The sequence below is a fragment of the Lissotriton vulgaris genome, chromosome 9 (genome assembly GCF_964263255.1).
Source record: "Lissotriton vulgaris chromosome 9, aLisVul1.2, whole genome shotgun sequence".
Lineage (NCBI taxonomy): Eukaryota > Metazoa > Chordata > Amphibia > Caudata > Salamandridae > Lissotriton > Lissotriton vulgaris.
Window position 1 is genome coordinate 8,979,049 of NC_141697.1, and position 144,179 is coordinate 9,123,227.

Consider the following 144,179-nt stretch of genomic DNA (forward strand, 5'->3'; position numbering starts at 1 on the left):
CCGCAGTCTTCTTGGCGTGTGTCCTAAAGGACAAATCCGGCTCCAGCCAGACCCCCAGGCTCTCAATCTCCTTTTTTGGGTCGGGCGGGGTGCCCATGCAGTTGGGCCAACTGCTTGGCGAGAGGGCAAAACTTGACTGGCCCAAGATCATCAGCTCAGTTTTTGATCCGTTCAATTTGAGCGATGACCTGGACATCCAATCGAACACCTCTCTCAAGAGCGTCTCGGGCTGTTTCTCCAGCTGTGTAAGACTCACCACTAGCTGGGTGTCATCCGCATAGCTTATGGTTTTAAAGCCAAACGGAGACACCACACCCTCCAGGGGTGCCATATACACGTTAAATAACGTGGGGCTCAGGGATGAGCCCTGTGGCACCCCGCAGTGAAGTGGGAGGGGAGGAGATTTTGCGTTTCCTTCCCAGACCTCGAAGGTACGCCCCTCCAAAAAGGAGGCCAACCATTCCAGGGCCACTCCTGAGACACCAGACTCAGCTAGACGTTGTATCAGCACCCCATGGTTGACGGTATCGAAGGCCGCACTGAGGTCCAGGAGGATCACTGCCACTGATCCCCCTGCGTCCAGTGTGCTTCTGGCCTCCTCTACCACTGCTAGCAGAGCCGTGTCCGTTCCATGGCCCGGTCGAAATCCCGTCTGGGAGTCCCTCAACCGGCCATTCTCCTCAAGAAAGTTTGATAGCCGATGGTTCGCCAACCTCTCGGCAATCTTACTGACTCCTGGTAATAAGGAGATGGGCCTAAAATTGGCCAGGTTCTGCGGGTCCAAGCCCGGCTTCTTCAGAAGCGCTTTAACGACCGCACTTTTCCAGTCAGGCGGCACAGTCCCCTGAGTGAACGAGAGATTGATCAAATCGGTCAAGGGCTCTCCTATCGCCAGGGCGGCCTGCTTAAGGTACCGCATCGGGACTGGGTCCCGAGGTGAGCCACTTTTCAGGCTCCCGAGGACCTTCAGTACTTCGCCTGTGGCTACAGGACCAAATGACGTCAGTCGATTTTCCGACATGCTGAAGTCTATGAGGAGTGCAATTTCGACGTGATGCTTACAAAGTGAGCGGACGTTAAGCAGACCGCAGGACAGCACCTCTGATTTCACAGAGTTGGTGCTCAACAGTTGGCTTGCCTGGGGGCATAGCTGAATAAGCTCAGTCCTGGAGTATGTGATGGGAGATGAAGAGTCAGGGGCAGCGTGGCTCTGCTGGACGCAACCGGTGTGCGAACGGGCGCAAACGGGCTTACCTCTGGCGCACCTACGGCGCGTCCGCTGTGCGTCAACCCTGCGCGCTTGGGAGTGGCACATCCTATATAGCCGTTAAGCGCTGGAGTCCTGTGAGGCCCATCTCTGGCCCCACACCCAAGATGGCGCCCTTTAATCGGCACCTCCTGGCTACCCACACCCAAGATGGCGGCCAAAATACCGCGTTGTGCTTCCAAAAAGTCCTGAGTCCTAAGTCCCGCAAAATGCGAGTGGCGGTACAATTATAGTGCAGGTAAGATCTATTATAACCCCTGAAGATGTCCCCAGTGCGAGAAGGCGACTGCGTCCTAAGTCGAGCAGCGCGGTGGTGCAAGTGCACGTGAAGTGAGTTTTAAAATTATAAAATAGCAAGGGAGCAGCAGCAGCTTACGCGAGCATGCAGTAGCAGGTAAAGTCTACCTGGACTGAGGGAGTTCCTGCCTAAATAAACTCCTCTGAGCGCGGGAGTCCTGCGAGGCCGATCTCTGGCCCCACACCCAAGATGGCGCCCTTTAATCGGCACCTCCTGGCTACCCACACCCAAGATGGCGGCCAAAATACCGCGTTGTGCTTCCAAAAAGTCCTGAGTCCTAAGTCCCGCAAAATGCGAGTGGCGGTACAATTATAGTGCAGGTAAGATCTATTATAACCCCTGAAGATGTCCCCAGCGCGAGAAGGCGACTGTGTCCTAAGTCGAGCAGCGCAGTGGTGCAAGTGCACGTGAAGTGAGTTTTAAAATTTTAAAATAGCAAGGGAGCAGCAGCAGCTTACGCGAGCGTGCAGTAGCAGGTAAAGTCTACCTGGACTGAGGGAGTTCCTGCCTAAATAAACTCCTCTGAGCGCGGGAGTCCTGCGAGGCCGATCTCTGGCCCCAGACCCAAGATGGCGCCCGTTAATCGGCACCTCCTGGCTACCCACACTCAAGATGGCGGCCAAAATACTGCGATGCGCTTCCAGGAAGTCCTGAGTCCTAAGTCCCTCAAAATGCGAGTGGCGTACAATTATAGTGTAGGTAAGATCTATTATAACCCCTGAAGATGTCCCCAGCGCGAGAAGGCGACTGCGTCCTAAGTCGAGCAGCGCGGTGGTGCAAGTGCACGTGAAGTGAGTTTTAAAATTTTAAAATAGCAAGGGAGCAGCAGCAGCTTACGCGAGCGTGCAGTAGCAGGTAAAGTCTACCTGGACTGAGGGAGTTCCTGCTTAAATAAACTCCTCTGAGCGCGGGAGTCCTGCGAGGCCGATCTCTGGCCCCAGACCCAAGATGGCGCCCGTTAATCGGCACCTCCTGGCTACCCACACTCAAGATGGCGGCCAAAATACTGCGATGCGCTTCCAGGAAGTCCTGAGTCCTAAGTCCCTCAAAATGCGAGTGGCGTACAATTATAGTGTAGGTAAGATCTATTATAACCCCTGAAGATGTCCCCAGCGCGAGAAGGCGACTGCGTCCTAAGTCGAGCAGCGCAGTGGTGCAAGTGCACGTGAAGTGAGTTTTAAAATTATAAAATAGCAAGGGAGCAGCAGCAGCTTACGCGAGCGTGCAGTAGCAGGTAAAGTCTGAGGGGCGGTCTTTGGATTTGCCAGGCCAGGAGCCCTGGGCTGATTGGTGGGAGCGCTTGTCACTGGAGGAAAGGATTTGCGACCAGCGTCACGTCGTGGAGGAGATGGAGCGGAGATGGCCGGCTTTGTGTGCTGCTAGGGAGACAGGTTGGTGGGGTGTGCCCGGGGGCGTGGTGCCCCCGGTGACCGGGCATGACGCAGGAACAGGCAGGGGTCAGGTCACGGGGACCTCAGGGTCCCGTGGTGAGTGGGTCTAGCTAGAAGGGGCAGGGACTGCTTTGGCGGCACAGATACCTGAAGGCGCTGGGGCCTCCTCAGGCTCAGACGGCCTGGGGGGGAGGGGGCGGTGCAGGCCAGCAGGGCAAGCTGGCAGAGGCAAGGGTGGGCCAGTGGGGCGCAAGGCAGCCTCCAAGCACCGGGGTGAAGCAACAGGGGGGGCCACGGCAGCCTGCCCTCCACCGAGGGAGCGGGCAGCAGCTGTTCTGGAGTGCGAATTTGTGCCTGGGTGAAAGGGAAAGGTGCGAAGAGAGTGGCGAGTGAGGTGCGGAGAGCGGTCGTGGAGGTAGTGGATGAGGAGCAGCTGGACTATGACGAGGATGGTGAGGAGATGGAAAAGGGGGAAGTGCGAGAGGAAGGGTGTTGTGGGAAGTATGAGGCGGCAACAGAGAAGCTTGGTATTTTGCAGGGGGCGCAGGCCAGCACCAATCGGGCCCGAAGGTGTGTCAAAAGACGGCGGATGCCAGAAGGAAGGCCCGTGAGGTGTCCACGAAAATTTCAGGTGAGGGTACCTGGTGGGATGCGTGGGATGACGGTCCCAAGGGGGAACGTAAAAAGGCCTGCCGGTGGTTGGGTGGGGGGGTTGGGTCTGTCAGGGATGCAGGGGCGCAAGGGGATGCAGCGGGGGCTGCAGTGGATGGGAAGACGCAGGTTGTGGTGACCAGTGTGCAGACTGACAAGACTGAGGACCCGGGTGGGAAGGGGGACGCGGGGGACAAACACCGGAAGAAGTTACCCTATATGGGTTTGGCGATGCCACTTGGGTCTCATTTGTCAGAAAAAAACAAAGTCTAGGATATGGAAGCATAAGTACGTAGACATTTTCAAATTGTTGCATAGGGAGATTCAGGCCAAGGAAGATTCCAAGGAGGAAGAATGGGAGTTGACAAGGCAGCCGAGCGTGCCTGTATTGATGGAAAATTGGACGTCGGCGTTTTTGATCTACGCCAGTATTTATTGCGGGAAGAATCTGGACAGGGCGATAGCTCTGTTTAAGTATATGGATGTGATCAGAAAGGCACAGATGAATTTCGGGGGATTTGCCTGGCTCAGTTATGATAAGGAGTTTAGGGCCAGGATTAGCATTAACCCGGATAAGGCAGGGGGGATATTGATCAAGAACTTTGGGTGCAGTGGATGTCCTCTAGGCAGGCAGTGGTGTCTACGCACATGGCCAGTGGCCTCCCGGTTGCCTATCTGCTGTTTCAGTCGCGTACCGCCCAGTCTGGGGTGGGTGGACAGGGATCTTCCGCCGGACCAGGGAGTCAGGGTACATACACTGGTACCGCTGGTCATCAACCCAAGCCTGGGGGGTTACCCCTGGGACCTGTTGGAACTTTAATAAAGGTTTCTGCACGCAACACCCTTGCAAGTTCAAGCACGAGTGTTCCAAATGCGGTTGACGCCATCCTGTCACAGAATGTTTTACGCTGACCACACCCTCTGAGCAGTGGAGGATTACTAAGGGACGGAGAAAAGCTGGGCCACGGGGCCCCTACACCGGTTGATGTGGAGGCCATGAGTCCATGGCTCTCTCTGTACCCTGATAGAGAGGCAGCGTTGAAGTTGCATTGGGGGTTCACGGAGGGGTTTCGGGTAGGTTATCAGGGTCCTTGGGAGCGGAGATGGGCAGAGAACTTGTGGTCTGCAAAGGAATTACCAGGGGTGGTGGCTGCCAAATTGCAGAAGGAAGTATTGGAGGGCAGGATCGTGGGCCCGTTTGACACGTGGCCGGTGCCGGATCTCATTATTTCACCTTTGGGTGTGGTCACTAAGAAGGAGCAGGGGGAGTTCAGGCTGATTCACCATCTGTGCTGGCCGGAGGGGAGTTCAGTGAATGATTTCATTGCGGAGGAGGACTCCCTGGTGTTGTATGCTTTGGTCGACGATGCCATTGGTCTGATGCGGGTTTGTGGTCGGGGCGAAATTGGCAAAATGTGACATCAAGTCGGCCTTTCGCCTCCTTCCCATTCACCCAGCTGATTTCTCCTTGCTGGGGATGCAGTTTGAAGGGGCCATTTTTGTTGACAGGGTCTTGCCGATGGGTTGTGCGATTTCCTGCACGCTGTTCAAGACCTTTAGTTCCTTTTTGCAGTTGGCCTTCGTGGACGGGAGTGGGCATCGGCTGGTGTCACACTATCTTGATGATTTTTTGTTTGTGGGTAAGGGACAGACTGGGGAGTGTGGGGTGGCCCTGGGGCAGTTCCAGAGTTTGGCTCATGATTTTGGAGTTCCTCTGGCGCCAGAGAAGACGGCAGGGCCTAGTTGTTGTTTGACCTTTTTGGGTATTGAGCTAGATTCAGTAGCATGGTTGGAATGTTTGCCAGAGCAGAAGGTGATGGAGATGCAGGTTTTTCTGTTTCAGGTGATTGGGGTACGCAAGATTTATCTGAGGTCCGTGCAGCGTCTCCTGGGGTTGCTAAACTTTGCTTGCCGGGTGGTGAGGGCCGGTGTTGGACAGGCCCCATGAAGGGCTCGCTCCCTCCCCGCATGACAGGGCCCAGACACCGGCTCTCCCAGGGCCACCCACAGAAGCACCCCGCAACCCGTCCCCTACGGGACGCCTGCTCCCGGACATCTCTGCATCCCTGGCCCGGGCCACAGTCAGCACCATTGCCCGGACCAGCCGCCATCTTGGACACTGCACCACGAGGCCGCGCGGCCTCAGCTCGACCCTAACCCTGGGCCTGGCCAGGCCCCGACATCCCGGCACCACCATCCACCCAGGAGGTGAATGAACCACTTGGCAGGTCAATGGGAGAAAGAAGTGTCGATGGCTCTCCCCCGCCAGGTGCCGATCGCCCCCAGCCTCCCCGGGCGCTGGCTCCACCCCCCTGCTGGGTGTCTGGACTCCCTCATCCCGGACCTCCCGACCTCCAAGTGCGAGGGTCCGGACATCAAAGGGCGCCAGACCTATAACTGAGGCAGCTCCAGAGCAGGAAGGAAGTTGTATCCTGGAGTCGAGAGACACCGTGAAGAACTCATCCTTGACGGACTGCTGGCGCTGCCGCAGCCCTGCCTTGTGAACTGTCGTCCTGCCTGCCGGCGCTGCCGCGGCCTTCTGCAACCTTCATCCTCGTGGGACCTGCTCGCGCTGCCGCGGCCCGTTGTAGCCTTCATCTTCGTGGGGACCTGCTGGCGCTGCCGCGGCCTCTTGCAACCACCATCTGCGTCGGGACCTGCTGGCGCTGCCGCGGCCCGTTGCTACCTACGACCTCCTCGGGACCTGCTGGCGCTGCCGCGGCCCGACCTACCGAACGCCGAGCTCGAGGATTGTGAGCTACTCATCGTCTCATCTCAATACCAGATTGGTAACAAGACTGTCCCGCTACCCCCTTTCCCTTTCAGAGACTAGAATTGAGAGGATCCTCGTGTCCTGATCTCATTGTATGACGACCAAAGAGAGCGGATCTACTGAGAAATTCCAGATGGAAAAACTAGAAGAGTACAACCACCGAGAGCTAAAACAATTTTGTATAGAACTAGGCATTGCTACCACCGGTCTGAGCACAAAAGATGACTTCAAGCACGCCCTAGAATCCTGGGCAGAAACAAATGCCGCCGGACCCCGGGACCAAAACATCGAAGCACCAGAGACAAACACCACTCTGACGGAAGAAAGGAGAACGGGTCTCTCCCGGGAAGAGATCCAAGAACGAGAAAAAAGTAGACTACACGAATTAGAGTTGGCACGGCTTCGGTTGGACGGAGAGCTGAAACTGGCGGAACAAAAGATAAATTTAGAACACTTACGGCTCCGAGAAGAGCGGGAAGAAAAGCAAAGACAGAGAGAACTCGAAGAAAAAAGACTGGCATACGAACACGAGCGCAAGCTAGCCGAGATAGAACTGCGGAAACAGAACAAAGAACTAGGGGTGCCCGAGCAACCCCGCACCCCAGGCGCTACCGAACAAAAGGTCCACATCCCCAAAGATGTGGTCCGTGAATACTATCGGAACAACGACGTACAGCAGTGGTTCAAGGCCTACGAGATCGCCATGACCTCCCACCGGATCGATCGGAGTGACTGGGGAGCCGGTCTATGGGGGAGGTTCGTCAATGAAGGCTGCGGTGCCCTGCTACTGCTCCCGGACCACCAAATGATGTCCTATGACCACATGAAGGCCGCCCTCCTCACTCGATATGGGCTCACGCCCGAGATGTACCACCAGAGGTTCCGCGACTGCACCCGGATCCCGGGTACAACTTGGGTAGAATATGTGAACTATTTCAGCCGAGCCATCGAGGGATGGATCAAGGGTAGCCACGTAACAACCTACGATCAGCTCTTCAACCTCATTGTGTGGGAGCACCTCTCCAACAACTGCTTCGTCGAGCTCAGGCAGCACCTCCTCGACAGTAAATTGACTGAACCACGGCAGCTCGCCGCTGAGGCTGACCGATGGGAAAGCACCCGAGTGGCCCGGAGTGGGCCAACCGAGCAGAACAGAACCAACCAAGGTCATCATCGTCCCCGAGGAGGAGGAGGAGGCCAGGGCCGGGGCAGAGACGCCGTCCCGGCCGCTCCCGCTCACAACACCCCGCCCCCGGCCGGCCGGGGCAACCCCCCGATGCGCCCGGGGTACCGAGCCAATGTTACTTGTCACCGATGCCAGCGAGTCGGCCACTATGCCAGTGACCCGAACTGCCCAAAGAATCAGACTCCCGGGCCCTGCCAGGTAGCTGCCGCCGCCCTAGGAGAAGAGCAAATCTCCGAAGAGCATGAAGAGTACGAGCAGGAGCAGCCCGAGTGGGAACCCGCCGCCATGGTCCTGGCTTGCCTAGGGGGAAGAGACATGGTCCTGCGGGCTCCCCTACCCGCCAACACCAGAAAATACAGCCAGTGGGTGAACATAAATGGGCGCAAGGCTGAAGCCCTGCGGGACACGGGGGCCAGTGTGACGGCCGTCCGCTGTCACCTGGTGACCCCAGAACAAATCCTGCCAAACGTTCTTTGCCCCGTCCGATCAGCCGACAATTCTGAAAGCCGGTGTCGGATGGCCTGCATCCCCTTCGAATGGGGAGGAGTGTCCGGTATGCTAAAAGTGACTGTCCGCGATGATGCCCCCGTGGACTGCCTCCTGGGAAACGATCTCGAGAGTTCCCCGTGGGCGGCCGTTGAAAGAAGAGAGCACCTGGGGATGTTGGGCCTCCCGGACTGGGCGTGCGTAACAACCCGGTCCATGGCCGCCCGCACCATCCCCAGACCTGAAGAACCCGAATGGCCAGCACCTCCTCCCCCGATCGCTCCAGAGGGAGACACCCTCCATACCGACCCCCCGGAACAAACCCAAGAAGGGCCCGCTCAGCCCAAAGACCTTCCAGACCTGGCTCAGTGGCGTCAAGAAGGGGGACCCACCCAGGAGCAATTCCGGCAAGAGCAAAAGACCTGTCCCTCCCTCGAGGGACTGCGACAGCAAGCACTCGCCCAGAGCGCGGGAGACACCGCAGGGGCCCACTGGATCTATTGGGACAATGACCTACTGTACAGCGAACAAAGAATCGCGGAGTTGGGGGCCAGTCGAGTGCTGGTGGTGCCCCTCCGCTTCAGAGACTTCCTTTTGAACTTGGCACATGATGTCCCCCTGGCTGGACACTTGGGGCAAGACAAGACATACAACCGTCTGGTAACCCACTTTTACTGGCCAAAAATGAGAAATGACGTTTCCAACCACTGCCGGTCCTGCCCCACCTGCCAGGCCAGCGGGAAGAAAGGCCGCAAACTCAAGGCACCCCTGCAACCATTCCCCGTGGTCACCACCCCGTTCGAAAGGGTGAGAATAGATATTGTGGGGCCCCTGGACCCCCGAACAGCGCAAGGGCATCGATTCATCCTGGTCCTGGTGGACCACGCCACCCGCTATCCCGAGGCCGTTCCCCTTCGAACTGTAACAGCACCAGTGGTAGGCCGAGCCTTAATGGGGATCTTCTCTCGAGTGGGCTTCCCCCGGGAGGTCGTCAGCGACAGGGGCACGAACTTTATTTCAAAGTATATGAAATCCCTCTGGCAGCAGTGCAGGGTCACCTACCGATTCACAACCCCCTATCACCCGCAAGGAAACGGACTGGTCGAGCGGTACAACCGCACTCTCAAGGGGATGATCATGGGGCTGGAAGAACCCCTACGCCGCCAGTGGGACGTGCAACTCCCGTGCCTCCTCTTCGCCTACCGAGAAGTCCCCCAGAAGTCCCTCGGCTTCAGCCCCTTCGAACTCCTGTACGGACACCCCGTTCGAGGGCCCCTCAGCCTAGTGAAAGAAGAATGGGAAATGGCCCCCACCGAACCTTGTGCCTTGCAGGACAAATGGACGGGGCCCTTCAAGGTGGTCGAGCGCAAGAGCCCCGTCACCTATCTCATCGACATGGAATCCCCCCGGAACCCCCTCCGGGTCCTCCACGCCAACAGACTCAAACCACACTTCGTGCGCTCGGAGCTCGGCCTGCTGATGGCTACGGACAGTGGGGCGGAAGAGGACTCCGAGCCCCTCCCTGACCTACTGAGGACCCGTGAAAAAGATGGTTCGGTGGACGGGGTCCGACTCTCCGATGCCCTGACCCCGGAGCAGCGCCAAGACTGTCGGGCCCTCCTGCGGCAATTTGCAAACCTATTTTCCCTCACCCCTGGGGTCACCCCCTGGTGCCTGCACAACGTAGACACTGGGGACAGTCCCCCTATCCGACACCGGGCGTACCGAGTACCAGATCGGGTGCGCACCTGCATCCAAGAAGAAGTCTCCAAGATGCTCGCACTCGGAGTCATCGAACCCTCGGATGCCCCTGGGCCAGCCCAGTCGTACTGGTCCCCAAAGCTGCTGCCCCGGGCACCACCCCCGAGCTCCGATTCTGCGTCGACTATCGGGGTCTGAACGCTGTCACCCGAACCGACGCTCACCCCATTCCCCGAGCAGATGAACTGGTTGACCGCATGGGGGCTGCCCGCTACCTGAGCATCTTCGATCTGACAGCGGGCTACTGGCAGATCGGCCTCACCCCCAGAGCCCAAGAACGATCCGCTTTCTCCACCCCGGATGGACACTACCATTTCACGGTGATGCCATTCGGCATGAAAAATGCTCCAGCCACCTTTCAACGACTGGTGAACCAGGTATTGGCGGGCCTCGAAGAGTTCAGCGCCGCCTACCTGGACGATATCGCGGTGTACAGCCACCACTGGTCAGACCACCTCCGCCACCTCCGAGAGGTCCTGCAGGCCCTCCAACAGGCCGGCCTCACAATCAAGGCCAGCAAGTGCCAAATTGGCCAAGGGTCCGTGTCCTACCTCGGACACCAAGTGGGAAGCGGTCTGGTGGCCCCCCTCCAGCTCAAGATCGCTGCCATCCAGTTCTGGCAGCCCCCTGTAACCCAAACCGAGGTCCGAGCCTTCTTGGGGCTCACCGGATACTACCGGCGGTTTGTGAAGGACTATGGCAGCATTGTGGGGCCTCTCACGGAACTCACCTCCAAGAACCACCCAAAAATAGTCAACTGGACTCCCGACTGTCAAGCGGCCTTCGAGAAGCTGAAAGCCGCCATGTGCACCGCCCCTGTACTCCAGGCCCCCGACTACAGCCGCGAGTTCATTGTTCAGACTGATGCCTCGGACCATGGCATTGGAGCCGTCCTCTCCCAACTGAACCCCGAGGGAGTCGACCAACCAGTGGCCTTCATCAGCAGACGCCTACTGGCCCGAGAACAGCGCTGGAGCACCATCGAGCGGGAGGCCTTTGCAGTCGTATGGGCCCTTAAGAAGCTCCGGCCCTACCTCTTCGGTACCCACTTTCGGGTGCAAACAGATCATCGCCCCCTGCAATGGTTGATGCAGATGCGGGGGGAGAATCCCAAACTATTGCGATGGTCCATCTCCCTGCAGGGGATGGACTTCACTGTGGAGCATCGCCCTGGCCAAGACCACGCCAATGCGGATGGCCTGTCCCGCTTTTTCCGCCTCGACGAGGAGAGTCCCCAAGAGGATGGGTGACTCTCCCCGCCTTCAGCTGGGGGGGACGCATGTTGGACCCAGACACCGGCTCTCCCAGGGCCACCCACAGAAGCACCCCGCAACCCGTCCCCTACGGGACGCCTGCTCCCGGACATCTCTGCATCCCTGGCCCGGGCCACCGTCAGCACCATTGCCTGGACCAGCCGCCATCTTGGACACTGCACCACGAGGCCGTGTGGCCTCAGCTCGACCCTAACCCTGGGCCTGGCCAGGCCCCGACATCCCGGCACCACCATCCACCCAGGAGGTGAATGAACCACTTGGCAGGTCAATGGGAGAAAGAAGTGTCGATGGCTCTCCCCCGCCAGGTGCCGATCGCCCCCAGCCTCCCCGGGCGCTGGCTCCACCCCCCTGCTGGGTGTCTGGACTCCCTCATCCCGGACCTCCCGACCTCCAAGTGCGAGGGTCCGGACATCAAAGGGCGCCAGACCTATAACTGAGGCAGCTCCAGAGCAGGAAGGCAGTTGTATCCTGGAGTCGAGAGACACCGTGAAGAACTCATCCTTGACGGACTTCTGGCGCTGCCGCAGCCCTTCCTTGTGAACTGTCGTCCTGCCTGCCGGCGCTGCCGCGGCCTTCTGCAACCTTCATCCTCGTGGGACCTGCTGGCGCTGCCGCGGCCCGTTGTAACCTTCATCTTCGTGGGGACCTGCTGGCGCTGCCGCGGCCTCTTGCAACCACCATCTTCGTCGGGACCTGCTGGCGCTGCCGCGGCCCATTGTTACCTACGACCTCCTCGGGACCTGCTGGCGCTGCCGCGGCCCGACCTACCGAACGCCCAGCTCGAGGATTGTGAGCTACTCATCGTCTCATCTCAATACCAGATTGGTAACAAGACTGTCCCGCTGCCCCCTTTCCCTTTCAGAGACTAGAATTGAGAGGATCCTCGTGTCCTGATCTCATTGTACCGTACTACCTTAATCCAAGAACTGCATATAAAGAGCGTTAACCTTATCTTCGTGTGGTGTCCATCTGTGGGGGGGAAGTTACTTGTCTGTACGATCGCTGGAGACGGTCCTCACCGGAGGCCTCTCCCCTTGTCCTCGGCCGACCCTCCAGGTCCCCGTCTAACAGCCGGGAGGACATTTTCAGGTGCCTCGGCATGACCATGTCAGGAGCAGTAGTCCCTCACCACAGAGTCAGAGTCACTCTGGGGGTCCGGTCGGATCTGCGGGTGTGGCTAAGTTTCTTGGAGGATTTCAATGGAGTGTCCTTGGATTTTGCGCACGATAAGATGGTCTGGCAAGTGCAACTCTATTCGGACGCTGCTGGTGCGGCCGGTTTTGGAATTTTCTGGGACGGGCGATGGTGCGCAGAGCAGTGGCTGGCTCATTGGCTTCAGCAGGGCAGGAGCATCGTTTTCTTTTTTGAATTCTTCCCCTTGTTGGTGGCATTGAAGGTGTGGGGTTCTGAGTTTCAGAACAGGTCGGTTCTATTTCATCTTGACAACAGGACGGTGGTGGATTTGGTAAACAATCAGAAGGCGAGGGACCAGCAGGTGTTGCGCTTACTGAAAAGTTTTATGCTGCTTGGTTTGGGATTTAATGTGCTGTTTCGTGCGCAAGATGTCCTGGGTGAAAGCAATGACATTGCGGATGCATTGTTTTGTACGCAGTGGCAGCGTTTCAGGAGGCTGGCGCTGGGAGCGGAAGCTTGCAAGACCAAGGTGCCGGAGGGTATCGGGCCTGGGTGGAGTGAGAGTAGTGGGATTGGTGGAAATATCTATAGCTGAGTCCACGAAGCGCTCCTACAGGTTGGCGTGGTCTGAATTGGGTGCCTTTTTAGGTTGTACCAAGGATGCATGGCGTATGCCCAGGAGTGACTGTGAGCAGGGTGTGGTTCATTTTGTTTTGAGTTGCATGGACAGGGGATTGTCACAGATGACAATTTCTGGTAAACTGGCAGGGATTTCCTTTTACAGCATGTTATATTTGGGTTTTGATCCAGCTAGGTCTGATTTTCTGAGCAGAATGCTGAAAGGTTGGGGACGGGTGAGGGGGGAGGTTGGGACGGAGGCACCGCAAGAGGCAATTAGGTTTGAGTTGTTGCGGGGCCTGGCAGCGGAGTTGCCACACTGCTGTTATGATGGCCACAAAGTGGCTTTGTTCTGTTTGTGCATGATTTGGATGTTTTTTGGGACTTTTAGGGTGTCCGAGTTGGTGGGAGCGAGGAGAGCGCCTGGTAGAATGTTTGAGGATGTGTGTTTGGATGGGTCTCGGCTGGGTATTTGGTTGAGTCGTTCCAAGACGGACCAGGTCGGATGGGGCAAGTGGATATGGCTGGGCGAGAGTGGTTGTGTGGAGGTGTGCCGGTGCGTGAGTGGAGATTATTTTGTGGCACGGTCCAGAGGACAGTGGGGGAAATATTTTGGCATGCCTCTCAGAAGCGTGTGACTTCCTTTCAGTTACTGGCTGTGTTGAGGATGGTGCTGCTGCGCATAGGCAGGGATCCAGCTCGGTATGGGACGCCCTCACTTCGGATAGGGGCGGCCATGGCAGCTGCTAGGTTAGGTTGGTCGTGGGATGCCATCAGAAGGATTGGGCGCTGGAGGTCTCTCTGCTGCGAAAGCAATGTGTGTAAATGAAGGGGGTGGTGTATATTGGGTAGATAGGGCTGCACTGGTGAGCTGGTATTGCCTTAGCTGTGGTGCTAATCTCTTTTTTTTCGTAGGTTGCGTTCGGGGGCCAGGAGCCAAGACGGTTACCTGGATTGTTGGGCACTCCTTTGTTCACTGGGTCCCAAAGGATGCGGACAGACAGGTGTATGGCCGTAGCGTGGGACTGCGGAGCAGCCATGATGAGGTCCATTGGTGGGGTAAGAGCGGGATGCGATGGGGCGCTTTGTTGCTCTCGTTGACGAAGAAGGTGGCCCACTTGGGGTAAAATGACTTGGTTAAACAGTCAGGAGTGTCATTGCTGCATTTGATGCAACCGGACTTGGAGGCATTGAGGAGCAATCTGGCTGGCACCTGCATTGTTTGGACTGAGTTTGTGCCACGACGTATTTGGAGGGGGGCATTGAAGCTGGCAGCCATTGAAAGGGCGAGGCAAAAGCTGAATAGGGCTATGAGACTTTTTTGTAGTGACCAGGGGATCAAAGTGATTGCTCATGTCGGACTACGGCTGGAGGAATCCCTTCTTTTCCGTGACGATGGAGTGCACCTTTCGTACATGGGAAATGCATACTACTTGATGGAAATGCGGGATACTATCAGTCTGTTGTGGAACAAGTCTATCTGGTGCGGGTAGGAGTGAGAACGAAAGGTACACTGGTTTGGGGTGGGTCAGGTAACCGCCCTCCGGGGTTTTCCTGGTTGGCAGTACTTGGGAGGGGTGGGGAGTCCATGACGGGCATATTCACCCTTCCGGGGAGGACGATACATGTGCAGGATGGGGGTGTGGCAGGCAGGAGTGCGATGGCTGGAGATGCTGGAGGAGGTTGAAAGAGAAGTGTGGAAGTGAATGATATAAGTGAAGAGGTCGTGGTGTGAATTGGGAGTGAGTAATTGGAGTACGAGACTGGATGATGGTTGGAAAACATGAGGTTGGGGATTGTTAAACTGTTTATTCGTGTTAAGTTATAATTGGTTGTCAACCCTGTCCTAATAAATGGCCTTTTACGCCAAACTGACAGCGTGGAGTTGTTATTACGCGATGCGGCCCCCAGGGTAAGTGAGGTCGGCAGACCATTCTTCCCCTGGGGAGTTCGCGCGATAGAAGGGACAGGGTGTTAGGTAGGGTAGGGGATGGGTTAGGGGGTGGGGTTAGGGCTAGAGCTTTTAAGGGGGCAGCGGAGGATGTCCTTCCTCTACCTGTCCCCAGGGCCTTAGGGAATAGGTCAGAGAAGTTTGACCACCCTCCCACCCTACAGTTTTAGGAGTGGGGACTGGGTTTTTCTTTATGTTTATGAAGCGTGCCAGTTTAGGACAGGTTGAAGGGGGTGTCTTTGCAGTACTTGGGAGGGGTGGGGAGTCCATGATGGGCATAATCACCCTTCCGGGGAGGGGGATACACGTGCAGGATGGGGGTGTGGCAGACAGGAGTGCGATGGCTGGAGATGCTAGAGGAGGTTAAAAGAGGAGTGTGGAAGTGAATGATATAAGTGAAGAGGTTGTGGTGTCGATTGGGAGTGAGTAATTGGAGTATGAGAGTGGATGATGGTTGGAAGACATGAGGTTGGGGATTGTTAAACTGTTTATTCGTGTTAAGTTATAATTGGTTGTCAACCTTGTCCTAATAAATGGCCTTTGACGCCAAACTGACAGCGTGGAGTGGTTATTGCGCGATGCTCAGATTTGGGGCCCACTTTCCTCTGGCGTTGTTAGAGATATGAAGCCATTTCCGGCATACAACACACTTATCTCTCTCAGCTCACACAATGGGCTGACAGTTAAAGCAGCATGGGTCACACGTTATGGGGTACGGAGCCAATAAGCAGTGTGCTTTTGAAGCAGAGAGCAGAGATAATCAATCATACAGTGAACCGGGAAACCCCGCTTTAGGGAACAATAGGCTTCCTTTTGTGAAGGATTCCTGAGGGCTAGGGGAATGTTCTGCTGAAAAAATTCAAGAGACAAGTAAAAAAATAAAAAATCCAAAAAAGTAGATGTGCTACTTTACATCCTATTGTTTACAAAAAAACAGCATACTAGGAAAAGATGTGGAGCAAAGTGTGTTTACTGTTATCTTACCTTATGAGATGTGAACCTATATCACGGGTAAATGTGGGCCTTGCGCACGCACTGTGCTCTGAGGCTGACTGACCAATAGGGAGAGTCCCAGGAGGAATGTGCTTAGTCTGTGTGTGTATGCATTGTTTTTAGGTCTTGCCTGGCGAAAGCAGCGCATGCGCTACCCTCGGCAGAGAGGACCTTTTGGAATCTATTCTTCGCCGTGGGCCCATGCACGCACCTGCATGGACAAAGATGGCTGCTCTTGCCATCTGTCCATAGCAGACAGCATGTAAGTGTCCGTGGGACAGTGGCATGTCCACCGCCATCTTGTTAAACATGCCAGCTTCCTTCAACTCTGGCTGCGTCAAGAGATGTGCATGCACATGCTCATGGCGGCGTGCATTCACTTTTTAACAGTGCACGCGCGCGACAGACCCAGAGTTGAAGGGCGCTGGCGCGCACCTCACAGAAGCCCCAGCCCTGCCAGCCTCTCTCAAGCAGTGTAGGATGTACACAACTTATGATTTGCTGAACTAGAATGAATCTGTGTAAATATATATGTGTTTTGCCCTGGCTTTTTATATTTGTTTAAATATCACAGAAAAATAATTGAATGTGTATGTACAGAACTTTATGCAATAAACAATATTTGTAATCTTGTTTCTAACAAACTCAAAGATATGAAGTAAAATCTTCATTTAATGAACATGAAAAAGTATAATTGGTTGTGCTGATTATTGCCACAAAAGCAGAGAGATGAGCTAATGTCTATCTACCTTATATGCCAAACAGATAACAATATTCTTTTCATTTAGAGAAATAGAAGTAGGTAAAGCAATTACACCTATGTCATGAGAAGTATTGTAAATTGAAGGTCCCAGAGGCACCCTTTTCCGCTTCATGTTTCGGGATTGATAAGGCCTGCCATAGGGGTGACTGATAGGTTTATTTGTGTAGTGATTTAAGGTAGATATAGGTAACCTATATCTTCGTAAGGGGTGCATGCACCACCTTACCCAGGCTGCAGTAGCAGACCTGTGGTGTCAATTTGGAAGGCTTCCCCGGGGTGGCATAATACATGCTGCTGTCCCTGATAGGCCTCTGGGATACCTACGCCCATACACTAGGAACTCATAAGGGTACCCCAGTAACTAATCTGGAGTATACCTAAAGTAAATGGAATCAGTTTAAAGAGGAAGCAGCTAGGCTGGGGTCCTGGATAGCAGGGTTCCAGCCAGACTAAAGTCGAAAAACAGTGAAACAACAGCAAAAAGTGGGGGTAATCATAGGAAGCAGATCTACTCTCCAACAAGTGGCCATGACATGCATGCCTTATAGTTACTGAATTATGGCGATGGATTCACCTCTAATCTAGAGCCTCTTGCATTCCATTCCAGCGGGTTACAGACACTTCCAGCTTAGAGCGGTGGTGCCCAACGCCAGTTGTCTGTGCTCCAAGCCAAGGACCTTACATCACATCATGAAGGAATGCAGAGTTTGACCTGCCTTGGACAAAGACATCTTCTAATGATGTAACACTGGGCAACAGTGGTGAGAATTGTCCAAGTGACTGCAAGTACCCTTGTTAAAGCCTTGCAGTCCGCATTCACCAATGAAACAGATCAGTAGTCTTTGCCCTCATGCCTTGTCCTTGTCTAGCATGCGTGAGAGAGTGGTCATCGCGTCACTGAAAGTCACTGCCTTGCTCCTCTTGGCTGTCAGTGGTGTCAGGGTAGGAGAGAGACAGCCTTTTTTATATTTTTTGGTCTGGGATGCCTAGGAAGACTTTCCCAAGTTTAGAGGCAGAGGTCTTGCACTGGGGCAGCAGCAGTTCTTTGTAGGGTTTTCTACATTGCCACTTGTGCCCGTTGTTTTTGTTTCCGATGAGACCATACTGTTTCTGATCCTTTTAAAGTTCACCTATGTTTCGTGATGTTAAGGTAAGTGGCCAGAGAGGTCCATGTGCAGTAGCTTCCTTCGCAAAACTTGACCCGTCTCTGCAAGATGTCAACTCTAAACCACATTCTGCTGCCAAATTCAAATTGTAGTCAGATTACAGCTTGTAAACCACTGTGCAATGTATTTGTCTGTACAATGTTTCAGATAGTGTGATGGTTTCCAGCTGCTTACTCATTCATATTCATATATATTTTTTATGGATATGTTTACATATAACTTTGCCTCTCAGGAGAGCATTGAGGGCACACAACAGGAAACCCCCTCCTCCAAGATACACACAGAAGCCTGGTCACTGTTTTATTCAGTTTCATGTGTAAATGCTCGTTTTATGTTAGAAAGGGTTCTTAGTGATAAGTTCCTGTTTCCACTTCTGCTCATTACAGATCTGCAGGATTCTGCTTCATTAGTGATTGGTTTTGTTTCTTGGTCTTCAGCACAAGTATGGCCGCTCCTTTCTTGTAGTCTGAAAGGCTTCAGATCTGCTACTTGGAAGCACTCAAGGTTTTACGACGCCATATAGTGGTTGCTAAGATCAGGCTACAGTAATACCCCTTCCACCACACCACCTATGGCTGCGTCAGAAGGTAAGTACGAGATTACACATCTCAGCTCCACCTACATACACTCATCATGCGCGGCAGTGGTAGGTGGAAGTAGTGGTCGCGGTGTCACGCACACATAGGAGTGAGCGTTTATTAAAGCCCCTGTGCATGGGGTAGCAGGTCTTGCTCTTCAATACATAGATAAAGGGCCCACTCTCCCTCAAGCCTCCAGTCTTCCAAACCACAAGTGATGTAGAGAACCTGGAAGCGATCGGTAAGGCATTATGGTGTCTCCTCAAACCTAAGGTGGTGGAAGAGTTTAGTCGAAAGAACACTGTGTCTCCTGGTAGTTGAGAGGCTTTCTGAGGCTTTTCCCTTTGGCACCATTTATTGCATCCAAGTGTCCTGATTTCATTTTACTTGGAATAAAGAGTGTGAGCAGATAACACATCTGCCATCGCTTCTGGGACAATACGCGGGGGTTTTGTGGTTTTGGCTTCAACAGGTGAGCACGTGGTGACTGTAAAGTAACAGCTCTTTTTCACATTACTACCATCAGATTGCACCAACGAGTCCCATGTAGGGACAGCTTTCCGCATAACAAGGTCTGTCAGGTAGAAAAGGCGGGAAACCAAAACTCATTGTATCAAAATGAAACTACAAGTTGTAGATGCTTTGCACCTCAGTGTCAGCATTATAATGGTTAGTGACTGCAGGGAAAAGAGGTGGCACGAAGGTGACCTCCACATCCTGTGATGGACCATGACCACTTCCGCTGCTGCAAAGCTGTGACCGGTGCCCACCGCTGCTGCAAAGCTCTGACCGTTGCCCACTGCTGCTGCAAAGCTCAGAGCGGTGCCCACCGCTGCTGCAAAGCTCAGAGTGGTGCCCACCGCTGCTGCAAAGCTCTGACCGTTGCCCACTGCTGCTGCAAAGCTCTGAGTGGTGCCCACCGCTGCTGCAAAGCTCTGACCGTTGCCCACTGCTGCTGCAAAGCTCTGAGTGGTGCCCTCCACTGCTGCAAAGCTCTGACCGGTGCCCACCGCTGCTGCAAGCTCTGACCGTTGCCCACTGCTGCTGCAAAGCTCTGAGTGGTGCCCACCGCTGCTGCAAAGCTCTGACCGTTGCCCACTGCTGCTGCAAAGCTCTGAGTGGTGCCCTCCACTGCTGCAAAGCTCTGACCGGTGCCCACTGCTGCTGCAAAGCTCTGAGCGGTGCCCACTGCTGCTGCAAAGCTGTGACCGGTGCCCACCGCTGCTGCAAAGCTCTGACCGTTGCCCACTGCTGCTGCAAAGCTCTGACCGGTGCCCACTGCTGCTGCAAAGCTCTGACCGGTGCCCACTGCTGCTGCAAAGCTCTGAGTGGTGCCGTCCACTGCTGCAAAGCTCTGAGTGGTGCCCACCGCTGCTGCAAAGCTGTGACCGGTGCCCACCGCTGCTGCAAAGCTGTGACCGGTGCCCACCGCTGCTGCAAAGCTGTGACCGGTGCCCACTGCTGCTGCAAAGCTCTGACCGGTGCCCACCGCTGCTGCAAAGCTGTGACCGGTGCCCACTGCTGCTGCAAAGCTCTGACCGGTGCCCACTGCTGCTGCAAAGCTCTGACCGGTGCCGTCCACTGCTGCAAAGCTCTGAGTGGTGCCCACTGCTGCTGCAAAGCTCTGAGTGGTGCCCTCCGCTGCTGCAAAGCTCTGAGTGGTGCCCACCGCTGCTGCAAAGCTCTGAGTGGTGCCCACTGCTGCTGCAAAGCTCTGAGTGGTGCCCACCGCTGCTGCAAAGCTCTGAGTGGTGCCCACCGCTGCTGCAAAGCTGTGACCGGTGCCCACTGCTGCTGCAAAGCTCTGACCGGTGCCCACCGCTGCTGCAAAGCTGTGACCGGTGTCCACTGCTGCTGCAAAGCTCTGACCGGTGCCCACCGCTGCTGCAAAGCTCTGAGTGGTGCCCACCGCTGCTGCAAAGCTCTGACCGGTGCCCACTGCTGCTGCAAAGCTCTGAGTGGTGCCCACCGCTGCTGCAAAGCTCTGAGCGGTGCCCTCCACTGCTGCAAAGCTCTGAGTGGTGCCCACCGCTGCTGCAAAGCTCTGAGCGGTGCCCACCGCTGCTGCAAAGCTCTGAGTGGTGCCCTCCACTGCTGCAAAGCTCTGACCGGTGCCCACTGCTGCTGCAAAGCTCTGAGTGGTGCCCACCGCTGCTGCAAAGCTCTGAGCGGTGCCCTCCACTGCTGCAAAGCTGTGACCGGTGCCCACCGCTGCTGCAAAGCTCAGAGCGGTGCCCACCGCTGCTGCAAAGCTCTGACCGGTGCCCACTGCTGCTGCAAAGCTCTGACCGGTGCCCACTGCTGCTGCAAAGCTCTGACCGGTGCCCACTGCTGCTGCAAAGCTCAGAGCGGTGCCCACTGCTGCTGCAAAGCTGTGACCGGTGCCCACTGCTGCTGCAAAGCTCTGACCGGTGCCCACCGCTGCTGCAAAGCTGTGACCGGTGCCCACTGCTGCTGCAAAGCTCTGACCGGTGCCCACCGCTGCTGCAAAGCTCTGAGTGGTGCCCACCGCTGCTGCAAAGCTCTGACCGGTGCCCACTGCTGCTGCAAAGCTCTGAGTGGTGCCCACCGCTGCTGAAAAGCTCTGAGCGGTGCCCTCCACTGCTGCAAAGCTCTGAGTGGTGCCCTCCGCTGCTGCAAAGCTCTGAGTGGTGCCCTCCACTGCTGCAAAGCTCTGACCGGTGCCCACTGCTGCTGCAAAGCTCTGAGTGGTGCCCTCCGCTGCTGCAAAGCTCTGAGTGGTGCCCTCCACTGCTGCAAAGCTCTGAGCGGTGCCCACCGCTGCTGCAAAGCTCTGAGTGGTGCCCTCCACTGCTGCAAAGCTCTGACCGGTGCCCACTGCTGCTGCAAAGCTCTGAGCGGTGCCCACCGCTGCTGCAAAGCTCTGAGCGGTGTCCTCCACTGCTGCAAAGCTGTGACCGGTGCCCACCGCTGCTGCAAAGCTCAGAGCGGTGCCCACCGCTGCTGCAAAGCTCTGACCGGTGCCCACTGCTGCTGCAAAGCTCTAACCGGTGCCCACTGCTGCTGCAAAGCTCTGACCGGTGCCCACTGCTGCTGCAAAGCTCAGAGCGGTGCCCACTGCTGCTGCAAAGCTCTGACCGGTGCCCACTGCTGCTGCAAAGCTCTGAGTGGTGCCCACCGCTGCTGCAAAGCTCTGAGTGGTGCCCACTGCTGCTGCAAAGCTCTGACCGGTGCCCACTGCTGCTGCAAAGCTCTGAGTGGTGCCCACCGCTGCTGCAAAGCTCTGAGTGGTGCCCTCCGCTGCTGCAAAGCTCTGAGTGGTGCCCACCGCTGCTGCAAAGCTCTGAGTGGTGCCCACCGCTGCTGCAAAGCTCTGACCGCTGCCCACTGCTGCTGCAAAGCTCTGAGCGGTGCCCACTGCTGCTGCAAAGCTCTGAGTGGTGCCCACCGCTGCTGCAAAGCTCTGAGTGGTGCCCTCCGCTGCTGCAAAGCTCTGAGTGGTGCCCACCGCTGCTGCAAAGCTCTGACCGGTGCCCACTGCTGCTGCAAAGCTCTGAGCGGTGCCCGCCGCTGCTGCAAAGCTCTGAGTGGTGCCCTCCACTGCTGCAAAGCTCTGACCGGTGCCCACCGCTGCTGCAAAGCTCTGACTGGTGCCCACCGCTGCTGCAAAGCTCTGAGTGGTGCCCTCCACTGCTGCAAAGCTCTGAGTGGTGCCCACCGCTGCTGCAAAGCTCGGTGCCCACTGCTGCTGCAAAGCTCTGACCGGTGCCCACCGCTGCTGCAAAGCTGTGACCGGTGCCCACCGCTGCTGCAAAGCTGTGACCGGTGCCCACTGCTGCTGCAAAGCTCTGACCGGTGCCCACCGCTGCTGCAAAGCTGTGACCGGTGCCCACTGCTGCTGCAAAGCTCTGACCGGTGCCCACTGCTGCTGCAAAGCTCTGAGTGGTGCCCACCGCTGCTGCAAAGCTCTGAGTGGTGCCCACCGCTGCTGCAAAGCTCGGTGCCCACTGCTGCTGCAAAGCTCTGACCGGTGCCCACCGCTGCTGCAAAGCTCTGAGTGGTGCCCACCGCTGCTGCAAAGCTCTGAGTGGTGCCCACCGCTGCTGCAAAGCTCGGTGCCCACTGCTGCTGCAAAGCTCTGACCAGTGCCCACTGCTGCTGCAAAGCACTGACCGGTGCCGTCCACTGCTGCAAAGCTCTGAGTGGTGCCCACTGCTGCTGCAAAGCTCTGAGTGGTGCCCACCGCTGCTGCAAAGCTCTGAGTGGTGCCCACCGCTGCTGCAAAGCTCGGTGCCCACTGCTGCTGCAAAGCTCTGACCGGTGCCCACCGCTGCTGCAAAGCTCTGAGTGGTGCCCTCCACTGCTGCAAAGCTCTGAGTGGTGCCCACCGCTGCTGCAAAGCTCGGTGCCCACTGCTGCTGCAAAGCTCTGACCGGTGCCCACCGCTGCTGCAAAGCTGTGACCGGTGCCCACCGCTGCTGCAAAGCTGTGACCGGTGCCCACTGCTGCTGCAAAGCTCTGACCGGTGCCCACCGCTGCTGCAAAGCTGTGACCGGTGCCCACTGCTGCTGCAAAGCTCTGACCGGTGCCCTCCGCTGCTGCAAAGCTCTGAGTGGTGCCCACCGCTGCTGCAAAGCTCTGAGTGGTGCCAACCGCTGCTGCAAAGCTCGGTGCCCACTGCTGCTGCAAAGCTCTGACCGGTGCCCACCGCTGCTGCAAAGCTCTGAGTGGTGCCCACCGCTGCTGCAAAGCTCGGTGCCCACTGCTGCTGCAAAGCTCTGACCAGTGCCCACTGCTGCTGCAAAGCAATGACCGGTGCCGTCCACTGCTGCAAAGCTCTGAGTGGTGCCCACCGCTGCTGCAAAGCTGTGACCGGTGCCCACCGCTGCTGCAAAGCTCGGTGCCCACTGCTGCTGCAAAGCTCTGACCGGTGCCCAGCGCTGCTGCAAAGCTCTGAGTGGTGCCCACCGCTGCTGCAAAGCTCGGTGCCCACTGCTGCTGCAAAGCTCTGACCAGTGCCCACTGCTGCTGCAAAGCACTGACCGGTGCCCTCCGCTGCTACAAAGCTCTGACCGGTGCCCACCGCTGCTGCAAAGCTCTGACCGGTGCCCGCCGCCTTGGTCACTCAGCAGAAGTTCACCACAGGCTCTCCACGCAGGACAGCGGGGGCCCTTCTGATCTTTCAAGGCAAATGCAACTGCAGAGAGATGGTCTCTGGCCCTCGCAGGCCTCCGTCTCGGCCCTCACAGCTGTCAGTAACCATCTGCCAAAGGAGTCTTGACTCAAGAATATTGATGAGGCCGATGTCTGCAGAGCCTTGTGATCAGACTGGATCCAGTGCCCAATCGATGCATCCAGTGCAAAGAACGTGCAACGACGTTTGGCACAGGCTGATCCCTGCAGTGTGGCCTCACCACCTGCCACCGGCCACAGTAAGAAACCATTCCAAGATGGCGACCACAGACCTGTCTCCTGAGCAGACCTGACCTGGCCTACAGCTCCCTCCCTCCCTCCCCACCCTCTCATGTCCATCCTCAGCAGACCTGCCCTGCCTCCAGCTCTCTCCCTTCCTCCCCACCCACTCATGCCCGTCCTCAGCAGACCTGCCCTGCCTCCAGCTCTCTCCCTCCCTCCCTCCCCACCCTCTCATGTCCATTCTCAGCAGACCTGCCCTCCAGCTATCTCCCTCCCTCCCCACCCTCTCATGTCCATCCTTAGCAGACCTGCCCTCCAGTTCTCTCCCTCCCTCCCCACCCTCTCATGTCCATCCTCAGCAGACCTGCCCTGCCTCCAGCTCTCTCCCTCACTCCCCACCCTCTCATGTCCATCCTCAGCAGACCTGTCCTGGCTCCACAGCTCTCTCCCTCCCTCCCCACCCTCTCATGTCCATCCTCAGCAGACCTGCCCTGCCTCCAGCTCTCTCCCTCCCTTCCCACCCTCTCATGTCCAACCTCAGCAGACCTGCCCTCCAGCTATCTCCCTCCGTCCCCACCCTCTCATGTCCATCCTCAGCAGACCTGCCCTCCAGCTCTCTCCCTCCCTCCCCACCCTCTCATGTCCATCCTCCGCAGACCTACCCTGCCTCCAGCTCTCTCCCTCCCTCCCCCCCCACCCTCTCATGTCCATCCTCAGCAGACCTGGCCTGCCTCCAGCTCTCTCCCTCCCTCCCCACCCTCTCATGTCCATCCTCAGCAGACCTGCCCTGCCTCCAGCTATCTCCCTCCCTCCCCACCCCTTCATGCCCATCCTCAGCAGACCTGCCCTCCAGCTCTCTTCCTCCCTCCCCACCCTCTCATGTCCATCCTCAGCAGACCTGGCCTGCCTCCAGCTCTCTCCCTCCCTTCCCACTCTCTCATGCCCATCCTCAGCAGACTTGCCCTCCAGCTCTCTACCTCCCTTCCCACCCCCTCATGTCCATCCTCAGCAGACCTGACCTGCCTCCAGCTCCCTCCCTCCCCACCCTCTCATGTCCATCCTTAGCAGACCTGCCCTGCCTCAAGCTCTCTCCCTCCCCACCCTCTCACGTCCATCCTCAGCAGACCTGCCCTCCAGCTCTCTCCCTCCCTCCCCACAATCTCATGTCCATCCTCAGTAGACCTGCCCTGCCTCCAGCTCTCTCCCTCCCTTCACAACCTCTAATGTCCATCCTCAGCAGACCTGACCTGCCTCCAGCTCTCTCCCTCCCTCCCCACCCTCTCATGTCCATCCTCAGCAGACCCGCCCTGCCTCCAGCTCTCTCCCTCCCTCCACACCCTGTCCATCCTCAGCAGACCTGCCCTGCCTCCAGCTCCCTCCCTCCCAACCCTCTCATGTCCATCCTTAGCAGACCTGCCCTCCAGCTCTCTCCCTCCCTCCCCACCCTCTCATGTCCATCATCAGCAGACCTGCCCTGCCTCCAGCTCTCTCCCCCCTCCCCACCCTCTCATGTCCATCGTCAGCAGACCTGCCCTGCCTCCAGCTATATCCCTCCCTTCCCACCCTCTCATGCCCATCCTCAGCAGACCTGCCCTCCAGCTCTTTCCCTCCCTCCCCACCCTCTCAAGTCCATCCTCAGCAGACCTGCCCTCCAGCTCTCTCCCTCCCTCCCCACCCTCTCACATCCATCCTCATCAGACCTGTCCTGCCTCCAGCTCTCTCCCTCCCTCCCCACCCTCTCATGTCCATCCTCAGCAGACCTGCCCTGCCTCCATCTCTCTCCCTCCCTTCCCACCCCCTCATGACCATCCTCAGCAGACCTGCCCTCCAGCTCTCTCCCTCCCTTCCCACCCTCTCATGTCCATCCTCAGCAGACCTGCCCTCCAGCTCTCTCCCTCCCTCCCCACCCTCTCAAGTCCATCCTCAGCAGATCTGCCTCCAGCTCTCTCCCTCCCTTCCCACCCCCTCATGCCCATCCTCAGCAGACCTGCCCTCCAGCTCTCTCCCTCCCTTCCCACCCTCTCATGTCCATCCTCAGCAGACCTGCCCTCCAGCTCTCTCCCTCCCTCCCCACCCTCTCAAGTCCATCCTCAGCAGACCTGCCCTCCAGCTATCTCCCTCCCTTCCCACCCCCTCATGCCCATCCTCAGCAGACCTGCCCTCCAGCTCTCTCCCTCCCTTCCCACCCTCTCATGTCCATCCTCAGCAGACCTGCCCTCCAGCTCTCTCTCTCCCACCCCACCCTGTCCATCCTCAGCAGACCTGCCGTGCCTCCAGCTCCCTCCCTCCCCACCCTCTCATGTCCATCCTCAACAGACCTGCCCTGCCTCCAGCTCCCTCCCTCCCCACCTTCTCATGTCCATCCTCAGCAGACCTGCCCTGCCTCCAGCTCTCTCCCTCCCCACCCTTTCACGGCCATCCTCAGCAAACCTGCCCTGCCTCCAACTCTCTCCATCCCTCCCTACCCTCTCATGTACATCCTCAGCAGACCTGCCCTGCCACCAGCTCTCTCCATCCCTCCCCACCCTCACATGTCCATCCTCAGCAGACCTGCTCTGCCTCCAACTCTCTCCATCCCTCCCCACCCTCTCATGTCCATCCTCAGCAGACCTGCTCTGCCTCCAGCTCTCTCCATCCCTCCCCACCCTCACATGTCCATCCTCAGCAGACCTGCCCTGCCCTCCAGCTCTCTCCCTCCCTCCCCACCCTCTCATGTCCATCCTCAGCAGACCTGCCCTGTCTCCAGCTCTCTGCCACCCCACCGTCTCATGTCCATCCTCAGCAGTCCTGCCCTCCAGCTCTCTCCCTCCCTCCCCACCCTCTCATGTCCATCCTCTGCAGACCTGCCCTGCCTCCAGCTCTCTCCCTCCCCACCCTCTCATGTCCATCCTCAGCAGACCTGCTCTCCAGCTCTTTCCCTCCCTTTCCACCCTCTCATGTCCTTCCTTAGCAGACCTGCCCTCCAGCTCTCTCTCTCCCTCCCCACCCTCTCATGTCCATCCTCAGCAGACCTGCCCTCCAGCTTTCTCCCTCCCTCCTCATCCTCTCATGTCCATCCTAAGCAGACATGCCCTCCAGCACTCTCTCTCCCTCCCCACCCTCACATGTCCATCCTCAGCAGACCTGCCCTGCCCTCCAGCTCTCTCCCTCCCTTCCCACCCTCTCATGTCCATCCTCAGCAGACCTGCCCTGCCTCCAGCTCTCTCCCTCCCTCCCCACCCTCTCATGTCCATCCTCAGCAGACCTGCCCTGCCTCCAGCTCTCTCCCTCCCTCCCCACCCTCTCATGTCCATCCTCCGCAGACCTGCCCTGCCCTGCCTCCAGCTCCCTCCCTCCCTCCCCACCCTCTCATGTCCATCCTCAGCAGACCTGCCCTCCAGCTCTCTCCCTCCCTCCCCACCCTCTCATGTCCATCCTCAGCAGACCTGCCCTGCCTCCAGCTCTCTCCCTCCCTCCCCACCCTCTCATGTCCATCCTCAGCAGACCTGTCCTGGCTCTACAGCTCTCTCCCTCCCTCCCCACCCTCTCATGTCCATCCTCAGCCGACCTGCCCTGCCTCCAGCTCTCTCCACCCCTCCCCACCCTCACATGTCCATCCTCGGCAGACCAGCCCTGGCCTACAGCTCTCTCCCTTTCTCCCCACCCTCTCATGTCCATCCTAAGCAGACCTGTCCTGCCTACAGCTCCCTCCCTCCCTCCCCACCCTCTCATGTCCACCCTCAGCAGACCAGCTCTGCCTCCAGCTCCCTCCCTCCCCACCCTCTCATGTCCATCCTCAACAGACCTGCCCTGCCTCCAACTCTCTCCATCCCTCCCTACCCTCTCATGTACATCCTCAGCAGACCTGCCCTGCCACCAGCTCTCTCCATCCCTCCCCACCCTCACATGTCCTTCCTCAGCAGACCTGCTCTGCCTCCAACTCTCTCCATCCCTCCCCACCCTCTTATGTCCATCCTCAGCAGACCTGCTCTGCCTCCAGCTCTCTCCATCCCTCCCCACCCTCACATGTCCATCCTCAGCAGACCTGCCTTGCCCTCCAGCTCTCTCCATCCCTCCCCACCCTCTCATGTCCATCCTCAGCAGACCTGCCCTGCCTCCAGCTCTCTACCTCTCTCCCCACCCTCTCATGTCCATCATCAGCAGACCTGCCCTGCCTCCAGCTCTCTCCCCCCTCCCCACCCTCTCATGTCCATCCTCAGCAGACATGCCCTGCCTCCAGCTATCTCCCCCCTCCCCACCCTCTCGTGCCCATCCTCAGCAGACCTGCCCTCCAGCTCTCTGTTGGACAGGCCACATGACGGGCCACTCTTCCCCGGCTCGACCAGGCCCGAGCCCAGTCACGCAAGCACCACACACCTCCATTGCACGTCCTACGTCCCCTCAGGGACCCTTGCCCTCGAGCATGACAACCTCGTGGGTCTGATCCACTGCCGGCCCATGCGCCCAGCCCGGGCCGCCATCTTGGACACTTCGCCACGAGGCCGCCTGGCCCCCGATCGACCTCAACCCTGGGCCTAGCCCGGCCTCAGACATTCCGGCACCACCCTCCACCCAGGAGGTGAGCGGGCTACTCGGCAAGTCAATGGGAGAAAGAGGTGCCGATGGCTCTCCCCCGCCAAGTGCCGCTCGCCCATCACCTCCCCGGGCGCTGGCTCCACCCCCCTGCTGGGTGTCTGGACTCCCTCATCCCGGACCTCCCGACCTCCAAGTGCGAGGGTCCGGACATCAAAGCACGCCAGCCCTATAACTGGGGCAGCTCCAGAGCAGGAAGGCAGTTGTATCTTGGAGTCGAGAGACGTAAAGAGGAACTCATCCTGGACGGACTACTGGCGCTGCCATAGCTCTGCCCTGTGCACCATCGTCCTGCCTGTTGGCGCTGCCACAGTCGTCGTAACCTTCAACCTTCATCGTCGTCCGGATCTGCTGGCGTGGCCGCGGACCGTTGTAACCGCCATCTTCACCGGGACCTGCAGGCTCCGCCGCGGACCGTCGCCCTTCATCTACTTCGGGACCTGCTTGGCTCCTCCACGGCCCGACCATCTAAGAACGCCGAGCTCGAGGATTGTGAGCTATTTTGACCTCATTGGTAATTAAGACTGTCCCGCTACCCTTTTCCTCGAAGAGATCAGAACCGAGGGGACCCCTGAGTCCAGACCTCCTTGTATCATCCTATCGTAACCTAAGAATTACATATAAAGTCTCGTTAACCTTCAACCTTGTGTGGTGTCCGTCTGTGGGGGGGAAGTTACTTATCTGTACAGTCGTTGGAGACGGCTCTCCCTGGAGACCTCTCCCCGTAATCTCGGCCGACCCTCCCGGTCCGTCTAACATTGGTGGCCAGCGGTGGGATCCGAATCACCGCATAACGTACAGAGAGTAGCTCACCCCACAACGAACAACGATGTCGACTAAAGAGAGCGGAGCAACTGAGAAGTTCCAAATGGAAAAGCTAGAGGAATACAGCCATCGTGAACTAAAGCAGTTCTGCATCGAACTAGGTATCGCTACCACCGGACTAAGCACCAAAGATGATTTCAAGCATGCCCTAGAATCTTGGGCAGAGACCGGGGATGTCGAAGCCCCTGAGCAAAGCACCGCGAAAAATACCAACACGGCCCCTGAGGGGCAAAGAACCAGTCTCTCGCAAGACGAGATCCAAGAAAGAGAAAAAGCCCGACTACACGAACTCGAAATGGCCCGACTCAAGATGGACATAGAACTCAAATTGGCCGAGCAAAAAATAAACTTAGAGCACCTTCGCCTCCGAGAAGAAAGAGAGGAGAAACAGAGGCAAAGGGAGCTCGAGGAAAAAAGACTAACGTACGAACACGAACGGAACCTAGCCGAAATCAACCTGCGCAAACAAAATAAAGAATTAGGGGTGCCCGACAGACCGTCCACCCCAGGGACCACGGAGAAAAAAGTGCACATCCCCAAGGATGTGGTCCGAGAATATTTTCGAGAAGACGATATCCAGCAATGGTTTAAGGCCTATGAAATCGCGATGACCGCGCACCGGATCGATAGAGCCGACTGGGGAGCCGGCTTATGGGGCAAATTCCTCAATGAAGGCCGCGATACTCTGTTACAGCTCCCAGACCACCAGATGACCTCCTACGACCATATGAAGGCGGCCCTCCTCACCCGCTATGGCCTCACGCCCGAGATGTACCGCCAGAGGTTCCGAGACTGCACACGCATTCCAGGTACAACTTGGGTGGACTATGTAACGTACTTTAGCCGAGCCTTCGAAGGCTGGATCAGAGGGAACAACGTCTCGACCTACGAGCAGCTATTCAATCTGATGGTATGGGAGCATCTGTCCAACAATTGCTTCATTGAACTGCGCCAACACCTCCTCGACAGCAAGTTAACCGATCCCCGGCAGCTCGCAGCCGAAGCTGACCGGTGGGAGATCACCAGAGTGGGCCGGAATGGGTCCTACGAGCAGAACAGGAACAACAATGGTCACCACCGACCCAGAGGAGGAGGAGGGGGCCAAGGACGAGGAAGAGACAACACTCCGGCCGCCCCCACTACCAGCACCACCCCCCCGGCCAACCGGGGCAGCACCCCGGCGCGACCGGGGTACAGAGCCAATGTTACATGTCACCGATGCCAACGAGTCGGCCACTATGCAAACGACCCAAGCTGCCCGCAGTATCAGAGTCCAAAACCCCGCCATGTGGCCGCCGCGGCACTAGGGGAGGAACAGATCTCCGAGGAACAAGAAACAGACGAGCAAGAGTATCAAGAGTGGGAGCCAGCCGCCATGACTCTCGCGTGCTTAGGGGGAAGAGACATGGTCCCGCGGGTCCCCCTACCCGCTAACACCCAGAAGTACAGCCAATGGGTGAGCATCAATGGACAACGGGCCGAAGCCCTTCGAGACACCGGGGCCAGTGTGACAGCCGTCCGCTGCCATCTGGTGACCCCAGAACAATATCTACCGAACATTCTCTGCCCTGTGCGATCAGCCGACAACTCGGAGAGTCTGTGTCGGATGGCCTGCGTCCCCTTTGAGTGGGGTGGGGTCTCCGGCATGTTGAAGGTAACGGTCCGAGACGACGCCCCCGTGGACTGCCTTCTCGGAAATGATCTGGAAAGCTCCCCGTGGGCAGCCGTGGAGCGAAAAGAACACTTGGGGATGTTGGGCGTCCCAGACTGGGCGTGTGTCACCACCCGGTCCATGGCCGCCCGTGCCAACCATCACCCAGAAGAACCAGAATGGCCGGCGCCACCGCCTCCGGTCGCCCCCGCCGAGACCCCCGACCATGGCACCCCCCTCGAACTTGCTCAACCTTCCGACCTCGCTAATCTCGACCAATGGGCTCAAGAAGGGGGACCCACACGAGAACAATTTCGTCAGGAACAGAGGACCTGCCCCTCCCTTGAGGGACTCCGACAACAAGCGCTCGCCCAAAGCGCAGGGGACACCTCCGGAACTCATTGGGTCTACTGGGACAATGATCTATTATACAGCGAGCAACGAATCGCCGAGCTGGGGGCCAACCGAGTACTAGTGGTGCCCCTCCGCTTTAGAGACTTCCTGCTAAATCTGGCCCACGATGTCCCCCTGGCAGGGCACCTGGGACAAGATAAAACCTACAGCCGCCTAGTGACCCACTTCTTCTGGCCCAAAATGAGAAACGATGTGCACCAGCATTGCCGATCTTGCCCCACGTGCCAAGCCAGTGGGAAGAGCGGCCGCAAATTAAAGGCCCCCCTGCAACCCTTTCCAGTAGTCACGACCCCATTTGAGAGGGTCGGGATCGACATTGTGGGACCCCTGGACCCGCGTACAAGACAAGGCCATCGCTTCATCCTGGTACTAGTGGACCACGCCACCCGCTACCCTGAGGCTATTCCTCTCCGGACCGTGACAGCCCCAGTGGTCGGCCGGGCCCTGATGGGGATCTTCTCCCGGGTGGGGTTCCCCCGAGAAGTCGTCAGTGACAGAGGCACGAACTTTATTTCTAAATATATGAAGTCCCTCTGGCAACAGTGTGGGGTCACCTACCGCTTCACGACCCCCTATCACCCCCAAGGAAACGGACTTGTTGAGCGGTTCAATCGCACGCTAAAAGGGATGATCGGGGGATTGGAAGAGCCCCTCCGTCGCCAGTGGGATGTGCTGCTGCCGTGCCTCCTCTTCGCCTACCGGGAGGTCCCACAGAAATCCTTAGGCTTCAGCCCCTTCGAACTGCTCTATGGGCACCCAGTGCGGGGGCCGCTCAGCCTGATCAAAGAAGGCTGGGAGATGCCTCCGGCAAAGAACCCTCCAGATGTCTTCCGGTACCTCCTCACCCTCCGCAACCAGTCCCGGCGGTTCAGAGACCTAGCAAAAGCCAACCTAGAGGCCAGTCAAGAGGACATGAAAAAATGGTATGACCAGAACGCCTCATCCATCGAATTCGAACCGGGACAACAGGTCTGGGTAATGTCCCCCACAGAGCCGTGCGCTCTCCAAGACAAATGGACGGGACCCTTCAAGGTAATCGAGCGCAAAGGTCCTGCCACCTATCTGATCGATATGGAGTCCTCCCGGAATCCACTCCGAGTCCTCCACACCAACAGACTGAAGCCCCACTTTGCACGAACAGAACTCAGCCTACTGATGGCCACAGACAATGGGGTTGAAGACGACTCCGAGCCTCTCCCTGACCTCTTGCGGACCCAGGAGCAAGACGGCTCCATAGATGGGGTCCGACTCTCGGAGACCCTCACCAGAGAACAACGCCAAGAGTGCCAAGCCCTCCTATCACGGTTCGCCAGTCTGTTCTCCCTCACCCCAGGTGTCACTTCCTGGTGTGTGCACGATGTGGACACCGGAGACAGCCCTCCTATCCGCCACCGGGCCTACCGCGTACCTGATCGGGTACGGGCCTGCATCCAGGCGGAAGTAGCTAAGATGCTCACGCTCGGGGTCATCGAGCCCTCAGACAGTCCATGGGCCAGCCCGGTCGTGCTGGTCCCCAAAGCAGCCGCCCCCGGAACCACACCTGAACTCCGGTTCGGTGTCGACTACCGGGGCCTGAATGAAGTCACCAGAACGGACGCACACCCCATCCCCCGGGCAGATGAACTGGTCGACCGAATGGGCGCTGCCCGCTACCTCAGCATCTTCGACCTGACGGCAGGTTATTGGCAGATCGGCCTCACACCCCGAGCACAAGAACGTTCTGCCTTCTCCACCCCCGATGGCCACTATCATTTTACGGTCATGCCCTTCGGCATGAAGAATGCCCCAGCGACTTTCCAACGGCTCGTCAATCAGGTCCTGGCGGGGCTCGAAGAGTTCAGCGCCGCCTACCTGGACGACATCGCTGTGTACAGCCACCAGTGGACCGAACACCTCCACCACCTCCAGGCAGTGTTGCAAGCCCTCCAGCGAGCTGGCCTTACGATCAAGGCTAGCAAATGCCAAATTGGACAAGGGTCAGTGACCTACCTCGGACACCAGGTGGGAAGCGGCCTAGTGGCCCCTCTACAGCTGAAAATTGCCGCCATCCAGAACTGGCAACCCCCTATCACTCAAACTGAGGTGCGAGCCTTCCTGGGCCTCACGGGCTACTACCGAAGGTTCGTGAAAGACTATGGTACCATCGTGGGGCCCCTCACCGAACTCACGTCAAAAAATCAGCCCAAGAAGGTGAACTGGACCCCAGAGTGTCAAGCGGCATTCGAACAATTAAAGGCCGCCATGTGTTCCGCTCCTGTGCTCCAGGCCCCAGACTACAGCCGGGAGTTCATCGTCCAGACGGACGCCTCCGACCAGGGCATTGGGGCGGTCCTGTCCCAAGTGAACACCGAAGGCCTTGATCAACCGGTGGCCTTCATCAGCCGGAGACTCCTACCACGGGAACAACGCTGGAGCACCATAGAGAGGGAAGCCTTCGCTGTGGTATGGGCCCTCAAGAAGCTCCGGCCCTACCTTTTTGGCACCCACTTTCGGGTGCAGACTGACCACCGACCTTTGCAGTGGTTGATGCACATGCGGGGGGAGAACCCAAAATTGCTACGCTGGTCCATCTCCTTGCAAGGGATGGACTTCACAGTCGAACACCGGCCTGGGTCCGACCACGCCAACGCAGATGGCCTGTCCCGGTTTTTCCGCCTCGACGAAGAGAGTCCCCAAGAGGATGGGTAACTCTCCCCGCCTTCAGCTGGGGGGGACGCATGTTGGACAGGCCACATGACGGGCCACTCTTCCCCGGCTCGACCAGGCCCGAGCCCAGTCACGCAAGCACCACACACCTCCATTGCACGTCCTACGTCCCCTCAGGGACCCTTGCCCTCGAGCATGACAACCTCGTGGGTCTGATCCACTGCCGGCCCATGCGCCCAGCCCGGGCCGCCATCTTGGACACTTCGCCACGAGGCCGCCTGGCCCCCGATCGACCTCAACCCTGGGCCTAGCCCGGCCTCAGACATTCCGGCACCACCCTCCACCCAGGAGGTGAGCGGGCTACTCGGCAAGTCAATGGGAGAAAGAGGTGCCGATGGCTCTCCCCCGCCAAGTGCCGCTCGCCCATCACCTCCCCGGGCGCTGGCTCCACCCCCCTGCTGGGTGTCTGGACTCCCTCATCCCGGACCTCCCGACCTCCAAGTGCGAGGGTCCGGACATCAAAGCACGCCAGCCCTATAACTGGGGCAGCTCCAGAGCAGGAAGGCAGTTGTATCTTGGAGTCGAGAGACGTAAAGAGGAACTCATCCTGGACGGACTACTGGCGCTGCCATAGCTCTGCCCTGTGCACCATCGTCCTGCCTGTTGGCGCTGCCACAGTCGTCGTAACCTTCAACCTTCATCGTCGTCCGGATCTGCTGGCGTGGCCGCGGACCGTTGTAACCGCCATCTTCACCGGGACCTGCAGGCTCCGCCGCGGACCGTCGCCCTTCATCTACTTCGGGACCTGCTTGGCTCCTCCACGGCCCGACCATCTAAGAACGCCGAGCTCGAGGATTGTGAGCTATTTTGACCTCATTGGTAATTAAGACTGTCCCGCTACCCTTTTCCTCGAAGAGATCAGAACCGAGGGGACCCCTGAGTCCAGACCTCCTTGTATCATCCTATCGTAACCTAAGAATTACATATAAAGTCTCGTTAACCTTCAACCTTGTGTGGTGTCCGTCTGTGGGGGGGAAGTTACTTATCTGTACAGTCGTTGGAGACGGCTCTCCCTGGAGACCTCTCCCCGTAATCTCGGCCGACCCTCCCGGTCCGTCTAACACTCTCTCCCTCCCTTCCCACCCTCTCATGTCCATCCTCAGCAGACCTGCCCTGCCTCGACCTCTCTCCCTCCCTCCCAACCCTCTCATGTCCACCCTCAGCAGACCTGCCCTCCAGCTCTCTCCCTCCCTCCCCACCCTCTCATGTCCATCCTCAGCAGACCTGCCCTGCCTCCAGCTCTCTCCCTCCCTCACCACCCTCTCATGTCCATCCTCAGCAGACCTGTCCTGGCTCTACAGCTCTCTCCCTCCCTCCCTACCCTCTCATGTCCATCCTCAGCAGACCTGCCCTGCCTCCAGCTCTCTCCCTCCCCACCCTCTCATATCCATCCTCAGCACACCTGCTCTCCAGCTCTCTCCCTCCCTCCCCACCCCCTCACATCCATCCTCAGCAGACCTGCCCTGCCTCGACCTCTCTCCCTCCCTCCCAACCCTCTCATGTCCACCCTCAGCAGACCTGCCCTCCAGCTCTCTCCCTCCCACCCCACCCTCACATGTCCATCCTCAGCAGACCTGCCCTGCCTCCAGCTCTCTGCCACCCCACCGTCTCATGTCCATCCACAGCAGTCCTGCCCTCCAGCTCTCTCCCTCCCTCCCCACCCTCTCATGTCCATCCTCAGCAGACCTGCCCTGCCTCCAGCTCTCTCCCTCCCTCCCCACCCTCTCATGTCCATCCTCAGCAGACCTGCCCTGCCTCCAGCTCTCTCCCTCCCCACCCTCTCATGTCCATCCTCAGCAGACCTGCTCTCCAGCTCTCTCCCTCCCTCCCCACCCTCTCATGTCCATCCTCAGCAGACCTGCCCTGCCTCCAGCTCTCTCCCTCCCTCCCCACCCTCTAATGTCCATCCTCAGCAGACCTGCCCTGCCACCAGCTCTCTCCATCCCTCCCCACCCTCACATGTCCATCCTCAGCAGACCTGCTCTGCCTCCAACTCTCTCCATCCCTCCCCACCCTCTCATGTCCATCCTCAGAAGACCTGCTCTGCCTCCAGCTCTCTCCATCCCTCCCCACCCTCACATGTCCATCCTCAGCAGACCTGCCCTGCCCTCCAGCTCTCTCCATCCCTCCCCACTCTCTCATGTCCATCCTCAGCAGACCTGCCCTGCCTCCAGCTCTCTCCCTCCCTCCCCACCCTCTCATGTCCATCATCAGCAGACCTGCCCTTACTCCAGCTCTCTCCCCCCTCCCCACCCTCTCATGTCCATCCTCAGCAGACATGCCCTGCCTCCAGCTATCTCCCCCCTCCCCACCCTCTTGTGCCCACACTCAGCAGACCTGCCCTCCAGCTCTCTCCCTCCCTTCCCACCCTCTCATGTCCATCCTCAGCAGACCTGCCCTGCCTCCAGCTCTCTCCCTCCCCACCCTCTCATGTCCATCCTCAGCAGACCTGCTCTCCAGCCCTTTCCCTCCCTTTCCACCCTCTCATGTCCATCCTTAGCAGACCTGCCCTACAGCTCTCTCCCTCCCTCCCCACCCTCTCATGTCCATCCTCAGCAGACCTGCCCTCCAGCTCTCTCCCTCCCTCCCCACCCTCTCATGCCCATCCTCAGCAGACCTGCCCTGCCTCCAGCTCTCTCCCTCCCTCCCCACCCATTCATGTCCATCCTCAGCAGACCTGCCCTCCAGCTCTCTCCCTCCCTCCCCACCCTCTCATGTCCATCCTCAGCAGACCTGCCCTGCCTCCAGCTCTCTCCCTCCCTCACCACCCTCTCATGTCCATCCTCAGCAGACCTGTCCTGGCTCTACAGCTCTCTCCCTCCCTCCCCACCCTCTCATGTCCATCCTCAGCAGACCTGCCCTGCCTCCAGCTCTCTCTATCCCTCCCCACCCTCACATGTCCATCCTCAGCAGACCTGTCCTGGCTCTACAGCTCTCTCCCTCCCTCCCCACCCTCTCATGTCCATCCTAAGCAGACCTGTCATGCCTACAGCTCCCTCCCTCCCTCCCCACCCTCTCATGTCCCTCCTCACAGACCAGCCCTGCCACCAGCTCCCTCCCTCCCCACCCTCTCATGTCCATCCTCAGCAGACCTGCCCTGCCTACAGCTCTCTCCCTTTCTCCCCACCCTCTCATGCCCATCTTCAGTAGACCTGCTCTCCAGCTCTCTCCCTCCCTTTCCACCCTCTCATGTCCATCCTTAGCAGACCTGCCCTGCCTCCAGCTCTCTCCCTCCCCACCCTTTCACGTCCATCCTCAGCAGACCTGCCCTCCAGCTCTCTCCCTCACTCCCCACACTCTCATGTCCATCCTCAGCAGACCTGTCCTGCCACCAGCTCTCTCTCTCCCTCCCCACCCTTTCACGTCCATCCTCAGCAGACCTGCCCTCCAGCTCTCTCCCTCCCTCCTCACCCTCTCATGTCCATCCTCAGCAGACCTGCCCTCCAGCACTCTCCCTCCCTCCCCACCCTCTCATGTCCATCCTCAGCAGACCTGCCCTGCCCTCCAGCTCTCTCCCTCCCTCCCCACCCTCTCATGTCCATCCTCAGAAGACCTGTCCTGGCTCTACAGCTCTCTCTCTCCCTCCCTCCCCACCCTCTCATGTCCATCCTCAGCAGACCTGCTCTGCCTCCAGCTCTCTCCCTCCCTTCCCACCCTCTCATGCCCATCCTCAGCAGACCTGCCCTCCAGCTCTCTCCCTCCCTGCCCACCCTCTCATGTCCATCCTCAGCAGACCTGCCCTGCCTCCAGCTATATCCCTCCCTTCCCACCCTCTCATGCCCATCCTCAGCAGACCTGCCCTCCAGCTCTCTCCCTCCCTGCCCACCCTCTCATGTCAATCCTCAGCAGACCTGCCCTGCATCCAGCTCTCTCCCTCCCTCCCCACCCTCTCATGTCCATCCTCAGCAGACCTGCCCTGCCTCCAACTCTCTCCATCCCTCCCCACCCTCTCATGTCCATCCTCAGCAGACCAGCCCTGCCACCAGCTCTCTCCATCCCTCCCCACCCTCACATGTCCATCCTCAGCAGACTTGCCCTGCCTCCAACTCTCTCCATCCCTCCCCACCCTCTCATGTCCATCCTCAGCAGACCTGCCCTGCCACCAGCTCTCTCCATCCCTCCCCACCCTCACATGTCCATCCTCAGCAGACCTGCCCTGCCCTCCAGCTCTCTCCCTCCCTCCACACCCTCTCATGTCCATCCTCAGCAGACCTGTCCTGGCTCTACAGCCATCTCCCTCCCTCCCCACACTCTCCTGTCCATCCTCAGCAGACCTGTCCTGCCACCAGCTCTCTCTCTCCCTCCCCACCCTTTCACGTCCATCCTCAGCAGACCTGCCCTCCAGCTCTCTCCCTCCCTCCTCACCCTCTCATGTCCATCCTCAGCAGACATGCCCTCCAGCACTCTCCCTCCCTCCCCACCCTCTCATGTCCATCCTCAGCAGACCTGCCCTGCCCTCCAGCTCTCTCCCTCCCTTCCCACCCTCTCATGTCCATCCTCAGCAGACCTTCCCTGCCTCCAGCTCTCTCCCTCCCTCCCCACCCTCTCATGTCCATCCTCTGAAGACCTGTCCTGGCTCTACAGCTCTCTCCCTCCCTCCCCACCCTCTCATGTCCATCCTCAGCAGACCTGCTCTGCCTCCAGCTCTCTCCCTCCCTTCCCACCCTCTCATGCCCATCCTCAGCAGACCTGCCCTCCAGCTCTCTCCCTCCCTGCCCACCCTCTCATGTCCATCATCAGCAGACCTGCCCTGCCTCCAGCTATATCCCTCCCTCCCCACCCTCTCATGCCCATCCCCAGCAGACCTGCCCTCCAGCTCTCTCCCTCCCTGCCCACCCTCTCATGTCAATCCTCAGCAGACCTGCCCTGCATCCAGCTCTCTCCCTCCCTCCCCACCCTCTCATGTCCATCCTCAGCAGACCTGCCCTGCCTCCAACTCTCTCCATCCCTCCCCACCCTCTCATGTCCATCCTCAGCAGACCAGCCCTGCCACCAGCTCTCTCCATCCCTCCCCACCCTCACATGTCCATCCTCAGCAGACTTGCCCTGCCTCCAACTCTCTCCATCCCTCCCCACCCTCTCATGTCCATCCTCAGCAGACCTGCCCTGCCACCAGCTCTCTCCATCCCTCCCCACCCTCACATGTCCATCCTCAGCAGACCTGCCCTGCCCTCCAGCTCTCTCCCTCCCTCCACACCCTCTCATGTCCATCCTCAGCAGACCTGTCCTGGCTCTACAGCTATCTCCCTCCCTCCCCACCCTCTCATGTCCATCCTCAGCAGACCTGCCCTGCCTCCAGCTCTCTCCCTCCCTTCCCGCCCTCTCATGTCCAGCTGCGCTTCTGCCAGATCACTCCTGCTTTCCAAAATGACTGTCCTGTCTTGGGCTCTAACCACACAACGCACTGTAGTTGGGTACTGGTTCTGGCCCCGTGCATGTGCCCCCGACCCCTTTTATTAGCAGGGTCCCCTGACCGGTGCCGCCAGTGATGGATGGGTGTTAGTGTGGGTGCATTACACAGGCAGAGCACTAGAACGTGTCCAGGACCCTGCATGGACCTCCCTGTGACATGAAGTTGAAGTTGGGGGTAAGCATGGGCGAATTTTGCAAATCTGGCGTTCGCGAATTTTGCGAATTTGCGAACTCGCAATCCTCAAAATCCACCAATTCTCGCGAATTTGTGGAATTTTTTTTTGTGTGTTCGCAAGGATTTCTGCCAGTTCGCAAGGATTTCTGACAGTTCGCGAGGGTTTTGTACCAGTTCGCAATTGCGAACTTACATGTCGGCTCGCAACGGTCACGATTATGTTGTTTCTACGTCTGGTTCATCATCACAGGTTCCCAGCACCCTCTGTTTCACCCCTGCCACCCTCTGGTTCACCCATGCCTCCCTCTGGTACATCAATGCCACCCCCTGGTTCATCATCACATTAGATTATGGGGGGAAAAAGCAAGCACATCTGCCTGCTTCAACTGACATGAATTAATTTGGGGTTGATTTATTAATGTGTCACTGTTTTAAAATTCCAGTCTGGCACCTGCTTCCTTATCTGTAATTTTCTTTCTGTTGCAGTGCAATTTTTTTTTCAGGACCTTTGTGGCCTACTTGTAGTTATTCTATGAGCCTGCTGTGAGGGTCAGAGCAGGGTCATACAATTGTTGCAACTAGCAACTGAACTCTGGAGGGGCCCTTGTTAGGAAGCACTACAGGGAACGGTTACTAATGATGAGTTTGAACTTTTGAACCTGCTTTCACTTTTGCAAAACTCGTTTTTCTGCAGAACAGCATTACAGCAACTGTAATGCCCCACCAAGCTTATATGAGAAAGTTGATTTCTAATCCAAAAGTTATCCAAAGAAAATCAAAAGGCCTCAAATCCAAAAAAGTGCAGGCAAACGTCAACCTGAGGAGTTATTCTGATAAAAATCATCATTTTCAGAAGGTCTATGCTGCTTGCTAGTAGATTTCTTGTGCAGAATTGCAATTTTTGTAATTTCGCGAGTGCGAGATTGTTGCTGCCCGCCACACCTACATGTTCGCAATTGCGAACTTACACCGCATGCCGCAAAATTGTATCACCAAGAAAAAAAAATCCGCTGCGTGCGAATTTGCGGATTTTCGGTAAATTCGCGAGCGTTCGCGGATTGCCAATTTACCGAAAATCCGCAAAAACCGCCAGCGTAATGGATTTTCCGCCCATGCTTAGTTGGAGGGATTTATAAAGCGCGCGTTTACCAAAAAGGTTTCATGGCGCTGAACGGTTCAGTACATAACAGACAACAGTTAGATCTCAAACGCTCTGGTGAATAACCAGGTCTTTAAGCCTTTGCGGAACTCCGGGTATGATTGAGAAAATCGAAGATTAACAGGGAGGGCATTCCAAAACCTGGGGGCCACAAAAGAAAAGCTCGAACCCCCATGTTTTTTCCTAACAAAACGTAGGACAACCAGGAAATTCTTGGAGGAAGACAGTAGATTCCTTGAAGGAGTGTATGTTACATGCCTGAATGCTACATATTGGGGAGCCAAGCCCGCCAATGATTTGAAAATGAGACATCCAAGTTTAAATTGGCATCTATGGGCAACCGGCAACTAGTGCAGTTGCCTCAGAAGCGGAAGGGGGTGGTGGAATCTAGTCCGACTATACATCAGCCTAGCAGCCTGATTTTGACTAAGCTGTAGTTCATAGGCAGGAATGCCAATATATAGAGAATTGGCATAATCAACCCGAGAGATAACAAGGGCAAGAAGAATAGACTTGAGAGCCTCGATCGTGAAAAACCTGGAAACATTCTGGATGGTACGAAGACATAAGAAACAGGAGGAAACAATCATGCTTATTTGGGTGTGCATGGAAAGATCAGCACTGATTTTAATGCCCAAACTTTTCACGGATTTAGACGCAGAAGGGGCTGGTCCGAGACAGGAAGGCCAGAAGTTAGAACACCAGGGATTGGGTGAGCCTCCAATCAGGACTAACTCCGTTTTGTCGGGATTTAACTTCAGATGGTTCATGCTCATCCAATCCTGGATAAAAATCATAGTATTTTGGAAAAGGGCAACAGAGTCAGGAGAAAAGAAAGAGAAAATATAAGTTGAATATAGCCATGACCTGAAAATACTTACTTTTTTTTTTCTGATGGCTGGACAATACTTACAGTGGGGTCTCCCAATATCTAGCAGCGATAATCCGAGTTGATGTATATGCGTAAAGTAGGGATGCCAGTTAGATGTGCAATGGCACGTCTCTTACATTTCTATGTGGATGGAAGAAGAGGAGGTAAATCTCAAACATGACAATATCTCTAACTTCTGGGTGGAGGGGGATTTGGATGAACCCCAACCCGGGGGTACTCTTCACTTCTCCATTTGGTCAGTACATAAATCAACTCACTGGTGCGTATTACTTTGGTCTAAACAGGATAGAAAGTGTTCCTAGAAAAGGTCGCACACTTGGGATATCGGTTGGAGTCGGCTCGTTGTACTGCAATAATCCTTCAAGCCCCTGATGTAGATCACCCTCAAATTCACTGGCTTCAGAGAGACTCGTTTCTAAGTAAGGAATGTGCTATATTTAAAAAAAAAAATGCTATTCGTCTTTCGCATGTAGGCACCATGTTCAGGCCTATTTTTCGCATCCCATTGACTGCTCGATCAACACCTCAGTCATACAAAAAGCGTTCTCATATCGACTCAGGCGCACATGACACCTACGCATTCATACTATACAAACCAGGACACACGCATTCATACTATACAAATATTTCACACCCCCAGAGATAGCCTCTGCATACAACGTACTATCTCACAGTACTAGCCTATTTTTCGCGTGGAATACAGTGCGGTAGGCCTTCTCCATTCTTCAGCTGAAACTCCGATGTGACCTAAAGAAAAAGAAAAGAGGGGGAGGGGGCAGCATTTAAAGCACATCAACGTGCGGGATAATGAAAATATTTTTACTTACCTGACTTATTTCTTGGGATGCAGTCCTCGGCATCTCGGCATCGAAGCCCAGAAGAATTGTTAGTGCGGTAAAGATAACTAATGGCAGGATGCTCACTACATAGATCATTCGAGTGTGGTATTACAGACCGTGTGTAGGAAAGGGTCAGAGGCCAGAGGTACTCAGGATAAGGTGAGGGGGGTGATGGATCAATGTTTTCATTAAAGAAAACAATCTACAGTGGTCAGGGATTGTTCCTATTCGCAGAGCAGGGAAACTATAGGAGGTGGCGAGTTTCATTGGGTGCATTTGTGTTTCCAATGGTATGCATTTTTGCTACACAATAAGACCATTAGCAGACTTGTTTAATGTCTGCATGGAGATCAGTTTTGCGGGCCGAAGGGGGGAAACAGTGCAATTTTAGTTAAAAAAAAATGTGTGGGCACAGTCGTGCTAGGAAGCTACAGATTTTTAACTGCCAGGGCTGGTTGACTTACCCATGGGGTCCATGACCACTTGACTAGGACATGCCTTAAGGGCTTGTGCAGGGTGCACCATTCTATATGACATAAATAAGCTGGGCTTTTAAAAACCAGCAATACGTGTCTTGTGCCTGACTCCTAAAATGCGATCACTAGAAAAACTTTTCCATGTCACAATCTAAACAGATAACCTTTTCTTTCTAGGAGGTTGTGGGTTGTTAAACAAAAGACGGTGGTGATGAACGGAGCATCTGAATCAATCAAACACTCACACCCAGTCAAAAGATCTGGGTTTAATCCATCACCGTTCTTTAGCCCACTCTGCCACCCCAGTTCAGACATGGCTATATGCAAATCAGTCTGACCCTGTGCCTCATGGGAACAGTCCAGCCCGAACTGCCAAACCATGTCTTCCCTGGACCGGAAACAAGCTTCCGAGGACCGGCTGCTGGCATTCCAGCCGTCTTCAGCCCAGCTTGCTTGAATCCAGTGGCAAAGTGAGCAAGGGACTCACGTCTGAGCATACCCTGCCACACTTATGGTGGCCAAAAGCAGAACAAAAGAGGGTGGTGATGGACGGAGCATCTGAATCAATCAAACACTCACACCCAGTCAAAACATCTGGGTTTAATCCATCGCCGTTCTTTAGCCCACTCTGCCACCCCAGTTCAGGCATGGCTATATGCAAATCAGTCTGACCCTGTGCCTCATGGGAACAGTCCAGCCCGAACTGCCAAGCCATGTCTTCCCTGGACCGGAAACAAGCTTCCGAGGACCGGCTTCTGGCATTCCAGCCGTCTTCAGCCCGGCTTGCTTGAATCCAGTGGCAAAGTGAGCAAGGTGGGTTGTTAAAACAGACCAAGACTTTCTTTAAATGTTCATTCAGATCATGTGATTAGTACATGAACATCAAACGTTGGCACTTTTAAAATGAGCTTTTCTTGTGCTGATTCTCCAAGCTCTGATTTTGGCAATGCAAGCAATTTAGGGAAGCGCATCTCTCTTTTCATTTAATAGATTACACCTTACCCCCTGTCTAATGTTTGACTGGATGGCAAACCCCTGGTAAGGATCAGGAATGTTTCGAAAACTCTTTTGAAAGTCGGCAATATTATTAGAGTGGAACGTACAGTGCTTAATTTGTGCTGGTGCATTTTACAATGCTTATGCATTTACTTACAGTTTAAGCCCTCTAGCCTAGGGCGGGGTGCACACAGCACAGGAGCCAATACATTTTGCAAACGAGTATTAGTGTATGTCAATTGAAACTGACAAATCAAGCACTGGGAACGTGGGTGGGAAGGTAGGTGAGACACATGAGTGCAGAATAAAAATGTCTATGTCTAGGACCTCAAGAACCAGAATGCACCTGGGGTTCACAGTCACTTAATATGTGGTAGCGTGCTCCTTTTGGGAACCCTACAATAGTAGTACAAAAAATGTTCAACAAAAATGTGTGCTTTTGCTCCGTCAAACGGGGGTGTGAAGTAAAAGAGGCTGAATTTGTAATCCTCTCCATTGACATATCTAAACGCCAGGATCTTACAAAGTGCTTATGTTACTTTTGACATAGGAGTTGCATATGTCGGTTATATACTCTTCGGTCTCTTTCCTATCTATGAGCGTTTTTACAAATTTTTCGATACCTGTTCGTTCGTTGTTACTTCTTTTATATCTTCTTCTAACTTTTTACAAGCTTGGTGAGCTGCTTTTCATATTTCCTTATCGAGTCTAGCTTTGTTTCTTTTCTTTTCGTTGGGATGCTTCTTTCTGCCACAGACCAAAGCTATCAAGCATGTCTGGTGTAGTTCTCTTTTTGCAAAGGGCTATTCCTAGCGTTTTCTATTTTATCGGGGTCGAAAGATCCCGTCAGTGGCCACTGCTTTTCCCGGTCTTTCCTAGCTCGTTTTATGCCATTGTTCTCTATACGTTACGGTGGCTAATCCATATTTCACATACTTGTCCTTATTAGGGGTGCCTTCAGGCGGTGCCGGATGACTGACCTCTAATAAACGGTCTGGCCAAAATAATCAATACATTTTTGAGAAGAAAGGCATGACGTAACAATCGGTCAACAAAAAATCTCAATAGGTCGTGGACAAAGGTCCACACTACCTGCCCTTCGCTGCCTGCAAAGAAAGAGAGGCTTCCTTATCTCTGTTTGTTTGCACGCAGGGAATGTCTCAACTAAGGGGAATACTAGTATTCGTCGAACTTATTCAACCAGTTAAACAATCAATAACAAGTAAGAATCGATCTTTCACGACCTTACCCGGACAGTTGTGGACAGTTTCTTCGTCGCCCCCTTCCAGCGCCAGTTTATCCTCTCATTCCAACAATGTGGCGTTCCTGTAAGGTCCCAGTCAGGACCGTAGGTCACTCGAGAGAGAGGTCTGTTCGGAACTGGTGAAGTTCAAGTTGATCGGCAGCCAGACGAGGGTCCTCTCAAGGCAGGTTAACCCCAATCAGTTAGTTGTTCACTCCTTTGTTAGGACCTCTCTCACCGGACCCACATGTCTCTGATGGGCCAGATGTTGGTGCGCCAATTGATGAAAAGCAGCGTGACTCCCAACACTTTGGATGCTGCTTGGTGCAAACCACCTCTAATTCACCTTAATATTAGATATCAAAATAATGAGGCAGGCACTGGGAACTGGATGGCGAAGAACAGGTTTATTACTCCAGGAGGAGAACACATCACATCAGACACCGGGGCTAACGTCAGGAGGTGATCTAACTGCATCTCTGTGGCCTGGCCTTTTATATGTTTTTTTGTCAGTTTATTACATGGTCAAACATTCCTGGCATCAGTTTATTGCATGGTTAAACATCCTTGGATTCCCTGCCTCAAGCTAGTTCCCACACAGACCCAGTAGCAATCGTCCCCCACCCAGATGTAACAGGTGATCGCTATCTCGTAGCTGAACATTCTGACAGGATCTAAAAACACGTGGGATCGGTCAGATCAAAGGGTTTTGGGTTATTGATTAATCAGGCCCCTTTGTTGGTGAAACAAGCTCTGCTGTGTGGGGGCAATAAACTATGTCTGCAGGGGTCGGTTAGTGCCTGAGACCGGATTGAGCAGCCAGGTGCGGTCAGGTAGGTTATCAGGAGGCTTTGCTCATGTGCAGAGGATGAAAGGACAAATGGGTTTAGGGCGGGAAGTGGCTCCGGGCTTTGTCACAAGGACAAAGTTTTACAACCCCAGTATGTTTGGTCGTGCTTAGTCAGGGTGCTGGGGATGATTGCGAGGTCAGGGTGAATCATAGGTGAATAGTAGTGATGAAATGGCTGCGATTTCTAAAATGATTGCTGCTTACGTGCACGCAGAGGCCCTTGCTACGCAAGATGGTGCAGGAAATGTTTCACGATCTTCCCTTTGCTCTCAACAGTGGCTGTGGCGAACATAAATGAACGCCACTTATGTATACCTAAGGTTTATCGATTTCCACACATAGGTTCCAGGACTGGACTTGCACTGTCCATAGGTTCCAGGACCAGACTTGCACTATCCATAGTTTCCAGGACCGGACTTGCACTGTCCATAGGTTCCAGGACCGGACTTGCACTGTCCATAGGTTCCAGGACCGGACTTGCACTGTCCATAGGTTCCAGGACCGGACTTGCACTTTCCATAGGTTCCAGGACCGGACTTGCACTGTCCATAGATTCCAGGACCGGACTTACACTATCCATAGGTTCCAGGACTGGACTTGCACTGTCCATAGGTTCCAGGACCGGACTTGCACTGCCCATAGGTTCCAGGACTGGACTTGCACTGTCCATAGGTTCCAGGACCGGACTTACACTATCCATAGGTTCCAGGACTGGACTTGCACTGCCCATAGGTTCCAGGACTGGACTTGCACTGTCCATAGGTTCCAGGACCGGACTTGCACTGTCCATAGGTTCCAGGACCGGACTTGCACTGCCCATAGGTTCCAGGACTGGACTTGCACTGTCCATAGGTTCCAGGACCGGACTTACACTGCCCATAGGTTCCAGGACTGGACTTGCACTGTCCATAGGTTCCAGGACCGGACTTGCACCAGCCAGCTGCTGCCACCAAGCCTTTGTATCCAGGTTAACAGTGGCGACAAGGCCAGTGAAAGTGAGCCACCCACCCGTGGGTGAAGATGTCTGCCAGGTGAGACTTTCCTCAAAACGTTGACGTGAACTCTTCACACAACTCCACCCAAGACGTCCACCAGACGGTACCCTCTGTGGTGCCCCGTGCCCTCTGTGGATTAACAGCAAGCCCACCTTTATATTTGCATAAAGGCAGTCTTTATGAGAAGGCACAGAGGCTTCATGCTGCATCTTTGATGTCCCTTTACTGGGGGCAGTGACAAACTCTTGGCAGCAAGGCACTTCCGGCAGTTACTGCTCGGCTCAGACAACCACCTCTCCGACCCCTGCCCACCTTGTGTTGTCTGTCAGTTTTAGTGACGTTGTGGTGGCAAAAGGTGCTTCTCCTTGCTCTAAGGCCCCCTTTCACGCTACACTTAGCGTGAACAGGGCGGGCAGTGGGTGTTGCAGTGGGCGTTCCACTGTAACACACATTGTTTTTGACTCTGCCCCATATTTACAAGGGTAGCGTAAATATGAGGCAGCGTCAAAATTAAGACCAGGAAAAACCTGGTCTTAAACAGGTGCAACGAGGAGCGATGTTTAATTCCTCCTTGCGTTTGCCGTTTGTGTCCCTTCCTGCACATAAACAATCAATGCAAAAAAAGAAATTGCACCTTCTATCTGTCCTGCATTCAGCAGCGCTCATAGAAGTTCCAAACGCCACTCCAGATTGTTTATGTGCAGGAAGGGACAGCTTCCTGCACATGAACAATGTTCCTCTATAATACAGGCACCCTTGCACGATGTAGAAGAGTGTCTGCATTTGCACGAGGGATATAATATTAGTGCCAGTGCAGGGGGAAACGCAGGGCGGGCACCGTATCTTTGTAAATATGATGCAGCCCTGCATTTTGGAAGTGGCGGAGCACGGCGTTAAGTCAAAGTGGCTAACGCCGCGCTCTGCAACTTCCTAGTAAATATGCCCCTCTGTTTGCATCTCGATATCAAGTGCACTATCTTCCTTTGGCACCTCTGCCTCTGTTTGCTTTTCTCTTAATGAAATGTTCTTTCTGTTTCTCCCTCGAGTTTCCTGGATTGATTTGCCTGTTGGTTCTTTAGACATCTCTTTATTTGCACTGTGTTTGTTTACTTCTGATAAAGTCTCACGTTTCCTCGTTCAGTTCTTCGTGTTGCCCCGGCTTCAGTTGGTCTCCAGGCACTGTACCTATTTATAACAGTGTTTTGTCTCTCCAGTGACGCACCACTGGACTTTTGCTGCCCTGTGGTAACCCCCACTGCCCCCTGTGGTAAGCCTTACTGCCCCCTGTGGTAACCCCCACCGCCCTCTATGGTAACCCCACTGCCCCGTGTGGTAAGCCTTACTGCCCCCTGTGGTAACCCCCACCGCCCTCTATGGTAACCCCACTGCCCCGTGTGGTAAGCCTTACTGCCCCCTGTGGTAACCCCCACCGTCCTCTATGGTAACCCCCACAGCCCCCTGTGGTAAGCCTTACTGCCCCATGTGGTTACCCCTACCACCCTCTGTGGTAAGCCCCACAGCCCCCTGTGGGAACCCCCACCGCCCTCTGTGGTAAGCCTTACTACCCCCGATGGTTACCCCCACCATCCTCTGTGGTAACCCCCACCGCCCCCTGTGGTAAGCCTTACTGCCGCCTGTGGTTACACCCTCTGCCCCCTGTGGTAACCCCCACTGCCCCCTGTGGTAAGCCTTACTGCCCCCTGTGTTAAACCTTACGACCCTCTGTGGTAACCCCCACTGCCCCTTGTGATAAGCCTTACTGCCGCCTGTGGTAACCCCCACTGCCCCCTGTGATAAGCCTTACTGATGCATGTGGTTACCCTCACTGCCCCCTGTGGTAACCCCCAATGCCCCCTGTGGCAACCCCCACTGCCCCCGGTGGTAAGCCGTACTACCCCCTGTGGTAACCCCCATCGCCCCTGCAATTAGCCTTACTGACCCCTGTGGTAAGCTGTACTGCCCCATGTTGTAAGCCTTATTGCCCTCGGTGGTTACCCCCACCACCCTATATAGTAAGCCCCACAGCTACCTGTGGTAACTCCCACTGCCCCCTGTGATAAGCCTTACTGTCCCCGATGGTTACCCTCACCAACCGCTGTGGTAACCCCCACCACCCTCTGTGGTAGCCCCCACTGCCCCCTGTGGTAAGCCTTACTGCCCCCTGTGGTTACCCCCACCACCCTCTGTGGTAAGCCCCACAGCCCCCTGTGGTAACCCCCACCGCCACTGTGGTAAGCCTAACTGCCCCCGATGGTTACCCACACCACCCTCTGTGTTAACCCCCACCGCCCCCTGTGGTAAGCCTTACTGCCCCATGTGGTTACCCCCACTGCTCCCTGTGGTAACCCCCACTGCCCCCTGTGGTAACCCCCACTGCCTCCTGTGGTAAGCCTTACTGCCCCCTGTGTTAAGCCTTACTACCCCATGTGGTAACCCCCACCACCCCCTGTGATAAGCCTTTTTGCCTCCTGTGGTTACCCCCACCACCCTTTGTGGTAACCCCCGCCACACCCTGTGGTAAGCCTTACTGCCCCCTGTGGTTACCCCCGCCACCCCCTGTGGTAACCTCCGCTGCCTCCTGTGGTAAGCCTTACTGTCCCCTGTGGTAAGCCTTACTACCCCCTGTGGTAACCCCCACCACCCCCTGTGGTATGCCTTACTGCCCCCTGTGTTAAGTCTTACTACCCCCTGTGGTAACCCCCACCGCCCCCTGCAGTAAGCCTTACTGCCCCCTGTTGGTAAGCCTTACTGCCCACTGTTGTAAGCCTTACTGCCCCCTGTGGTTACCCCCACCTCCCCATGTGGTAACCCCACTGCCCCCTGTGATAAGCCTTACTGCCCCCTGTGATAAGCCTTACTATTCCCCTTGGTAACCCCCGCCACCCCCTGTGGTAAGCCTTACTGCCCCCTGTGTTAAGCCTTACTGCCCCCTGTGTTAAGCCTTACTGCCCTCTGTGGTAAGCCCCTCTGCCCTCTTTGGTTGATCGCCTCTTACACACATTCTGGCACTTTCCTTTTTTCCTCGGTCTCAGTGTGATGAATGTTCAGAGAATAATACTGCCTGCCACCTCCGGGGTGATTCACGTAATTTATAAATTATTGCCTGACTTGCAGCTGTGGTGAACAGTAGCGTCACAGCGCTTCTTTGCCTGACTTTCAGCTGTGGTGAACAGTAGCGTCACAGCGCTTCTCTCCCTGACTTTCAGCCGTGGTGAACAGCAGCGTCACATTGCTTCTTTGCCTGACTTTCAGCCGTGCTGTACGGCAGTGTCACATTGCTTCTTTGCCTGACTATCAGCCATGTTGTACGCAGCGTCACAGCGCTTCTTTGCCTGACTTTCAGCTGTGGTGAACAGTAGTGTCCCAGCGCTTCTTTGCCTGACTTTCAGCTGTGGTGAACAGCAGCGTCACATCGCTTCTTTGCCTGACTTTCAGCCGTGCTGTACGGCAGCGTCACAGCGCTTCTTTGCCTGACTTTCAGCCCTGTTGTATGCAGCGTCACAGCGCTTCTTTGTCTGACTTTCAATCCTGTTGTATGCAGCGTCACAGCGCTTCTCTGCCTGACTTTCAGCCGTGTTGTACGGCAGCGTCACAGCCCTTCTTTGCCTGACTTTCAGCTGTGTTGTACGGCAGCGTCAGAGCGCTTCTTTGCCTGACTTTCAGCCGTGTTTTATGCAGCGTCACAGCGCTTCTTTGCCTGACTGTCAGCCGTGTTGTATGCAGCGTCACAGCGCTTCTTTACCTGACTTTCAGCCGTGTTGTATGCAGCGTCACAGCGCTTCTTTGCCTGACTTTCGGCATTGTTGTACGGCAGTGTCATAGCGCTTCTTTGTCTGACTTTCAGCCGTGTTGTATGTAGCGCCACAGCGCTTCTTTGCCTTACTTTCAGCCGTGGTGAACAGCAGCCATGCGGCTACAGGACTTTGCTAAAAGACAATGACAAGACAAGTTCCCTTGTATTGCACTTTCAAAAATCAGTTTTAGCCACACGGCAAAGTGTTAGAAACGGGATTTCTGGTTGGCTAAGGCTTATGCCAAAGTCAGGCAGAAACCACCATTCTAAGTCAGGGCAAGGAAGTCACCCGCCAAGACAACCCCTGCTCACCCTCTTGGTAGCTTGGCACGAGCAGTCAGGCTTATCTCAGAGGCAATGTGTAAAGCATTTGCGCACGCAACCCCAGCAACAACATCCCAGCCCCCCCACAAAAGGAACTCCACACAAGGTTATATAAAAATAGCCTTTGTATTATCAGAACACATCAGAATCAGAATCACAGGATGTACATTGTGCCATAGGCACGGGCAAAATTTACAGGGGATTGTATACATATAGGACAGGGCCACATGGACCACTGTCAGGAATAAGCAATTGGTAGAACTAGCACTTAGAACATAGAACAAGCAGAGCTTCACACATGATGCATAAAAACACATTCAGAGGTGTAGGTAAGACACATGATGCATAAAAACACATTCAGCGGTGTAGGGAAGACACATGACGCATAAAAACACATTCAGCGGTGTAGGTAAGACACATGACGCATAAAACACATTCAGCGGTGTAGGTAAAACACATGATGCATAAAACACATTCAACGATGTCAGAACAGGGTGCGCAGAACATTCTACACATAGTACATTTCCTAGCACCCTAGGAGGCACATCAATAACATTTAGCGCAGAAATCACATCTAGCAGAAAACTCACATCAAAGTCCAGGTTGCGCCACTGCGCCAAAACCTCAACGTTGCATCTGCCCACTACTTGCTGGGCAGCTGGAGAAAAAACAGAGCCTAAACGCTGCAGCTGGCACTAAGTGCTGCGCAGCTGGGAAAGGCCAGAGTAGGGGCGAAGGAGTGCGACTCACTCCTAAGTCCAAAGTACATGTCCCTAGGAAGCAAAACCTAAACGGTGCAGCTGCCCACTACTTGCTGGGCAGCTGGGATAAAACTGCGACAGGGGCTCTCACTAGTCCTCTGGAAGAAAGACTGCGCCAAAGGTTGGAGCCATCTAGGCTCTCAGCACAAATAGCGTACCCATTGGGAGCCCTCCTAGGCTCTAGAACAACTGGGGCCTTCAGGGGCAAGAACAGGGGCTCCTCGGGCCCCCCACCGAGGCCCTTTATATAACTCTGGCCATCGTTGGACCTCTGGGGCTCGGAACACATCATGGGGGGAGCTACCTAGCTCCTTGAATAAGAATACCCCCATTGTTGGAGCACCATTGCTCTGGGGGAACACGGGCCCCCAGGACCTCCATGGGGTCCCTGGTACAGAATATGCCCCCTAGGAGCCTTGTGGGCTCTAGCCAACTACTCCGGTCATTGGAGTCCCGCTCAGGGAACTCCCACCAACAGATTATTATTATTATTTTTATTAAATTTTTTTATAGAGCGCGTAGTCACCCTGAGGTTTCCCAGCGCTGAAGATCCCTACATCTGTGGGTTCGGGGGCTGAAAGGGGGGGGGACGACAGGTTTCAGACGGAAGAAAGTTATAATTAAGGGAACAGGTGAGCTTTAAGCCGTTTCCTGAAACGTAAGTAGTTGGGTTCTTTTCTCAAGTCTCGGGGGAGAGCGTTCCAGAGGCGTGCGGTGTGGACCGAGAAGCGTCTTCCACCCGAGCGGGCTTTCTTGAATCTGGGCAGGATGATAAGGGACTCCTTGTCCGATCGAAGGGATCTTGGGGCTTTGTAAGGTTTTATGAATTTCCTAAGAATAGGGGGGCCTTGATTCTGCAGTAGCTTATGCGCCAGGCATAAGGCTTTGAAAATCACTCGTTCCCTCACAGGGAGCCAGTGAAGGAGCTTCAGAGCAGGTTTGGCTGAAGCTCTGGCAGGGGTGTTAGTGAGGATCCGGGCCGCCGCATTTTGGATTTTCTGAAGTTTGTTTAAAGTTGCTTCGGGTGCGCCCAGGTAGATTGTGTTACTATAGTCGAGCCTGGAAAGTATGAGGCCTTGGATGAGAAGTCTTTGCGATGTGGGTGGAAGTAGTGGCAGGATCTTTCTCATTGATTTCAGTAGTCCGAAGCAAGTACCGGCTACTTTTTTGGCCTGCGTGGTGAATGAGAGGTCGGTTTCGATCCATACTCCCAGGCTTTTTACTTCCTGTTTTGGGTCTGGGGGGGGAACCAGACAGGGTCGCCAGATGTTCAGGGGGAAGGTGAGTCCTTTCTGACCCAGAAGGAGAATGTCCGTCTTTGACCCATTCAGCTTTAAGGCTGAGTTGTTCATCCACCCTTGTATCTGCGTCAAGCAGTTGAATAAGCCTGCAGGTTGTTGACTAGGGTGGGATAGGGAGACAACTAGTTGTGTATCGTCCGCATAACTGACGATGCTCACTCCGAACGGGGTGACGACCTCCTCCAATGGGGACATGTAGATGTTAAACAATGTGGGGCTCAGGGAGGAGCCCTGAGGCACCCCAAATTGGAGGGGTGTTTCGGAGGAGCAGGTGTTCTTTTCCCCGATCTGGAAGGAACATTGGGCCAGAAAGGAGGAAAGCCAGGATAGAGCAGTGCCTTCCACTCCTACCTTCTTGAGCCGTTTGATCAGGAGTTGGTGGTTGACGGTGTCGAAGGCCGCGCTCAGGTCAAGGAGGATCACTGCCACTGATCCTCCTTCGTCTAAGAGTGCTCTGGCCTCCTCCACCGCCGCCAGGAGGGCGATGTCAGTGCCCTGTCCTGGGCGAAAACCTGTCTGCGAGTTTTTTAGCAGATTATTGGATTCAAGAACCTGAGAAAGTTTCTTGTTCACCAGTTTCTCGGCAATCTTGCTGGTCCCAGGGAGGAGGGATATAGGTCTGTAGTTGGCCAATTCCGCTGGATCCAAGGAGGGTTTCTTTAGAAGCGCTTTAACAACTGCCGCTTTCCAACTAGGGGGGACGACTCCCTGTTGCAAAGACGCGTTGATCAGATAGGTGAGGGGGGGATGATGATGGGAGCTACTTCCTTGAGGGTCCGTAGCGGTGCTGGGTCCCTAGGAGATCCGCTTTTGATGGTTTTTAGCGTGTTCTCGACTTCTTCGGTGGTTATTGCCCCCAGGAGGTTAGGCGAGGGGAGATCGGAGTGTCGAGGGGATCGCCAATCTCGCTCGGATTGAAAGAAGGGATGGAGTCAAGGTTTTTTTTAATCTTTTCTTGGAAAAAGCTGGCTAGCTGATGGCTTTTTCCTGGTCTGCTTTGGGGTCTGGGGGGTTTCTCGGGGCGGGGTCGGGAACTTTGAGAAGTTCTTTCAGGATGGTATAGGTTTCTTTGCTAGAGCAGGCGGCTTTTTCAATTCTTTCCTGAAAGAATAGACTTTTTGTCTTGCCAATAGAAGATTCGTATACTGATAGGGAGGTGAAATAGGCATTCTTATTAGCATTGGATTTCTCCTTCCTCCAGGAACGTTCAGCTCTTTTACAGTCCTGCCGTAGCGACTTGAGCTCTGGAGTGTACCACGGGCCGAAGGTATTTGTTTGGTGTGTCTAAGGGTGGTGGTTTTGGGGAGGAGTGTGTCCAAAGAGGATGTGATCCAGGAGCTAAACTGTTTATCGGCCATAATAGCATCAGAGGAAAGCGTTGGAATAGAGTTAGAGAGAATGGCGGACCATTCGGATGGTAGAAGTTTGTGCCAACGTCTATCGGTGACTTTGATTTTCGTGGACTGGGTGGTAACAGTAGGAGACTCCCAGGAGATGGGGATTAAAAAGTGATCGGTCCATGGCAGTGGCAAAGGAGGACTGGTTGTGATATTGGTGACATTAGTGAGGACGGGATCTAAGAGGTGTCCCTTGTCGTGGGTGGGTTCGTTATTCACCAATCGAATGTTAAGTGACAGAAGGTCCACTAGTAGGTCAGAGGCAGACCGGTCAGTGGGATCTGTGAAGTGGAGGTTAAGATCGCCTACGATAAGAAAGTTGGAAACGGAGGCGGCTAGTTGAGAAGCCGTTTCGGTGACTGCGTTGAGGAATTTCCCAAGGGTACCCGGAGGGCGGTAGATAAGCAGTCCCGAAAGAGAGTGCGTCGGGGAGGTTTGGAGGGAGAAGTGGCAGCTTTCAGCGTCTTCAATGTTGGCGTCATTGGTTCTACAGCTGAGGTGTTCTCGGTAGATTATGGCCAACCCGCCTCCTCTTCCTCTGGGTCTATGAAGGGTTTGGATGAGGTAGCCTGGGGGAAGGGCGGTGACAATGTCCGCATCCGTACTGTCAGAGAGCCATGTTTCAGTAAGAAACAATGCGTCTAATCCTTGGTCTTGGATCATCCCATTGATTTCGAGTGCATGCTTGGGGAGGGAGCGACAGTTGAGAAGACCCAGCTGTAATCTGGAATTGGCTGGGGTCTGAGTGTCTGGGTAGCAGCACGTGCAGCTTGTGAAGGGTTTACCTGCGTCGTGAATGTAGTGACAACCTTGGTTTTTTTCAGGTCGGAGATCCAGAAGCGTGTCTGCTGGGTACATCAGGGGGTGGATCTGGCAGAGTCCCTGGGCCAGGGTCCGTCTGGGCCCGGACGGGCCCAGACGGGCTTGCCTTAGGCGTGCCCCCAGCACTACAACAACAGAGCCCCACTCACCGGGACTCCTGACGCGGCCGGTCTCCGCTTCACCGCCGGCCTGCTCTCTCTCCTCTCTGGCGGCGGTAGCGCTTGGCAGGGCTCTCTCTCCTCAGGGGAGCCCCGCCTTCACAAGGCACCCGCTTCGCTCTTCACTCAGTCCCCCATCTCGGGACCGGGACTCGATGTGGAGCCTTCGTGGCTCCTGGGACAGCAGTTACCTCTTCCGGCCGGACAGTGTGCAGGGCTCCCATCGGCATACGGAAGCCCTGCGGGGCAGGCTCAAACTTCTTCCCCTCTTCCGGCCACACTTCTGCTTCCGTTGCAGGCCCCACCCACAACCAGGCGGGCCGCAGATGCGGCGGCCATCTTAACGTGGCTCGGGCTGCGGGCTGTGAGACTCGGGGGCACAAAATGAGGGGTAGGCTCCCTCGGTCATAAAATAAATCATAGAAGCGGGGTGGGCACCCGCTAAGGATACCAATAAGTGGGGTGAGCACCTGCGGAATTTAGGAAATAATTCGAAGATGCAGGGTGGGCACCTGCGCACTGGGCACAATGCAGGGTAGGCTCCTGCCAATAAAAAAACATAAATAAACAGGCAGGCAAGCCTTTCCCTGGGCCCCAGCAGCAGCACACCCCTGGTAGATTCCAGTAAGAAACAAGAACATTTTACAAGAGGTCACAGCCTCTTTTTATACACAAAATCCCTTTGTCTGCAAAGGTGCAGGCAAGGGGCGAACCATATACAACTGGTTCCTGAGCACTTTGTTTTGCTCATCCCCTCTACCTATTCACAGGATGGGTCAGGGACATCAGGCTCACCGCAGGGGGCGGAGCCAGCATTGTGTGGGGAAAGCCCAGCCCTATTCAGGTCCCAGGGGCACTCCTCCCTCACACCTCATGCAGATCTCCCATTCACCACCGGGGCAGACCCATCCTGACACCTGGAGCCAGGCTCACCAGCCAGCTCCAGCCAATCACAAGCCAGCGCTTTCACTGCACAGGCACACTAACTTTTAGAAGTGGCACTTCCACACTAGACACAATAACGCTGCACACATCATCATGCAGCATTTAATCACACATTGATTCCGCACATACCAAACTCGCACCTGCACTCCCCATGCATCAGGAACTACCGGGGACACATACATTCCCCATGTATTCCTATGGGAGGGTAGGCCAACCTTACCACAAGCACGCACTTTACTCTGGGACACAGTGGTAAAGTGCGCAGAAACCAAAAATCACTAACACCAGGTCACAATTAAAAGCAAAAAGTTCAGGGGTGAACCTGCCAGAAGGGCCAAGTCCAACACAAAGCATCTGTTCTACTGTACAGCGCGGCTACATAACAATGCAAAAGACGAAAGCTCTCGTAAGCGATACCTAGTGGCTTTGCCAATGTTTGTTCAGGATTGGGGCTTATTTTCTTACCATCAGACATTAATTCAGAGCAGAAGCGAGAAAGTCGGTGATTATGTACTTATTTATTCAGTCACATGTTAAGCAATATATTTAACACTGTACTCAGACACATTTTGGGTTAATCGCCACCGTCCTTCTTAGCCTTTCCTTTCTCTCGTAACGCATGATTCCTTGCATTTGGTTTGAAAGCTACATTACCAGTGCAGCATGGGATTTAACAAGCAACACAGCCTGTCTGTTCCCAGCAGCCTGTTCATGACGGCTATCTCTATGAACCGGGATCTGCCGCTGGATCTGAATCCCTAGTGACAGGTTGTCCTACAGGCAGATGAAAGATATGGGCAACCTCACTTCGCCAGGGCTCAAGATGCTTCGAAGATAATTCCTTGACACAGATCCATAAATATTGTTTTACTTACGAGAGTCCCACAGTGCACGGAGTCCCGCCAGAAGAGCTTGCAGCAGCTTGGGTCATTAATGAAATGCCAGAGCACATGCATCCTTCTTGAAACCTGAAGTTTGAAGAAACTTTACTCTGCTGCTCCTACTGAGCAGACAAATGATACAGTCAAAGTGCAACGATGAAGGAGTGAGGATAAAACCAGACTTGTAGGGAAGATTCATCTTGGCGGGGGAGGAGCTTGTGTGAAGAGGTTCATGGAGGTGACAAGTCCATTTATAGTTTCAGCTATTGGGGGCCAACAACTTGATTGATTGATTGATTGATTGATTGATTGATTGACATGCCCTCCTTTTACCTCCAGTAGGTCCCAAACAGTGGGATTTCTGAGAGGACTATTGAGGCCGCACCCCCTTTCTCCACCTCTCTGCAAATGCACCTCCTGGTGCACTTCTGGTTCTAAATGAAGTCCCCTTGACTACTGATGGCCCTTGGGGGCCAACTACCCCTCCTGTTATCTCCAGTAAGTCACACAGAGTGGGATTGCAGAGAGAATGTCGGAGGCCACACCCCCTTTCCCCACCACTCTGAAAACGCTCTCCTGGTGCACTGCTGATTGGGGGACAAAGTCTCCTTGGATGTCAAGGGTCGTTGGGGGCCAGGAACCCCCTCTGTTACCTCCAGTAAATCCCACACAGCAGGATTGCTGAGAGCTGGGCAGAGACCCCACCCCCTTTCTCCACTCTCCAAAATCAACTACAAACTCAACAAGCCCTACTCTGAAAAACATGAGATCTCCCCAGCGAGACTGCGCAAGCGCAGCCTACGCAGGCTGAGACCTAATCATAGAAATTCACTGAAAAAAGAAAGGTTACAGGGACGTTATAGTTAGGCTCACATTTCACTCAGGCAAAACCAGTGAAATTCAGCAGTTATAGTTAGTTGAGCTAACTATAACTCTCACCCACACAATGACATCACAATGACCGCTTATGACCTCACAAATTACATCACTCATGACATCTTCAGTGACATCACTGATGACATCACTGTTTATATCATCCACGGAATCACTGACGCACCCACTCACACCAGCATAGATCCTTTCATACACCTACTCCCACACAACCATTCACCGACCGATGCCAGTACTTTCACACCCACTCACTGATTAATAGATTTACACACACAATCACTCACTGACCCGTACAGCCATTTATACACCCACTCACTCACTTATACAGCGATTGACATATCCACTCCTACACCCATACATCCACTCACACACTGGGTCAGTTACCCATAGAAAAACTCACAATACCTAGTCACTCACCCATACAGTCAATCACACAGCCACTTACTCATCCATACAGATACACAAGCACACCCACTCACTTACTCATACAGATACTAACACGTCCTCACTCACAGTTACTGACACAAGCGCACACCCACCAACATAGCCAATCTCACATTCACTCAGTCACCCATACAGACTCTCAAACCCCCCCATCATTCCTCTATATTGCCTTTCACAAATCCGGTTACTCACCCATATACCACTGACACATCCACTCACTCACCCACACAGCTATATATACACTCACCCATGCAGGCCCTCACACACACACTCACTAACCCATACAGCCCGCTGACTTACTCATCCATTCACACAGTCACACATTCCTCTCCCACCCACACACACACTCAGCCAACCATTCAGGTACTCAGAAAATCAATCACTCACCCATACAGCCATTGACATACCCACATACACACCTATACAGCAACTAAGACACCAAATAACAAACTGATACAGAATCAATGAATCAATCAGGGTTCTTCTAGAGCATGGCTAATCACCCATTAGGATCTCAAGATGCTGGGGGGGTTAGCAGTTCAGTCGAAGAGCCAGGTCTTGAGGTCCTTCATGAATTGAGGCAGTGAAGGTGATTGCCTGAGATGCGGAGGTAGCAAGTTCCAGGTCTTTGCAGTGAGGTAGGAGAAGGATCTTCCTCTGGCCAAGGACTTGCAGATCTGTGGGATGGTGGCCAGGGCCAGTTGGGGGAGCAGAGATTTCTGGTGGGTGTTTAGAAGGTGAGGCGTTGGATAGGGTATGTAGGTCTGGTGTTGTGGAGGGCTTTCTAGGAATGCATGAGAAGCTTGAAGGTGAATTTTCTGTTGATCAGGAGCCAGTGAAGTTCTCTCAGGTGACCTGAGATGTGGCGGGGATAGGGCATAAGTTTGTCGGCCCAACCTGATTGTCTATGGAATGCCACTAAAAAGTGCAGAGTGCGTACACTAAGTCCAGTTAAAAGAAATTGTGTCTGTGCATTGGCGGTAAAGGTTAAATAACATTGCTGTTGGGCAGGGAACAAGCATAAGATACTGAAGAGTTGAGTCTGAGGGTCAAATATTTATACTTGGTGCCAGCTTTGTATTTGGAGAAGGATCTGGAGGTTTCCACCCAAGCAGTGTTTTGAATTACCTGCCTCCCTGCCATGGCTCCAGATTGTAAGGGCACAAATGACTAGTGCCAAACCATTTGACAGTGTGCTCGGGTAGAGTCTTTGTGATGTGCAAGTGTGGCAAGGGAGAACTATGCACCGTTTTCGAATGAGAGATGGCCCATCCTGCCAACACCTAGTCCTCCTTTGTCTCACTGTCTGGGAGTAATACACAAAATACCAAATGCCAGCTGCACCCTGTCATGTGACCCAGTGTAGGGTCGGTGAACTCCGCTCCGTTAGCAGAGTTTGGGGCATTTTCTGCACTCCACAGAGCATGCCAAGATGCGAAAAACTCAGCTCCTCCTAGTGGAATGGAGTTTTTTTCTCACTTTACCTCACCAACATTAAGTTGGCAAGCACAAGTGAGGAAAATACAATGCTAGATCACCTTCTAGCGAGATTTGTCAACGAGGGCGGTCACGGATGGCCAGGACCGCTCGCGTTGAGAAACCACCCACTCGCGTTGAGGAAGCTGCTGCTTGGGTAGAAAATCTACTTTAGCGGCAGAAAGAAACAGCGCCCTCTTGCCCTGCGTGTGGTGCCATTTGTGCTGATTTTCCAGCACAGGACCAACACCAGCGCTAAAAATCAGTGTGAGCAGCAAGACCCGACGCATTCTGCCGCTTTGCAGAACTCCGCGCAGCAAAGTTATTTGGTCACTTCACAGAGTTCTGCGTAGCAGAACTCCGCAAACTCCATCCAGGCCTACCTGGCGTCTGGTGCAACTTTGAAAGTGCGCTGGTTTCCTGCTAAGCAGGTCCCCAGTACCAGTGTCCTTTCCCTAAAGCAGTGGCCCCCCTCTAGGATTCCTGTAAGTTCTTGTTAAATGGTGACCCTAGTTCCTAGGGCCTGGGAACTAAAGCGAGCCCCTAAGGGCTGCAGCATGAATTGTGCCACCCTATAGGACCCCTTACCTAACTCATGTAAACTGCCGTTGCAGGATGCGTGTCTTGGTGCAGAGAAAACTGAAGAGTCAAACATCCCTGTGTGCCATGCCTGCCAGCATAACATGTGGTATAGGTGAGTCACCCCTACAGCAGGCCATACAGCCCTAAAGCAGGGTGCACTATACCCAACCGTGGGCATATATGCAAGAGTGAATGTGTCCCGGTGGTATCTAGGGTCACCCTTAGATATGATGAGTGAACAATGGGGGCCATGATGGGTACACGGGCTGGACACTCATGATTATTAGTTCCCCAGCTACATGATGGCTTCACTGGACCCCAATGTGTTTGGTACCAAACACCTCATCTTAATAAACTAACACTGGTGCAGGATTTATTGATAAATGCACTCAGAGAGCATCTTAGAGGAGCCCCCTGAAAAGCTACTGACACCTAGTGTTCTGATTGACCGTTGTCGACCAGCCAGCCACCACAGACAGGTTTCTGACCTCCTGAGGTGAGGCCTTCGCTCTCTGAGGCCAGGAACAAAGCCTGCTCTGGGCAGATGTGTTCAAACCTCCTCCACACAGGATGTGCATTCCAAGGCGGGAGGATTCAAAGGCCCTACAGCTCTTGGTATGTGAGCCTAGCCTCTCCAGATAGTGGAGATGCCCACCCCCCTGGCATGACCTCCCTTTTTGGCAGCAAGATAGGTGGAAAAATTAGTAAGATTTGCAGGTAGACCAAATTCAGCCAGCTCCACCCCTTGGGCGGGCCAGTTGAGCTCCACCCCTAGGGCGGGCCAGCTGAGATCCACCCCCAGGGCGGGCCAGCTGAGCTCCACCCCTAGGGCGGGCCAGCTGAGCTCCATCCCTAGGGCGGGCCAGCTGAGATCCACCCCTAGGGCGGGCCAGCTGAGCTCCACCCCTAGGGCGGGCCAGCTGATGTGGACCCCACATTCCTAATGCCTCCATCTTGCTTTGTTTGGAATTAGTATTCTAGGGTCAGGGTTATGCTCACTTCTCGGAGGAAGTGGTCATATTGAGGGTGTTGACACCCTACAGGTAGGTATCCCATTGGCTAATACCTGTCACTCCCCTTTATGCCCCTAAATTGAATATTTAGGTGGCAGCCCTGAACCCCAGAAGTCAGATGATTCAACAGATCAAGAGAAGTAGAAAGAAGAGTCACTTCCTGGCGAGAACTGCAGCTGACCTGTGGACTTTGGTGCGAAAAATCGAAACAGACCGACTCATCCAGCGAGCTGGAGAACTACCAAAGTCTACGGTAGCTTGCCGGCACTTCAAAAATCACCAACAGTCTCCCTTTGACTAGAGTAACCTTTTCTGCCCTTGTTGTTGGTCAGAAATACCTTGCAAATACTTTGGCCACAAGACTTCTGCTGACCCCTTGTTACTAGCGCGGACCCTCCCGCCTGTCTCCCGCTGCCCGGCTGCTCTTTTTCCATCCAGAGCGGGGCCGCCGAGAGGAGACCGGCGAGGGGCGAACTACATCACCCAGTAGCCCTTGCGGTGTTCCGCGTCACCTGAGAGCGCCAGAAGGCGCTTAAAAACGGCATCAGACCTGTCTCGCGGGACGCCGGGCGAAGCCTGGGCAAAGGGTGGGCCCTCTATAGCCCTCAAAGGCCAGAAGAGGCTGGGCTGGGCCACCCCTCCAACTTCACTCTTACAACTGAGCAGGTAATCATATATCGTGTGCACCGATCTTCCCTTCTTCCATGTGAGTGGGCAACTTCAGGATCCAACTACGCTTAGACATTTCTTTTCTAGTGCTTTTTATATTACCCTGACTCGACGCAGCATGAGGAAGGGACTAAAAACTGTTAGAATGCCTACTCTACGGTCGAATACCAAACAAAAGGAGCCTACCCCTAAACCTGTCCCCACCCTTACAGCAATTGACATCATGCTGCACAAGACCATAGGAGCGGTATCCACTGCCATAGCCAATACAGAAAGGAGGTTGTCCTTACCACCGACAACACTTGTGCATGACTCCCAGGATGCAGCAGATGATCCTTTGGTTACTACTTTAGACGCCACTGATGAGTTAGATCTAAGTCTCGGAGTTACTGCCTCTTTTGCTGAGTTCCCGTGTGCTCAGCATCCTACTGAGGCAACAGGGGATTCAGAAAACACCCAGTCAGACTTAAGCCCTGTAAGGGATGGTGGAATGGTGAATCCAACTAATACAGTGTCAGAAAAAGGCAGTGTAAGTAGTGTACATAAGAAGAAGAAAAAGGCCAAACTTAACACGCTAAATCACAACTTAGTGGCCCCAACCACCAATTCTTCACCAGGTATACCTTGTTGGGTAGCAAATATGGTAGCTGACCTCAAGGCAGACCTTGAGGACACGATTATTGCCCACATTAAGCCACTTATATCAAAAATTGACAGATTGACATTCCTAATAAACACCAAAGGGATGGGTCCCAACAAGCATGGGGGTAATGAGGGCACACTATCTCAAGGGGGATCCAAAGGGGGGCCAAAGGGGGGAACCATCAGCAATCCACCTAAAGATAATCCCACTCACTCTAATCTGCTCCCAGCTATTAAAGCTATGCAACATCCGGCCCAAACTGGGAGGAAAGCTGCTGCAGCCCCGATTCCTAATACTGCTAGTACCATTCTGCAGGCCCAAAAGAATTCAGGAAATGGAAATCCCCCTAATCCAGTAGATAAGGATGGCCAAAGCACCAGAAAAAGTATAAGTACAGCCACTCCCCAAATAAAAAACCAAGAGGCAAAGGCAAGACCGGCACGCTTTAAGACAATCAACCTGCCGCCGGAATCCTCGCCCTTTGTGGTCGTATTGACAGGAGTGCCACCTTTGAAGGAGGGAAAAAGGGAAACCCAAGTCGAGTTAAGAAACAAATGTGCTCAATGGCTTCAGTTAAATAGACCCCTACCCCAAATATCTCTGGGGAAATACTTGCGGTCAGAAGAGGGGAGTGGATAGGCAGAAACATAAAAAGAATAGCAGGGGACATTATAACCATCAACTTTAGAGATACAGCGGTAGTGAACTGCATATGCAATGCACCCCCAGTGGAGCTAATACACAAATCCACCCTTTCCATCTCTCATACTTCTACCCGTCCATACCCCAACAACAAATCCAGAGAAATAGAATACCCATAAGCAGCGCTTATCAACAAGTACCCCAGCAGAGCTTCCATCGATGGCAATTACCCTGGCAAGGCACCCTTGAGATTGATCCTTTTATATCTCAGTTTGCACACTGGGATAGGTTTTGTGCTCTGGATGAGGTGGACTGACTCACATTTGAAGAAACTATCATCCCGCCCTTGGACCCAAGACGGGGGGAGGAGGGACGCATGTTGAAGGAAACTCCAATCTTGCGCCCTTACCCTGCCTCCGTTGTAGAGTCCAGAAAAACTCAGTCAACACCTTTAACTGCTACCATGCCGTTAGTTGAGTGTTTGGGCCCCCAAAATAATAATAATAATAATAATAATAATGGATATGACACTATGGGCTCACTAAAGATCCTTAGCTGGAACCTTGCAGGTATCTATAGGAAATTGGGCTCACACGAGTGGAACGATCTGGTAGAGGCGCACAAAATATGTTTGTTCCAGGAGACCTGGAGCCTTGGACCTCTCCATCGGGTGGGATACGTTACATATTTTGTGCCTGCAGAAAAAGCCAAAAACGGGAAGGGACGCCCCTCGGGAGGCCTGCTTATCGGGATAAGCATTTCCCTTAACTGCTGTATAACACCTAAGCAGGTTAATAGCCTAGATATCCTAGGAATCTCCCTGAGAGGTTCTTGCAGGGGGTTAACCCTTGCCTTGTATAATATCTATGTCAGAGGTACCAAATATGGGTCTATGTCCCCGGTAGTAACTACCCTTGAAGCAGAACTTAGAGAAAATGCTGAAGGTGTTCAAATTTTGGTAGCGGGAGATTTTAACTGTACTTACGAGCCACTCCCTATGGATGACATCTTAGACCTAGGTGAGGACGATGCTAGATGGGGTATTCCAGCTTTAACCATTCCCCCGATAAAAAGATCGACTCGTAGTGCAATCCAGTTAAATGCCCTGACACTGGAGTTTGGCTTAAGAGCCACAAATGGCCGCACAACCTCAGACCGCTTGGGTGCTGCCACATTTAACAGAGTTAATCATACTTGAAGGATTGATTATATTCTGTTGGATTTTAAACTATGGGGACTAGTGCAGGATATGGTAGTTTTACCCACTGTGGAAAGCGATCATTACTCACTTTCTCTATCCCTAACAGATCCCTGGAACAACAAACCATCTGAAGCACCCCTTAAACAAACTCATAAAATCTCTGTTTCCTCCTGTGGAAGACGCCTGAAGTGGAATAAAATCTCTACTGATGACGCCAAACTTACTATTATTAATTAACTACTCATGGCCTCACAAACGTAACTGGATATTACCAATCTGGCTTCGTTAACTGAAAAGGCAACACCCATCTTTGAGGCAACACTCAGGACTATAGGGGACGTATTTCTGAAAAAGGGGTGTGCGGGGAGGAATATGGCACCCCGGAACCCCAGGGGTAAGCACGACTGGTATACATCTACATGTAGACAGGCAAAGTCTCTCTTGATAAAGGCTGTTAAAGGCAAATCCCAAACTCTGATTCAGATAGCCAGGAAAGAGCACAAGCGAACATTGGCATGTGCAAAAAAAGAGTGGGAAGAAGAGTATTGGCGTACTTTAAAAGAGGCTAGCTTAAAAAAAGACCCAAAGTGCTTCTGGGACACAATTAGAGCCAGAAATAGACCAGACAGTGACCTTATCACATGTAACATCTCCAGTCAGGCGTGGGTTAACCATTTCTCAAGGCTATACACTCGTCAATCAGACCTTAATATCATAGATGCATCCGATGTTGATCAAGGATGGGAGACGGCCCTAACTTCGATCCAATTGGATTGGGAGGCCCACTCTGAAGAGTCTGACTTTACAATAAAAGAAGTGGAGTATGCCATAAGTACCATCATGCCTCAAAAAGTGGCTGGTCCGGATGGCATTCCCGGGGATCTGCTGCGGTCAGACATTCCAAAATGGGGGAAATGTATCCACTGCCTGCTTATTGCCATCTGCACGGGTGCTTCGATTCCCACATCTTGGAAAGGGGCGGAGGTCGTCCCTATTTTTAAACAAGCACTGGCGTTGCCAATAGGTCTGCCAGTAGGAAAGTTGGAGCTATTGGTTTTGCAAATGACACATTTTATATTTATGTGTTGGTTTTGAAAATCGCGAAATTAATAGTTTTGTCATTTACAATGCCAATACTTTTAACTTTTGCAAATGTGACACTCATAGTATTTGTAATGCAAATGTTTTGTATTTACGTGACTTAGATGTTTTGATATTACAAATAACAATGATTATGACATTTTTTAAATAATTAATACTTAAATAAAAGTTATTGTAATTTATAATGGCAATAGCTTAAACTGTTGTCAATACCTTTTGTGAAGATTATGTTCAGTGCATTTTATTGTGAGGAAAATAAAAGAACAGAAGTGAAATATTAACGTCTTTTTGTGACATTTGTGTAATGTGAGAGAGTGTGAGTGTGAGTGAGTTTGAAAAGGGTGATTGATTGTGATATGATGTGTGATGCTGATAGGGTGTGTGAGTGTGTTAGTGTGTGTGATTTTTGAGAATGTTATTGAGGGTGTGTAAGGGTCTTTGAGTGTAATTGTGTGTCAGGGTGAGTGTGTGTGAGGTGGTGTGAGGGGGAGGGTGTGTGTATTCCGATGGTGTGTGGTGTTGTGAGGATGAAGGTGTGTGCGTGTGCCTTTGTATGATGTAGAGGGTGTTATGGTGACGGTGTGTGTGTGTGAGGTGAATTTCCGTTTAAAATCATGATTTGAATGTTTGTGAAAAAACACTTCTGGTTTCAGCACTGGCATAACAGTTTCAAACCATGAGATAAGATGATGTCCCTGTGCCTTAGTTGCTTAGTAGTGAAATGACAGTGTTTATCAACGTCCTCTCGTAGTAGGAAAGAAAGGGTTAAAGAAAGGTTAAACAGTTCAGTTCCCACGGTGCGCATTGACGTCGAATCGCAGTAGTATATCACTTAGTTTTAATAATGCGGTCCTGCAGTGCTCCCAACCACTTTGGTATCAGCGACTCCTCGTGAATGCGGTCTTTATACTCGTGTCCTTAATGCTGAATTCAATGAGTGGGGGAATACTTCGTTTATTATACTGCTGGCCAAACACCACAAAGCAACAGAGCGTCTTACAGAAGATGGAGGCAAACACGGTCAACACCAAAGCTAAATGAGGATATGCACCACCTGAAAATAAACAAACGGATCACTCTCAATGCAAATAAAACTATCGCTGCTTGCACGGATACTTGCGCATGCAGCAAAGATTCACATCTATTCAAAGTATCTAGTTACATGTATAGGCTTACCATTTGTTCCCTCCCCATTTATCCGAAACCCTGCTTTCCAAGTAGGGCTTGCCGCTACATTCTCACAGTTGTTGCACTGCGAATGAGAGGTGGGTGTTGTCCACCTCAATGGCACTATAAGAAAATGTTTGATCAAAACACTTCCGACTCCAGGGTCCTAAAGTTGCACACAGTTTTCCGCACCATGTGCATCAACTCGCTGAGCCACAACATCAACATTACAAGTTACAACCTTGTTTTTTTGTGTTCAATCCACGGTGAATCGGAAGGCTGTAAGAGTGGAAAGCTGCTAAATCTGAAAGAAGGCCGGGTAAAGGAAGGAAATAATCAATACAGTCTCAGAGCTGCTGTATTAAATGACACATTTAAACATGGCAACTGAAACAAAGCACAACAAAAACAAAATGCATTGTGTGAAAGTAGAGGACGAATGCAGTCATCGCAAGTGAAACAAAAGGAAATCGCCCGAGGTTAAAAATACACTCGCCTCCTCAGAAGGGGGGGGGTGCTAGTCCGCAGCCAGGCGTGCTCGAGAAGCAATTAGCAGCCAAAAGGGAAGTGAAGGGAGGCGGACGGGGGCGCAGCGGATGAGGGCCCAGGAGAGACACTAAATCTGTCACGGTAAATAAAGTTGCAGCGCTGCCAAACTCGGCTTCTCGAGCCCGGCACCGCAGCCGCCCGGCATGCCAGCAGCAGGGTACATAAATCAGGCACTGACTCCAGTACATGAGACCATGCAAGATGCTGACGATTTTGAGGGGCTGGCTGTTAGAGAGGACAGCACGAGGATGCCGCGTGCTCTATTAATTGGTCAGCACAGTGCGAGGAATTCATTGTGAGCGCGAGTTTGAATGGTCCGCGATCCAGGCATTGTTTGCTTGGTGTTCTGAGAGGCATGCACGCTCATTAAGATCTCCTGAAGCGGTAAATCTCTGTAAGTGGAGTGCACGAGGAAGTGTTAGTCTATTTCAAAAAGGAAACATCTGTCGCTCAAGTTTTTGGAGGCACGATATTTTAAGAAGGAAGAAATAAAAATATGGACACTTTACCGTGTAGTGAATCGAGTGAACTGTTCGTTTCGGGAAGTCTTCAAGTCGGCGACTGGATTAGAGGAGTTCCTTTGAGGAGCCTGTGTGTCACGTGGGCATTATCAGTGACGCGCACACCAGGAAGTGTAACTCTGGGGAGAAGAAGCCGCAGAGCAAACGCTGGGCGAAGCCCTTTGATGTGCTGTGAGCGCCGGGAAACTGAAAGTACGGCCGGCCATGAATAATTAGGGGAGGATAAGCCCTTGCCGGAAAACTGAAAGTAGGCCGTGAATGCGCGTGCTTGTTTGGTCACGTGATTCACGTGAACTTAAACAAAACCGCACGAACGAAACTCTTGGTTTCACGAGTGTTTTGAGGACATGAATTCTCGCTATGCTCAATGCGCTTGCGCGCATTGATAGGTCGCGAGACCTAAAAAGGTGCTAGGGATGACCCGTCCAATTATAGACCAATAAGTTTGTTGGACATTAGCCAAAAAGTAGTCGGCAAGGTTCTACTGGTTAGAATATTGGACTGGATTAATGACAATAATATCCTTTCTGATTATCAGGCAGGATTTAGAGCAGGCACTGGCACAATCGAACAAGCCTTTAGATTGATGCTGGTGTACTGGAAGGTGGTGGTCATAGGCAAGGGCAGTCTTTATATCGCTTTTATCGATTTAAAGACTGCTTTTGACCTTGTACCCAGGGAGACCCTTTGGAGAGTCCTTGCTGATATGGGGATGCCACGCTACATTCTTTCGCTACTCATAAGGCTCCACGAAAACAGCTTTGCCCAGATAAGATGGGGCTCAGAAGGCGAAAAAACTAGCAGTATCCCGGTCGAGAGAGGGGTCCGCCAGCGATGTGTTTTAGCTCCCACCCTTTTTTCTCTATATATCAACGGAGTGGTTGAGCACCTTCGGAAAGATCCTTCAGATGAACCATCCCTGGCGGGAGAGCGTATACCCACCCTTCTCTTTGCCGATGATACGCTTTTGATATCCAAACCCCCAATGGGCCTCCAAAAACTTCTTAATAATTTTCAGTCCTTTTGTTCAGAACGGGGCCTGGAAATTAATACTGACAAGACGAAATACCTTGTGATGAATCCCCCCAAAAAATCTGTATGCCCCCCCCGAAATTGAATGCTGTACCTTTGGGGAGGGTAGAAGTATTTGACTACCTAGGCATCCGCTTGTCGCATAACATGCAATGGGCCCCACATTTAGACAAAATGCTGCTAACCCACAAGAGGGTAACAGGAGTTCTCCTGAAAGAACAGCGCTCCTGTGTAATTAGACCTATTGGCCCTGTCATTGAGATCTACACAGCAAAGGGGGTCAGTTCTGCTCTCTATGGGGAAGAATTATGGGGCTCATGTATTACCAACGAACTGCCAAGATCCGAGAGGAAGTTTTGCAGGGCCATTATGTCACTTTCTCAAGGTACTCCTATGGTTCCATTAATGCTTGATTTAGGATGCCGACCCATTGAAGATCTAGCTAAGTTTCGGCCCCTTCTGCTATGGGCACGCCTGTGGCGAGTTCCGGAGCTCGCGAAATACGCGCAAGGGCTTCTTGAAATTATGGCATCACCAGGGTGGCATAGAATCAAATGGTTAAGAGATATGAAAGCTCTCTTGTTCCACTTGGGTCTAAGCGAAGCCTGGACAAATAGATCTTCTCCCCCAACGGCAACGCTCAAGAACCTCTATTAGAACTGGATTCTGACCCAACGGAGTACCAACTGCTCATTGGGTAGACTCACAGAGGATTTCCTGAAATTTAAGGACCTACCAATTCGGGAACTCCATTTAGACATTATTGAGAAAGCATTTGATAGGGCCCTTTACTTCAAATTTAGAACAGGAGCACTTCCTTTGCATGCTTTCACATCCCGGTGGAAACCGCCAGCTCAAACTACAGAGTTCTGCCCAGTGTGCACATCTAGACTAGAGTCAGTGGCGCACTTTTTGTTTGAATGCCGGGAGTATGCTCTACCAAGGAAAAAATGGCTCAAGCATTTATGCCGCCAGTTGGGGACCAGGCGCCACGAGGAGGCATTACGCATATTAATGTCAGACTGTCGCACCCTGTATGTTTGCGCTCTTTCTAAATTCCTATCATGGGATTGGTCTATTAGAATCAAAAGGCTTAAAGCAATTGTTTAATTCCTTTTTAATTAATTATCTATGAAATGCTTCTTTTATATTAAAACTGAAACTTTTTAAAACTGACTGTAATTAAATTGTTGTATTTTCCTTCGCCTCTTTCTTCCTTTTCTTTTCTAATCAAATGAATTTATGTATTTTATTGTGAAGCTTTTATGATAACTTTTATCGAAATAAAGCCTTTTTGACTTGACTTGACTTGACTGGAGGAGCTACTCCCCCGCAGTCCACAGGCACCAACAAGAAGAGTCTGGTCCACTGATGTGCTGCTCCCCGGCCCGACTGATGCTGCAGACAACCAGGAGAAGACACTCCTGCTCTGGAAGGCCACAACCAACTGTCTCCCCACCGGCTGTGAAGACATCAGGACCTACTGGCGCCAGGCAGCATCAACCCCTGGGGTACCAGACGCCCTGCACCAGACACCAACAGAGAGAGTCCAGTCTGGATCAGGACCGAGCAGCCATCGAGGGAGGTCAGCATCAACCCCTGGGGTACCGGACGCCCTGCACCAGACACCAACAGAGAGAGTCCAGTCTGGATCCCCCCTGCACCAGGACCGAGCAGCCATCGAGGGACGTCGGCATCAACCCCTGGGGTACCGGACGCCCTGCACCAGACACCAACAGTGAGAGTCCAGTCTGGATCCTCCCTGCACCAAGACCGAGCAGCCATTGAGGGAGGTCAGCATCAGCCCCTGGGGTACCGGACGCCCTGCACCAGACACCAACAGTGAGAGTCCAGTCTGGATCAGGATCGAGCAGCCATCGAGGGAGGTCAGCATCAGCCCCCATGGTACCGGACGTCCTGCACCAGACACCAACAGAGAGAGTCCAGTCTGGATCCCCCCTGCACCAGGACCGAGCAGCCATCGAGGGACGTCGGCATCAACCCGTGGGGTACCGGACGCCCTGCACCAGACACCAACAGTGAGAGTCCAGTCTGGATCCTCCCTGCACCAGGACCGAGCAGCCATCGAGGGAGGTCAGCATCAGCCCCCATGGTACCGGACGTCCTGCACCAGACACCAACAGTGAGAGTCCAGTCTGGATCAGGACCGAGCAGCCATCGAGGGACGTCAGCATCAACCCCTGGGGTACCGGACGCCCTGCACCAGACACCAACAGTGAGAGTCCAGTCTGGATCAGGACCGAGCAGCCATCGAGGGAGGTCAGCATCAGCCCCTGGGTTACCGGACGCCCTGCACCAGACACCAACAGTGAGAGTCCAGTCTGGATCCTCCCTGCACCAGGACCGAGCAGCCATCGAGGGAGGTCAGCATCAGCCCCTGGGGTACCGGACGCCCTGCACCAGACACCAACAGGGAGAGTCCAGTCTGGATCAGGATCGAGCAGCCATCGAGGGAGGTCAGCATCAGCCCCCATGGTACCGGACGTCCTGCACCAGACACCAACAGTGAGAGTCCAGTCTGGATCAGGACCGAGCAGCCATCGAGGGACGTCAGCATCAACCCCTGGGGTACCGGACGCCCTGCACCAGACACCAACAGTGAGAGTCCAGTCTGGATCAGGACCGAGCAGCCATTGAGGGAGGTCAGCATCAGCCCCTGGGTTACCGGACGCCCTGCACCAGACACCAACAGTGAGAGTCCAGTCTGGATCCTCCCTGCACCAGGACCGAGCAGCCATCGAGGGAGGTCAGCATCAGCCCCTGGGTTACCGGACGCCCTGCACCAGACACCAACAGTGAGAGTCCAGTCTGGATCGTCCCTGCACCAGGACCGAGCAGCCATCGAGGGACGTCAGCATCAGCCCCTGGGGTACCGGACGCCCTGCACCAGACACCAACAGTGAGAGTCCAGTCTGGATCAGGACCGAGCAGCCATCGAGGGAGGTCAGCATCAGCCCCTGGGGTACCGGACGCCCTGCACCAGACACCAACAGTGAGAGTCCAGTCTGGATCAGGACCGAGCAGCCATCGAGGGAGGTCAGCATCAGCCCCTGGGTTACCGGACGCCCTGCACCAGACACCAACAGTGAGAGTCCAGTCTGGATCCTCCCTGCACCAGGACCGAGCAGCCATCGAGGGAGGTCAGCATCAGCCCCTGGGGTACCGGACGCCCTGCACCAGACACCAACAGAGAGAGTCCAGTCTGGATCCCCCCTGCACCAGGACCGAGCAGCCATCGAGGGACGTCGGCATCAACCCCTGGGGTACCGGACGCCCTGCACCAGACACCAACAGTGAGAGTCCAGTCTGGATCCTCCCTGCACCAGGACCGAGCAGCCATCGAGGGAGGTCAGCATCAGCCCCCATGGTACCGGACGTCCTGCACCAGACACCAACAGTGAGAGTCCAGTCTGGATCAGGACCGAGCAGCCATCGAGGGAGGTCAGCATCAGCCCCTGGGTTACCGGACGCCCTGCACCAGACACCAACAGTGAGAGTCCAGTCTGGATCCTCCCTGCACCAGGACCGAGCAGCCATCGAGGGAGGTCAGCATCAGCCCCTGGGGTACCGGACGCCCTGCACCAGACACCAACAGGGAGAGTCCAGTCTGGATCAGGATCGAGCAGCCATCGAGGGAGGTCAGCATCAGCCCCCATGGTACCGGACGCCCTGCACCAGACACCAACAGTGAGAGTCCAGTCTGGATCCTCCCTGCACCAGGACCGAGCAGCCATCGAGGGAGGTCAGCATCAGCCCCTGGGGTACCGGACGCCCTGCACCAGACACCAACAGGGAGAGTCCAGTCTGGATCAGGATCGAGCAGCCATCGAGGGAGGTCAGCATCAGCCCCCATGGTACCGGACGTCCTGCACCAGACACCAACAGTGAGAGTCCAGTCTGGATCAGGACCGAGCAGCCATCGAGGGACGTCAGCATCAACCCCTGGGGTACCGGACGTCCTGCAGCAGACACCAACAGTGAGAGTCCAGTCTGGATCAGGACCGAGCAGCCATCGAGGGAGGTCAGCATCAGCCCCTGGGGTACCGGACGCCCTGCACCAGACACCAACAGTGAGAGTCCAGTCTGGATCAGGACCGAGCAGCCATCGAGGGAGGTCAGCATCAGCCCCTGGGGTACCGGACGCCCTGCACCAGACACCAACAGTGAGAGTCCAGTCTGGATCCCCCCTGCACCAGGACCGAGCAGCCATCGAGGGAGGTCAGCATCAGCCCCTGGGGTACCGGACGCCCTGCACCAGACACCAACAGTGAGAGTCCAGTCTGGATCCCCCCTGCACCAGGACCGAGCAGCCATCGAGGGACGTCGGCATCAACCCCTGGGGTACCGGACGCCCTGCACCAGACACCAACAGTGAGAGTCCAGTCTGGATCCTCCCTGCACCAGGACCGAGCAGCCATCGAGGGAGGTCAGCATCAGCCCCTGGGGTACCGGACGCCCTGCACCAGACACCAACAGGGAGAGTCCAGTCTGGATCAGGACCGAGCAGCCATCGAGGGAGGTCAGCATCAGCCCCCATGGTACCGGACGTCCTGCACCAGACACCAACAGTGAGAGTCTAGTCTGGATCAGGACCGAGCAGCCATCGAGGGAGGTCAGCATCAGCCCCTGGGGTACCGGACGCCCTGCACCAGACACCAACAGTGAGAGTCCAGTCTGGATCAGGACCGAGCAGCCATCGAGGGAGGTCAGCATCAGCCCCTGGGGTACCGGACGCCCTGCACCAGACACCAACAGTGAGAGTCCAGTCTGGATCAGGACCGAGCAGCCATCGAGGGAGGTCAGCATCAGCCCCCATGGTACCGGACGTCCTGCACCAGACACCAACAGTGAGAGTCCAGTCTGGATCAGGACCGAGCAGCCATCGAGGGAGGTCAGCATCAGCCCCTGGGGTACCGGACGCCCTGCACCAGACACCAACAGTGAGAGTCCAGTCTGGATCAGGACCGAGCAGCCATCGAGGGAGGTCAGCATCAGCCCCTGGGGTACCGGACGCCCTGCACCAGACACCAACAGAGAGAGTCCAGTCTGGATCAGGACCGAGCAGCCATCGAGGGAGGTCAGCATCAGCCCCCATGGTACCGGACGCCCTGCACCAGACACCAACAGTGAGAGTCCAGTCTGGACCAGGACCGAGCAGCCATCGAGGGAGGTCAGCATCAGCCCCTGGGGTACCGGACGCCCTGCACCAGACACCAACAGTGAGAGTCCAGTCTGGATCCTCCCTGCACCAGGACCGAGCAGCCATCGAGGGAGGTCAGCATCAGCCCCTGGGGTACCGGACGCCCTGCACCAGACACCAACAGGGAGAGTCCAGTCTGGATCAGGATCGAGCAGCCATCGAGGGAGGTCAGCATCAGCCCCCATGGTACCGGACGTCCTGCACCAGACACCAACAGTGAGAGTCCAGTCTGGATCAGGACCGAGCAGCCATCGAGGGACGTCAGCATCAACCCCTGGGGTACCGGACGTCCTGCAGCAGACACCAACAGTGAGAGTCCAGTCTGGATCAGGACCGAGCAGCCATCGAGGGAGGTCAGCATCAGCCCCTGGGGTACCGGACGCCCTGCACCAGACACCAACAGTGAGAGTCCAGTCTGGATCAGGACCGAGCAGCCATCGAGGGAGGTCAGCATCAGCCCCTGGGGTACCGGACGCCCTGCACCAGACACCAACAGTGAGAGTCCAGTCTGGATCCTCAATGCATCAGGACCGAGCAGCCATCGAGGGAGGTCAGCATCAGCCCCTGGGGTACCGGACGCCCTGCACCAGACACCAACAGTGAGAGTCCAGTCTGGATCCTCCCTGCACCAGGACCGAGCAGCCATCGAGGGAGGTCCGCATCAGCCCCTGGGGTACCGGACGCCCTGCACCAGACACCAACAGTGAGAGTCCAGTCTGGATCAGGACCGAGCAGCCATCGAGGGACGTCAGCATCAGCCCCTGGGGTACCGGACGCCCTGCACCAGACACCAACAGTGAGAGTCCAGTCTGGATCAGGACCGAGCAGCCATCGAGGGAGGTCAGCATCAGCCCCTGGGGTACCGGACGCCCTGCACCAGACACCAACAGTGAGAGTCCAGTCTGGATCAGGACCGAGCAGCCATCGAGGGAGGTCAGCATCAGCCCCCATGGTACCGGACGCCCTGCACCAGACACTAACAGTGAGAGTCCAGTCTGGATCCTCCCTGCACCAGGACCGAGCAGCCATCGAGGGAGGTCAGCATCAGCCCCTGGGGTACCGGACGCCCTGCACCAGACACCAACAGGGAGAGTCCAGTCTGGATCAGGATCGAGCAGCCATCGAGGGAGGTCAGCATCAGCCCCCATGGTACCGGACGTCCTGCACCAGACACCAACAGTGAGAGTCCAGTCTGGATCAGGACCGAGCAGCCATCGAGGGACGTCAGCATCAACCCCTGGGGTACCGGACGTCCTGCAGCAGACACCAACAGTGAGAGTCCAGTATGGATCAGGACCGAGCAGCCATCGAGGGAGGTCAGCATCAGCCCCTGGGGTACCGGACGCCCTGCACCAGACACCAACAGTGAGAGTCCAGTCTGGATCAGGACCGAGCAGCCATCGAGGGAGGTCAGCATCAGCCCCTGGGGTACCGGACGCCCTGCACCAGACACCAACAGTGAGAGTCCAGTCTGGATCCTCAATGCATCAGGACCGAGCAGCCATCGAGGGAGGTCAGCATCAGCCCCTGGGGTACCGGACGCCCTGCACCAGACACCAACAGAGAGAGTCCAGTCTGGATCCTCCCTGCACCAGGACCGAGCAGCCATCGAGGGAGGTCAGCATCAACCCCTGGGGTACCGGACGCCCTGCAGCAGACACCAACAGTGAGAGTCCAGTCTGGATCAGGACCGAGCAGCCATCGAGGGACGTCAGCATCAGCCCCTGGGGTACCGGACGCCCTGCACCAGACACCAACAGTGAGAGTCCAGTCTGGATCAGGACCGAGCAGCCATCGAGGGAGGTCAGCATCAGCCCCTGGGGTACCGGACGCCCTGCACCAGACACCAACAGTGAGAGTCCAGTCTGGATCAGGACCGAGCAGCCATCGAGGGACGTCAGCATCAGCCCCTGGGGTACCGGACGCCCTGCACCAGACACCAACAGTGAGAGTCCAGTCTGGATCAGGACCGAGCAGCCATCGAGGGAGGTCAGCATCAGCCCCTGGGGTACCGGACGCCCTGCACCAGACACCAACAGTGAGAGTCCAGTCTGGATCAGGACCGAGCAGCCATCGAGGGAGGTCAGCATCAGCCCCCATGGTACCGGACACCCTGCACCAGACACCAACAGTGAGAGTCCAGTCTGGATCCTCCCTGCACCAGGACCGAGCAGCCATCGAGGGAGGTCAGCATCAGCCCCTGGGGTACCGGACGCCCTGCACCAGACACCAACAGGGAGAGTCCAGTCTGGATCAGGATCGAGCAGCCATCGAGGGAGGTCAGCATCAGCCCCCATGGTACCGGACGTCCTGCACCAGACACCAACAGTGAGAGTCCAGTCTGGATCAGGACCGAGCAGCCATCGAGGGACGTCAGCATCAACCCCTGGGGTACCGGACGTCCTGCAGCAGACACCAACAGTGAGAGTCCAGTCTGGATCCTCCCTGCACCAGGACCGAGCAGCCATCGAGGGAGGTCAGCATCAGCCCCTGGGGTACCGGACACCCTGCACCAGACACCAACAGGTAGAGTCCAGTCTGGATCAGGACCGAGCAGCCATCGAGGGAGGTCAGCATCAGCCCCCATGGTACCGGACGTCCTGCACCAGACACCAACAGTGAGAGTCTAGTCTGGATCAGGACCGAGCAGCCATCGAGGGAGGTCAGCATCAGCCCCTGGGGTACCGGACGCCCTGCACCAGACACCAACAGTGAGAGTCCAGTCTGGATCAGGACCGAGCAGCCATCGAGGGAGGTCAGCATCAGCCCCTGGGGTACCGGACGCCCTGCACCAGACACCAACAGTGAGAGTCCAGTCTGGATCAGGACCGAGCAGCCATCGAGGGAGGTCAGCATCAGCCCCTGGGGTACCGGACGCCCTGCACCAGACACCAACAGAGAGAGTCCAGTCTGGATCAGGACCGAGCAGCCATCGAGGGAGGTCAGCATCAGCCCCTGGGGTACCGGACGCCCTGCACCAGACACCAACAGTGAGAGTCCAGTCTGGATCAGGACCGAGCAGCCATCGAGGGAGGTCAGCATCAGCCCCTGGGGTACCGGACGCCCTGCACCAGACACCAACAGAGAGAGTCCAGTCTTGATCAGGACCGAGCAGCCATCGAGGGAGGTCAGCATCAGCCCCCATGGTACCGGACGCCCTGCACCAGACACCAACAGTGAGAGTCCAGTCTGGACCAGGACCTAGCAGCCATCGAGGGAGGTCAGCATCAGCCCCTGGGGTACCGGACGCCCTGCACCAGACACCAACAGTGAGAGTCCAGTCTGGATCCTCCCTGCACCAGGACCGAGCAGCCATCGAGGGAGGTCAGAATCAGCCCCTGGGGTACCGGACGCCCTGCACCAGACACCAACAGGGAGAGTCCAGTCTGGATCAGGATCGAGCAGCCATCGAGGGAGGTCAGCATCAGCCCCCATGGTACCGGACGTCCTGCACCAGACACCAACAGTGAGAGTCCAGTCTGGATCAGGACCGAGCAGCCATCGAGGGACGTCAGCATCAACCCCTGGGGTACCGGACGTCCTGCAGCAGACACCAACAGTGAGAGTCCAGTCTGGATCAGGACCGAGCAGCCATCGAGGGAGGTCAGCATCAGCCCCTGGGGTACCGGACGCCCTGCACCAGACACCAACAGTGAGAGTCCAGTCTGGATCAGGACCGAGCAGCCATCGAGGGAGGTCAGCATCAGCCCCTGGGGTACCGGACGCCCTGCACCAGACACCAACAGTGAGAGTCCAGTCTGGATCCTCAATGCATCAGGACCGAGCAGCCATCGAGGGAGGTCAGCATCAGCCCCTGGGGTACCGGACGCCCTGCACCAGACACCAACAGTGAGAGTCCAGTCTGGATCCTCCCTGCACCAGGACCGAGCAGCCATCGAGGGAGGTCAGCATCAGCCCCTGGGGTACCGGACGCCCTGCACCAGACACCAACAGTGAGAGTCCAGTCTGGATCAGGACCGAGCAGCCATCGAGGGACGTCAGCATCAGCCCCTGGGGTACCGGACGCCCTGCACCAGACACCAACAGTGAGAGTCCAGTCTGGATCAGGACCGAGCAGCCATCGAGGGAGGTCAGCATCAGCCCCTGGGGTACCGGACGCCCTGCACCAGACACCAACAGTGAGAGTCCAGTCTGGATCAGGACCGAGCAGCCATCGAGGGAGGTCAGCATCAGCCCCCATGGTACCGGACGCCCTGCACCAGACACCAACAGTGAGAGTCCAGTCTGGATCCTCCCTGCACCAGGACCGAGCAGCCATCGAGGGAGGTCAGCATCAGCCCCTGGGGTACCGGACGCCCTGCACCAGACACCAACAGGGAGAGTCCAGTCTGGATCAGGATCGAGCAGCCATCGAGGGAGGTCAGCATCAGCCCCCATGGTACCGGACGTCCTGCACCAGACACCAACAGTGAGAGTCCAGTCTGGATCAGGACCGAGCAGCCATCGAGGGACGTCAGCATCAACCCCTGGGGTACCGGACGTCCTGCAGCAGACACCAACAGTGAGAGTCCAGTATGGATCAGGACCGAGCAGCCATCGAGGGAGGTCAGCATCAGTCCCTGGGGTACCGGACGCCCTGCACCAGACACCAACAGTGAGAGTCCAGTCTGGATCAGGACCGAGCAGCCATCGAGGGAGGTCAGCATCAGCCCCTGGGGTACCGGACGCCCTGCACCAGACACCAACAGTGAGAGTCCAGTCTGGATCCTCAATGCATCAGGACCGAGCAGCCATCGAGGGAGGTCAGCATCAGCCCCTGGGTTACCGGACGCCCTGCACCAGACACCAACAGAGAGAGTCCAGTCTGGATCCTCCCTGCACCAGGACCGAGCAGCCATCGAGGGAGGTCAGCATCAACCCCTGGGGTACCGGACGCCCTGCAGCAGACACCAACAGTGAGAGTCCAGTCTGGATCAGGACCGAGCAGCCATCGAGGGACGTCAGCATCAGCCCCTGGGGTACCGGACGCCCTGCACCAGACACCAACAGTGAGAGTCCAGTCTGGATCAGGACCGAGCAGCCATCGAGGGAGGTCAGCATCAGCCCCTGGGGTACCGGACGCCCTGCACCAGACACCAACAGTGAGAGTCCAGTCTGGATCAGGACCGAGCAGCCATCGAGGGACGTCAGCATCAGCCCCTGGGGTACCGGACGCCCTGCACCAGACACCAACAGTGAGAGTCCAGTCTGGATCAGGACCGAGCAGCCATCGAGGGAGGTCAGCATCAGCCCCTGGGGTACCGGACGCCCTGCACCAGACACCAACAGTGAGAGTCCAGTCTGGATCAGGACCGAGCAGCCATCGAGGGAGGTCAGCATCAGCCCCCATGGTACCGGACGTCCTGCACCAGACACCAACAGTGAGAGTCCAGTCTGGATCCTCCCTGCACCAGGACCGAGCAGCCATCGAGGGAGGTCAGCATCAGCCCCTGGGGTACCGGACGCCCTGCACCAGACACCAACAGGGAGAGTCCAGTCTGGATCAGGATCGAGCAGCCATCGAGGGAGGTCAGCATCAGCCCCCATGGTACCGGACGTCCTGCACCAGACACCAACAGTGAGAGTCCAGTCTGGATCAGGACCGAGCAGCCATCGAGGGACGTCAGCATCAACCCCTGGGGTACCGGACGTCCTGCAGCAGACACCAACAGTGAGAGTCCAGTCTGGATCAGGACCGAGCAGCCATCGAGGGAGGTCAGCATCAGCCCCTGGGGTACCGGACGCCCTGCACCAGACACCAACAGTGAGAGTCCAGTCTGGATCAAGACCGAGCAGCCATCGAGGGAGGTCAGCATCAGCCCCTGGGGTACCGGACGCCCTGCACCAGACACCAACAGTGAGAGTCCAGTCTGGATCCTCAATGCATCAGGACCGAGCAGCCATCGAGGGAGGTCAGCATCAGCCCCTGGGGTACCGGACGCCCTGCACCAGACACCAACAGAGAGAGTCCAGTCTGGATCCTCCCTGCACCAGGACCGAGCAGCCATCGAGGGAGGTCAGCATCAACCCCTGGGGTACCGGACGCCCTGCACCAGACACCAACAGTGAGAGTCCAGTCTGGATCAGGACCGAGCAGCCATCGAGGGACGTCAGCATCAACCCCTGGGGTACCGGACGCCCTGCACCAGACACCAACAGTGAGAGTCCAGTCTGGATCCTCAATGCATCAGGACCGAGCAGCCATCGAGGGAGGTCAGCATCAGCCCCTGGGGTACCGGACGCCCTGCACCAGACACCAACAGTGAGAGTCCAGTCTGGATCAGGACCGAGCAGCCATCGAGGGTGTTGGACAGGCCACAGGAAGGGCCACTCTCCCCCGGCTCAACCAGGCCCGAGCCCAGTCACGCAAGTAGCACACACCACCATTGCACGTCCTCCGTCCCCTCAGGGACCCCTGCCCTCGAACATGTTAACCTCGTGGGTCCGATCCACTGCCGGCCCATGCGCCCAGCCCGGGCCGCCATCTTGGACACTTCACCACGAGGCCGCCTGGCCCCCGATCGACCTCAACCCGGGGCCTAACCCGGCCTCAGACATTCCGGCACCACCTTCCACCCAGGAGGTGAGCGGGCTACTTGGCAAGTCAATGGGAGAAAGAGGTGCCGATGGCTCTCCCCCGCCCAGTGCCGCTCGCCCATCGCCTCTCCGGGCGCTGGCTCCACCCCCCTGCTGGGTGTCTGGACTCCCTCATCCCGGACCTCCCGACCTCCAAGTGCGAGGGTCCGGACATCAAAGCACGCCAGCCCTATAACTGGGGCAGCTCCAGAGCAGGAAGGCAGTTGTATCTTGGAGTCGAGAGACGTAAAGAGGAACTCATCCTGGACGGACTACTGGCGCTGCCGTAGCTCTGTCCTGTGCACCATCGTCCTGCCTGTTGGCGCTGCCACAGCCGTCGTAACCTTCATCCTTCATCATCGTCGGGATCTGCTGGCGTGGCCGCGGACCGTTGTAACCGTCATCTTCCACCGGGACCTGCAGGCTCCGCCGCGGACCGTCGTCCTTCCTTCATCCATCTCGGGACCTGCTTGGCTCCTCCACGGCCCGATCATCTAGAACGCCGAGCTCGAGGATTGAGAGCTATTTTGTACTCATTGGTAACTAAGACTGTCCCGCTACCCTTTTCCTCAGCCAGAGATCAGAACCGAGGGGACCCCTGAGTCCAGACCTCCTTGTATCATACCAACGTAACCTAAGAATTGCATATAAAGTCTCGTTAACCTTCAACCTTGTGTGGTGTCCGTCTGTGGGGGGGGAAGTTACTTATCTGTACAATCGTTGGAGACGGCTCTCCCTGGAGACCTCTCCCCGTAATCTCGGCCGACCCTCCCGGTCCGTCTAACATTGGTGGCCAGCGGCGCGATCCGAATCACCGCATAACGTACAGAGAGTAGCTCACCCCACAACGAACCACAATGTCAACTAAAGAGAGTGGATCAACTGAGAAGTTCCAAATGGAAAAACTAGAGGAGTACAGCCATCGTGAACTAAAGCAGTTCTGCATCGAACTAGGTATCGCTACCACCGGACTAAGCACCAAGGACGATTTTAAGCATGCCCTAGAATCTTGGGCAGAGACCGGGGATGTCGAAACCCCTGAGCAAAGCACCGCGAAAAATACCAACACGACCCCTGAAGGGCAAAGAACCAGCCTCTCGCAAGACGAGATCCAAGAAAGAGAAAAAGCCCGACTACACGAACTAGAAATGGCCCGACTCAAGATGGACGTAGAACTCAAGTTGGCCGAACAAAAAATAAACTTAGAGCACCTACGTCTCCGAGAAGAAAGAGAGGAGAAACAGAGGCAAAGGGAGCTCGAGGAAAAGAAACTAGCGTACGAGCACGAACGGAACCTAGCCGAGATCAACCTGCGCAAGCAGAATAAAGAGTTAGGGGTGCCCGACCGACCACCCACCCCAGGGTCCACGGAGAAAAAAGTACACATCCCCAAGGATGTTGTCCGAGAATATTTTCGAGAAGACGACATCCAGCAATGGTTTAAGGCCTATGAAATCGCGATGACTGCGCACCGGATCGATAAAAACGATTGGGGAGCCGGCCTATGGGGCAAATTCCTCAATGAGGGCCGCGACACCCTGTTACAGCTCCCAGACCACCAGATGACCTCCTACGACCATATGAAAGCGGCCCTCCTCACCCGCTACGGCCTCACGCCCGAGATGTACCGTCAGAGGTTCCGAGACTGCACACGCATCCCGGGTACAACTTGGGTGGACTATGTAACGTACTTTAGCCGAGCCTTCGAAGGCTGGATCAGAGGGAACAACGTCACGACCTACGAGCAGCTGTTCAATCTGATGGTATGGGAGCATCTGTCCAACAACTGCTTCATTGAACTACGCCAACACCTCCTCGACAGCAAGTTAACCGATCCCCGGCAGCTCGCAGCCGAAGCTGACCGGTGGGAGATCACCAGGGTGGGCCGGAATGGGTCCTACGAGCAGAACCGGAACAACAATGGGCACCACCGATCCAGAGGAGGAGGAGGGGGCCAAGGACGAGGAAGAGACAACACTCCGGCCGCCCCCACTACCAGCACCACCCCCCCGGCCAACCGGGGCAGCACCCCGGCACGACCGGGGTACAGAGCCAATGTTACCTGTCACCGATGCCAACGAGTCGGCCACTATGCAAACGACCCAAGCTGCCCGCAATATCAGAGTCCAAAACCCCGCCATGTGGCTGCCGCGGCACTAGGGGAAGAACAGATCTCCGAGGAACAAGAAACAGACGAGCAAGAGTATCAAGAGTGGGAGCCAGCAGCCATGACTCTCGCGTGCTTAGGGGGAAGAGACATGGTCCCGCGGGTCCCCCTACCCGCTAACACCCAGAAATACAGCCAATGGGTGAGCATCAATGGACAACGGGCCGAAGCCCTTCGAGACACCGGGGCCAGTGTGACAGCCGTCCGCTGTCATCTGGTGACCCCAGAACAATATCTACCGAACATTCTCTGCCCTGTGCGATCAGCCGACAACTCGGAAAGTCTGTGTCGGATGGCCTGCGTCCCCTTTGAGTGGGGAGGGGTCTCCGGCATGTTGAAGGTAACAGTCCGAGACGACGCCCCCGTGGACTGCCTCCTCGGAAATGACCTGGAAAGCTCCCCGTGGGCAGCCGTGGAGCGAAAAGAACACTTGGGGATGTTGGGCGTCCCGGACTGGGCGTGCGTCACCACCCGGTCCATGGCCGCCCGTGCCAACCATCACCCGGAAGAACCAGAATGGCCGGCGCCACCGCCTCCGGTCGCCCCAGCCGAGACCCCCGACCATGACATCCCCCTCGAACTTGCTTATCCTTCCGACCTCGCTAATCTTGACCAGTGGGCTCAGGAAGGGGGACCCACACAAGAACAATTTCGTCAGGAACAGAAGACCTGTCCCTCCCTCGAGGGACTCCGACAACAAGCGCTCGCCCAAAGCGCAGGGGATACCTCCGGAACTCATTGGGTCTACTGGGACAATGATCTGTTGTACAGCGAGCAACGAATCGCCGAGCTGGGGGCCAACCGAGTACTAGTAGTGCCCCTCCAATTTAGAGACTTCCTGCTCAATCTGGCCCACGATGTCCCCCTGGCAGGGCACTTGGGACAGGATAAAACCTACAGCCGCCTAGTGACCCACTTCTTCTGGCCCAAAATGAGAAACGATGTGCACCAACATTGCCGATCTTGCCCCACGTGCCAGGCCAGCGGAAAGAGCGGCCGTAAACTAAAGGCCCCCCTGCAACCCTTTCCAGTAGTCACGACCCCATTTGAGAGGGTCGGAATAGACATTGTGGGACCCCTGGACCCGCGTACAAGACAAGGCCACCGCTTCATCCTGGTACTAGTGGACCACGCCACCCGCTACCCTGAGGCTATCCCTCTCCGGACTGTGACAGCCCCAGTGGTCGGCCGGGCCCTGATGGGGATCTTCTCCCGTGTGGGGTTCCCCCGAGAAGTCGTCAGCGACAGAGGCACGAACTTTATCTCTAAATACATGAAGTCCCTCTGGCAACAGTGTGGGGTCACCTACCGCTTCACGACCCCCTATCACCCCCAAGGAAACGGACTTGTTGAGCGGTTCAACCGCACGCTAAAAGGGATGATCGGGGGATTGGAAGAGCCCCTCCGTCGCCAGTGGGACGTGCTGCTGCCGTGCCTCCTTTTCGCCTACCGAGAGGTCCCACAGAAGTCCCTAGGCTTCAGCCCATTCGAACTGCTATATGGGCACCCAGTGCGGGGGCCACTCAGCCTGATCAAAGAAGGCTGGGAGATGCCTCCGGCCAAGAGTCCTCCAGATGTCTTCCGGTACCTCCTCACCCTCCGCAACCAGTCCCGGCGGTTCAGAGACCTAGCAAAAGCCAACCTAGAGGCCAGTCAAGAGGACATGAAGAAATGGTATGACCAGAACGCCTCATCCATTGAGTTCGAGCCGGGGCAACAGGTATGGGTAATGTCCCCCACAGAGCCATGCGCTCTCCAAGACAAATGGACGGGACCCTTCAAGGTAATCGAGCGCAAGGGTCCTGCCACCTATCTGATCGATATGGAGTCCTCCCGGAATCCACTCCGAGTCCTCCACACCAACAGACTGAAACCCCACTTTGCACGAACAGAACTCAGCCTATTGATGGCCACAGACAATGGGGTTGAAGACGACTCCGAGCCTCTCCCTGACCTCTTGCGGACCCAGGAGCAAGACGGCTCCGTGGATGGGGTCCGACTCTCGGAGACCCTCACCAGAGAACAACGCCAAGAGTGCCAAACCCTCCTGTCACGGTTCGCCAGCCTATTCTCCCTCACCCCAGGTGTCACTTCCTGGTGTGTGCACGACGTGGACACCGGAGACAGCCCTCCTATCCGCCACCGGGCCTACCGCGTACCTGATCGGGTACGGGCCTGCATCCAGGCGGAAGTAGCTAAGATGCTCACGCTCGGGGTCATCGAGCCCTCAGACAGTCCATGGGCCAGCCCGGTCGTACTGGTCCCCAAAGCAGCCGCCCCCGGAACCACACCAGAACTCCGGTTCTGCGTCGACTACCGGGGCCTGAACGAAGTCACCAGAACGGACGCACATCCCATCCCCCGGGCAGATGAACTGATCGACCGAATGGGCGCTGCCCGCTACCTCAGCATCTTCGACCTGACAGCAGGTTATTGGCAGATCGGCCTCACACCCCGAGCCCAAGAACGTTCTGCCTTCTCCACCCCCGATGGCCACTATCATTTTACGGTCATGCCCTTCGGCATGAAAAATGCCCCAGCAACTTTCCAACGGCTCGTCAATCAGGTCCTGGCGGGGCTTGAAGAGTTCAGCGCCGCCTACCTGGACGACATCGCTGTGTACAGCCACCATTGGACCGAGCACCTCCACCACCTCCGAGCAGTGCTGCAAGCCCTTCAGCGAGCTGGCCTCACGATCAAGGCCAGCAAGTGCCAAATTGGACAAGGGTCGGTGACCTATCTCGGACACCAGGTGGGAAGCGGCCTAGTGGCCCCTCTACAGCTGAAAATTGCCGCCATCCAGAACTGGCAGCCCCCTATCACCCAAACCGAGGTGCGAGCCTTCCTGGGCCTCACGGGCTACTACCGAAGGTTCGTGAAAGACTATGGTACCATAGTGGGGCCTCTCACCGAACTCACGTCAAAGAATCAGCCCAAGAAGGTGAACTGGACTCCAGAGTGTCAAGCGGCATTCGAACAATTGAAGGCCGCCATGTGTTCCGCTCCGGTGCTCCAGGCCCCAGACTACAGCCGGGAGTTCGTCGTCCAGACGGACGCCTCCGACCAGGGCATTGGGGCGGTCCTGTCTCAGGTGAACCCCGAAGGCCTTGATCAACCGGTGGCCTTCATCAGCCGGAGACTCCTACCACGGGAGCAACGCTGGAGCACCATAGAGAGGGAAGCCTTCGCTGTGGTATGGGCCCTCAAGAAGCTCCGGCCCTACCTTTTTGGCACCCACTTTCGGGTACAGACTGACCACCGACCCCTGCAGTGGTTGATGCATATGCGGGGGGAAAACCCAAAATTGCTACGCTGGTCCATCTCCTTGCAAGGTATGGACTTCACAGTCGAACACCGGCCTGGGTCAGACCACGCCAACGCGGATGGCCTGTCCCGGTTTTTCCGCCTCGACGAGGAGAGTCCCCAAGAGGATGGGTAACTCTCCCCGCCTTCAGCTGGGGGGGACGCATGTTGGACAGGCCACAGGAAGGGCCACTCTCCCCCGGCTCAACCAGGCCCGAGCCCAGTCACGCAAGTAGCACACACCACCATTGCACGTCCTCCGTCCCCTCAGGGACCCCTGCCCTCGAACATGTTAACCTCGTGGGTCCGATCCACTGCCGGCCCATGCGCCCAGCCCGGGCCGCCATCTTGGACACTTCACCACGAGGCCGCCTGGCCCCCGATCGACCTCAACCCGGGGCCTAACCCGGCCTCAGACATTCCGGCACCACCTTCCACCCAGGAGGTGAGCGGGCTACTTGGCAAGTCAATGGGAGAAAGAGGTGCCGATGGCTCTCCCCCGCCCAGTGCCGCTCGCCCATCGCCTCTCCGGGCGCTGGCTCCACCCCCCTGCTGGGTGTCTGGACTCCCTCATCCCGGACCTCCCGACCTCCAAGTGCGAGGGTCCGGACATCAAAGCACGCCAGCCCTATAACTGGGGCAGCTCCAGAGCAGGAAGGCAGTTGTATCTTGGAGTCGAGAGACGTAAAGAGGAACTCATCCTGGACGGACTACTGGCGCTGCCGTAGCTCTGTCCTGTGCACCATCGTCCTGCCTGTTGGCGCTGCCACAGCCGTCGTAACCTTCATCCTTCATCATCGTCGGGATCTGCTGGCGTGGCCGCGGACCGTTGTAACCGTCATCTTCCACCGGGACCTGCAGGCTCCGCCGCGGACCGTCGTCCTTCCTTCATCCATCTCGGGACCTGCTTGGCTCCTCCACGGCCCGATCATCTAGAACGCCGAGCTCGAGGATTGAGAGCTATTTTGTACTCATTGGTAACTAAGACTGTCCCGCTACCCTTTTCCTCAGCCAGAGATCAGAACCGAGGGGACCCCTGAGTCCAGACCTCCTTGTATCATACCAACGTAACCTAAGAATTGCATATAAAGTCTCGTTAACCTTCAACCTTGTGTGGTGTCCGTCTGTGGGGGGGGAAGTTACTTATCTGTACAATCGTTGGAGACGGCTCTCCCTGGAGACCTCTCCCCGTAATCTCGGCCGACCCTCCCGGTCCGTCTAACAGAGGGAGGTCAGCATCAGCCCCTGGGGTACCGGACGCCCTGCACCAGACACCAACAGGGAGAGTCCAGTCTGGATCAGGATCGAGCAGCCATCGAGGGAGGTCAGCATCAGCCCCCATGGTACCGGACGTCCTGCACCAGACACCAACAGTGAGAGTCCAGTCTGGACCAGGACCGAGCAGCCATCGAGGGACGTCAGCATCAACCCCTGGGGTACCGGACGTCCTGCAGCAGACACCAACAGTGAGAGTCCAGTCTGGATCAGGACCGAGCAGCCATCGAGGGAGGTCAGCATCAGCCCCTGGGGTACCGGACGCCCTGCACCAGACACCAACAGTGAGAGTCCAGTCTGGATCAGGACCGAGCAGCCATCGAGGGAGGTCAGCATCAGCCCCTGGGTTACCGGACGCCCTGCACCAGACACCAACAGAGAGAGTCCAGTCTGGATCCCCCCTGCACCAGGACCGAGCAGCCATCGAGGGAGGTCAGCATCAGCCCCTGGGGTACCGGACGCCCTGCACCAGACACCAGCAGTGAGAGTCCAGTCTGGATCAGGACCGAGCAGCCATCGAGGGAGGTCAGCATCAGCCCCTGGGGTACCGGACGCCCTGCACCAGACACCAACAGTGAGAGTCCAGTCTGGATCAGGACCGAGCAGCCATCGAGGGAGGTCAGCATCAGCCCCTGGGGTACCGGACGCCCTGCACCAGACACCAACAGTGAGAGTCCAGTCTGGATCAGGACCGAGCAGCCATCGAGGGAGGTCAGCATCAGCCCCTGGGGTACCGGACGCCCTGCACCAGACACCAACAGTGAGAGTCCAGTCTGGATCAGGACCGAGCAGCCATCGAGGGAGGTCAGCATCAGCCCCCATGGTACCGGACGTCCTGCACCAGACACCAACAGTGAGAGTCCAGTCTGGATCAGGACCGAGCAGCCATCGAGGGACGTCAGCACCAGCCCCTGGGGTACCGGACGCCCTGCACCAGACACCAACAGAGAGAGTCCAGTCTGGATCAGGACCGAGCAGCCATCGAGGGACGTCAGCATCAGCCCCTGGGGTACCGGACGCCCTGCACCAGACACCAACAGTGAGAGTCCAGTCTGGATCAGGACCGAGCAGCCATCGAGGGAGGTCAGCATCAGCCCCTGGGGTACCGGACGCCCTGCACCAGACACCAACAGTGAGAGTCCAGTCTGGATCAGGACCGAGCAGCCATCGAGGGAGGTCAGCATCAGCCCCCATGGTACCAGACGCCCTGCACCAGACACCAACAGTGAGAGTCCAGTCTGGATCAGGACCGAGCAGCCATCGAGGGACGTCAGCATCATTCCCTGGGGTACCGGACGCCCTGCACCAGACACCAACAGGGAGAGTCCAGTCTGGATCAGGACCGAGCAGCCATCGAGGGAGGTCAGCATCAGCCCCCATGGTACCGGACGTCCTGCACCAGACACCAACAGTGAGAGTCCAGTCTGGATCAGGACCGAGCAGCCATCGAGGGAGGTCAGCATCAGACCCCATGGTACCGGACGCCCTGCACCAGACACCAACAGTGAGAGTCCAGTCTGGATCAGGACCGAGCAGCCATCGAGGGAGGTCAGCATCAGCCCCTGGGGTACCGGACGCCCTGCACCAGACACCAACAGTGAGAGTCCAGTCTGGATCAGGACCGAGCAGCCATCGAGGGAGGTCAGCATCAGCCCCTGGGGTACCGGACGTCCTGCACCAGACACCAACAGTGAGAGTCCAGTCTGGATCAGGACCGAGCAGCCATCGAGGGAGGTCAGCATCAGCCCCTGGGGTACCGGACGCCCTGCACCAGACACCAACAGTGAGAGTCCAGTCTGGATCAGGACCGAGCAGCCATCGAGGGAGGTCAGCATCAGCCCCCATGGTACCAGACGCCCTGCACCAGACACCAACAGTGAGAGTCCAGTCTGGATCAGGACCGAGCAGCCATCGAGGGACGTCAGCATCAGCCCCTGGGGTACCGGACGCCCTGCACCAGACACCAACAGGGAGAGTCCAGTCTGGATCAGGACCGAGCAGCCATCGAGGGAGGTCAGCATCCGCCCCAATGGTACCGGACGTCCTGCACCAGACACCAACAGTGAGAGTCCAGTCTGGATCAGGACCGAGCAGCCATCGAGGGAGGTCAGCATCAGCCCCCATGGTACCGGACGCCCTGCACCAGACACCAACAGTGAGAGTCCAGTCTGGATCAGGACCGAGCAGCCATCGAGGGAGGTCAGCATCAGCCCCTGGGGTACCGGACGCCCTGCACCAGACACCAACAGTGAGAGTCCAGTCTGGATCAGGACCGAGCAGCCATCGAGGGAGGTCAGCATCAGCCCCTGGGGTACCGGACGTCCTGCACCAGACACCAACAGTGAGAGTCCAGTCTGGATCAGGACCGAGCAGCCATCGAGGGAGGTCAGCATCAGCCCCTGGGGTACCGGACGTCCTGCACCAGACACCAACAGTGAGAGTCCAGTCTGGATCAGGACCGAGCAGCCATCGAGGGAGGTCAGCATCAGCCCCCATGGTACCGGACGTCCTGCACCAGACACCAACAGGGAGAGTCCAGTCTGGATCAGGATCGAGCAGCCATCGAGGGAGGTCAGCATCAGCCCCCATGGTACCGGACGTCCTGCACCAGACACCAACAGTGAGAGTCCAGTCTGGATCAGGACCGAGCAGCCATCGAGGGACGTCAGCATCAACCCCTGGGGTACCGGACGCCCTGCACCAGACACCAACAGTGAGAGTCCAGTCTGGATCAGGACCGAGCAGCCATCGAGGGAGGTCAGTATCAGCCCCTGGGGTACCGGACGCCCTGCACCAGACACCAACAGTGAGAGTCCAGTCTGGATCAGGACCGAGCAGCCATCGAGGGACGTCAGCATCAACCCCTGGGGTACCGGACGCCCTGCACCAGACACCAACAGTGAGAGTCCGGTCTGGATCAGGACCGAGCAGCCATCGAGGGACGTCAGCATCAACCCCTGGGGTACCGGACGCCCTGCACCAGACACCAACAGTGAGAGTCCAGTCTGGATCCTCCCTGCACCAGGACCGAGCAGCCATCGAGGGAGGTCAGCATCAGCCCCTGGGGTACCGGACGCCCTGCACCAGACACCAACAGGGAGAGTCCAGTCTGGATCCTCCCTGCACCAGGACCGAGCAGCCATCGAGGGAGGTCAGCATCAGCCCCTGGGGTACCGGACGCCCTGCACCAGACACCAACAGTGAGAGTCCAGTCTGGATCAGGACCGAGCAGCCATCGAGGGAGGTCAGCATCAGCCCCTGGGGTACCGGACGCCCTGCACCAGACACCAACAGTGAGAGTCCAGTCTGGATCAGGACCGAGCAGCCATCGAGGGAGGTCAGCATCAGCCCCCATGGTACCAGACGCCCTGCACCAGACACCAACAGTGAGAGTCCAGTCTGGATCAGGACCGAGCAGCCATCGAGGGATGTCAGCATCAGCCCCTGGGGTACCGGACGTCCTGCACCAGACACCAACAGTGAGAGTCCAGTCTGGATCAGGACCGAGCAGCCATCGAGGGAGGTCAGCATCAGCCCCCATGGTACCGGACGCCCTGCACCAGACACCAACAGTGAGAGTCCAGTCTGGATCAGGACCGAGCAGCCATCGAGGGAGGTCAGCATCAGCCCCTGGGGTACCGGACGCCCTGCACCAGACACCAACAGTGAGAGTCCAGTCTGGATCAGGACCGAGCAGCCATCGAGGGAGGTCAGCATCAGCCCCTGGGGTACCGGACGTCCTGCACCAGACACCAACAGTGAGAGTCCAGTCTGGATCAGGACCGAGCAGCCATCGAGGGAGGTCAGCATCAGCCCCTGGGGTACCGGACGCCCTGCACCAGACACCAACAGTGAGAGTCCAGTCTGGATCAGGACCGAGCAGCCTTTGAGGGAGGTCAGCATCAGCCCCCATGGTACCAGACGCCCTGCACCAGACACCAACAGTGAGAGTCCAGTCTGGATCAGGACCGAGCAGCCATCGAGGGACGTCAGCATCAGCCCCTGGGGTACCGGACGCCCTGCACCAGACATCAACAGGGAGAGTCCAGTCTGGATCAGGACCGAGCAGCCATCGAGGGAGGTCAGCATCAGCCCCCATGGTACCGGACGTCCTGCACCAGACACCAACAGTGAGAGTCCAGTCTGGATCAGGACCGAGCAGCCATCGAGGGAGGTCAGCATCAGCCCCCATGGTACCGGACGCCCTGCACCAGACACCAACAGTGAGAGTCCAGTCTGGATCAGGACCGAGCAGCCATCGAGGGAGGTCAGCATCAGCCCCTGGGGTACCGGACGCCCTGCACCAGACACCAACAGTGAGAGTCCAGTCTGGATCAGGACCGAGCAGCCATCGAGGGAGGTCAGCATCAGCCCCTGGGGTACCGGACGTCCTGCACCAGACACCAACAGTGAGAGTCCAGTCTGGATCAGGACCGAGCAGCCATCGAGGGAGGTCAGCATCAGCCCCTGGGTTACCGGACGCCCTGCACCAGACACCAACAGAGAGAGTCCAGTCTGGATCCCCCCTGCACCAGGACCGAGCAGCCATCGAGGGAGGTCAGCATCAGCCCCTGGGGTACCGGACGCCCTGCACCAGACACCAGCAGTGAGAGTCCAGTCTGGATCAGGACCGAGCAGCCATCGAGGGAGGTCAGCATCAGCCCCTGGGGTACCGGACGCCCTGCACCAGACACCAACAGTGAGAGTCCAGTCTGGATCAGGACCGAGCAGCCATCGAGGGAGGTCAGCATCAGCCCCTGGGGTACCGGACGCCCTGCACCAGACACCAACAGTGAGAGTCCAGTCTGGATCAGGACCGAGCAGCCATCGAGGGAGGTCAGCATCAGCCCCTGGGGTACCGGACGCCCTGCACCAGACACCAACAGTGAGAGTCCAGTCTGGATCAGGACCGAGCAGCCATCGAGGGAGGTCAGCATCAGCCCCCATGGTACTGGACGTCCTGCACCAGACACCAACAGTGAGAGTCCAGTCTGGATCAGGACCGAGCAGCCATCGAGGGACGTCAGCACCAGCCCCTGGGGTACCGGACGCCCTGCACCAGACACCAACAGAGAGAGTCCAGTCTGGATCAGGACCAAGCAGCCATCGAGGGACGTCAGCATCAGCCCCTGGGGTACCGGACGCCCTGCACCAGACACCAACAGTGAGAGTCCAGTCTGGATCAGGACCGAGCAGCCATCGAGGGAGGTCAGCATCAGCCCCTGGGGTACCGGACGCCCTGCACCAGACACCAACAGTGAGAGTCCAGTCTGGATCAGGACCGAGCAGCCATCGAGGGAGTTCAGCATCAGCCCCCATGGTACCAGACGCCCTGCACCAGACACCAACAGTGAGAGTCCAGTCTGGATCAGGACCGAGCAGCCATCGAGGGACGTCAGCATCATTCCCTGGGGTACCGGACGCCCTGCACCAGACACCAACAGGGAGAGTCCAGTCTGGATCAGGACCGAGCAGCCATCGAGGGAGGTCAGCATCAGCCCCCATGGTACCGGACGTCCTGCACCAGACACCAACAGTGAGAGTCCAGTCTGGATCAGGACCGAGCAGCCATCGAGGGAGGTCAGCATCAGACCCCATGGTACCGGACGCCCTGCACCAGACACCAACAGTGAGAGTCCAGTCTGGATCAGGACCGAGCAGCCATCGAGGGAGGTCAGCATCAGCCCCTGGGGTACCGGACGCCCTGCACCAGACACCAACAGTGAGAGTCCAGTCTGGATCAGGACCGAGCAGCCATCGAGGGAGGTCAGCATCAGCCCCTGGGGTACCGGACGTCCTGCACCAGACACCAACAGTGAGAGTCCAGTCTGGATCAGGACCGAGCAGCCATCGAGGGAGGTCAGCATCAGCCCCTGGGGTACCGGACGCCCTGCACCAGACACCAACAGTGAGAGTCCAGTCTGGATCAGGACCGAGCAGCCATCGAGGGAGGTCAGCATCAGCCCCCATGGTACCAGACGCCCTGCACCAGACACCAACAGTGAGAGTCCAGTCTGGATCAGGACCGAGCAGCCATCGAGGGACGTCAGCATCAGCCCCTGGGGTACCGGACGCCCTGCACCAGACACCAACAGGGAGAGTCCAGTCTGGATCAGGACCGAGCAGCCATCGAGGGAGGTCAGCATCCGCCCCAATGGTACCGGACGTCCTGCACCAGACACCAACAGTGAGAGTCCAGTCTGGATCAGGACCGAGCAGCCATCGAGGGAGGTCAGCATCAGCCCCCATGGTACCGGACGCCCTGCACCAGACACCAACAGTGAGAGTCCAGTCTGGATCAGGACCGAGCAGCCATCGAGGGAGGTCAGCATCAGCCCCTGGGGTACCGGACGCCCTGCACCAGACACCAACAGTGAGAGTCCAGTCTGGATCAGGACCGAGCAGCCATCGAGGGAGGTCAGCATCAGCCCCTGGGGTACCGGACGTCCTGCACCAGACACCAACAGTGAGAGTCCAGTCTGGATCAGGACCGAGCAGCCATCGAGGGAGGTCAGCATCAGCCCCTGGGGTACCGGACGTCCTGCACCAGACACCAACAGTGAGAGTCCAGTCTGGATCAGGACCGAGCAGCCATCGAGGGAGGTCAGCATCAGCCCCCATGGTACCGGACGTCCTGCACCAGACACCAACAGGGAGAGTCCAGTCTGGATCAGGATCGAGCAGCCATCGAGGGAGGTCAGCATCAGCCCCCATGGTACCGGACGTCCTGCACCAGACACCAACAGTGAGAGTCCAGTCTGGATCAGGACCGAGCAGCCATCGAGGGACGTCAGCATCAACCCCTGGGGTACCGGACGCCCTGCACCAGACACCAACAGTGAGAGTCCAGTCTGGATCAGGACCGAGCAGCCATCGAGGGAGGTCAGTATCAGCCCCTGGGGTACCGGACGCCCTGCACCAGACACCAACAGTGAGAGTCCAGTCTGGATCAGGACCGAGCAGCCATCGAGGGACGTCAGCATCAACCCCTGGGGTACCGGACGCCCTGCACCAGACACCAACAGTGAGAGTCCGGTCTGGATCAGGACCGAGCAGCCATCGAGGGACGTCAGCATCAACCCCTGGGGTACCGGACGCCCTGCACCAGACACCAACAGTGAGAGTCCAGTCTGGATCCTCCCTGCACCAGGACCGAGCAGCCATCGAGGGAGGTCAGCATCAGCCCCTGGGGTACCGGACGCCCTGCACCAGACACCAACAGGGAGAGTCCAGTCTGGATCCTCCCTGCACCAGGACCGAGCAGCCATCGAGGGAGGTCAGCATCAGCCCCTGGGGTACCGGACGCCCTGCACCAGACACCAACAGTGAGAGTCCAGTCTGGATCAGGACCGAGCAGCCATCGAGGGAGGTCAGCATCAGCCCCTGGGGTACCGGACGCCCTGCACCAGACACCAACAGTGAGAGTCCAGTCTGGATCAGGACCGAGCAGCCATCGAGGGAGGTCAGCATCAGCCCCCATGGTACCAGACGCCCTGCACCAGACACCAACAGTGAGAGTCCAGTCTGGATCAGGACCGAGCAGCCATCGAGGGACGTCAGCATCAGCCCCTGGGGTACCGGACGTCCTGCACCAGACACCAACAGTGAGAGTCCAGTCTGGATCAGGACCGAGCAGCCATCGAGGGAGGTCAGCATCAGCCCCCATGGTACCGGACGCCCTGCACCAGACACCAACAGTGAGAGTCCAGTCTGGATCAGGACCGAGCAGCCATCGAGGGAGGTCAGCATCAGCCCCTGGGGTACCGGACGCCCTGCACCAGACACCAACAGTGAGAGTCCAGTCTGGATCAGGACCGAGCAGCCATCGAGGGAGGTCAGCATCAGCCCCTGGGGTACCGGACGTCCTGCACCAGACACCAACAGTGAGAGTCCAGTCTGGATCAGGACCGAGCAGCCATCGAGGGAGGTCAGCATCAGCCCCTGGGGTACCGGACGCCCTGCACCAGACACCAACAGTGAGAGTCCAGTCTGGATCAGGACCGAGCAGCCATCGAGGGAGGTCAGCATCAGCCCCCATGGTACCAGACGCCCTGCACCAGACACCAACAGTGAGAGTCCAGTCTGGATCAGGACCGAGCAGCCATCGAGGGACGTCAGCATCAGCCCCTGGGGTACCGGACGCCCTGCACCAGACACCAACAGGGAGAGTCCAGTCTGGATCAGGACCGAGCAGCCATCGAGGGAGGTCAGCATCAGCCCCCATGGTACCGGACGTCCTGCACCAGACACCAACAGTGAGAGTCCAGTCTGGATCAGGACCGAGCAGCCATCGAGGGAGGTCAGCATCAGCCCCCATGGTACCGGACGCCCTGCACCAGACACCAACAGTGAGAGTCCAGTCTGGATCAGGACCGAGCAGCCATCGAGGGAGGTCAGCATCAGCCCCTGGGGTACCGGACGCCCTGCACCAGACACCAACAGTGAGAGTCCAGTCTGGATCAGGACCGAGCAGCCATCGAGGGAGGTCAGCATCAGCCCCTGGGGTACCGGACGTCCTGCACCAGACACCAACAGTGAGAGTCCAGTCTGGATCAGGACCGAGCAGCCATCGAGGGAGGTCAGCATCAGCCCCTTGGGTACCGGACGCCCTGCACCAGACACCAACAGTGAGAGTCCAGTCTGGATCAGGACCGAGCAGCCATCGAGGGAGGTCAGCATCAGCCCCCATGGTACCGGACGTCCTGCACCAGACACCAACAGGGAGAGTCCAGTCTGGATCAGGATCGAGCAGCCATCGAGGGAGGTCAGCATCAGCCCCCATGGTACCGGACGTCCTGCACCAGACACCAACAGTGAGAGTCCAGTCTGGATCAGGACCGAGCAGCCATCGAGGGACGTCAGCATCAACCCCTGGGGTACCGGACGCCCTGCACCAGAAACCAACAGTGAGAGTCCAGTCTGGATCAGGACCGAGCAGCCATCGAGGGAGGTCAGCATCAGCCCCTGGGGTACCGGACGCCCTGCACCAGACACCAACAGTGAGAGTCCAGTCTGGATCAGGACCGAGCAGCCATCGAGGGAGGTCAGCATCAGCCCCTGGGGTACCGGACGTCCTGCACCAGACACCAACAGTGAGAGTCCAGTCTGGATCAGGACCGAGCAGCCATCGAGGGAGGTCAGCATCAACCCCTGGGGTACCGGACGCCCTGCACCAGACACCAACAGTGAGAGTCCAGTCTGGATCCTCCCTGCACCAGGACCGAGCAGCCATCGAGGGAGGTCAGCATCAGCCCCTGGGGTACCGGACGCCCTGCACCAGACACCAACAGGGAGAGTCCAGTCTGGATCCTCTCCTGCACCAGGACCGAGCAGCCATCGAGGGAGGTCAGCATCAGCCCCTGGGGTACCGGACGCCCTGCACCAGACACCAACAGTGAGAGTCCAGTCTGGATCAGGACCGAGCAGCCATCGAGGGAGGTCAGCATCAGCCCCTGGGGTACCGGACGCCCTGCACCAGACGCCAACAGTGAGAGTCCAGTCTGGATCCTCCCTGCACCAGGACCGAGCAGCCATCGAGGGACGTCAGCATCACTCAGACCCACTCATGAGTGGCCCGGCTGCCTTGATTTCTCTTCTTGGAGCAGGTTGTCCGTGACCGCGAGCCCAGCCGGACTAACCATTCTGCAGTGGAGCGACCCGGCCTAGGTCCAGAAGCACTGACTGTGCCCCATGCTCTGACTCCTTGAGACCCAAGCCCCCGTTTGGGACATCTCGGGCTTGTTGGCAAGTCCCCTGTGCAGCCTATCGGTGGGTGGCCCACCCTCACCGTAGCACGCCGGCCGCCAGCCTCACGCGCACCCTGCTTCCGGTAGAACCGGGGTGGTTCTTGAAGAACTGCTGGTGGCCGCTACAACTCCCAACCCTGAAGGCGAGCCCCCGAACCGACCGCACCTGCCTTCATGCATCTTAGACTATAGGATTGCATGGTGCTTAAAAGTGCACAGGTTTGAACGTTTTACTTACCTGTGAATATTACTATCGAAAACAGTACTTACCTTGGAGCGAAGTTCTTGGTTTTAAAACATCTTTAAAAAGAAGTTTAGAAACATCTTTAGAAAGATGGCTCTTTATTGTAAAATACTTTAAATCCTTATAAAATAACATCAGCCATGCAGGGTTAAAAATCTAATAAATAGATTCAAATATTACATTGTAAAACTGGACATTTAAAACCCACAGGGAATTTGGCCTGCGCACATATGGTGCTCATGAGAGTGCACGGACGTGCTACGTGCATAAGGCCATAGGGGCACGATTGAGCCTTGCTCTCGGGGGGAGTAGTGTGCTACACTCTGAGCGTCGCTATAATCCGCCCTTCATTGACTGAGCATGCGCGAGAGAGACCTCAGTGCACGAGATGGGGCCAGGCCTTTCATGCTCGTGTTCAGGGGGTGCACAGCATGTCATAAAGCCCCCTCCCAGGCAGGGCTGGATTGGGATTCAAAATCGGCCCGGGCAAGATAAAAAAAAGTGGCCCACATTTACATTTTGCCTTTGCAAAACGCTGCTTCGGCGAACTTTTATGAAAAAAAAGGGGTGGCGGGTAAAAAACATGCTCGTACTAGCTTGCACTGGTGAAACACCCCTGAATCCAAGAGATGCCGCTTTTGCTCCGGCCCCTTGCCCCGCTCATTATGCGTGTGCAACTGGGCTGGCCCCAGTGAGAGAAAGGGAGTGGCACCTCTGCCCTTTAATAAAAGGGAGGTGATTGAGGCCACTCAGGCACCCACTGGGCTGCTGGTGGCATCGGAACAACGCACAGAAAGCACGAAATCACCCCCTTAGACTGCTAAAAAAACAAGCACTGGCGTTGCCAATAGGTCTCGCAGTAGGAAACTTGGAGCTATTGGTTTTGTAAATGACATTTTATTTTTTTGTTTTGTGATTTACAATGCCAATACTTTTAACTTTAGCATATGTGACACTTTTAGTATTTGTAATGTCACATGTTTTGTATTGACTTGACTTAGATGTTTTGATATTACAATTAACATTGGCTTTTAATTTTTTTTAAAGAATGAATACTTAAATCAAAGTGATTGTAATTTTTAACCCCTTCCACACTCATGACGAGCTGGGCTCGTCATGGTGTAGCCTCCTCGCACACTGATGACGAGCCCAGCTCGTCATGTAAAGTGCGATTTACAAAAACTCAGCATACGAGCAGAATAAGAGCAGCGCGCATGTGGTTAATGGCAATAGCTTAAAGTTTTGTAAATAACTGTTGTGACGATTATGTTCATTGACTAAAATCCAAGAACAGAAGTAAAATCTTAACATTTTTTTGTGACATTTGCATTAAAGCTTCAAACATTGAGAGAACATATTTGAACTAGTGATGCTGTGGTGGTGCTGAGTGATGCTGTGGTGGTGCTGATTGATGCGGTGGTTGCGCTGAGTGATGCTGTGGTTGCGCTGGGTGATGCTGTGGTTGCGCTGAGTGATGCTGTGGTGGTGCTGAGTGATGCTGTGGTTGCGCTGAGTGATGCTGTCGTTGAACTGAGTGGTGCTGTGGTGGTGTTGAGTGATGCTGTATCGGTGCTGAGTGATGCTGTTGTGGTGCTGAATGAAGCTGTGGTGGTGCTGAGTAATGCTGTGGTGGCGATGAGTGATGCTGCTGTTGAGCTGAGTGGTGCTGAGGTGGTGCTGAGTGATGCTGTGTTGGTGCTGATTGCTGCTGTAGTGGTGCTGAGTGATGCTGTGGTGGTGTTGAGTGATGCTGTAGTTGTGATGAGTGATGGTTTGGTGGTGCTGAATGAAGCTGTGTTGGTGCTGAGTGATGCTGTGGTGGTGCTGAGTGATGCTGTGTTGGTGCTGAGTGGTGCTTTGATGGTGCTGAGTGGTGCTGTGGTGCTGCTGAGTGGTGGTGTGGTGGTGCTGAGTGGTGGTGTGGTGGTGTTGAGTGGTGGTGTTGAGTTGTGGTGTGGTGGTGTTGAGTGGTGCTGTGGTGGTGCAGAGTGGTGCTGTGGTGGTGCTGAGTGGTGCTCTGGTGGTGCTGAGTGGTGCTGTGGTGGTGCTGAGTGGTGCTATGGTGATTGAATAGATAGAGTGAGTGAGATAGATAGATAGAGTGAGGGTGAATCATAGAGGGAGGGTGATAGAGGGTGAGCAATAGAGGGAGGGTGATAGAGGGAGGGCGATAGAGGGAGGGAGTGTGATAGATGGATTGAGGGGGATTGAGTGATGGAGGGCGGTAGAGTGATGTTGTGCGTTAGAGTGATGTAGGGCGATAGAGTGAGGGAGTACGATAGAGTGAGGGAGGGCGATAGAGTGTGTGAGGGCGGTAGAGTGATTTATGGCGTTCGAGTGATGGAGGGCAGTAGAGTGATGGAGGCCGATAGAGTGAGGTAGGGCGATAGAGTGAGTGTGGGTGATAGAGTAATTTTGGGCAATAGAGTGTGTGAGTGCGATTGAGTTATTGAGGGTGCTACAGTGAGTGAGGGCGGCAGAGTGTTTGAGGGCGTTCAAATGAGGGCGGTAGAATGATGGTGTTAGAGTGACGTTTGTAGAGTGAGTGCGTATGAGTGAGTGCGGTTGAGTGAGGGCGGTAGCGTGTTAGGATGAGGGTGGTAGAGTGGTAGAGTGAGTGCGGTAGAGTGAGTGCGTTCGAGTGGTATGGTGATGGTGGTTGAGTGTCAGAGTGAAGGCGGTAGAGTGAGGGTGGTAGAGTGTTATAGTGAGGGTCGTAGAGTGGTAGAGTGAGGGTATCATAGTTGTAGAGTGAGGGCAGTAGAGTGTTAGAGTTAGGAAGGTAGAGTGAAGGCGTTAGGGTGGTAGAGTGATTGTGTTAGAGCTGTAGAGTGATGTAATTAGAGTGTGCGCCAGTTTTTTTTTTTTTTTTCGAGTATTATCTCTCCCGTACATTGAGCGTTTACAAGTGAGTGTTATTTTTCCCCATATATCTGTATAAAGATATATATTTTGCAAACATGTGTGTGATTTTTTTTTCCTCTTTGTCCGCCTAGTGTAATAATAAAATACATTTAGTGTGCGTCTTTTATAAGTACAAAGTGATGTTGTGATTTGTGGGGTTGTTTTTTTTTGTTTTTTTTATTTAAGCATTATTTTTGTTGAGTGTTGCAAGTGTTGTGCTGAGCGATGCAAGTGTTGTGCGTAGTTTTGTGTTGTGTTGAGTGTTGCATGTGTTGAGATGAGTGTTGCATGTGTTGGGATGAATGATGTTGTTGTTGCAGTTAGTGATGCATGTGTTGTGTGTTTTGATGCTGTGGTGTTGTAGATTAGTGTGTTGTTGGAGCCTTTGATGTATAGTGATCCTGTATTTTTTTGAGTGGTATTGTGTAGTTGTTTAGTTGTGTTGTGGTGTTAGTTATTGGTGCTTTGCTGGTGCTGTATGAGTGTAATTTAGTGTTGCTATGTTTAGTGTGTGATGTGTATATTTGTAGATGTGATGTTGTGTAAGTGTTTTTTACCATTATGTAATAAATGGAATGTGTATCTAACTTTATTCGTATTTTTTGGTGTTTATTAATATGTTGACTGCCTTTTTTGATGCTTATGTATGTATTTAAAAAAAAAATGGCGGACGCAATGCGTCCCCTTGACGCAACCTACGTTTAGTAGGTTAGAGGTCTAGTTTTTTTTTTGTTTTCCTCTTGCAAGTGTACCATTTTTGATTGACGTTTTATTTCAGCCAATCAGAGCGCTACGTTTTTGACGTTGCGTTTCGATTGGCGTGCGTCAACGGCGGAATTCCCCAGAAGATCGTGAATTGCGGGGAGCGGAAGGCGTGTTCTTGTTCCTGTGCTGTTGTTGCGTCGTTAGACAGGTAAGACTTTATTTCTAACTGTGTTATTTATTTAATAGAATGTACTTTTGATAGTATGTATAAATAAAGTAAAGAATATGATTTTTTTGTATAAAAATGTAAATCTTTTGTTTGCGACTGTATTACTTTTTTGGTATTTACTTAAAATATAGTTAATTAACTGTTTATAAAGTTGATATATAATATTTGTTTGTGACAATTTTAATGTATTTATTGGTTGTCTTTCTACTTTTATGTATATGATCTGTATTTTAACTTAGAAGGGGTATGTCCTTTGATTGTATTGATGTAATAATTGGATGTGCTAAGTTTTAATGGTTTAAATTGTTTATTTTTACAATGACAATGACAATGTTTGAAAAGTATAGGAGGCACAGTGTTTAATTGAAGGTGTGTAAATGTATACTTTCACGAATGTCATTTATGTTTTTAATCTTTATTAACGAAATATGCGAATAATGTAAGGCAACTGCAAATGTGGATGTTTCTTTGTGTTTTAATTTGCCAATGTATGTTGACGTTATTTCCATTAATCCTTCTTTTATCTGTGTTGATTGTTTAGCTTTAAAATTTTTTGTTTTGTGAGTGTTACCTAAAGGTGTTAATAATGTACGTATTATGAGTTAGTTATGTGATTGTTAGCTAGTGTCATTTTTATTTACTTGGTGCGTAACAGATCTTGTGCATTTTTTTGTTATTTAGAATTTTATTTTTTGCATTTTAGTTTTGTTGTTTGGCCTTAGTTTTGTAGTTGTTTGTCTAGGTCTCAAAAGGATAGCGTAGATTCTTTTTTTTAAAGTAGTTGATGCGAAACGTTAATAATAGTGTGTAAAAAACTTGCTGTATAGTACTCGAATAAAAAGAGCATGCTAGTTTAATAATGAGGTGAATTTTTTAAACGCCGGAAGTTGTCTGTAGGTGTTAATTGGAGGTGAAGATAGTTCCAGACAATGTACCCTTCAGAGTGAATGCATCTTTTTTCAGCAAAGCATTATTGTTAGGTTGATAAGTTGGTAGAAACCTTTTTGATGTTTCCTATTTGTGGGTAAGCTGACATTTTCAGAAGCTTCTGAATCCGTGACCTGCAGGACTCCTGTGTAGTGCCTTGTGGACGATGCAACGATCCACAGTCTGAGCATGTGGTGTAAAGGGTGCTACCTGTAGCTTGGTTGTTTGATGATGATCAAGTTGTGTGTGATAGTAATGTGCTAATCCAGTCTAGGAAGGTTTACCGCAGGAGCAGGGTGCCTCTGTGGGGGAGAACAAGAATTTGCAAGAGTCCCCAAAATAAGCTTAGGTGATAAAAGACACAAATGATTACGTCCTTGACATTAGGAATGAAAGTGAAGCATAATATTACAACGTTTATATTTAAAGCTGAAATTATTGTGTGTGCCACGTTGAAACAAGTGGTGAAAGCGTGCACTGACATCCGGTGGTGTGTATGCCTGGTGAAAGCGTGCACTGATGGCTGTTGGTGTGTGTGTATGCCTGGTGAAAGAGTGCACTGATGATGCTGTGGTGTTGTTGTTGAGTGGTGCTTGTGGTTGTGCAGAGTGCTGCTGTGTCGGTGCAAAGTGATATTGTGGTGGTGCTGAATGATGCTGTTGTGGTGGTGTGGAGTGATGCTGGTGTGTTGCCGAGTGATGTTAGTGTGGTGCTGAGTAATGCTGTTGTGGTGATGAGTGGTGCTGTGGTGCTGTGGTGGTGATGCGTGCTGCTGTGTTGGTGTTCACTGATTACCACAACACCATAACTCAGCACCATAACAGTAGCACTTATCACAACAACTGCATCACTGAGCCCCACCAATGCACCACGCAGCAACACCACAGTATCACTCTGCACCCCCACAGTACCACTGAGCACCAACACAGCATCACTCTGCACCACCACAGCCGTACTTAGCACCACAACAGCCTCATTCATCAACACTACTGCACTACTCAACAGCAACAAAGCATTCTTTTATACCTGTTATTGTGTGTGCCACGTTGAAACATGTAGTGATGTCAGACAACTATTGTATAGTTAGTGTTTTGTTTGTGTGCCTGGCGAAATGTAGCTGCAACTGCTATTGGTATGTATGATGATGTGGTACTTGTTTATAGTTTTGTTTAAAAAATATACCCACCCCAAAGAAAATGACCATGCAAGTGGATATGTTGAAATTTGTATATTTATTTTTTCCAAACAAAAAACTTTATTTATTTATTTAACTTTGTACATTTATGTTTTTTAGAATTGTTCATTCTAAACTTAAATCTTCCTCTGATTTTTCTTTAACAATTTTAGTGTTGCGGGCGGAAACAGCGAACAGCCAGCGATCCTACCTCCCGGTATGTTGTCGTCGGGTGGCAGACCGCAAAGGCAGATGCAGGCGAGGGTCACCGCCAAGGGATCCATGAAGAGGGCTCACCCCCGCAGGCAAGAGCCACAGAGAGAGCCTGCGGAGTCGCCCCAGGGAGAGGCAGCAAGCGCTGGGGCCAGATAGTCCAGCAAAGCAAGCAAAGGCGCCGAACGTTAGCTGGGAGTCACATCGGGCCGCCATTTTAGGGTCAGGCAGGCGGGGGAAGGCAGATTCTAGCCGTGGCCACCCCCGGTGTTTTGCCGCTACATAGGCCCCCGAATACTATCTTCAGATAGTGGCAGCCCCTGCGTTCCTCAGATTGCGCCCGTCAGCCCGTCAGCGTACCTCTCATAGATAGTTGAAGTCCTCGGCGCTCCGGCCGCCATTTTGCCCACGGCCGTCCTCTACTCGCATCTCCTCCAGATCTAGCTACCGCGGCACCAGGGGCGATCGGAGCAGCCCCGCAGGTGTCCTGCACCATCCGATTCCTGTGGGTGCCGACAACAGCCCCCGGGCCACTGGGGAACCGCCAATCCAGGCTCCCGTGCAGCGCCGGAGCCGGGAGCCGAGATGGAGCACGACCGCCCGGCTCGGCTCCGCCCACCATTTTACAAAATATAACTGCTGTGGTGTTGTTGTTGAGTGGTGCTTGTGGTTGTGCAGAGTGCTGCTGTGTCGGTGCAAAGTGATATTGTGGTGGTGCTGAATGATGCTGTTGTGGTGGTGTGGAGTGATGCTGGTGTGTTGCCGAGTGATGTTAGTGTGGTGCTGAGTAATGCTGTTGTGGTGATGAGTGGTGCTGTGGTGCTGTGGTGGTGATGCGTGCTGCTGTGTTGGTGTTCACTGATTACCACAACACCATAACTCAGCACCATAACAGTAGCACTTATCACAACAACTGCATCACTGAGCCCCACCAATGCACCACGCAGCAACACCACAGTATCACTCTGCACCCCCACAGTACCACTGAGCACCAACACAGCATCACTCTGCACCACCACAGCCGTACTTAGCACCACAACAGCCTCATTCATCAACACTACTGCACTACTCAACAGCAACAAAGCATTCTTTTATACCTGTTATTGTGTGTGCCACGTTGAAACATGTAGTGATGTCAGACAACTATTGTATAGTTAGTGTTTTGTTTGTGTGCCTGGCGAAATGTAGCTGCAACTGCTATTGGTATGTATGATGATGTGGTACTTGTTTATAGTTTTGTTTAAAAAATATACCCACCCCAAAGAAAATGACCATGCAAGTGGATATGTTGAAATTTGTATATTTATTTTTTCCAAACAAAAAACTTTATTTATTTATTTAACTTTGTACATTTATGTTTTTTAGAATTGTTCATTCTAAACTTAAATCTTCCTCTGATTTTTCTTTAACAATTTTAGTAATTTTGAATTACTTTATTTTATTTATTTATTTTTAGAGTTTTCTATAGCGCGAACTTGAACCGATAAGGTTATCAGAGCGCTTTACATAGCACCAGTTACGTTACATGTTGTCTCAACAGTTTACATAGAATCAGTTACGTTGCACATTTCAGGATCTTGAACCGTTTAGGTTATCAGAGCGCTTTACATAAGCCAGCATTCGATGTCCAGTGCCCTCCTCCGCCGTGTAGCGGGGGACCTCATCCAGCCCTCCGAACGTCGTCGAGCTGTCGGGACTAGGCTCTTGGAATTTCAGCTGACTTAGGATTACACGCGTTACAAAAGGTGCAAATAGAAAAGAAAAAAATTGCAAATGTACAAGAGATAGAATCACAAGAGGAGGAGATATAAATGGATATACTCTAGGCCTATACTGGTCAGAGGCAATAAGAGAGACAGTAGGAAAGTCAAAAGGACAGTGAGAGGTCACTAAAATGGTGGAAGAAAAACGTTAGTAGAAGAGGCACGTCATATAGAGATAATGGCGGGGCGCGCAAAGGTCCAAGTCCGAAGGTTCAGAAGAGGGCTGGCATAGCCAGCAGGTCCAGGGGGGGACAGGCAGTCCGCAGCAAAGTCACAGCCTCATAGTTCAAGAGGAGCTGGGCAGGGGAGTTCAATCCGGAGACCAGAGGAGGGTCAGGGGAGAAAGACCCCCGGCGCCCTGGCAGAGATGGAAGGCAACAAAGTTAGAAGCAAAGGTTTCCCCTGGCATGCGTTCGTGTCCCTGGAGCCTGTGTTCGCCGGTCATCGGAAGAGAGTCCCCAAGGGCGCCATCTTGGAGTCAGGCACCGTTTGCGCGAAGCAGCGTGGTCAGTGAGGGGGGGTGGGGAGGGGCACATTTCTGGCCTCGGGCCCAGGCCCGTCTGTTGCGGGCGGAAACAGCGAACAGCCAGCGATCCTACCTCCCGGTATGTTGTCGTCGGGTGGCAGACCGCAAAGGCAGATGCAGGCGAGGGTCACCGCCAAGGGATCCATGAAGAGGGCTCACCCCCGCAGGCAAGAGCCACAGAGAGAGCCTGCGGAGTCGCCCCAGGGAGAGGCAGCAAGCGCTGGGGCCAGATAGTCCAGCAAAGCAAGCAAAGGCGCCGAACGTTAGCTGGGAGTCACATCGGGCCGCCATTTTAGGGTCAGGCAGGCGGGGGAAGGCAGATTCTAGCCGTGGCCACCCCCGGTGTTTTGCCGCTACATAGGCCCCCGAATACTATCTTCAGATAGTGGCAGCCCCTGCGTTCCTCAGATTGCGCCCGTCAGCCCGTCAGCGTACCTCTCATAGATAGTTGAAGTCCTCGGCGCTCCGGCCGCCATTTTGCCCACGGCCGTCCTCTACTCGCATCTCCTCCAGATCTAGCTACCGCGGCACCAGGGGCGATCGGAGCAGCCCCGCAGGTGTCCTGCACCATCCGATTCCTGTGGGTGCCGACAACAGCCCCCGGGCCACTGGGGAACCGCCAATCCAGGCTCCCGTGCAGCGCCGGAGCCGGGAGCCGAGATGGAGCACGACCGCCCGGCTCGGCTCCGCCCACCATTTTACAAAATATAACTTCACATATTTGAGGCAAATAATGAATTAGGGCTTCGCCAATGTCGTCCACCTCTTCGTCCAACATAAACCACTGTATAAGTGTTTGATTTTGAACGTCCATTGATTGGTAAATATTGGAGTTGGTTATTTTTGATGTTATAGTGCTCCAATCTCCGTTTGTGCTTTCCACTCCATATATTTCCACGTCGATTGTTTCTTGTGTGCACTGATTGCGGACTGTATGCAATGTGATTGAAGGCTGTGTACACTGAGTGAGGCCTGTGTGCAGTGTGAGTGAGGCCTGTGTGCAGTGTGAGTGAGTGCTGTGTGCACTGAGTGAGGGCTGCTTGCACTGAGTAACGCCTGTTTGCAGTGTGAGTGATCCCTATGTGCAGTGCGAGTGAGTGCTGTGTGCAGTGCGAGTGAGTGCTGTGTGCAGTGAGTGAGTGCTGTGTGCACTGAGTGAGTGCTGTGTGCACGGTGAGTGAGGGCAGTGTGCACTGAGTGTGTGCAGTATGCACTGAGTGTGTACAGTATGCACTGAGTGCGGACTGTATGCAGTGTGATAGAAGGCTGAGTGCACTGAGTGAGGCCTGTGTGCAGTGTGAGTGAAGCCCGTGTGCAGTGTGAGTTAGGGATGTGTGCACTGAGTGACGGCTGTATGCAGTGAGTGAGGCCTGTACGCAGTGCGATCGAAGACTTTGTGCAGTGTGAGTGAAGGCTGTGTGCACTGAGTGAGGCCTGTGTGCAGTGGGAGTGAGGGCTGTGTATAGTTCCACAATATTTGCACTTTGTGTTCACGATTGAGGTTTCTCAAAATATGGCGATAAAAAGTGTGAGCAAGTGTTAAAGCAGCTTTCGCAACACAATTATACAAATACAAAAGTGTTTCGCGTAATCCTAGTACTCATTTTTTGTGTCATACTAAATGTGGTATTTTTCTTAATCCGCACACGTAAAATGTCTAGGCATTTGCAGTGTTGGTGTGTGTGAATGGCCTAAGCAGGCACTTACGGCTGGTGCTATGCGTGCTTGGTGTGTAACCTTGCACGAACAAACATAAGAATAACAAAATACAATTTTACCTGCATGTAATAGATTGTGTAAAAGAATGTGGTTCTTTCCACAGTGTTTCTAAAGTTGCTTCCCTTGTATTTTATGGTTTTCGGTGAGAAGGCGAGTTTCGCTCCCCTTAGTTTATATTTGCATTTCAAAGCGGATGGCTGACAAGAGATTAGAATCTTTACGACTGTGATGAAAGCACTCCAGTCTCCTGGGCTGGTTAGGCCCCAGACGTTTTGCTCTGGCCCCCTCCCCACCTTAGAGAGGGGAGAAGGAAGAAGCCGATTGGTGTGCGTGAATGTGAAAGAGTCTGAATGTTTTCGACGTGTGCATGTTGCCGTGCTTGAATGGGAGAGAGTCTGTGTTCTGTGTGAGCTGTTTGTTGTGCGTGTTGCCGTACGTGAATGGGAGAGAGAGAGTCTGTGAGTCTATGTTCTGTGTGAGCTGTTTGTTGTGCGTGTTGCCGTGCGTGAATGAGAGAGAGAGAGTCTGTGGGCTGTTTGTGTTTGTTGTGCATGTTGCCGTGCGTGAATGAGAGAGAGAGAGTCTGTGGGCTGTTTGTTTTTGGTGTGCGTGTTGCCGTGCGTGAATGGGAGAGAGTTTGTGCCGTTTGTGAATGGGAGAAAGAGAGAGTCTGTGGGCTGTTTGTGTTTGGTGTGCGTGTTGCCGTGCGTGAATGGGAGAGAGAGAGAGTCTGTGGGCTGTTTGTTTTTGGTGTGTGTGTTGCCGTGCGTGAATGGGAGAGAGAGTCTGTGGGCTGTTTGTGTTTGTTGTGCATGAATGGGAGAGAGAGAGAGTCTGTAGGATGTTTGTTTTTAGTGTGCGTGTTGCCGTGCGTGAATGGGAGAGAGTTTGTGCCGTGCGTGAATGGGAGAGAGAGAGAGTCTGTGGGCTGTTTGTGTTTGGTGTGCATGTTGCTGTGCGTGAATGGGACAGAGAGAGAGTCTGTGGGCTGTTTGTGTTTGTTGTGCGTGCTGCCGTGCGTGAATGGGAGAGAGAGAGAGTCTGTGGGCTGTTTGTTTTTGGTGTACGTGTTGCCGTGCGTGAATGGGAGAGAGTTTGTGCTGTGCGTGAATGGGAGAGAGGGAGAGTCTGTGGGCTGTTTGTGTTTGTTGTGCGTGTTGCCGTGCATGAATGGGAGAGAGAGAGAGTCTGTGGGCTGTTTGTTTTTGGTGTGCGTGTTGCCGTGCGTGAATGGGAGAGAGAGAGTCTGTGGGCTGTTTGCGTGAATGGGACAGAGAGAGAGTCTGTGGGCTGTTTGTGTTTGTTGTGCCTGTTGCCGTGCCTGAATGGGAGAGAGAGAGAGTCTGTGGGCTGTTTGTTTTTGGTGTGCGTGTTGCCGTACGTGAATGGGAGAGAGTTTGTGCCTTGCGTGAATGGGAGAGAGAGAGAGTCTGTGGGCTGTTTGTGTTTGGTGTGCATGTTGCCATGCGTGAATGGGACAGAGAGAGAGTCTGTGGTCTGTTTGTGTTTGTTGTGCGTGTTGACGTGCGTGAATGGGAGAGAGAGAGAGTCTGTGGGCTGTTTGTTTTTGGTGTACGTGTTGCCGTGCGTGAATGAGAGAGAGAGAGAGTCTGTGGGCTGTTTGTGTGAATGGGACAGAGAGAGAGTCTGTGGGCTGTTTGTTTTTGGTGTGCGTGTTGCCGTGCGTGAATGGGACAGAGAGAGAGTCTGTGGGCTGTTTTTGTTTGTTGTGCGTGTTGCTGTGCATAAATGGGAGAGAGAGAGAGTCTGTGGGCTGTTTGTTTTTGGTGTGCATGTTGCCGTGCGTGAATGGGAGAGAGAGAGGGAGAGTCTGTGAGCTGTTTGTTTTTGGTGTGCGTGTTTCCGCAAGTGAAAGGCAGGGTGGTATGCTTGGAAAGAGTGCGCGTCTGAATGTTGTCAAGCTACGGTGAGATAAGCAAGAGGCACGCGCAGGACAGAGAGAAGGTGGGCGGAGGGAGCAGCTTCAATGAGGAGTGGACAAAGTGAAGAGCCAATGAAAAAAAAAAAACGCTCGTAAGAAAAAAGTTTATGGCCCTAAAGCGTGTGCCTGTGGCCACGTGAACTCGAAGAAAACCGCACAGAAAAAAGCCTTAGTTTGACGAGTATTTTGAGCACTTGAATTCTCTCCATTTTCCATTCCTGCGGAATGGAAAAGGCAAGACCTAAAAAGCAGCCCACTGCTGGAACTGGACACCAGCCCCTCGGGCATTGCCAGAGTGCCCACTTTACCAATCCGACACTGCTCCCAGGCGAGGGAAGCGCCAATATTTAAGTGTTGCACGCTGGCTCATAAAGTGCCCAAACAACATAAATGCCACTAAGGTGCATCGTGCTCTGTGGATACAATTTTACAAGATAGAATTCAGATGCGCAATCATATCTGTAATCAGCCTTTACAGCAGGTTGCTGTGTGTTTGCGGGATGTTGAGGCGCTCAGGTCGCAGGAGCCTTCCAGCTTCAGCGAAGAGCTTACCGATCCGTGCAAGTTCCATTGAGACACCGGTTTTGTAGCTTTATATCAGGGCCTCTTTGCAACTTCTTGTCCCATTTTGCAGAAAAATCATTCTGAGGTACGCTTGCCTCTGGTGTAGCAAGGCAGGACAGCAGCAGACATGGCGTGCAGCTGATATCAGCACAGGCTGCGCTCCTCTCTGCCTGTGGAGATGCTTTTACTATGACCCCTATAATCCTGTTTTGGAAGGGTTAAAAGCCTGGTCCGCAGTATGTTCTGTAGGGCTTGCCTTCCCAGTGCTGCTTTCAGGGATGGTTGGCACAAGGTGCCTTTCTGCAACTGAGCGCAACCATCTGTGCCCGGGGTATTTCTAATTTGTTCCATGCCCTGCTCCCTTGAAGCACACTTTCATTGTACATTTGCCAATCTTTTTAAACTCTTTGGGGCATATTAACAAGGTCCTGCGATAATAATCGCTCAGCGCTTTTAGCGCGAGGATAATTATCATAGGCTAACGCTGGATTCTATCGCAGAGATAGCGTGCTGTCAGCAACGCTTATCTCCCAAGCGATAGGAATCCATTTGTTAGATGGAAAACAGTGTGATTATTGCTGGAAATCTAGCGATAATCGCACTGCAACCAGCAAACCTTGCTGATAGGGAAGGGTGTTCTTAGCCATGTAATCCACCTCCCATTGGATTACATGGCTAAGTCAGGTTACAACTACAAGCAGGCGTTAGGAAAGTAGCATTAACTGTGGTTAGCGCTAATTGTCTTAACGCTCTGCTTGATAATTAGAGAAATGTTGGTTAGCGACATTTCTCCAGTTATTTTGGCACGGAACGCCCACTTTTGCATCTCATTAGAGATGCAAAGCTGAGCGTTGGTGTAAGGGGCGCTCAATCAGCAAAACACACAATAGCGTGTCTTTGCTGATAAGGCGATAAAATTATCGCCGCTTTTCGGCCGAAAACGGCCGCAAAAGCTGCAATTATTTTATAGCGCGCCTTGATAATATGCCCCTTTATTGCTAGCGATGGATCTAGTAATCTTTGTGAAGGCAGCTCAATGATTCCCTGTGCTGCTCAGGTACCTTCCCAGCTGCTCTTTGTGCCTCGGAGTATCACCGTCAGTGCATCTCTCATTGATTCTGATTCTGCGCTGGACACACAATAACAGTATTTGACCAGATCTTTTTCGACATTCAGTGTCCCTGGTTACCATATTGAATTCAATGTGTGCATAGCTGTTTTGGGCAGATTGAATATCTTTCTGGGAGCAGCTGTGTGATGACGCTCCAGAGTTTCAGTGATCATGCCAGGGAAAGCAGGGTGTCCGTAACTTATTGACGGTATCAATTTTCTCTTCAGAACTCGTGGGATTCCCACTGCGGAGTGACTTTGAAGCTTGTGATGTGATTTACATAGTGCATATCTGGTCTTGTCCACCTTATCCACCAGTGCCTTAGCCTGCACCGTTGTTTTGCCCGTGTCTGAAGGCCCAAGTGATCATATTTGCTGGCAGTGCTCATCCTTAAGGAGTAAGCATGGGCGAATTTTGCGAATTGGCAATTCGCGAATTTGCGGATTGGCAATCAGCAAAATTCACAAATTCACGCAATTTCCTTGTTATTTATGGGGTGCAAATGGTACCTTTCCATGAATCCGGAACACCTGATGTAGTAATGCGTGAGTTGAACAGGCTATGCTTTATTACAGATCCTGCCCGGTAGGCCTCTGGGCCGGGACGCCATCTTTCCGAATACCCTTCAGAATGGTTAGAGCTTCCCTTTCACTTGTGGTTATTTGTGGCTCCTCCAGATCTTCAAGATGTTTCCCACTGCCTCCATATGGGAACCCCTGCTTTTGTCTGAGTCAACGTAGAGATGTGTTGCTTAAGCCACCCATTTGCTTGAAGGTGAGCATTCTCCTTAAAGGTTCTGCCTGTGAGACTGTCCTTGACTTGCTGGGTGCTGGCATGAGTATATGTGTTTCCATTCCTCCTCTGTATGTTTTTGTTTCATCAGCCAAGTGTTTTTGTGTGTGATTTCTGGTCTGTTCCAGGATGCTTTCTGACGTGGGCTCCTCTCTCTTCTGTGTAGGAGTTCACCCGGCTGCACCTCCTTTTGCTCTCTTTAAATTCTTTGTTATGAAAATTCAAGGTGGGCCTTCTTCTTACAGGCATACGTGTGTGGTTGCGTTGCTTGTATGCAGACAAAGCTTCGAATAGACGTTCCACTGTTGCTGCCCATTTTGTCTCAATTCCTGTCGCTTCTAAGGCTGGCTTCCACCGTGAGTATCTGGCCCGACATGCAGCGCTCCGTTTGAATCTTTTATGGATGGGCCAGCATTTGTGGAGAGTATTTGGCCAGCAGGAATGTATTTCCCATGCGTCGAGGTGCTCACATTAACCAGAATTGGTATTAAGTGATGGTCAATTTCAGTGCTATGTTGGACTCTGTAGTTTACGCTCCTCCTTAGGAGTTTCTTGCTTTGGAAGATGCCGTCCAGCATGGAGATGTATTTTGAAAGTGGTCTTTCTTTTATCCTCTGCAGGCGCTGTTTGATCAGCAGATCCCGGTTCAAGTTCGTTAATGCCGGCTTCCAAGACGTTCCGTCCACGGTGCCCTTGGGTTGGCTGGAGGGATGAGGGGGAGAGGGGGGCACAGGTCTCGGGTGTTAAAGTCTCCGTCCACGAGGCACTCATGCCTCCGATGCTGCTAGAGGAACTCTTTAATCAGGTTGGCGTTCCTCAGGATGCTTGCTACTGTCACCTTCTTGTTCAGATTCACATAGAGGTTCACTCCTATGTTTGCAGTTGATGTTCTCTCAATTACTACACCAGTTATGCTAAGGATCTGCACCTCATATGTGCGCCATTCCTTGACGCGTACTTACAGATCTAGGGGCATATTATCAAGAAACAACGTTAAAATGATCACCGCTTTATCGGCATAAAACTGCAGCTAAAGCGGCGATAATTGGCTTGATAATATGCTCTATGGAATTGTAATAGAGACCCATGTTCTGGTGTGAACCTGGGCTTCTATTGGAATTCTCCAGGGCGTATTATCAAGCCCATTATCGCTGCTTTAGCAGCAGTTTTCTACCGATAAAGCGGCATTCCTTTTAACGCAGTGCTTGATAATATGCCCTCTATCCAAATAAATTATTCTTATTGGCCAGTGTGTTGATTGCTTGAAATCCAGCGATGGAGCTGCGGCTGTCAGCTGGTGCTTATTGTAAACATAGGATGTTGCCTGTTTGTGGAAACTCCATGGATTTGTGGCTGAGCCCTGCCGCGTTCCAACCTATTATCCTCACCCTGGATCATCTCACCTTCTCCCTTGTCCCCCATGTGCTAGGAATCTGGCCTCCCCTGTGAGTGCAGGCTGTAGGTACCCGGGACCAATCAGGTTCTTCCAGGCTAGTTTGTGGTATTCATTCCTTCATACAGTGTCTGTATCGAAGGCCCTTTCTTAACTGGACTGTACTCCTATTTTCCCAAGTCTGGGGAGTGCCTGGTTTAGTGCCCTCCGTACGCTTTCCGGGGTCTGTTTGTGTTGTAATCTCTGTGATAAGATATCAGGATAGCTTTCTGTTGCAGAGTTGTCTGTGCCTAGCCCCACTCCTTAAGCCGCTCTTTCTCTGCCATGCTGCCTTGAGCCTCTGCCCTGTTTCCACTGCCTCAATGTAGACTCACTTTGATCAATCCAAGGAAAGCTCCAGACATGCTCTGATGTTAGGTGCAGCGATGATGAAGAGGCAAGTGAGGGTTCCTTCTTTAGGAGGAATAAGATGTTCGATCGGATTAAAATATCACCTGCCCCTCTTGTTTCAAACTCAGGAGTAAAAATCAAAGTAGAGAATGCAGATGCCTCCGGGTTTTCTTCTTTTTCTCCTTTGTCATTATGGCGTGGGTGGTCGCCGTTCATAATTTTAAGTTCACGTCCACGTTTGATGCTTTCTGAGTGTAGTGTGACTTGTGTTGTCCCGGCTGGCCTGGTACTAATCCGTTGCATGCCCCTGTAGTCAAGAGGTGCTCTCTCCCTTGCTGTGGTTGTTTCTTGAGTGTCTGCAATATATTTTCACAGTGTACCTCGGTGGGTGCAGTTTGTTCCTTTGATGCGCCCTGGTGCAGTTCTCAGGCCCAAGGCTGGTTGTCCAGCTGCTTATCCGGTTACGTTCCCAGGGGCCTGTCTATTTCTGCCGGTGCTGCAGGTCCTCTGGTGGTCTCAAGTGGCACCTTCTTCTGTCCTGTTGGCTGTGATCTTTCTTGCCCAATGGGAGAGTTTTTGATGCTAGATTTCGCAGCCTGCTAGTAAGATCTTTCCAGGAGTTTGTGTGCAGTGTGAGGCATTGTCTGAGCAAAGCTTTCTTTTTTAGGTCTCGCGTAGGCTGTGCGCATGCGCTGTCTCTCCGAGACACCAAGTAATCTGTATCAGGGCTGAAACTCCGCCTATTGCCGGGTAATTTCTCCTGCCGCTTGCCATTAGTGAACTCTGGCATTGCTTTTCTTAGGGGGCTTATTATTGGCTGTGGATCTTATGCATCACTTCTGTTTACTCCAGATGCAGCACTGCCTAGCTCCAGTCTTCCGCTCTTGTGGTTCATGTGTGTCCGAGGGGAACATTCTTTTTAAGGCCCCACTTGCAATGATAATCAGCACGGCACTCGTCATGAGTGCCGCGCTGTTAATGGTTGTTAATGGTTTTTACTGTTGCTCAGTCTCAGGTCACTCGCTGGAGCTCAGCCAAAACAGCAAAGCTCTCATGTGTCTGAAGTCACTGCTTTCCAGGAGTGTAGGGCAGTCCAGGAGATGCTGTCCAGAAGGGGCATTTCCAACTGTTGAACCAGGAAACTCGACACAAATCTCGGCTTACACGAATTCCCGCAGTGTGTGATCCTGAGCTAATCACTTTATCTTGAGCGCCTTCGGGTCCTCTTTTCTGCCAAAATTGCAAGGCCTTGAAGTTCAGCAAACGACCTGTGTCAAAGGGTGTTTTAGCAACTGCTTTCCGAGGCAACTACTCCAAGTTTATTGTTCAGATTTTCTGTCTGCTTCTGCCATCTTCACTGTTCGGTCACTACTAAACCAGGGCCCCCTGGCATCCTCTGCATGCCAGCCAGCCCTGCCCTGCCCCTTCCACTAGATACAGGAAAAAGTTGGCAGTGGACCGCAGGCTGGCTCCATTGCACATACTGCCGCAGAGGCGCTAGGCTAGGAGCCATGGCGCTGGCGCTATGAAGCTACAGCAAAGGGATGTAATCCCCGGAAGAGCTGCGCTACATGCTGCATTTTACAGCGACAAGTCACCCCATGAGCAGGCAAAAGCACATAAAGGTGCGCAGCCTCCTGGACCCCAAACAGGAGCATCCGAACACTGCCATTTTAATCACAATTTTTTTTACATTTCCACATGGTGTTATAGAATGTCTATAGCGCTTCATGCTCTTGACGGGGCCTCAAGGCGCTTGAGGCACATGCAGTTTTTAGCATCTCCCAGCAACCATTAATATTTCTGCTCTTTCAAACCTTCTGGGGAAACTGAGAAGCAGTTAAGTTTGCTGTGTTAGAAAATGCCCTTGGTAAGTGGAGGTTTTTTTTGTTGTATAATAAGGCTGTATTTGGATGTAGACAATCCTTAGTGGCTCAAAGATCGCACCTTACAGTTGGAACAATTCTGTTAAAACTCTCAAGGCGGATTTGGTGTGCACAGACGTGTGATCTGACGCACTAACTTTGACCATCCGCTGTGATTTGGTACAATAACTTTGCCCATTACTGTCAACTTGTTTGTAATGTAAATCGTCACCGTCTTCAACTAATGTTTTCGACTTAATGTCTATTTCAGCCTAAGTGTCAGTAAAAAACTTGAGAGACAGAACATCTTTCATAGAAAAAACGACTCCGAAGCGCTCTGCAGACACGCCTATCATGAAACAGTATAAAGACAGCACTGTTAGCAGGGTTGTTAGTTTTGGGGGTCTCTAGTTGGCACAGGTAGGTACTGATGACAAATAGGAACCCTCTCCTCTAGTCAGGGTAAGGGGGATTACACACCTAAAATAACCCCTGCACTCCCTCTAGGTTGCGTGGTGCGAGCACTGAGGCTTTACTTCAGAGGCGTTGTAAGTTAAGCTGTAAGCTGTAAGTTGTAAGTGACCACATACAGTAACCCAGTGACAACACTACAAATGGACACCACACAGGTTTTATATAAAAAATACATAGACTTTATATAGAGTTACCACAAGACCATAAACGACAAAAACACACACTATGATTACTTTAAGATGGTAGATTTAAGCTTAGTTCAATTCCGTTCTTAGATGCAACACTCTGCGTCAATGTACCTTAAGTTGCGTTGCGCTTCCATGACAAGCCATGTCGCAGTGATGGAAAATGCGGCAAAGTTCAGATACATAGAAATAAAGCGAGAAGATCTTCCAGACGCGGCACGCTTCTTGGGGATGCAAGAAGTTCTCGGTTCGATGCGTGGACTGCAGCGGCAACACCCTTACGATGCGACGGCAACAGCTCCAGCGGCGACGCTCTTCTCCCACGATGCGTGAAGCTTCCGCTCGATGCAAAAACTACAGCGGCGACATCCAAGATGCGCCGGTAGCAGCTCCGATGGCGGCGCGCTTCTCGGGGGTGCGAGGTGCTCTTGTTCAATGCGGTGCAGTGCGACAGTTCCAGCGGCGACACCCTCCTTTCTCCGGAGTTGCGACGGCAGGCACAGCAAAGGCGACAAGCTCCGACTTCGTTACAAGATTCTTCTACTTATGCGGTGATGTGCGACAACCATAGCGGCGACACCCTCCTTCTTCGGAGTGCGACGGCAGCAGCAGTGACGGCAACACTCTTCCTCTTCCTTGCCGCACGCTTCTCTCCGATGCGGAGCAGTGCGACAGTTCCAGCGGCGACACCCTCCTTTCTCTGGAGTTGCGATGGCAGACACAGCGACGGCGACACGTTTCTTCTCGTTGAGTCGCGCTTCCAGGTCCTTGCGACACGCAGTTCCTCAAAAGGCCCAAAACAGCAGCAGGCACTTCCACAAGAAAGAACTCTGGTGAGCTGGGGGGTGAAGTCTGTTGTCCCTGAGACTTCAGCAGGAGGCAGGCGCTTTTCCAAGCCCTTGGAGATCCATCACAAGTTGAAAGCAAAGTACACAAAGTTCCTTTCTACTTCCTTTGGCAGTAAGGCAACCAATGCAGGCCAATCCCCCAAGCAGCACTTCAGCTTGGGAATAGTCTCTCCTAAGTTTCTTCAGGTTTCTCTCCTCAGTAAAGGTTTCTTCTTGTTGTTCAGAGTGATCTGATTTCATGAGATCAGGGTTCCAATATTTATACCCAGAAATCCTTTGTTCTCTGAGGGGAGAGGGGCCTTTGCCCAGTCCAAACCAGTTCTGAAGCACTCTGTTTGCCAGACTTCTCCTTTCCTTTTACAGTGCAGGGCAGAAACATCAGACGCCCCACAGGAGGTGGAGCCAGTATTGTGGAAAGCAAGTACAGTCCTGGAGCACTTTGTTTACAGAACTCCTTCTCTTCTTTCAGTGTGCAGGGCAGAGACATCAGACGCCCCACAGGAGGGGGTGCCAGTATTGTGGAAGGCAGGCACAGCCCTATTCAGAGTTCAGGTACACTCCTCCCTCCCATCTAGATGCAGATATCTCTATTCACTACTGGGCGACTCAGCCTGTCTCCTGGAATTCCCCTACCCTGTCACTCACAGAAACCAGACATAGGAATACACAACCTAGCAGAGGCAGGTTTGAATGGTTAGACAAGCAAATACCTACTTTCTAAAAGTGGTATTTGCAAACACAGAATATTAAAATAAACTTTACTAAAAGATGTATTTTATTATTCTGAGTCCAGGCATACTAAACTCGAATTTCTACCATGTTCTCTTAGCCTGATAGAATTATAAAGTGTAACAATTCTAACAGCCCATTCTGGCCTATGGAGAACAGGTAGCCTTGCAATAGTAAACAACAAAAATGGCTGTAATTCACTAATAGGACATGCCACACACATCAGGGCTTGTCCTACCTTATACTTACAATGCACCCTGCCCTTGGGCCTACCATAGGGGTGACTGATATGAAGAAAATGGAAGGTTTAGGGACTGGCAAGTGGGTGCACTTGCCCAGTAAGCATGACAGTACCAGACTGCACGCAGGCTCTGCGATGGAAGACCTTAGACACATTTTACAAGGCTGCTTCTGTGGGTGGCAAAACCAGCGCTGCAGGCCCACCAGCAGCATTTGGATTACACACCCTGGGCACACTCAGTGCACTAGACTAGGGTCTGACAAGTAAACGAAAATAGCCAAACATGGAACCACTGATTAATACATTCATTTACAGTAGGGAGCACTTGCACTGTGGCACTGGATAGCAGTGGCACAGTGCCCAAAGCATCTAACACCAGCAAAAACACATGAGGCAACAGCAAAAAATGGAAAGGAGACCCACGCCAATGGTGCCAGGTTTAACAAGGGTTATTTTCAATTGGACAGAGTTTAGAGACACTGTGACAAATGGAACCTAGATACAGCACAGACGCATTGGCACAAACTGTCTGCAGAGTACTTTAGAGTTACACACACCTTCAATACAAACTATTGAAAGCATTTTGAGATTCAATGCGCCCATGTGCCATTTCTTTCAGCATTCTAGACTTATAACGGACTTCTTAATAAAAAGAAACTGCGAAGCACTTCTGAGACACTGTGCTTTTCACGCTTTATCATAAGCAAATTACAGAATCCTTTCCTTTCATAGAAACACCTCTCAAACAACCCAAGGACGCAGTGTTTTTATGCAAACTGTAGAAAGCACTTTAAAAGCAAAGTGTCTGCCATGCAAAGTGTACATAAAGCACATTACAGGTAGAGGGAATGCCTAATGAAACTGTATCTAAAGCTCCTTCAGGACTCGACGCCTTTCATGTACGCTTTCTCCGAGCCTTTTGCGGATGGCACCTTTCATATACATAGTATATAAAGCACTTCAAAAGCTCCGTGCCTCACATATAGGTATGCTCTCTTTAAAGCACTTCAAAAGCTCTGCGCCTCACATATAGGTCTGCTCTCTTCAAAGCACTTCAAAAGCTCTGCGCCTCACATATAGGTCTGCTCTCTTTAAAGTACTTTGAAAGCATACCGACTTTTTATGCAAACTGTCCTCCAACTAGGGGGCATATTTACAAGGGCTTTATCTCCGCTTTTTAGGCTTAAAAAGCCAAAAAAAGGGAGATAAAACCATCACCCTATTTACAAGAGGGTGCTAACTTGCATATTCGCATGTTAGCACCCTTTTTCCCAACGCCTCCCTTTGCACCTCTAATGAGATGTAAAGTGGGCGTTCCTGCCATACACTACATGTCAGGCTATCAATAGCGCGGCTTCACGCTATCAGCAAGGATGCCCCAGCATTTTAGCAGATGTTAGTTTTTGGAAAAAAACTACTGTTTTCTCCAAAAATTAAGGGGCATATTATCAAGGGGGTTATCTCTGCTTTTTTGGCAGTTGTTAGCTTTTGGAGATATTCGCGCTTAGCGCGAATATCTCCAAAAGTTGGTAATAGGAGATAGCGATGTTAGCGACTGGTTCCAGTCGCTAAAATCTTGGCACGCCCACTTTGCATGTCATTAGTGATAAATATCACTGACATACAAAGTGGGGCCCAAGATGGTCGCTATCTCCTACTAGCTGTCGCTAACTGGTGTTAGCGACAGCTAGGTAATAGGGAGATAATTTTATCTCCGCTTTCTTGGCTTTTAAAGCCAAAAAAGCGGAGATAACCCCCTTGATAATATGCCCCTTAGTTTTTGGAGAAAACAGTAGTTTTTTTCCAAAAACTAACATCTGCTAAAATTATCTCCCTATTACCTAGCTGTCGCTAACACCAGTTAGCGACAGCTAGTAGGAGATAGCGACCATCTTGGGCCCCACTTTGTATGTCAGTGATATTTATCACTAATGACATGCAAAGTGGGCGTGCCAAGATTTTAGCGACTGGAAACATCGCTATCTCCTATTACCAACTTTTGGAGATATTCGCGCTAAGCGCGAATATCTCCAAAAGCTAACACCTGCCCTGAGCAGTTCTTAGCCATGTTATTCAATGGGAGGTGGATAACATGGCTAAGAGCATTAGCTCGGTAATGCATGAATATTGCTGACTTTTCAGCGATATTCATGCATTGCGGCCGATTTTTATCGCATTTGCGATAAACCTTGGTAATACCAAGGTTTATCTGCGATAAAAATCGCTGCAGCTCAGCGGTAAATATTTGTCTCTAACCAAGCAATAGCGATAATTATTGCTATTGCTTGGTAATATGCCCCTAACATCTGCTAAATTCTTGACTTAGCCACCCCTAACATGGGGGTGGGATCTGCTGATACCACCCTGGCGGTCGTATCAGCAAGGCGATAACGTCGCTATCTCTGAAATTTTTATCGCCCTGGAGAAACGCATTGTTAATTACGCGCAACCATGGCGATAAAAAGCCGAGATAGCCTGCGATAATATAATGATCGCTAATATGTCCCCACTTTACTAAATCTGCACATGCACTCTATGGGGACAGTGCATGTAACCCAATCTGGATCTAAAAAACTTAACACACCAAACAGTTTTAATTAAAAAGAAATCTAAAATGCATTAAAGACACTAGGTACAAAATGGCTGCAGAGCCATACACGGGCACTACATAGTGCCTACCATGCAGGCTCTCTCCAAAGCACTATCAGCCAGGAACCTTTATATAGCTGTCACCAAAGCATTTACAGACTCGGTGCTTTTCACACCATCTGTTCAGTGCACTTTAATAAAGCACCATACATGCTGAAATCTATATCCAGGGCACTTTAAGGACAACTTGCATTTCAATTGTGCATGCCAGCTGTAGAGTGCACACTGATGCGGGAGTGTCTTGTACACCCGGTGCCTGCTGTAGAGAGCACACTGATGCTTGAGGGTGTTGCTCATCCGGGTCCCTGGTACTTCCAGGGTGTGGCGCAGTGGCCTCCGTGTTCTCCTCAGGGGATAAACATTGCCAGCCCGGCCTGAGCTCTTATCTGGTGCTTGGGGCCAGCTGGGTAAACAGGGCCTAGATACGGTCGCCCCCGCAGCTGATAGGGGGGGGGGGGGGGGTGATCCTCCATCACCCCCCTCCTCCCAGGAATCATTAACTCGCGCCCCCAGGGCTCACAAAGGACCGGAAGGGGGCGCCTCCGAGCCTCCTGGGCTGCAGATAAGGGTTGCCCCAGGAGCTGGTTTATTGGTTTATGGCCTCTCTGCGGCGGGGATGAGGGGGGGGGGGGGGGGGGTGCATTCACGGTGTTTCCATTCCACCCCACGCGCTGCTTTGCTAATCTGTGCTTCGCAGCTCGGAAATGAAGATATTTTGGGCCATATTTATGACCAGATTTGCGTCACACACAGATGTGCAACACAGCCAGCAGCACTCAAGCTTCACACAGACAGATGTGCAGCACGGGCAACATCAGTGAAGCTTCACACACACAGATGTGCAGCACAAGCAGCAAACTCAAGCTTCACACACACAGATGTGCAGCACGGGCAGCAGTAGTCAAGCTTCACTCACAGAGATGTGCAGCACAGGCAACATCAGTCAAGCTTCACACGCACAGATGTGCAGCACAGGCAGCAGTAGTCAAGCTTCACACACAGAGATGTGCAGCACGGGCAACATCAGTCAAGCTTCACACGCACAGATGTGCAGCACAGGCAGCAGTAGTCAAGCTTCACACACACAGATGTGCAGCACGGCCAGCAGCACCCAAGCTTCACACACACACAGATGTGCAGCACGGGCAACATCAGTCAAGCTTCACACACACAGATGTGCAGCACAGCCAGCAGCATTCAAGCTTCACACACACACACACAGATGTGCAGCGCAGTCAGCAGAAGTCAAGCTTCACACACACGGATGTGCAGCATGGCCAGCAGCACTCACGCTTCACACACACACACACACAGATGTGCAGCACAAGCAGCAACACTCAAGCTTCACACACACTGTTATGGAGCACGGCAGGCAACACTCAAGCTACAAGTTCATACACACACACACAGATGTGCAGGACGGCCAGCAGCACTCAAGCTTCACACACACACACACAGATGTGCAGCACGGGCAACATCAGCCAAGCTTCACACACACACAGATGTGCAGCACGGCCAACATCAGTCAAGCTTCACTCACACACAGATGTGCAGCACAGGCAGCAGTAGTCAAGCTTCACACACAGAGATGTGCAGCACGGGCAACATCAGTCAAGCTTCACACACACAGATGTGCAGCACGGCCAGCAGCACTCAAGCTTCACACAGACAGATGTGCAGCACGGGCAACATCAGTCAAGCTTCACACACAGATGTGCAGCACAAGCAGCAAACTCAAGCTTCACACACACAGATGTGCAGCACAGCCAGCAGCACTCAAGCTTCACACACACTCAGATGTGCAGCACGGGCAACATCAGTCAAGCTTCACACACTCAGATGTGCAGCACAGCCAGCAGCACTCAAGCTTCACACACACACACAGATGTACAGCGCAGTCAGCAGAAGTCAAGCTTCACACACACAGATGTGCAGCACAGCCAGCAGCACTCAAGCTTCACACACACACAGATGTGCAGCACAGTCAGCAGAAGTCAAGCTTCACACACACAGATGTGCAGCATGGCCAGCAGCACTCAAGCTTCACACACACAGATGTGCAGCACGGCCAGCAGCACTCAAGCTTCATACACACACACAGATGTGCAGCACGGGCAACATCAGTCAAGCTTCACACACACACAGATGTGCAGCACGGCCAACATCAGTCAAGCTTCACACACACAGATGTGCAGCCCAGGCAGTAGTAGTCAAGCTTCACACACAGAGATGTGCAGCACGGGCAACATCAGTCAAGCTTCACACACACAGATGTGCAGCATAGGTAGCAGTAGTCAAGCTTCACAAACACAGATTTGCAGCACGGCCAGCAGCACTCAAGCTTCACACACACACAGATGTGCAGCACGGGCAACATCAGTCAAGCTTCACATACACAGATGCGCAGCACAGCCAGCAGGAATCAAGCTTCACACACACACACAGACGTGCAGCGCAGTCAGCAGAAGTCAAGCTTCACACACACAGATGTGCAGCACAGCCAGCAGCACTCAAGCTTTACACACAGACACACAGATGTGCAGCACAAGCAGCAACACTCAAGCTTCACACACACTGTTATGCCGCACGGCCAGCAACACTCAAGCTTCAAGTTCATACACACACACAGATGTGCAGCACGGCCAGCAGCACTCAAGCTTCGCACACACACACACAGATATGCAGCACGGGCAACATCAGTCAAGCTTCACACACACACAGATGTGCAGCATGGCCAACATCAGTCAAGCTTCACACACACAGATGTGCAGCACGGCCAGCAGCGCTCAAGCTTCACACACACACACAGATGTGCAGCATGGGCAACATCAGTCAAGCTTCACACACACACAGATGTGCAGCACGCCCAACATTAGTCAAGCTTCACACACACAGATGTGCAGCACAGGCAGTAGTAGTCAAGCTTCACTCACAGAGATGTGCAGCACGGTCAACATCAGTCAAGCTTCACACACACAGATGTGCAGCACAGGCAGCAGTAGTCAAGCTTCACACACACAGTTGTGCAGCATGGCCAGCAGCACTCAAGCTTCACACACACACAGATGTGCAGCACGGGTAACATCAGTCAAGCTTCACACACACAGATGTGCAGCACAGCCAGCAGCACTCAAGCTTCACACACACACACAGATGTGCAGCGCAGTCAGCGGAAGTCAAGCTTCACACACACAGATGTGCAGCATGGCCAGCAGCACTCAAGCTTCATACACATGCACACACGCACATAGATGTGCAGCACAAGCAGCAACACTCAAGCTTCACACATACTGTTATGCCGCACGGCCAGCAACACTCAAGCTTCAAGTTCATACACACACACAGATGTGCAGCACGGCCAGCAGCACTCAAGCTACACACACACACACAGATGTGCAGCACGGCCAACATCAGTCAAGCTTCACACACACAGATGTGCAGCACAGGCAGCAGTAGTCAAGATTCACACACAGAGATGGGCAGCACGGGCAACATCAGTCAAGCTTCACACACATAGATGTGCAGCACAAGCAGCAAACTCAAGCTTCACACACAGATGTGCAGCACTGGCAACATCAGTCAAGCTTAACACACATGTGCCTCCAGGGCTCACAAAGGACCGGAAGGGGGCGCATCTGCGCCTCCTGGGCTGCAGATAAGGGTTGCCCCAGGAGCTGGTTTATGGCCTCTCTGCAGGGGGTATGGGGGGCGGGCTTTCACAGTGTTTCCACTCCACCCCACGCGCTGCTTTGCTAATCTGTGCTTTGCAGCTCGGAAATGAAGATATTCTGGGCCATATTTATGACCCGATTTGCGTCACACACAGATGTGCAACACAGCCAGCAGCACTCAAGCTTCACATGAACAGATGTGCAGCACGGGCAACATCAGTCAAGCTTAACACACACAGATGTGCAGCACAAGCAGCAAACTCAAGCTTCACACACACAGATGTGCAGCACGGGCAACATCAGTCAAGCTTCACACACACAGATGTGCAGCACAGGCAGCAGTAGTCAAGCTTCACACACAGAGATGTGCAGCACGGGCAACATCAGTCAAGCTTCACACACACAGATGTGCAGCACAGGCAGCAGTAGTCAAGCTTCACACACACAGATGTGCAGCATGGCTAGCAGCACTCAAGCTTCACACACACACAGATGTGCAGCATGGGTAATATCAGTCAAGCTTCACACACACAGATGTGCAGCACAGCCAGCAGCACTCAAGCTTCACACACACACACAGATGTGCAGCGCAGTCAGCAGAAGTCAAGCTTCACACACACAGATGTGCAGCATGGCCAGCAGCACTCAAGCTTCACACACACACACACAGATGTGCAGCACGGGCAACATCAGTCAAGCTTCACACACACACAGATGTGCAGCACAGCCAACATCAGTCAAGCTTCACACACACAGATGTGCAGCACGGCCAGCAGCACTCAAGCTTCACACACACACACAGATTTGCAGCACGGGCAACATCAGTCAAGCTTCACACATACAGATGTGCAGCACAGGCAGCAGTAGTCAAGCTTCACACACACAGATTTGCAGCACGGCCGGCAGAACTCAAGCTTCACACACACACACAGAAGTGCAGCACTGGCAACATCAGTCAAGCTTCACACACACAGATGTGCAGCACAGCCAGCAGCACTCAAGCTTCACACACACACACAGATGTGCTGCGCAAGCAGCAACACTCAAGCTTCACACACACTGTTATGCCGCACGGCCAGCAACACTCAAGCTTCAAGTTCATACACACACACAGATGTGCAGCACGGCCAGCAGCACTCAAGCTTCGCACACACACACACAGATATGCAGCACGGGCAACATCAGTCAAGCTTCACACACACACAGATGTGCAGCATGGCCAACATCAGTCAAGCTTCACACACACAGATGTGCAGCACGGCCAGCAGCGCTCAAGCTTCACACACACACACAGATGTGCAGCACGGCCAGCAGCACTCAAGCTTCACACACACACACAGATGTGCAGCACTGGCAACATCAGTCAAGCTTCACACACACAATGATGTGCAGCACAGGCAGCAGTAGTCAAGCTTCACACACAGAGCTGTGCAGCACGGGCAACATCAGTCAATTTTCACACACACACACAGATGTGCAGCGCAGTCAGCAGAAGTCAAGCTTCAAACACACAGATGTGCAGCATGGCCAGCAGCACTCAAGCTTCACACACACACACACAGATGTGCAGCATGGGCAACATCAGTCAAGCTTCACACACACACAGATGTGCAGCACAGCCAAAATCAGTCAAGCTTCACACACACACAGATGTGCAGCGCAGTCAGCAGAAGTCAAGCTTCACACACACAGATGTGCAGCATGGCCAGCAGCACTCAAGCTTCACACACACACACAGATGTGCAGCACGGGCAACATCAGTCAAGCTTCACACACACAGATGTGCAGCACAGGCAGCAGTAGTCAAGATTCACACAGAGAGATGTGCAGCACGGCCAGCAGCACTCAAGCTTCAGACACACACACACAGATGTGCAGCACGGGCAACATCAGTCAAGCTTCACACACACAGATGTGCAGCACAGGCAGCAGTAGTCAAGCTTCACACAGAGAGATGTGCAGCACAGCAACATCAGTCAAGCTTCACACACACAGATGTGCAGCACAGGCAGCAGTAGTCAAGCTTCACACACACACACACAGATGTGCAGCACGGGCAACATCAGTCAAGCTTCACACACACACAGATGTGCAGCACAGCCAACATCAGTCAAGCTTCACACACACAGATGTGCAGCACGGCCAGCAGCACTCAAGCTTCACACACACACACAGATGTGCAGCACGGGCAACATCAGTCAAGCTTCACACACACAGATGTGCAGCACAGGCAGCAGTAGTCAAGCTTCACACAGAGAGATGTGCAGCACAGCAACATCAGTCAAGCTTCACACACACAGATGTGCAGCACAGGCAGCAGTAGTCAAGCTTCACACACACAGATTTGCAGCACGGCCAGCAGCACTCAAGCTTCACACACACACACAGATGTGCAGCACGGGCAACATCAGTCAAGCTTCACACACACAGATGTGCAGCACAGCCAGCAGCACTCAAGCTTCACACACACACACAGATGTGCTGCGCAAGCAGCAACACTCAAGCTTCACACACACTGTTATGGCGCACGGCCAGCAACACTCAAGCTTCAAGTTCATACACACACACAGATGCGCAGCACGGCCAGCAGCACTCAAGCTTCACACACACACACAGATGTGCAGCAAGGCCAACATCAGTCAAGCTTCACACACACAGATGTGCAGCACAGGCAGCAGTAGTCAAGCTTCACACACAGAGCTGTGCAGCACGGGCAACATCAGTCAATTTTCACACACACAGATGTGCAGCACAGGCAGCAGTAGTCAATCTTCACACACACAGATGTGCAGCATGGCCAGCAGCACTCAAGCTTCACACACACACACAGATGTGCAGCACGGGCAACATCAGCCAAGCTTCACACACACAGATGTGCAGCACAGCCAGCAGCACTCAAGCTTCACACACACACACACACAGATGTGCAGCGTAGTCAGCAGAAGTCAAGCTTCACACACACAGATGTGCAGCATGGCCAGCAGCACTCAAGCTTCACACACACACACACACACACACACACACACACACACACAGAGGTGCAGCAAAAGCAGCAACACTCAAGCTTCACCCACACTGTTATGCAGCACGGCCAGCAACACTCAAGCTTCAAGTTCATACACACACACAGATGTGCAGCAATGCCAGCAGCACTCAAGCTTCACACACTGCCACAGATGTGCAGCACGGGCAACATCAGTCAAACTTTACACACACACAGATGTGCAGCATGGCCAATTTATTTATTTATTTTATTTTAATTTCTTCTATAGCGCAGGAATCAATCCTGTAAGGGTATCTCCGCGCTTTGCCAGCTATAGAGTTATCAGGTGGAGCATCCTGGGAAGTTATGTGGACCGAAATGCTTCTTGATAGAGAAGGGTTTTTAATGACTTTCTGAAGGACAAGTAGTTGGTGGTCGTTCTTACATCGATGGGAAGTTTGTTCCACAGGGCAGGTCCAACTGAGGAAAAAGCCCGGTCTCCTTGTCTAGACTTCTTTGTGGCCGGGGGTTTTAAAAGGGCTTGGTTGCTTGAGCGGAGAGACCTGCTGGGCTGATACAATTCCAAGGATTGAGATAGGTATTTAGGACTTGCTCCATAAAGGCATTTGTGAACCGTGCAGCAGATTTTGAAGTTGATGCGCTGCCGTATGGGAAGCCAATGCAGTTCTTTCAGCAAGGGCTTAGAGGGAGTCCTGGCTGGTGCACACATGACCAATCTTGCTGCCGTATTCTGGACTACCTGCAGACGACCTACTGCATCTGCATTTGCCAATGTCAGCAGGCCGTTACAGTAGTCCAGGCGACTGGTTACCAGGGCCTGTACAAGTGTCTTTCTACAGGTGGCAGGGAGATATGGAAAGACACGCCTGAGTAGGCCAATGGTGTGGAAACACAATCCTGCGATGTAGTTTGTGTGTTCCTTCAGGGTCAGCTTTTGGTCCAACTTCACTCCAAGATTTTTCACATGAGGTTTGGATGCAGGTACTGGGCCGAGATCTGTTGGCCACCAGTTAGGGGACCAAAGGATACTTGCTTTGCCAAAGAGCATGACCTCTTTTTTTGTCACATTGCACTGGAGGCAGTTCCTCGCCATCCAATGTGACACTGCCCTCATACCCTCAGCAAAGTTCTCCTTGACTTTGGGGCTAAGGGAGCTGAAAGGGTAGAGGAGCTGGGTGTCATCAGCGTAGGAAACCGGTATGAACCCATATTTCCTCACAATCTCAGCAAGGGGGGCCACATAAACATTGAACAATGTAGGGCTAAGGCATGAGCCCTGTGGCACCCCCTTCGTGAGCACCCTTGAGATGGAACGAAAGGGGCCCAGGCTGATGGATTGCGATCTCCCGGAAAGGAAACTCTCCAACCATGATAATGCTAAGCCTCCAATTCCTACTCCCTGCAAACGGCTGAGAAGGATGTTATGGGACACGGTATCAAAGGCTGCGGACAGGTCCAACAGCACTAGAATCATGGAGCCACCTCTATCTTGTGACATTTTGATCTGATCTGTCACAGAGAGAAGGGCCGATTCAGTGCTGTGGTTGGGCCTGAACCCAGATTGGGATTGGTCCAGGCCCCCTGTCGCCTCGATAAAGCTGGAAAGAGTGGTGTTGACGTGTTTCTCTGCCAGTTTGCTGATGAAAGGAAGGAGAGAAATCGGGCGGAGGTTGGAGAGTGCTGACCAGGGCAAGGTGGAATTTTTACGTATAGGGTTCACTACCGCTTCCTTCCAGGCGAGTGGGAGTTGACCCTCGGCAAAGGAGAGATTGAGTAGTTTCTGAATAGGAGGACCTAATATCTCGTTTAACGGGGAGATGAGTTTGGCGGGTATCAGGTCATTAGGAGAACCAGTCTTTATTTGGTTGATGAGTGTGGTCAGGTCCTTAGTGGTTATTTCTGGGATGACCTGAAGAGTTTTTCCAGAGGTCAGCAACGGGGAAATTTCAGGGACCTCAGTTTCCAAGGTGTCTGAAACTACAGTGATTTTTTTGTATATCCCTTCTATTTTGTCCTCAAAGAACTCGGATATTTCGTCACATAGCTCTTGGGAGAAGGTGTCTGGGCTCTCACATACTTCAGGGCTGCTGAAGGTCTGAATGATTTTAAATAGCTCTCTTGTAGAGTTGCCTGCTTCTGCAATTTGGGTGGTGAGGCTTGTTTCTCTTGCTTTTTTTATATTTTTGTAATAGGAGGTCATAGCCTCCAGGTATCGGTTCTTATCTTCCCCATTGCCTGTCAGTCTCCAAAGTTTTTCCAGTTTTCTGCATCCCTGCTTTTCTGTTTTGAGGGCTTCAGTGTACCATGCTTCCCTTTTAGCTATGGTAGTTTTTTTTACATTTTTTTGAGGGTCCAGAGTGTCAATAGCTGTCAACAGTGTGGAATTGAACTTGGTGAGAGCAATATCGATGTTATCAGAATTGGGGGGTATAGGCTGTTCCCATGTTTGAGTAAGTTTAGCAAGTGTAATTTTATGCCATGGTCTACGTTTAGTGGAGTGAGTGGCCGGGCGGTTTATGGAGTTGGATAAGTGTGGTATAGAGAAATTTATCATTTTATGGTCAGACCAATTAATATGCTTGGGGGGATGGCAGTGGACATTGGGTTGGGTAGTAAGGATCAGGTCCAGGGTGTGACCACCCGAGTGAGTGGGACCACTATTTCTTGGATGTAGCCCTAACAGGGCAAGGTCTGCCAGAAATACATTGGTATCCGGATGATCATCAGTGTCAGTATGAAAATTAAAATCTCCAAGTAGAAGAAAGTTCCCGTTGGTTTTCACGTGGGGGGCTAACAATTCAGTGAGGGCAAGGGAGAACCCAGCATTGGGTCCAGGTGGGCGATAGACTAGAGCTCCTTTCCAATGTACCTTGGGATTGAGTTTTAGATGAAAGATGAGTACTTCCATAGTAGGCAGCATCACTTGTTCTAAGACTCTAATATTCAGAGTGTCTCTATATATGATAGCGATTCCGCCTCCCACCTTCACAGGGCGGTCTAGACGAAGAATTTTATATCCCATGGGAATCCCTAGGGTGATAGTAGGGATAGTGTGGGGTTTCAGCCATGTTTCGGTTAGGAAACGTATCTTAGGTTGAGTGCTGTAAATGGTGTCCCATAGTTCTATATAATGTCTAGGCAGTGATCTGACATTTAACAAGAAGCTTTCCCAGCCTCCCTGAGAGTCTATGCTCTCTGAGGGCCGTCCAGCAGTGATGTGGGAGTGTGTAGCTTGAAAACCACATTTGATGCAGGAGAAAGGTCCCTCGGGACATTTTTGCGTTTTATTAGTACAGCTATATTTTCCCTGGGGTTGCAATACCCTGAGAGCATGTGGTGCATACCTGATACAAGGGGAGGGCATGAGGCAGTCCATAGTAGCAAGGGCAAGGTGGGTGGCCCCTGGCCCCGTCCTGTCGCGGACGGGCGCAGACGGGCTACTCTTTGGCTAGTCTTCGGCGTTGTCTTCGGCTCCACTGCGCGCGACCGCTGCGCGCTCAGTAGGGGGCGAGGGCTAAATAGCCCCGGTAGACTCAACTGCAAGAGCGCTAACCGCCAGCAGTTCGAAACAGGAAGTGGTGTCCTCCCCCTTCAACATCAGTCAAGCTTCACACACACAGATGTGCAGCACAGGCAGCAGTAGTCAAGCTTCACACACAGAGATGTGCAGCACGGGCAACATCAGTCAAGCTTCGAACATTCAGATGTGCAGCACAGGCAGCAGTAGTCCAGCTTCACACACACACAGATGTGCAGCTCAAGCAGCAACACTCAAGCTTCACACACACAGATGTGCAGTGCAAAGAGCAACAATCAAGCTTCACACACAGATGTGCAGCGCATGCAGCAACACTCAAGCTTCACACACACACAGATGTGCAGCACGAGCACCATCAGTCAAGCATCACACACACAGATGTGCAGCACGGCCAGCAGCACTCAATATTCACTCACACAAGTGTGCAGCACAGCCAGCAACACTCAAGCTTCACACACACAGATGTGCAGCGCATGCAGCAACACTCCAGCTTCAAACACACAGATGTGCAGCGCAGGCAGTTGTATTCAAGCTTCACACACACAGATGTGCAGCATGGCCAGCTGCACTAAAGCTTCACACACACAGATGTGCTGCACAAGCAGCAATCTCAAGCTTCACACACACAGATGTGCAGCATGGTCAGCAGAAATCAAGCTTCACACACACACACACATATGTGCAGCACGGGCAACATCAGTCAAGCTTCACACACAGATGTGCAGCACGGCCAACATCAGTCAAGCTTCACACACACAGATGTGCAGCACGGCCAGCAGCACTCAAGCTTCACACACACACACAGATGTGCAGCACGGGCAACATCAGTCAAGCTTCACACACACAGATGTGCAGCACAGGCAGCAGTAGTCAAGCTTCACACAGAGAGATGTGCAGCACGGCAACATCAGTCAAGCTTCACACACACAGATGTGCAGCACAGGCAGCAGTAGTCAAGCTTCACACACACAGATGTGCAGCATGGCCAGCTGCACTAAAGCTTCACACACACAGATGTGCTGCACAAGCAGCAATCTCAAGCTTCACACACACAGATGTGCAGCGCAGTCAGCAGAAATCAAGCTTCACACACACAGATGTGCAGCATGGCCAGCATCACTCAAGCTTCACACACACACACACATATGTGCAGCACGGGCAACATCAGTCAAGCTTCACACACAGATGTGCAGCACGGCCAACATCAGTCAAGCTTCACACACACAGATGTGCAGCACAGCCAGCAGCACTCAAGCTTCACACACACACACAGATGTGCAGCACGGGCAACATCAGTCAAGCTTCACACACACAGATGTGCAGCACAGGCAGCAGTAGTCAAGCTTCACACAGAGAGATGTGCAGCACGGCAACATCAGTCAAGCTTCACACACACAGATGTGCAGCACAGGCAGCAGTAGTCCAGCTTCACACACACATATTTGCAGCACGGCCAGCAGCACTCAAGCTTTACACACACACACAGATGTGCAGCACTGGCAACATCAGTCAAGCTTCACACACACAGATGTGCAGCACAGCCAGCAGCACTCAAGCTTCACACGCACACACAGATGTGCTGCGCAAGCAGCAACACTCAAGCTTCACACACACTGTTATGGCGCACGGCCAGCAACACTCAAGCTTCAAGTTCATACACACACACAGATGTGCAGCACGGCCAGCAGCACTCAAGCTTCACACACACACACAGATGTGCAGCAAGGCCAACATCAGTCAAGCTTCACACACAGATGTGCAGCACAGGCAGCAGTAGTCCAGCTTCACACACAGAGCTGTGCAGCACGGGCAACATCAGTCAATTTTCACACACACAGATGTGCAGCACAGGCAGCAGTAGTCAATCTTCACACACACAGATGTGCAGCATAGCCAGCAGCACTCAAGCTTCACACACACACACACACAGATGTGCAGCGCAGTCAGCAGAAGTCAAGCTTCACACACACAGATGTGCAGAATGTCCAGCAGCACTCAAGCTTCACACACACACTCACAGATGTGCAGCAAAAGCAGCAACACTCAAGCTTCACACACACTGTTATGCAGCACGGCCAGCAACACTCAAGCTTCAAGTTCATACACACACACAGATGTGCAGCACGGCCAGCAGCACTCAAGCTTCACACACTCCCACAGATGTGCAGCACGGGCAACATCAGTCAAGCTTCACACACACACACAGATGTGCAGCACGGCCAACATCAGTCAAGCTTCACACACACACACACACTCACAGATGTGCAACAAAAGCAGCAACACTCAAGCTTCACACACACTGTTATGCAGCACGGCCAGCAACACTCAAGCTTCAAGTTCATACACACACACAGATGTGCAGCACGGCCAGCAGCACTCAAGCTTCACACACTCCCACAGATGTGCAGCACGGGCAACATCAGTCAAGCTTCACACACACACAGATGTGCAGCACGGCCAACATCAGTCAAGCTTCACACACACAGATGTGCAGCACAGGCAACAGTAGTCAAGCTTCACACACACAGATGTGCAGCACGGCCAGCAGCACTCAAGCTTCACACACACACAGATGTGCAGCACGGGCAACATCAGCCAAGCTTCACACACACACAGATGTGCAGCACAGGCAGCAGTAGTCAAGCTTCACACAGAGAGATGTGCAACACGGGCAACATCGGTCAAGCTTTGCACATTCAGATGTGCAGCACAGGCAGCAGTAGTCCAGCTTCACACACACACAGATGTGCAGCACAAGCAGCAACACTCAAGCTTCACACACACAGATGTGCAGTGCATAGAGCAACAATCAAGCTTCACACACACAAAATTGTGCAGCACGGGCACCATCAGTCAAGCATCACACACACAGATGTGCAGCATGGCCATCAGCACTCAATATTCACTCACACAGATGTGCTGCACAGTCAGCAACACTCAAGCTTCACACACAGATGTGCAGCACAAGCAGCAACACTCAAGCTTCATTCACACAGATGTGCAGCGCAGGCAGTAGTATTCAAGCTTCACACACACAGATGTGCAGCATGGCCAGCTGTACTAAAGCTTCACACACACAGATGTGCTGCACAAGCAGCAATCTCAAGCTTCACACACACAGATGTGCAGCGCAGGCAGTAGTATTCAAGCTTCACACACATAGATGTGCAGCACGGACAGCAGCACTCAAGCTTCACACACACAGATGTGCGGCGCAGGCAGTAGTAGTCAAGCTTCACACACATAGATGTGCAGCACGGCCAGCAGCCCTCAAGCTTCACACACACAGATGTGCAGCACAGCCAGCAACACTTAGGCTTCACACACACACACAGATGTGCAGCACACGCAGAAACACTCAAGCTTCACACACACACACTGATATGCAGCACGGCCATCAGCACTCAAGCTTCACACACACAGATGTGCAGCACACGCACCGACACTCAAGCTTCACACACACACAGACACACAGACAGATGTGCAGCACGGGCAGCATCAGCCAAGCTTCACACAGATGTGCAGCAGGGGCCACAGCAGCCAAGCTTCACACACAGATGTGCAGCACAGGCAGCAACACTCAAGCTTCACACACACAGATGTGCAGCACAAGCAGTAGTAGTCAAGCTTCACACACACAGATGTGCAGCACAAGCAGCAAATTCAAGCTTCACACACAGATGTGCAGAGCAGGCAGTAGTATTCAAGCTTCACACACACACAGACACACAGATGTGCAGCGCACGCAGCAACACTCAAGCTTCACACACACAGATGTGCAGCACAGCCAGCAACACTCAAGCTTCACACACACACACAGATGTGCAGCACAAGCAGCAAACTCAAGCTTCACACACGCAGATGTGCAGCACAGGCAGTAGTAGTCAAACTTCACACACACACAGACACACAGACAGATGTGCAGCACGAGCAGCATCAGCCAAGCTTCACACAGATGTAAAGCAGGGGTCACAGCAGCTAAGCTTCACACACACAGAAGTGCAGCACAGGCAGCAGCACTCAAGCTTCACACACACAGATGTGCAGCACAGGCAGTAGTAGTCAAGCTTCACACACACAGATGTGCAGCACAAGCAACAAACTCAAGCTTCACACACACAGATGTGCAGTGCAGGCAGTAGTATTCAAGCTTTACACACACACACACAGATGTGCGGCGCATGCAGCAACACTCAAGCTTCACGCCTTTGTTGGGGGCGTCTGAGAAGGGCTTACAGCTCTGTTGGGGGCGTCTGTGAAGGGTTTACTGCTCTGTTGGGGGCGTCTGAGAAGGGTTAACAGCTCTGTTGGGGGCGTTGAGAAGGGTTTACAGCTCTGTTGGGGGCGTCTGAGAAGGGTTTACAGCTCTGTTGGGGGCGCCTGAGAAGGGCTTACAGCTCTGTTGGGGGCGTCTGTGAAGGGTTTACTGCTCTGTTGGGGGCGTCTGAGAAGGGTTTACAGCTCTGTTGGGGGCGTCTGAGAAGGGCTTACAGCTCTGTTGGGGGCGTCTGAGAAGGGTTTACAGCTCTGTTGGGAGCGTCTGAGAAGGGGTTACAGCTCTGGGTTTAGCCTCTGTTGGGTGCGTTTGTGAAGGGTTTACACCTCTGTTGGGGGCATCTGTGAGGGGGTTACGCCTCTGTTGGGGCATCTGTGAAGGGTTTACGCCTTTGTTGGGGGCATCTGAGAAGGATTTAAAGCTCTGCTGGGGGCGTCTGAGAAGGGGTTGCAGCTCTTTTGGGGGCGTCTAAGAACGGCTTACATCTCTGTTGGGGGCGTCTGTGAAGGGTTTACAGCTCTGTTGGGGGCATCTGTGAAGGGTTTACAGCTCTGTTGGGGGCATCTGTGAAGGGTTTACGCCCCTGTTGGGTGTGTTTGTGAAGGGTTTACACCTCTGTTGGGGCATCTGTGAAGGGTTTACGGCTCTGTTGGGGCATCGATGAAAGGTTTACGGCTCTGTTGGGGCATCTGTGAAGGGTTTACGCCTCTGTTGGGGCTTCTGTGAAGGGTTTACGCCTCTGTTGGGGGCATCTGTGAAGGGTTTAAAGCTCTGTTGGGGGCATCTGTGAAGGGTTTACGCCTCTGTTGGGGCATCTGAGAAGGGTTTACACCTCTGTTGGGGGCATCTGAGAAGGGCTTACAGCACTGTTGGGGGCATCTGCTAAGGGTTTACAGCTCTGTTGGGGGCGCTGAGAAGGGCTTACAGCTCTGTTGGGGGCGTCTGTGAAGGGTTTAGCCTCTATTGGGTGTGTTTGTGAAGGGTTTACACCTCTGTTGGGACATCTGTGAAGGGTTTACGGCTCTGTTGGGGCATCTGTGAAGGGTTTACGGCTCTGTTGGGGCAACTGTGAAGGCTTTACGCCTCTGTTGGAGGTTCTGTGAAGGGTTTACAGCTCTGTTGGGGGCATCTGTGAAGGGTTTACGCCTCTGTTGGGGCATCTGTGAAGGGTTTACGCCTCTGTTGGGGGCGTCTTTGAAGGGTTTACAGCTCTTTTGGGTGCGTCTGTGAAGGGTTTACAGCGCTGTTGGGGCGTCTGAGAAGCGTTTACAGCTCTGTTGGGGGCATCTGTGAAGGGTTTACAGCTCTGTTGGGGTCGTCTGTGAAGGGTTTACGCCTTTGTTGGGGCATCTGTGAAGGGTTTACGCCTCTGTTGGGTGCGTTTGTGAAGGGTTTCACCACTGTTGGGGCATCTGTGAAGGGTTTACACCTCTGTTGGGACATCTGTGAAGGGGTACGCCTCTGTTGGAGCGTAGGTGAAGGGTTTACGCCTCTTTTGAGGGAGTCTGAGAAGGGTTTACAGCTCTATTGGGGGCGTCTGTGAAGGGTTTACGCCTCTGTTGGGGGCGTCTGTGTAGGGTTTATGCCTCTGTTGGGTGCGTTTGTGAAGGGTTTACACCTCTGTTGGGGCATCTGTGAAGGGTTTACGCCTCAGTTGGGTGCGTTTGTGAAGGGTTTACATCTCTGTTGGGCATCTGTGAAGGGTTTACGCCTCTGTTGGGTGCGTTTGTGAAGAATTTACACCTCTGTTGAGGCATCTGTGAAGGGTTTACGCCTCTGTTGGGGGCGTCTGAGAAGGGTTTACAGCTCTGTTGGGGGCGTCTGAGAAGGGCTTACAGCTCTTTTGGGGGCGTCTGTGAAGGGTTTACAGCTCTGTTGGGGGCATCTGTGAAGGGTTTACACCTCTGTTGGGGCATCTGTGAAGGGTTTACGCCTCTGTTGGGGGCATCTGAGAAGGGGTTACAGCTCTTTTGGGGGCGTCTGAGAAGGGCTTATAGCTCTGTTGGGGGCATCTGTGAAGGGTTTACAGCTCTGTTGGGGGCATCTGTGAAGGGTTTACAGCTCTGTTGGGGGCGTCTGTGAAGGGTTTACAGCTCTGTTGGGGGCATCTGTGAAGGGTTTACGCCTCTGTTGGGTGCGTTTGTGAAGGGTTTACACCTCTGGTGGGGCATCTGTGAAGGGTTTACGGCTCTTTTGGGGCATCTGTGAAGGTTTACGCCTCTTTTGGGGCATCTGAGAAGGGTTTACACCTCTGTTGGGGGCGTCTGTGAAGGGTTTACAGCTCTGTTGGGGCATCTGTGAAAGGTTTATGACTCTGTTGGGGCATCTGTGAAGGGTTTACTCCTCTGTTGGGGCATCTGAGAAGGGTTTACGCCTCTGTTGGGGGCGTCCGTGAAGGGTTTACAGCTCTGTTGGGTGCATCTGTGAAGGGTTTACAGCTCTGTTGGGGCATCTGAGAATGGTTTACGCCTCTGTTGGGTGCGTCTGTGAAGAGTTTACGACTCTGTAGGGTGCATTTGTGAAGGGTTAACACCTCTGTTTGGGCATCTGTGAAGGGTTTACGGCTCTGTTGGGGCATCTGTGAAGGGTTTACGCCTCTGTTGGGGCATCTGTGAAGGGTTTACGCTTCTGTTGGGGCGTATGTAAAGGGTTTACGCCTCTTTTAGGGGCGTCGGTGAAGGGTTTACGCCTCTGTTGGGTGCGTTTGTGAAGGGTTTATGCCTCTGTTGGTGCATCTGTGAAGGGTTTACGCCTCAGTTGGGGCATCTGTGAATGGTTTACGCCTCTGTTGGGGGGCGTCTGAGAAGGGTTTACACCTCTGTTGGGACATCTGTGAAGGGGTACGCCTCTGTTGGAGCGTATGGTAAAGGGTTTTACGCCTTTTTTCTGGGCGTCTGAGAAGGGTTTACAGCTCTATTGGGGGCGTCTGTGAATGGTTTACGCCTCTGTTTGGGGGGGTCTGAGAAGGGTTTACACCTCTGTTGGGACATCTGTGAAGGGGTACGCCTCTGTTGGAGCGTAGGGTAAAGGGTTTTACGCCTTTTTTCTGGGCATCTGAGAAGGGTTTACACCTCTGTTGGGGCATCTGTGAAGGGTTTACGCCTCTGTTGGGGCATCTGTGGTGGGTTTACGCCTCTGTTGGGGCGTATGTGAAGGGTTTACGCCTCTTTTGGGGGCATCTGTGAAGGGTTTACGCCTGTGTTGAGGGCGTCTGTGAAGCTTTTTGCCTGTTTTGGGGGCATCTATGAAGGGTTTATGCCTCCGTTGGGGGCGTCAGTGAAGGGTTTACGGCTCTGTTAGGGGCATCTGTGGGGGTTTACGCCTGTGTTGGGGGCGTCTGTGAAGGGTTTACGCCTCTGTTGGGTGCGTCTGTGAAGGGCTTACGCCTCTCTTGGGGGCGTCTGTGAAGGGTTTACGCATCAGTAGGGGGCATCTGAGAAGGGTTTACGCCTCTGTTGGGGGCGCCTGTGAAGGGTTTACGCAGGTGTCGGGCGCGTCTGTGAAGGGTTTATGCCTTTGTTGGGGGTGTCTGTGAATGGTTTACGCTGCTGTTTGGGGCGTCTGTGAAGGGTTTACGCCTCTGTTTGGGCATATGTAAAGGGTTTACGCCTCTTTTTGGGGGGACTGTGAAGGGTTTACGCCTCTTTTGGGGGCATCTTTGAAGGGTTTACGGCTCTGTTGGGGGCATCTGTGAGGGTTTACGCCTGTGTTGGGTGCATCTGTGAAGGGTTTTACGACTCTGTTGGGGGTATCTGTGAAGGGTTTACTGCTCTGTTGGGGACATCTGTGTAGGGTTTACGTCTCTGTTGGGGGTATCTGTGAGGGTTTACGCCGGTGCTGGGTGAATCTGTGAAGGGTTTATGCCTCTGTTTGGGCGTCTGTGAAGGGTTTACGCCTCTGTTTGGGGCGTGTGTGAGGGTTTAGGGCTCTGTTGGGGGCATCTGTGAAGGGTTTACGCCTCTGTTGGGTGTGTCTGTGAAGGGTTTATGCCTGTGTTGGGTGTGTCTGTGAAGGGTTTACTGCTCTGTTGGGGGCATCTGTGAGGGTTTACGCCTGTGTTGGGGGCGTCTGTGAAGGGTTTACACCTCTATTGGGGGCGTCTGTGAAAGGTTTACGCCTCTCTTGGGGGCATCTGTGAAGGGTTTACGCCTCTGTTGGGGGCATCTGAGAAGGGTTTACGCCTCTATTGGGGGCATCTGTGAAGGGTTTACGCCGGTGTCAAGTGCGTCTGTGAAGGGTTTACGCCTTTGTTAGGGGTGTCTGTGAAGGGTTTACTCTTCTCTTGGGTACATCTGTGAGGGTTTACGCCTCTGTTGGGGGCGTCTGTGAAGGGATAACGCCTCTGTTGGGTATGTCTGTGAAGGGTTTACGCCTCTGTTCGGGGCGTCTGTGAAGGGTTTTCGCCTCTGTTGGGTAAGTCTGTGAAGGGTTTACACCTCTGTTGGGGGCATCTATGAAGGGTTTACGCCTCTGTTGGGGGCGTCTATGAAGGGTTTGCGTCTGTGAAGGGTTTACGCCTCTGTTGTGGGCATCTTTGAAGGGTTTACGCCTCTGTTCCATGCTATGTACCTAGCGCTCCGTTTCATGCTATGTACCTAGCGCTCCATTTCATGCAATGTACCTAGCGCTCAGTTTTCATGCTATGTACGTAGTGCTCCGTTTCATGCTGTGTGCCTAGCACTGTGTTTCATGCTATTTGCCTAGCACTCCATTTCCTCACCACGATGTCAGGATGCCAGGATGTCAGGATGGCAGAATGTGAAGTGGGTGTAGGGAGGGGGGAGGAGTTGGTTCACTTTGCAACATTAGCGCGTGTTTATATATACACAAAACTTTGTATTCGAATATGCGCGTGTCCAATAAGCACATGTTTTTAATCGAAAGGCTTAACAGACCCTATTGATTCGGTTGCTGCGCAACAACTACAAGGGATGCATAGAGACAATAGTCTACATATATTAGGATGGACAGTTGGTGTCAGGATGGCAGACCGGGAAGTGGGTGGAGGGAGGGGGGAGGAGTTGGTTCACTTTGCTACATTAGCGCAGACCGATAAGTGGGTGGAGGGAGGAGGGAGGAGTTGGTTCACTTTGCAACATTAGAGCCTGTTTATAGATACACAACGTTGGATTTGAATGCGCATGTGTCCAATACGCGTGTGATTTTAATCGAAAGGTCGAACAAACCCTATCGATTTTGCTTGCTGCGCAACAACTACAAGGGACGCATAGAGACAATAGTCAAAAAAACATATTATATATACCCACAAGCATGGTGAAATTAACCATATTAGAAACGTGTGCTTACTCTTTTCTTTCTCCTCCATTTCTCCTCCATTTAACCAGACTGAGCCACAGCAACGCGTGGCCGGGTACAGCTAGTAGGTAATAAAGAATTTTCGATGACCTATGTATGGTGAGGAATCTAAGCTGATGCCTTTGGAGTTGTACATTAATTGTTGTGAGAAGTTAGCCTGGCATATGATGTCCACTATTCTAGTGGGCTCCTTGCACCAGTCGAAACGACCCTTATTGATGGTGGTTGTAAAGTCAACCTTATAGACAAGCTATTCTAGTGGTAGCATGAACCAGCAGTCTTAGGCTAAGACCTCAGAGAGCATATGAAGCCAGCTGTTTTACCAATTATAATCCCTTGAGTACCAAATGAAAGGACACCACACAAGGTATATATCAAATATATATGTATTTATTCCTAACACAAACACTCTGAACTCTTTATGAGGATAGAGATCGAAATACATCACAAGTTACTCCTTAAGCATACTATAAGTTGCACAAATACAGTTCTGCCCTAGGGGCCTCACAAACCATACACTAAGTAAGTGGTATAAGAACCACTTCAGGAATAGGGAATCGGCCTAGTGCCTAGGAAATCGCTGGGGCTACACTAGACAGAAGGAGACCCACGGGAGAAGAGTGCAGTATCTAAACACAGTTGCGAGTTACCATTGACTTATAATGGAGAACGAAGAAGTTGCAAAGTTACAGTTTTAAGGGGTTTACTACGGTAAAACCCCTTTAAACTAGGACACTTCGAGAGTCAACACCCATGGGAACACCGGAGTACTTGAGTTACCTCACCCAGGGAAGCCGGGTGCATAGGTGTCATTTCGTGTCAGGTTTCGCCGATGTTTTCTATGGAGATCTGCAAAGAAGTGCTGAAGGCGACCAGAGGAAAAGTGTCCGGATGGATCCAAGGGTGGATCGGAGACGAGAAGAACCTGAAAGCAGAGGGGACAGAGTCTGGATCACTAGCCAGTCACCAGGAAGGAACCAGGCGATGTCGAGTGATTTCAGGTGAAGATGCGAAGCTTGTCTCTGCAGCCACAAGGACCAGGAGGTGTCGACGATGACCAGGAGCTGGATTCGAGCTGTTCCACAAAAGATCTATTTGACTGCAGTATTGGTATCCGGATTGGACTCAACAAGCCTTGGCAACCGCAACCACACAGAAAGTGAAGATTGGCTTCAAGTCAGACCAGCAAGGTTTGGGGAGCTTCTCGTTTGCAGGGAAGCTGGAGCAAACCTGGAGCAACCAGGCCAGTAGTGTAAATTCAAAGGTTTGTCTTCGGAGGGCTCACTAGCCAACGGGCTAGCAACTTAGAACACACATCAACCTGAAATGCAGGAGCAGGCCCCACGCGGGTGAGGTACTTCGATTTCTGACTTCGTCCCGTATTTAGCCGCCATTTTGTGTCTCGCCGCCATTTTGTGTTGCCCTCACTCAGGCAGCACGGCGGACGGTGTGTTTTTGCTTTCCCATCTGCTGCGTGTCCTTTTAAGTTAAAGAGTAATTCCATTGCCCTTGTTTACAAAACCGATGTCAGGGTCTGGCTGAGTTCGTTAACCCCTCCCCTGATGGTGACGGAACCACTCCGTCATCAGCCGTGGGCGCGCTGTGCTGATGACGGAGCGGTTCCGTCACGGCCCGCTCGGCACGCCTGCGCAGCGCGGATTCCGCGCCTGCGCTGAGCGTTCTATTGAGCGGGCGGGGCCGTGACGGAACCGCACGTCATGAGCCCAGCGCAACTGCGGCTAGTGATGGAGCGGTTTCGTCACCAGCATGAACGCGCCGCAGTGAAGGGGTTAATCCATGCCTGGGTTGACTGATCCCCGTCTCGACTGACTATTTACCGTCTCCTATTCTCTCCTTACATTATCTTATCCGACTAGCCTTCACTATTCTCTCCTTGTATTCTCTTGTTACACAACTATCCTTTGAGGCACTCAAATACATCCTGCCACCTGCAAATTGGATTGTTGGTACCACCACTGATTAATTTGTTGGGAGGGGTAGCACACGGGGTCTGAGAGAGGGGTGTATTTGAGACACCTGATAGCTTGTTTTCCAACTTTTCTCATCGGTATGTTTTGTATGTATAAGGTGTAAGCTTCGTAAATGTGTTTCCTATAAAAGATTGTGCGCCACGGATTGAAGAGGCAGTCTTCTCAGAACCCACCTTGTGTGTAACTTCTGGGATAACTGTGCTTAGCTGCAGCTAATAAACCTGGTTTCCACGCTCAACGGAGAGTCTCGTGTCTCTGTTCGACAAGGCAGGTGAACTCGGGGATTTAAGGCGTGCCATGCGCCGCCAGGCCCATAAGGCCCGGTTCTCCAATTGTCGCCCAACGTGGGGCGGTTTCAGTGGTAGCGGTTCAGCTCGAGGGTCGTGAGAAGCCCCGCAAGAAAATTCCAGAGGATTCGCAAACCACGTCAAGCGACCCCTGTATGTCGAAGTGGACCGAAGGTCTTTTGCAGCGTGGCTACTCCTTTCCGACAGCTGCTGATGACTGCTGCCCTCATGGCCGGCTCTAGGCTCATGGTGGCCCTGGGCAAAGAGCGTAGATAGGGGGCCCGGAAGAGGTGGTCTGGGCGGGGCGGAGCGCGCAGGCCAGTAAAGAGGGGAGGGGGTCAGGGTGTTTAGTAGTGGAACAGAGCCTGAGGCCGCCAAATCCCTGCCAGGGGCCACCACGCAAATATGTATCCATCCTCAGAGGATTAATATATTAAGGATATATATTGGCGTGGTGGCCCCTGGGGTTTGGTGGCCCTATGCAGGTGCACAGCTTGCACATTGTTAGACCTGGCACCTTGGCGTGAGTTTCCCTTCCACTTTTTGCTGGTGTGCCTCTGATGTTTTGCTGGTTTTCCGATACTCAGGGCACTGCGCCACGGCCGACCCGTGCCGCAGTGCAAGTGCTCCCTACTGTAAATTGTACAGGTGATTGGTATCCATGATTGGTTCATTGGATTTACTGTTAGTCCCTAGTAAAGTGCACTAGGAGTGCCAGGGCTTGTAGATGCCAATACTGCTAGTGGGCCTCCAGCGCTGGTTGCGCCACCCACAGAAGCAGCCGTAAGATGTGTGTGGGGACTGCCACCGCAGAACCCGCGTGCAGTCTCGTACTGTCATGCCGGCTGGGCGAGTGCACCCACTCGCCAGCCCCTGAACCTTCCCTTGACTGCATATTAGTCACCCCTATGGTAGGCCTGCGGGCAGGGTGCATTGTGGGTGTAAGGTAGGACAAGCCCTGATGTGTGTGGCATGTCCTAGTAGTGACTTACAACTAAATTCGTATTTCACTATTGAAGGCTACCTGCTCCCGTTAG